The sequence below is a fragment of the Gorilla gorilla genome, chromosome 12 (assembly GCF_029281585.2).
Source record: "Gorilla gorilla gorilla isolate KB3781 chromosome 12, NHGRI_mGorGor1-v2.1_pri, whole genome shotgun sequence".
Taxonomy (NCBI): domain Eukaryota; kingdom Metazoa; phylum Chordata; class Mammalia; order Primates; family Hominidae; genus Gorilla; species Gorilla gorilla.
The window spans coordinates 43,068,322-43,190,217 of NC_073236.2; the positions used below are offsets into that span (position 1 = coordinate 43,068,322).

General features: G+C 44.6%; 2 protein-coding genes across 4 annotated transcripts; one reads left to right on the forward strand and one right to left on the reverse strand.

Moving 5' to 3' along the window:
* Positions 1 to 33,262: 33,262 nt before the first annotated feature.
* On the forward strand, positions 33,263 to 36,873 carry GPR45 (G protein-coupled receptor 45). The gene has a single exon (XM_055378963.2). The coding sequence runs from the start codon at positions 33,324 to 33,326 to the stop codon at positions 34,623 to 34,625; it is 1,302 nt and encodes a 433-aa protein (XP_055234938.1). The 5' UTR covers positions 33,263 to 33,323; the 3' UTR covers positions 34,626 to 36,873.
* Positions 36,874 to 41,073: 4,200 nt separating this feature from the next.
* TGFBRAP1 (transforming growth factor beta receptor associated protein 1) lies at positions 41,074 to 120,039 on the reverse strand. Of its 3 annotated transcripts, none has more exons than XM_019021541.4 (12): positions 119,480 to 120,039; positions 97,542 to 98,246; positions 88,452 to 88,646; positions 86,309 to 86,463; positions 74,291 to 74,373; positions 70,352 to 70,693; positions 67,612 to 67,669; positions 65,557 to 65,700; positions 63,542 to 63,688; positions 62,854 to 63,013; positions 59,291 to 59,724; positions 41,074 to 42,079 (listed from the first exon to the last, which is right to left on the reverse strand). In XM_019021541.4, the coding sequence occupies exons 2-12, from the start codon at positions 98,227 to 98,229 to the stop codon at positions 42,011 to 42,013; spliced, it is 2,475 nt and encodes an 824-aa protein (XP_018877086.3). In that variant the 5' UTR covers positions 98,230 to 98,246; positions 119,480 to 120,039; the 3' UTR covers positions 41,074 to 42,010. The 3 variants fall into 3 exon arrangements, with proteins under 3 accessions (XP_018877086.3, XP_030864127.2, XP_018877085.3); XM_031008267.3 differs by lacking the exon at positions 41,074 to 42,079 and adding an exon at positions 54,461 to 57,578 and having other exon boundaries at positions 97,542 to 98,243; positions 119,480 to 120,033; XM_019021540.4 differs by lacking the exon at positions 41,074 to 42,079 and adding an exon at positions 54,461 to 57,578 and having other exon boundaries at positions 119,480 to 120,033.
* Positions 120,040 to 121,896: the final 1,857 nt, after the last annotated feature.

Below are 121,896 nucleotides of genomic sequence, written 5' to 3' on the forward strand. Positions count from 1 at the left end.
ATGTATACATGTGCCATGCTGGCGCGCTGCACCCACTAACTCGTCATCTAGCATTAGGTATATCTCCCAATGCTATCCCTCCCCCCTCCCCCCACGCCACAACAGTCCCCAGAGTGTGATGTTCCCCTTCCTGTGTCCATGTGTTCTCATTGTTCAATTCCCACCTAGGAGTGAGAATATGCGGTGTTTGGTTTTTTATTCTTGCGATAGTTTACTGAGAATGATGATTTCCAATTTCATCCATGTCCCTACAAAGGACATCACGAACTCATCGTTTTTTATGGCTGCATACTATTCCATGGTGTATATGTGCCACATTTTCTTAATCCAGTCTATCATTGTTGGACATTTGGGTTGGTTCCAAGTCTTTGCTATTGTGAATAGTGCCACAATAAACATACGTGTGCATGTGTCTTTATAGCAGCATGATTTATAGTCCTTTGGGTATATACCCAGTAATGGGATGGCTGTGTCAAATGGTATTTCCAGTTCTAGATCCCTGAAGAATCGCCACACTGACTTCCACAATGGTTGAACTAGTTTACAGTCCCACCAACAGTGTAAAAGTGTTCCTATTTCTCCACATCCTCTCCAGCACCTGTTGTTTCCTGACTTTTTAATGATTGCCATTCTAACTGGTGTGAGATGATATCTCATTGTGGTTTTGATTTGCATTTCTCTGATGGCCAGTGATGGTGAGCATTTTTTCATGTGTTTTTTGGCTGCATAAATGTCTTCTTTTGAGAAGTGTCTGTTCATGTCTTTTGCCCACTTTTTGATGGGGTTGTTAGTTTTTTTCTTGTAAATTTGTTTGAGTTCATTGTAGATTCTGGATATTAGCCCTTTGTCAGATGAGTAGGTTGTGAAAATTTTCTCCCATTTTGTGGGTTGCCTTTTCGCTCTGATGGTAGTCTCTTTTGCTGTGCAGAAGCTCTTTAGTTTAATTAGATCCCATTTGTCAATTTTGGCTTTTGTTGCCATTGCTTTTTGTGTTTTAGACATGAAGTCCTTGCCCATGCCCATGTCCTGAATGGTAGTGCCTAGGTTTTCTTCTAGGGTTTTTATGGTTTTAGGTCTAACATGTAAGTCTTTAATCCATCTTGAATTAATTTTTGTATAAGGTGTAAGGAAGGGATCCAGTTTCAGCTTTCTATGTATGGCTAGCCAGTTTTCCCAGCACCATTTATTAAATAGGGAATCCTTTCCCCATTGCTTGTTTTTCTCAGGTTTGTCAAAGATCAGATAGTTGTAGATACACAGTGTTATTTCTGAGGGCTCTGTTCTGTTCCATTGATCTATATCTCTGTTTTGGTACCAGTGCCATGCTGTTTTGGTTACTATAGCCTTGTAGTATAGTTTGAAGTCAGGTAGTGTGATGCCTCCAGCTTTGTTCTTTTGGCTTAGGATTGACTTGGTGATGCAGGTTCTTTTTTGGTTCCATATGAACTTTAAAGTAGTTTTTTCCAATTCTGTGAAGAAAGTCATTGGTAGCTTGATGGGGATGGCATTGAATCTATAAATTACCTTGGGCAGTATGGCCATTTTCACGATATTGATTCTTCCTACCCATGATCATGGAATGTTCTTCCATTTGTTTGTATCCTCTTTTATTTCATTGAGCAGTGGTTTGTAGTTCTCCTTGAAGAGGTCCTTCACGTCCCTTGTAAGGTGGATTCCTAGGTATTTTATTCTCTTTGAAGCAATTGTGAATGGGAATTCACTCATGATTTGGCTCTCTGTTTGTCTGTTATTGGTGTATAAGAATGCTTGTGATTTTTGTACATTGATTTTGTATCCTGAGACTTTGCTGAAGTTGCTTATCAGCTTAAGGAGATTTTGGGCTGGGACAATGGGGTTTTCTAGATGTACAATCGTGTCATCTGCAAACAGGGACAATTTGACTTCCTCTTTTCCTAATTGAATACCCTTTATTTCCTTCTCCTGCCTAATTGCCCTGGCCAGAACTTCCAACACTATGTTGAATAAGAGTGGTGAGAGAGGGCATCCCTGTCTTGTGCCAGTTTTCAAAGGGAATGCTTCCAGTTTTTGCCCATTCAGTATGATATTGGCTGTGGGTTTTTCATAGATAGCTCTTATTATTCTGAGATAAGTCCCACCAATACCTAATTTATTGAGAGTTTTTAGCATGAAGCGTTGTTGACTTTTGTCAAAGGTCTTTTCTGCATCTACTGAGATAATCATGTGGTTTTTGTCTTTGGTTCTGTTTATATGCTGGATTCCATTTATTGATTTGCATATATTGAACCAGCCTTGCATCCCAGGGATGAAGCCCACTTGATCATGGTGGATAAGCTTTTTGATGTGCTGCTGGATTCAGTTTGCCAGTGCTTTATTGAGGATTTTTGCATCAATGTTCATCAAGGATATTGGTCTAAAATTCTCTTTTTTGGTTGTGTCTCTGCCCGGCTTTGGTATCAGGATGATGCTGGCCTCATAAAATGAGTTAGGGAGGATTCCCTCTTTTTCTATTGATTAGAATAGTTTCAGAAGGAATGGTACCAGTTCCTCCTTGTACCTCTGGTAGAATTCGGCTGTGAATCCATCTGGTCCTGGACTCTTTTTGGTTGGTAAACTATTGATTATTGCCACAATTTCAGCTCCTGTTATTGGTCTATTCAGAGATTCAACTTCTTCCCGGTTTAGTCTTGGGAGAGTGTATGTGTCGAAGAATTTATCCATTTCTTCTAGATTTTCTAGTTTATTTGCATACAGGTGTTTGTAGTAATCTCTGATGGTAGTTTGTATTTCTGTGGGATCGGTGGTGATATCCCCTTTATCATTTTTTATTGCATCTATTTGATTCTTCTCTCTTTTTCTTTATTAGTCTTGCTAGCGGTCTATCAATTTTGTTGATCCTTTCAAAAAACAAGCTCCTGGATTCATTAATTTTTTGAAGAGTTTTTTGTGTCTCTATTTCCTTCAGTTCTGCTCTGATTTTAGTTATTTCTTGCCTTCTGCTAGCTTTTGAATGTGTTTGCTCTTGCTTTTCTAGTTCCTTTAATTGTGATGTTAGGGTGTCAATTTTGGATCTTTCCTGCTTTCTCTTGTGGGCATTTAGTGCTATAAATTTCCCTCTACACACTGCTTTGAATGTGTCCCAGAGATTCTGGTATGTTATGTCTTTGTTCTTGTTGGTTTCAAGGAACATCTTTATTTCTGCCTTCATTTCCTTATGTACCCAGTAGTCATTCAGGAGCAGGTTGTTCAGTTTCCATGTAGTTGAGCGGTTTTGAGTGAGTTTCTTAATCCTGAGTTCTAGTTTGATTGCACTGTGGTCTGAGAGATAGTTTGTTATAATTTCTGTTCTTTTACATTTGCTGAGGAGAGCTTTACTTCCAACTACATGGTCAATTTTGGAATAGGTGTGGTGTGGTGCTGAAAAAAATGTATATTCTGTTGATTTGGGGTGGAGAGTTCTGTAGATGTCTATTAGGTCCGCTTGGTGCAGAGCTGAGTTCAATTCCTGGGTATCCTTGTTAACTTTCTGTCTCGTTGATCTGTCTAATGTGGACAGGGGGGTGTTAAAGTCTCCCGTTATTAATGTGTGGGAGTCTAAGTCTCTTTGTAGGTCACTCAGGACTTGCTTTATGAATCTGGGTGCTCCTGTATTGGGTGCATATATATTTAGGATAGTTAGCTCTTCTTGTTGAATTGATCCCTTTACCATTATGTAATGGCCTTCTTTGTCTCTTTTGATCTTTGTTGGTTTAAAGTCTGTTTTATCAGAGACTAGGATTGCAACCCCTGCCTTTTTTTTGTTTTCCATTTGCTTGGTAGATCTTCCTCCATCCTTTTATTTTGAGCCTATGTGTGTCTCTGCATATGAGATGGGTTTCCTGAATACAGCACACTGATGGGTCTTGGCTCTTTATCCAATTTGCCAGTCTGTGTCTTTTAATTGGAGCATTTAGTCCATTTACATTTAAAGTTAATATTGTCATGTGTGAATTTGATCCTGTCATTATGATGTTAGCTGGTTATTTTGCTCGTTAGTTGATACAGTTTCTTCCTAGTCTCGATGGTCTTTACATTTTGGCATGATTTTGCAGCAGCTGGTACCGCTTGTTCCTTTCCATGTTTAGTGCTTCCTTCAGGAGCTCTTTCAGGGCAGGCCCGGTGGTGACAAAATCTCTCAGCATTTGCTTGTCTGTAAAGTATTTTATTTCTCCTTCACTTATGAAGCTTAGTTTGGCTGGATATGAAATTCTGGGTTGAAAATTCTTTTCTTTAAGAATGTTGAATATTGGCCCCCACTCTCTTCTGGCTTGTAGAGTTTCTGCCAAGAGATCTGCTGTTAGTCTGATGGGCTTCCCTTTGTGGGTAACCCGACCTTTCTCTCTGGCTGCCCTTAACATTTTTTCCTTCATTTCAACTTTGGTGAATCTGACAATTATGTGTCCTGGAGTTGCTCTTCTCAAGGAGTATCTTTGTGGCGTTCTCTGTATTTCCTGAATCTGAATGCTGGCCTGCCTTGCTAAATTGGGGAAGTTCTCCTGGATAATATCCTGCAGAGTGTTTTCCAACTTGGTTCCATTCTCCCCGTCACTTTCAGGTACACCAATCAGACGTAGATTTGGTCTTTTCACATAGTCCCATATTTCCTGGAGGCTTTGTTGATTTCTTTTTATTCTTTTTTCTCTAAACTTCCCTTCTTGCTTCATTTCATTCATTTCATCTTCCATCGCTGATACCCTTTCTTCCAGTTGATCGCATCGGCTCCTGAGGCTTCTGCATTCTTCACGTAGTTCTCGAGCCTTGGCTTTCAGCTCCATCAGCTCCTTTAAGCACTTATCTGTATTGGTTATTCTAGTTATACATTCGTCTAAATTTTTTTCAAAGTTTTTAACTTCTTTGCCTTTGGTTTGAATTTCCTCCCATAGCTCATAGTTTGATCGTCTGAAGCCTTCTTCTCTCAACTTGTCAAAGTCATTCTCCGTCCAGCTTTGTTCCATTGCTGGTGAGGAACTGTGTTCCTTTGGAGGAGGAGAGGTGCTCTGCTTTTTAGAGTTTCCAGTTTTTCTGCTCTGTTTTTTCCCCATCTTTGTGGTTTTATCTACTTTTGGTCTTTGATGATGGTCATGTACAGATGGGTTTTTCGTGTGGATGTCCTTTCTGTTTGTTAGTTTTCCTTCTAACAGACAGGACCCTCAGCTGCAGGTCTGTTGGAGTTTGCTAGAGGTCCACTCCAGACCCTGTTTGCCTGGGTATCAGCAGCGGTGTTTGCAGAACAGCGGTTTCTCGTGAACCGCAAATGCTGCAGTCTGATCGTTCCTCTGGAAGTTTTGTCTCAGAGGAGTACCCGGCCATCTGAAGTGTCGGTCTGCCCCTACTGGGGCGTGCCTCCCAGTTAGGCTGCTCAGGGGTCAGGAGTCAGGGACCCACTTGAGGAGGCAGTCTGCCTGTTCTCAGATCTCCAGCTGTGTGCTGGGAGAACCACTGCTCTCTTCAAAGCTGTCAGACAGGGACATTTAAGTCTGCAGAGGTTACTGCTGTCTTTTTGTTTGTCTGTGCCCTGCCCCCAGAGGTGGAGCCTACAGAGGCAGGCAAGCCTCCTTGAGCTGCGGTGGGCTCCACCCAGTTCGAGCTTCCTGGCTGCTTTGTTTACCTAAGCAAGCCTGGGCAATGGCAGGCACCCCTCCCCCAGCCTCGCTGCCGCCTACAGTTTGATCTCAGACTGCTGTGCTAGCAATCAGTGAGACTCCGTGGGCGTAGGACCATCTGAGGCAGGTGCGGGATATAATCTCCTGGTGCGCCGTTTTTTAAGCCCATTGGAAAAGCACAGTATTAGGGTGGGAGTGACCCGATTTTCCAGGTGCCGTTTGTCACCCCCTTCTTTGACTAGGAAAGGGAACTCCTTGACCCCTTGCGCTTCCTGAGTGAGGCAATGCCTCCCCCTGTTTCGGCTCGCGCATGGTGCACTGCACCCACTGTCCTGCGCCCACTGTCTGGCACTCCCTAGTGAGATGAACCGGGTACCTCAGATGGAAATGCAGAAATCACCCATCTTCTGTGTCGCTCACGCTAGGAGCTGTAGACCGGAGCTGTTCCTATTCGGCCATCTTGGCTCCTCCCCTCAGTTTCATTTCTTATAGCGAAGAGTGTAAGGAATGCATTCAATTTTATCTTTTTGAATTTTTTTAAATTTATTTTTATTTTATTTTATTTTATTTTATTTACTTATTTATTTTGAGACAGGGTCTTTCTTGTCACCCAGGCTGGAGTGCAGTGGCACAATCTCGGCTCACTGCAACCTCCACCTCCCAGGTTCAAGCGATCCTCCTGCCTCAGCCTGCTTAGTAGCTGGGACCACAGGTGCGAGCCACCAGGCCCAGCTAATTTTTGTATTTTTTGTAGCAATGGGGTTTCACCACGTGGCCCAGACTGGTCTTGAACTCCTGGACTCAAGCGATCTGCCTGCCTAGGCCTTCCAAAGTGCTAGAATTACAGGCGTGAGCCACCGTGCCCAACTTTATTGTGGTTTTGGTTTGCATTTCCTGGCTTTCTAGTGGTGTTGAAGGTTGTTCTATCTGCTTATTGGCTACTTACATATCTTCTTTGTAGAGATATCTTTTCAAATTCTTTGCTCATTTTTAAATTAGGTAATTTGATTTTTTTGTTGCTGTGGAGTGGTGATTTATTTATATATTCTGGATACTAACCACTTATCTGATATAAGATTTGCAAATATTCTCTCCCGTTTCATAGGTTGGCTCTCCACACTATTGACTGTTTTCTTTGCCTGACAGAAGTTTTTAAGTCTGATGTAGTCCCATTTATCTACTTTTCTTTTTGCGGCCCCTGCTTTTGGTGTCATATCCAAGATATCGTTACCAAATTCAATGTCATGGAACTTCCCCTGTGCTATCTTTTAGGAGTTTCATAGTGTCAGGTCTGAAGGTTTAAGTCTTTAGGTAGTAGTTAGTATTAATATCATTATCATTATTATTACTACTTCTGCCACCCAGAAATGCCTCCTGCCATTGATGCAGAAAATTAAGAGCTTACTGTAGTACATTTTAATGTAATAAATAGTAACTGTGTTCACTCACATAAATCTCTCTAATATCTCAGTAGAAGGAATATGAAATAAATAGAAAGACGTGATCCTTTCTCTTAACTAAAGCCTAATCCACGAGATAAAATATTAGTCTTGTGTATTCTCAATGCCACCTCTTTGCTCCCTTGTAGCCTCTGCTCTTACTGGGGTGCAATCATTCTTTCCATTTGCAGTTGTCATTAATACTTTGGTTGTTTCCAACTGGACTTCTTCCATCACCATGTGTGCAAAATACAAGAGAGAGTTGCCACCACATCTCTAGCAATTAAGGGGACATTTCCTTCAGGCATTCAAGCAAAATGAAAGGGCTCTGGAGAAGACACACACGTTGCAAATGTTGCTAATGCTGTGGTCAACCCTTGCCTTTAGGAAGAGTTACTAACAACAGAGAAGGGTCATCAGCCCCCGCTCAGTGTGTGCAGTCTACAACTTGCCATTGGCAAGGAAAAACTCTTTCAGCTCTTTCAGCTCAGAGCCCCCACTGCCACCAAGCCAGCCCCAGGCACGTCCCCTCTGTTGATTTCTGGAGTCTGCCTGACCAGAGAGACCACAGCTCATGGAGGCCCTAGTTTGTGTGGTTGGAAACCCCAGCCTGTTTTTCCCTCCCATCTGAACTGCAGTTTTAGGCTCTCTCTTTTTCCCGCCCCCTTGACTGACTGGGGTTTTTCTATGTAGGAGGATGGAGACATTACTTATGTCCTAGACTAGAAACCATGCAGACCTGCATGAATCTGAATCAAGGGAGGAGGCAGCCTTCTGGTCAGGACCAACTCAATAAGCAAAGACTCAGGAAGCAGCATCCGGGGGGAAGAGTGCCTGAGCGAGACCGGGCCCCTGGGAGCCCACCTGTGGGGCTTCACAGGCCCATAAGTCTGCTGCTGTGCGTATCTTCCCTAAGGGGGAGACCTGAGGAGGGTTGCAGCTGCTCAGAAACTCTGAAGACACTTCCTCTAGGAATGAGTCTAAGTGCCGGGCATTCCTAAGAACTCGGTGGCCTCACAGGATGCTGTGTGGCCCCTGTACAGAGTTTGAATTTTAGCTGCCTAGTAACTCACTGACCTCCCACAGAAAACCTCCTTGAAGGAGGGGTTATCTCTTTCCTATTGACCTAGCACAGTGTGTGCCACCAAAAAAGGGGCCTTAAGATAAGCAGTCCATTTATCTCTATCCTTTTACTTTCCTCCTCTTCAAATCCTGACTTACCAGTGTATCACCACTTCCCTGCTAGACCTTAAGCTCTAGGAAGGCAGGGCCTGCTTTGCTCACCGCTGCCCCGCAGCACCTAGAGAGAGCCTTAGAATCAAGATTTTGTTACATGAAAGAAGGAATGAATGGACAGATGTGTGACCCTGAACCTTTTAGAACCAGCTTGCTATTTTCTAGCTTGGTGGGGACACAAGAACCATTTATGATTCCTACTACCCCGATGTTAGCCTGACTCTACTCCCCCTCATCGATAAATACCCTCCTCCCTGGCCCCCTTGTCACCCTGACCACCTGGCTTCCTACCTGGAGTGGGAGTGTGGTGTTCAGCCCTGTATTAGTCAAGGTTCTCCAGGGAAACAGGACCAATGGGATGTGAGTATATAAAGAGATACATTTATTTTAAGGAACTGGCTTGTGAAATTGTACAGGCTGTAAGTCTGAAATCTGGAGGGCAGGCCAGCAGCCTGGAGCTCCCAGGAAGGGTGGATGTTGTGGCTGTGTAAGGCAATCTGAAAAAGCAGAATTCTCTCTTTCTCAGGGCACCTCAGTCTTTTTCCTTCCCACTGACTGGATGAGATCCCCTCACATTATGGAGGGACATCTGTTTTACTCGAAGTTTACTGCATTAAATGTTCATCTCATCCACAATATACCTTCACAGCAACATCCTGATTGATGTTGGACCCAGTAGGTATTATGGCCTAGCCAAGCTGACACATAAACTTACGAACACATCCACCTTGGTGAGCCTCCAGCTAGTCCTGCCTGTAAAGTGCACTCCACTTTTCACTATGCTGCACCCCAACGTGGGAAGAGCCAAGTGGGCCTCTCATTTTCCTCATTTTTACATATTTCTTATAGAAACTCCATGAAAATCTGACTCTAGAATTTCTCTGGGGAACACAAACCACCTTTCCTTCAAAGTCCAATGACTGTTTTGTGCATGTTTTATATTAAATATTTGCAGGAACACAAACACGCCCTCGCATGGTTTATATTAGCTTCTCAAAGGTATCAGTGTAAGTTATTTTGAACAAAGACATTGGGTATTCCATTTCCCTGGGCCCAGCTGGCCTCACCTACCCTCTCATTTCCTGCCTGTCTTCCAGCAGGTCAGGAAATAGAGAACACGCCATCCTGGGATGCTCCCGAGGCGTGTTCACATCAGATACGCAGAAGGACTGCAAGGCCCAAAGGGATAATAGGCAGGCATATTCACTCCTTTAACTATTTCCTCAAATTGACGTGGTCACTGCGGAAAGCTTTCCATTGCTGGTGGTGGGTTTGCCGGACACAGAAGCTCATAACATATGTAAAGGAAAGATCAAATGAAACTAATGCAAAAAGTGCCTTGTGGCTTAATGGTTTGCAAAAGTCCCTCTTTACTTCCTTAATCATGGGTCATGGTACTTTTCATTCTTAGAACTGGTCTGTGACCCACTCTTTGCTCCACGGTGTGTGACAGTTGCCTGAGCCTGTTTCCCAGCCTCACCCAGGGTCCCCCTCTCTATTTTAAGAGCTCACATTTTCTCGCTCATGACCATTTTGAATGTTGACCCAGCTGCCCTCATAACCGTGGGCACTCTGTATGGAAAGCCCACATGGAGAGTTAGCCTCCAAATTTTGTTTTCATCCTTCCAGCAAGCTTGGGCACAGATATTTCCTCCCCTCTTACAGGTAAGTAAACTGATTCTGAAAGTTTAGGTGCCTTGGCCACAGCTACCCAAGCAGGCAGGGCCAGGGCAAGATCAGGACTCAGATTGGCTGATCCCAAAGCCCTCTGGCAGAAGTGGAGCGTGTCCTTCTAGTTCCTCTAACTCTCTCTTTCTCTGTGAGATGCCTGGTCTCAGGAGCTGGAACTCTCCAGCTTCTCCACTTCTGCCCAACATCACTTTATTTCAGAACATATTAATAAAGTTATCCATCATGAGGTGTGAATAACTGAGGTTGATTATGTATTCCTTCTCCCCGGGGCAGTAGGGGAGCTTGGCAAAGTCTTTATTTCTGGCTGAGGCCCAAGGAATGACACTTCTCATCACCCCAAAACATTACAGTTCTGCATGAACCAGGGGGTTCATATCTAGTAATGAAATTTTGGGTAAAGTCATGTGGCTAGGGGAGGTTTTGTTTAATTTCTATTTGTGGGAGCACAAAAGAACCTTCCTTTATCCTCTAGGAGGCATCACCCTGTAGCATGCTTTGCTCATGAACTCGCCTGAGAGCCATTCTCTGGGGGAGAAACCACTCTGCAGCAGAGGTCAGGGACATATTCTCTTTGAATCTGAGTCAGGAATGCAGTCTCATTTGTTTCTATGTGTCCACAGGGTCTAGCACATCAGAGAGGCTCAAGAAATCCTCGGTGAACTACTCTTGAGTTAATGAATAGGCTTATTTCTTTGTTCATCCAACACAAGGTTGTTGATTACCTCTGATATGTTGGCCCCTCTGCAATGTGCTGGGTACACAGGTGAAAAGATAGACATGATTCCTGCCCTGAAAAGATGGACACAAATCAGGGGATGCACAACAGTGTAAGTGTGACATAGGGCAGGTGACCCATCCCTGCCTGGGGCTCAAGGAAGACTGTGGCAGGGCTCAGTAGATGAAGGGCAAGCAAGGAACTGCAAGAAAAGAGAACATCATGCACAAAGGGCTGGAGGTAGTGGGAGCTGTGTGTTTGAGATACTGCACATGTCTAGATACTGCAGATTCTACATTGTGACCAGAGAATGTCGCAAAGCAGGAGAAGTAAAAGAAGATCCTGGAGAGTTGGGCCAGATCCCAAAAGGTCTTGTCTACTAGCATTTTTCAAATTTGTCTTGACTGCAATCCAAGGTAAAAAATAATAATAATAATACATCTTACAATTACACTCAGGTCACACACCCAGGCATGAATCAACAGTCACAAACAACACTGGCCCTCATCATGCACAAACCACTCTACAGTATTTCTATTCTATTCTACTTTTTAAGTGCTGGTTATTGATTTTACAACCTTCTAATGACTCTGCACACAGCTTTGTAAGTCATGGGAGGGAGTCTGGACTTTATCCCAAGGTTAGGAGGGAGCCGTTGATGAGTTTTAAACCGGGGAGTGATGTGGTTAACTTCCTTGGTGGGATGACACTGCAGAGGGTGGATTGTGGCCGCTGCAAAGGGTGGATTGTGGTGGATGTCAGGAGGGCCACCCTGGGGCCTGCTGGTTGCTGTGATCCAGTTGAGAGAGGAGCACACCCCAAACACAAGCATTGATGGAAAAAAGCGGATAGATTTTTGAGATTCTTAAAACAGAGAATAGATGGTTGGCTGGAAGCATGAGGTGAGAGGAGGGAGAAGTCAAGTGTAACTCCAGGATTCTGCTTTGGAAATAGCAAGGAAAATAGGCTGTCTGTTGAGATACAGAGCATGGGGAGAGCCCCCTGTGAGGGTGAAGGTACTGAGTTCCATGTTGGGCAGATTGGGTATGAAATATCCAAGAGCCGATGTCCCATGGACTTTGGTACTCAAGAGAAGGAGCTGGGTTTGGTGTGTGGAATTGGGCTGAGCAGCATTCCAGAACTTAGAATAGAGGAGGTATCCTAGAGGGGATATGTGAGAAAAGCAAGGACAGACTTGGGACACTCACAGTCCTTCTCCAGAGTGATCTTTGAATCCGAGTAAGAATCAAGTCATCATCTCCAATGCACTCCAGGCCTCGGATAATATTACTCAGAGGAGGTTAACACAGAACAGGCTTGTGTTTGACCTGATTGTTAAAGAGTGTCTCAAGAAACCTGACCTGAGCCTCCATTATGGCAAATAAACCTCTTCTCCTGGCTGAATACGGGGGAAGCCACATGCAAATTGCTAACCTGGGGGCTGGTTCACTCCTGTGGCTTGGCCATGTACTTCCAATGTTTTCCATCTTGGCTGTTTTTGAATTGAATGTGTTCCTCATGCTGGAGAAAACATGTGTTTGATGTTATTAGAAACCTGAACAATTAAAATATGTTGGAAATTACTAGAAATTGGAGCAGCTGGTATTGAAATATTCTAGCCCTAGGTTTCAATGAGTAAGTTGGCTTCCTTGATAAGCAGTAGTATTAAATTCCAGCCCCCAAATTTGGCAAAGGACTTGGCTGCTATCCAGGATGCGGCCTGAAATAGCAGGTTCTGTCTGTCTCCCTCTCTCTCCCTTCATCTCACTGTCTCTGTTTTCCATTCCTGTCCATCACATCCAAGTATCTTGAGTTAAAACAGAAATGGCATAAAGTAGAAACATATAGATAAAACGCTACTCGCTTTTTCAATTGGCCTTTTCCTTATTAGCAAAATATGTTAACTGCAGAAATCTTAGAACATATAAGTTAGCAATGGAAGAAAGTAAAATAATTCATCCATCTCGTAAACGTTTACTTAGTGGCCACTCTGCTCCAGAGACTTTTAAAGGTGCTGGAGACACAATAGTGAACAGAACCAACAGGAATCCCTGTCTATCGTGCATGTTAGTAATAAGCGCTAAGAAGAGGACAGGGGCATGAAATAGCAGTGGGTTGGTTGTTAACATGGTCACTATGATGAACGGGGAAGGACGCACTGAAAGGTGACTTCTGAAATAAGACTTGCAGGCAGTGGGGGAAGGAGACATGTGGAGAGCTGGGGGAAGGAGACATGTGGAGAGCTGGAGGAAGAATATTCTGGGCAGAGGGAAGGGCACATGCAATGGTCCTGAGGCTGGAACATGCCCCATATGTTGGAGGCACAGCAAGGAAATCAGTGTGGAGGAGCAGAGTTGGGGGTGGGGGAAGGAGAGAATATGGGGGTCAGAGAGGAAAGGTGGAGCTGAGGGAAAGAGCATAGAAAGCTTTCTAGATTTGTAAGTAATAACTTTGGCTTTCCCTCCCATTTCCAAATGAGTTTGGGGCCAATGGAAAAACTGATGCACAAGAGTGACTTGATCTGATTTGCATCTGACCAGGAGCACCCTGGCTGCTGCACTGATGAGGGACTACAGGAGGGGGAGGTGAGAGGCAAGGAGATCAACGGGGTCAGCCCAAGACAACCATTGCCCATGCACACTTACTTCCAATCTTGTTTTTAACACTCGCACACGTATAAATGGGTCAAGCTCTACAAGCTCTTCTTGAACCTTCATTTTGTACTTATTTATTCATGAACGTCTTTCCATTCCATTGAATATTTGCCTACAGTGTGGTTTCTGGTGCCTAAGACAATTTTGTTTTAGACATTATATGGCCAGGCAGAAGGATTAAAAATTTAGCCTGTACCTAGTGCTCACCATATTCTAGGCACTGCAGGGCTCTTCCCCATAACGCTGAGAAAGGGAATCTCAAGACGCCCATTTTCAGATGAGGGACCAAGGGTAAGGAACTGGCCCAAGTTCATAAAGACTCACAAAGAGCAGAGTTAACATTTATCCCAAGTGCTATATCACCTCTCCTCCTAACCAACTTGCTGTCATTGAATTTTGAATGAGTTTGCAACTTCTCTCTTTTATAGGCATAAAGCATCCCTGTAGCTAAATCTTTGTAAATGTCAATAATTGTTTTCCTAGAACCAATTCCTAGAATGGAATTTCTAAGTCAATTCATTTAAGGTGACAAAGAAATGATATTTGTTTTGTAAATTAAACAATTATGAACAAATTGTTTCAGATGCTTAGAGGAACCACATATTTATTGAACACGATAACTGACAATTGATTTACAAGCAGTAATTACCATTGGTCTGATGGGGTTTCTTTGAAATGTAACTTCCTATTTACATAGTTTCTCCTGAACAAGAACTTGACCGAGCATAAGCAGGCATTTCTTTAGCTCCAGCCCTTGGCTCCACGTGCCCCAAGACAGGTTGGTGGCAGTACTCTACAGCAGACACCCACACCAGATCCCACCCCTCAAAGATTCAGGCAGATGCCTCCTGAATATCTATGCTGCACCATGACAGTACGCCAGGGCAGAGAGGCATTGTCACATTCTAGATGTCCCTCCGGCCCCCGCCCTAGCCCAGGAATGAAAGGATGGAACAGTATTAGAGTTAGACTTTCCAGGACTGCCCCATAGCCACCCCGCCATCCTGGGCAGACGAGCTATGCAATCTCTAAGTAGAAATAACCCCTACCTCTGGGTTTGTGGTAAAAGTTAAAATTTGACAGTCTATTATGCTAATATTTGGCCTAGATGAGGCTCTCAGCAAACGGTGGCTAATACCATCATCAGCTTCATTCAGATTTACCATCGTGTGTCCTCCCTCCTCTTATGCTTCCCTTCCCCCTCCCAGCCCTCTGCTACCAGAATATAAATATGTGCTAAGAGAAAAGAATGTGCTTATATGAGAGACTTAGAGTAGTCAAATTCATGGAAACAAAGTAGACTGGTGGTTACTAGCGGCTGGAGGAGGGCAGAATAGGGAATTCGAGTTTAATGGGTACAATTTCTGTTTTGCAAGATGAAAAAGCTCTGGAGATTGTTTGCGTACCAGTGTGGATGTACTTACTACCAGACTGTACACTTACAGGTGGGTAATGCACTAAATTTTATATTATATGCCTTTTACCACAGTTTTTTTTAAGTTAAAAAAAACTTTTGTTCAGGAAATAATGTGCTTACACCACAATATTCTCATTAATCTTGGTGGGTCAAGGCAAGGGTACGCTTTATGCTTTCTGGTTATCATTTCCAAAGCTCCTGTACAGTGAGCTGGGCCCCTGCCCTTGTCTCAGACTCTCCTCTTCCACGACCCTGCCCCATGCAGCCCATGGAAACCACAGCCTGGTGGCAGGGTGAAACATTCCTGGCAGGGTAAGATCTCTTTCAATGAATTCTTGTTGTGTTTTTTTGTTTGTTTGTTTTTTGTTTAATGTAAATGTAAATCCACGTCTTCGATATCCCTGTGAAACAGGTATTATGACTTTAGAAAACACAAAACCTTCCCTTGACCCTCTGCCCCTAGCCAGCCTGCTGCCTTTCTCCCACCCACACCCTCCACCTTGCAAAAATACTTTACTTTTTGACGTCTCCTCTTCCACCTCGGCTTACATCTCCCTGTTTTAAAATGCAGGTTTTATTATTATTCAGGTATGGTGAGGCCGACAGATCAGGGAATGACTGCCATTGAAAAGAGTTTATTATTCACAGTTCCCAAAACAAGGGGGCATGCCACGCCACACAGGGCCACACGGGAGAGCACCAGGGCCAATCCGGGGAAGCGGGGAAGGGGCAAAACATGGCAGGAGCCTTCACTGTGGTTTCCTGGAGAAAGGCGAGGCAGGCCAAGGATAGGCTAGTTCGAATTTCTGTGAGCTCGGGCGCATACGCCCTAGGTTGTCTGGTATCTGCCCTGGAGTGATTGGGGCAGAGGATAGCGGCCGGGAGCGTGAGCGCCCTATAGCGGAGGTGCTTGGAGTGTGGGCGCTGGATTGTTTGGTTTGCAGATGAAAGGCACACCGGCCGGGCGCGGTGGCTCACGCCTGTAATCCCAGCACTTTGGGAGGACGAGGCGGGCGGATCACCTGAGGTCAGGAGTTGGAGACCAGCCTGGTCAACATGGTGAAACCCCGTCTTTACTCAAAATACAAAAAAAAAAAAAAAAAAAAAAATAGCTGGGCGTGGTGGTGCGCGCCAGTAATCCCAGCTACTCGGAAGGCTGAGGAAGAAGAATCCTTGAGCCCGGGAGGCCGACGTTGCAGTGATCCAAGATTGTGCCATTACATTCCAGCCTGGGCAACAAGAGCGAAACTCCGTCTCAAAAACAAGAAAAAAAGAAAAAGAAAAAATAAAGAAAAAGAAAGGCACACCCATGGGTGCATCCTGTGTTTGCTATCGCTAAGAATTGGCTAGCCCTGGGAAGGGCACTCCTTCTAGGACCAGTAAAGCCTCAAATGTCAGAACATCAAGCTAAGATGCTCTCTCTAGCCCCTCCCCACTGCCCTGAATCTCCTCTCTCCGTAACTGCTAAGTCCGCTCTTTTCTTCCAAGGCTTCGCCCTTCACCGCATGATATCCTGTGTCACAGGTTCTCACCCCTGGCTGTCCAGAGGAATTGCTAGAAGGGATATAAAGATCTGAATGCCCTGGCCTCGCCTCCCACCAATTATGCCACTCTAGGGAGAGGCACAAGCGCCAGGCAGCTTTAGGGTTCCTGATAATTCCAAAGTGCAGCTGACGCTGGATTTAACCCCCCTTTTCACTCCTCCTTAGGAAAAAATACCTCATTCCCAAAACCCTCCTCCTCCTCGTGCTGCTGTTTTCCCATCACTCAGGCTGTTGTTTCTCGGATGTGCAGCGTCCAGTCCCAGCCAGCACAGACTGATAATAAGCTAAACAAAGGGAACTGTGGCAATGACGCAGCCCAGGGGTTCTCTGTCATGGGGCATTGCAGAATCACTCAGGTGGGTGCTGGGGGTGCATTTCCTAAGGCTCACCCCCAAAGTGCTATTCTGGTGGGAATCTGCTCTGCTGAGAAACACCCAGTTTTTCCCACGTTTTCCCCATTCTGTGGCGTGCTTTCTGCTTTCTTCCTTACTGAATCAAGTACCTACAAGAGATCAATGTTTTGCTAACAACTTTATAAAACAGAAAATATTGCACTGAGAAGATCATCATGTAAAATAGGTGAAGAAATGTTTATCAGTAGTTGTGAAGAATACAGAAGCTTGGGTCTCAAATGGGGCAACTATGTATTTCAAAACATATCCTGAAGACTGACCTAGTTCTAAAAGTTTATTTGCTCTTCTTTCCTTTCTCTTTTTTGCATTTCATAGTATTTTGGAATTTTGTAACAAGAAAATGAGGTGCATTAAAGTAGAAAAACTTAAAGGACAGTAAAGTATGATTGCTTTGCTTCAACTGAGAAGGGTTCTTTTGTGTACACAGTCAGCTTTCGGACCTCCCCCTGATCATCTGTGGCCAGTGGAGAAGAAATGCCTGACCGGGAAATTGAAGGAGCCAGCAGGGTACCTCCACATGGTGGAACTCTTGGAAATATTCGAAAAACCCCACTCCCATTCTCAAGATGAGAAACACACCAACCTGGCCCCGCGGTTTCCATACCTAGTGAGGACACACTGGGGAGGTGGTCAGGGGACTGCGGTGATTATCCACCTTCACACATACAGAGGAAATATGTCCTCAGATGCAGGCCATGTGCTCCTCTCCTTCTTGATGTAAATGTTTTTCATTATTCCTTTCAACTACAGTCACATCAGTCAGAATTAAAATAGCCTTCAAAAGTTTGGCTGTCGGATCTACCTCAAGTCATGGCTAGACTCCAAAGCCCATATTCATTTTATTATAATAAATTTTCTTGGCCAGGAGCAGTGGCTCACACCTGTAATCCCAGCAATTTGGGAGGCCAAGGCAGGCAGATCGCTTGAGCTCAGGCGTTCAAGACCAGCCTGGGCAATATGACAAAACCCGCTCCTCTACAAAAATATATATATATATATATATATACAAAAAAAAAAAACACCCCACAAAAATTAGCTGGGTGTGGTGGCATGTGCCCTGTAGTCCCAGCTACTCGGGACACTGAGGCGCGAGGATTGCTTGAGCCCAGGAGGTGAGGTTGCAGTGAGCCCAGATTGCACCACTGCACTCCAGTCTGGGCAACAGAGCCAGATCCTGTCTCAACAAACAAACAAACCAATAAATATAAATATTCTGTAAAAAGTTGTAGGAAAAATATTGTTTTGTATTAATTTTTTCTAATTTTTTTTAATCTTTCAAGCAAACTAATGTACTGCCGTTAACTCCTGAGGTTGTAAAAGAATGGACAGAGAGGAGGGGGAGAGAGACAGAGAGAAAGGCTGAAAGGAAAGAAGAACTTTTTTTAGGAAATGAAAACTAAAATATCACTTTTCTCTTAATTAAGAATAATTTTCTCCAAATAGTAATATTCTAAGTCTGAGAGCTTTTATTATTATTATTATTATTATTATTATTATTATTTATTTTTTGAGATGGAGTCTTGCTCCGTCGCCCAGGCTGGAGTACAGTGGAGCGATCTCGGCTCACTGCAACCCCCGCCTCCTGGGTCCAAGCGATAGTCCTGTTTCAGCCTCCTGAGTAGAGTAGCTGGGACTACAGGCACACGCCACCATGCCCGGCTAATTTTTGTATTTTTAGTAGAGACGGGGTTTCACCATATTGGTCAGGCTGGTCCTAAACTCCCGACTTCAGGTGATCCACTTGCCTCGGCCTCCTAAAGTGCTGGGATTATAGGCGTGAGCCACCACGCCCAGCCCAGGGAACTTTTAAATACCTTCTTCTGTATTATTATGAATTCTCTGTTGCCAAAATTAGGTTTGTTTTATCCATTTGGGCTCTTTTCAATTCATAGATTCAAGGGCACTGTTTTGTGTTATTTATTTCAAGGACAGCTTCAGAAACAGTTCTTAGAAAAGAGAAACAAACAATATGTAATAAGTCCAGAAGGGTTTTTTTCCCAAATCAGTTTGCACAGTCAGTCACTGGGGGAGTTTTTGAATGGTCTTGGAGTTCTGGTTTGGGTAAAGATGATATCCGGACTTCAGCTGGTCCCTCCATGCTACCCCTGTCTAGAAGGGGCCTCTGGGGATGGGATCTGGGAGCAGAACAGACCAACTTGTTCTTATTGATATTTAAAACCTGCTGTGCTGAACCTAAATGGCCCTGCACTGGGTTGGGTATTGTCCCCACCAAAATTCACATCTACCAGGAACCTCAGAATATGACCTTATTTGGAAATAGGGTCTTTACAAATGTAACCAAGCTAAGATGAAGTCATACTGGATTAGGGTGCAACCTAAATGCAATGACTGGTGCCCTTACAAGAAAAGGAGAGGAGGGGCAGAGACACAGAAGAATGCCAGGTGAAGACAGAGGCAGAGATGGGCGGGATGTGGCTACAAGCCGAGTGCCAGGGATTGCCAGGAGCCACCAGGAGCTGGCAAAGGCAAGAAAGGATGCTCCCCTAGAGCCCTCAGAGAGAGTGTGGCCCTGCGACACCTTGGTTTTGAACTTTCACCCGCCAGAACTGTAAGAGAATAAATTTGTGTTGTTTTAGGCTCCTTAAGCTTGTGGTAATCTGTTATGGCAACCCTAGGTAGATTCCAGCCAAAGAGGCTAGCATTCATTGGGCCTCACTCAGGCCAGATCAGTAGATGCTACAAGATGAAGCAGCCCCCTCATGGCCTAATAGATTAATAATAGATTAATAACAACAAGTCTTTAGGGATGACAGAGCCTGGAATTGTGGGGAGGAGAAAGAGAGCAATGGGATGGAGGAAGAGGAAATAATATCTTAGTAACAATTTCAGTAATAATAACAGTCACTGTATTAAGCACTGTGCAGAGTGCATTATGTATTTCTTACACCAACCCTGGGTAATGAATATTATTGTCTATATTTTATACGTCAGGAAAATTAATTGAGAGGGCTAAAGGGCTTCCCTCCAGTCATGCAGATTGTAAGAACCAACTCCGAAGCCCCAGTACTAACCATTCTGCAGTGCCTCCTCTCAGAGCACAGGTCTTCCTGGATTGGGGTTTCCAAAGCAGCCTTCCAATGTTAACCTTTTGAGCAGCAAACATTATCACAAGGGTGGCTTCTGGGTAACTTAGATAACCACTTAATTACTAATGCATTAGGCATACCACTCTCTCTGTGATGTATCTGGATAGTCAAGAAGGATGGAGGGACTCCACGGCTGATATCCTCTTCCCTTTGTGAGCAAACATGCAAATAATCACCCTCTCCCTCAGCCTAATGTGAGCACTTTCTATTTAAAATGATGGATACTTAAAAAGTGAGGGTGGAGTCCACTGATCTTTTACAAAAGAGCAAAGGCAATAATACAATGGAGACAAGACAAAGAGAGTCTTTTCAACAAATGGTGCTGGGACAACTGGACATCCATGTGCAAGAGAAATGAATCTAGACACAGACCTATGTCCTTCACAAAAATTAACTTAAAATAAATCACAGTGTAAAATGTAAAACTATAAAATTTCTAGAAGATATATGGAGATTGGAGATTTGTTTTAGATACAACACCAAAGGCATGATCTATGAAAGAAAGAATTGATAAGAGGGACTCCAGACTCCATTAAAATTAAAAATTTTTGCTCCACAAAGACATAATGAGGAGAATGAAAAGACAACCCACAGACTGGGAGAGAAATATTTGCAAAAGACATATCTGATAAAGGACTGTTATCCAAAATATGTAAAAAGCTCTTAAAATTCAACAATAAAAATGAAACATCTGATCAAAAACATGGGCAAAAGACATGGAAGAGGATAGACTAATGGCAAACAAACATATGAAAAGATGGTCCAAAAGCCTATGTCATTAGGGAATTGCAAATTAAAACAACAATGAGATACTACTAAACACCAATTAGAATGGCCACACTCCAGAACACTGACGACGCCAAACGCTGAGATAGATGTAGAACAACAGAAACTCTCATTCATTATTGGTGGGAATGCAAAATGGTATAGCCACTTTGGAAGATAGTTTGGCAGTCTCTTACAAAGCTAAACATACTCTTATAGTATCCAGCAATCACACTCCTTGGTACTTACCCAAAGGAGTTGAAAACTTAGGTCCACACAAAATCTTGCATATGGATGTTTATAGCAGCTTTGTTCATAATCCCCAAAACTTGGAAGCAACCATGATTTCTGTCTTTTAGTCTGTTCAGATTGCTGTAACAAAATACCACAGACTGGGTAGCTTATAAACAACAGAAATTTATTTCTTGCTCTTCTGGCAACTGGGAGGTTCAAGATCAAGGTGTCAGTGGATTCAGCATCTGGTGAAGGCCTTTTTCCCTGTTCATAGAATGGCACCTTCACTGTGTCTTTACATGAAGGAAGAGGCAAGGGATCCCTTTTGGGCCTCTTTGAAAAGGACACTAATCCCATTCATGAGTCCCCTACATCCTAGCCTAATCACTTCTCAAAGACTCTACCTCCTAATATCATTACCTTGGGCATCAGAATTTCAATGTATGAATTCTGGAGGGACACAAACATTCAAACCATAACACTACCCTTCAGTAGGTGAATGGATAAATAAATTGTGGTCCCTCTATAGACAATGGAATATTATTCAGTGATATCAAGCCATGAAAAGACATGGAGGAAACTTAAATGCGTATTACTAAGTGAAAGAAGCCAGTCTGAAAAGGCTACATACAGTATGATTCCAACTACAGTCTTTTCCTCAATATCCATGGTGGATTGGTTCCAGAAATTCCTTCAGATACCAAAAATCTTTGGATGCTCAATTCTGTGATATAAAATGGCATAGTATTTGCATATAACCTAACCACATCTTCCCACATACTTTAAATCATCTCTAGGTTATTTATAATACCTAATATAATGTAAATGCTGTGTAAATAGTTTCTGTACTGTATTGTTTAGGGAATAATGACAAGGAAAAAATACCCAAACATATTCAGTACAGATGCAATTTTTTTCCCCAATATTTTCAATCTGAAGTTGGTTGAATCCACAGTTGTGGCGCTCAGAGCTACAGGGCTGACTGTATATGACATTCTGGATGAGGCAAATCTATGAAGACAGGAATAGATCAGTTAGGTGCCAAGGATTGAGGAGTAGGGAGGGATGAACAGGCAGAGCATGGGGGTGGTTAAAGACAGTAAAAGTATTCTCTGTGACACTACAACCCTGGAAATTATACATTTGTCAAAACTCAAAGAACATACAACACGAAGAGTGAACCAAGGGTGATTATGATGTGTCAGTTCAGGTTCATGGCTGTAACAAATGGACCACTGTGGTGGGAGATGTTGATAATGGAAGAGGCTGTGTATATGCGGGGCAGTGGGTGGATGGGAAATCTCTGTACTTTCTCTCCATCTTGCCGTGAACCTAAAGCTGCTCCAAAAACAATTATTAAAAAAAAAAAAGCAATGGGGTGGGAAGTAGAACTAGGCACGTAGATCTCAGTGCAGGCAGGTTCATATGACACCCCCGCCAACCACCCAGCACAACCATATAAGACACAATCTTTTATAGCTTCTCGTTTCATCAGGAGTCTGACACAATTCTTTTATTTATTTATTTATCTATCTATTTATTTATTTATTTATTATTTTTTTCTCTCGCCATGTTGCCCAGGCTGGTCTTCAACTCCTGGCCTTAAGCAATCCTCCCACCTCGGCCTCCCAAAGTGCTGGGATTACAGGTGTGAGCCATGGTGCCTGGCCCACAATTCTTAACTGTAGATGATAAATTCTCTTTGCATCACAAGGCAGCAGAGATCAGCCTCTTTCACTTCTCTGTGCTGTTACCATCCGCTGGCAGTCTTGAAGGGTGGGGCATTAAGAGGCCTCTGAGACCAGAGTCCTGGCCCCTTAACCGGGGATTTTAATCCAGTGAGTCTGCCATGGAGCCCCAGAATCTGCCCTCTCAATAAGCAGCCCGTGTCGTCTTTATGCAGCTATCTGCAGATCACATCTGGAGAAAAGCAAATCAGATTATAAAGCTCGAAAAGGCAGAGCTCACCATTGACTCCCTCCTGCCTGCCCCATGGTAACACTACTCAGGAAATATTAACTGAACAAATTAATACATTAATTTCTTGTCCAGTGTCTCAGAAAGTTAGGAGGATTTTACATCCAAGTTTTTGTTTGTTTGTTTGTTTGTTTGTTTGTTTTGACGTGACAGAAAAGGAAAATGGCATAGTGTGCTAAGTTTGCTGACCGTACTGGGGAAGGAAGGGTCTGGCACTCCTTGGGATTCTGGATATGTGCTTTCTGCCAGCTGGAGGGCTCTAACCTGCTGTTAGGGAAGAATGGCAAAAGTCCAGCTTGGAGAAATTTCAAAAGGATAACCCAGGTGACAAGCTTCAGCCTCACTATGCAATGCTGTGTGACCTCATGGGAGTAAAACAGCTCAGGTAATGAGGCCATGAAAAGTTGTACAAAGCATTAAACACCATACATTTAAAACATTTAAAGTTGACTTTATTATGAAGCAAAACATTCAGGAAGAACTCAGGACTCCACCCCAGGGGACCCACATACCCACAGTTGGTTCAGACAGCCCCCAAAAGCAGGCATGCTGTGTGCTTGGGACAGAACTTACCAACTGTCCCAATAAAGACCCTTCCCAGGCCGGGCATGGTGGCTCATGTCTGTAATCCCAGCACTTTGGGAGGCTGAGGCAAGCGGATCACTTGAGGTCAGGAGTTCAAGACCAGCCTGGCCAACATTGCAGGAACCCCATCTCTACTAAAAATACAAAAATTAGCTGGTCGTGGTGATGCGTGCCTGTAGTCCCAGCTACTCAGAAGGCTGAGACACAAGAATCCCTTGAACTTGAGAGGCAGAGGTGGCAGTGAGCCAAGATCACACCACTGCATTCCAGCCTGGGTGACAGAGTGAGACTTTGTCCTCCCCACCCCCACCCCAAAAACAACAACCACAAAAAGCACAAGACCCTTCCCTACCCCTGTCTAGTGTTTTGTGATATGCAGCGTGCTTTTCTACGTATTGAATCTTCACAACAACCCTGTGAGGTAGGTACCCTCATATCATTTTACAAAAGAAGAAACTGAACAGTTGGGAATTTTTCCCAGGCTATAAGGCAGAACCAGGACTATAATTTCGATCTTCTGAGTCCAAGCCTTGACTAGGACTTTATTACGGAGGACCTCTTTCCTCCTGTATTTCATTGGTTCATCATGACTTTATCTTGGTTGGTACTTTGGTGGCTTTACATGGGCAAATAAGTTTAGCTTGTCCCACCTCCTGCCCCACTAATACTTCCTAATTCAGATCATGGATATTAACATGGGACAGGGCACAAGGGCTTAGTGACTTAAATGATGTTCTAACCTTGCTCCTCCACATGTCATGGGCCTGGGTAGGAAGGGCAGAGGTGCTGCTAGAGTTACCCGGCTGTCAATTAGAATTATCAAGTTATGGCTGGAGGCTGTGGCTCACTCCTTCGATGCCAGCAATTTGGGAGGCCAAGGCAGGCGGATCACCTGAGATCAGGAGTTGAAGACCAGCCTGGCCAACATGGTGAAACCCAGTCTCTACTAAAAATACAAAAAGTAGCCAGGCATGGTGGCAGGCACCTGTAATCCCAGCTACTCAGGAGGCTAAGGCACAAGAATCGCTTGAACCCGCGAGGTGGAGGTTGCAGTGAGCCTAGATCTCGCCACTGCACTTGAGCCTAAGCAACAGAGCTAGACTCTGTCTCAAAAAAAAAACAACAACAACAAAAAAAAACGGAATTGTCAAGTTCTTGGGTTATATTAAGAACACTTTTTTCAAAAATAAATTGGAGCAATTATAAAAAGTACAATCAGTTGACCACAAACAGACATGAAGGATCTTTTTGGAGGTGATGAAAATGTCCTCAAAGCAGATTGTGGTGATAGTTGTGCAACATTTTAAATTGGCTAAAAATCATTTAATTGTCCACGTGCAGTGGGCAAATGTCATGATACATAAACTAGATCTCAATGAAGCTGTTAAAAACATTCAAATATCGGCCAGGTGCAGTGGCTCACGCCTGTAATCCCAGCATTTTGGGAGGCTGAGCCAGGCGGATCCCCTGAGGTAAGGAGTTCGAGACCAGCCTGGCCAACATGGTGAAACCCCATCTCTACTAAAAGGACAAAAATTAGCCGGGGTTGGTGGCAGGCTCCTGTAATCCCAGCTACTCATGAGGCTGAGGCAGCAGAATAGCTTGAACCTGGGAGGTGAAGGTTGCAGTGAGCCGAGATCGCGCTACTGCACTCCAGCCTGGGTGACAAGAGCGAGACTCCGTCTCAAAAAAAAAAAAAAAAATGCAAATATCAAAAATAATTTTACTAGAGTAAGTAAGCCATGTCTGTTTTCTTTACATTACAAATGAAAAAGTATATTTTTACCAGGCTTAGGGGTTTTGTTTGTTTGTTTAGAATTAGGGCATAAAATGTCAGAAAAAAATGCGCAAATAAGTTTAAAATTAGTTTTTGAGAAAGTCAGGTGAAAGTGTAATAGAGGGCCCTGCAGATGTAATTTTGGAGAAGGAAACAGGTTTTATAAAGCAGCCCTGTGAAATCTGATGTGTCAGTACTGGGTTTTTCTCCTGGGTAAGCCGCACCTGGCCCGGGAGCCCCTGGGTATAGGCTACTTGAGATGTCACATGCTCTACCTAGAGAAACACAAATTGGCAGGTATTATTTTTTAGCATCTTGAAAAAGTGCTAATTGTCTCAGATTCTGTTAAAATATAAAGCTCCATTTTTAAACAAGTGCCATATGCTTTGTGCCTCTAGCAAAATCTTCCTACATGGTTTGGGGACTTTTAAAATCCTACCTTAGATGCAACACCTCTAAATTAGTTAAGAGAGGAAGTGAATACGTTGGCTTTTAATAGTAAAATGCACAAACAAAATTCTCAAGGATTAATTTGGAAGCTGGTGACCCTAAGTGAATTATATGCTTTGGCCTCCTCTAAAGCAGTGGTCCCCCACCTTTTGGCACCAGGGATGCGTTTCTTGGGAGACAATTTTTCCACAGGACCAGGAGCGGATGGTTTTGGGATGAAACTGTTCCATCTCAGCAGATCATCAGGCATTAGATCATCGGGCATTAGATTCACATAAGGAGTGCGCAGCCTAGATCCTTCACGTGCACAGTTCACAATAGGGTTCCACTCCTATGAGAATCGAATAATGCTGCTGACCTGACCAGAGGCGGTGCTCAGGTGGTAATGTGAGCGACGCGGAGCAACTGTAAATACAGATGAAGCTTTGCTCGCCCTCCAGTCACCTCCTCCTGTGTGGCCTGGTTCCTAACAGGCCAGGGAAAGGTACTGGTCTGTGGTCCCAGGGTTTAAGAACCCCTGCTCTAAAGAAAGGTGGTAGCACAAAGATACTTAAAAATGAGTATTTTATGGCCATTCTGTGGGTTATTTTGGGCTTTTCAGAAGTTCTTAAATAATCAATTGTTCTTTCTCATAACCAGAGCAAGCATAGGCAGTCAGTCTGAGTCATAATCTATCTGAATCTGTAGAAATAAATTTGTCCACACTATGAAACCCTCACGTACACTGAGTGGGTACCACTAACATGGGGCTTACCCAGGACAGAGGGAAGGAGGGAAGAGTCAAAGAGTAAAAGAGAAGATATGACTCGATTTTCCATTCTTCCATTTGTATCTGCTTAAGCAAATCATCTCATTGCATTGATTGAGTTTCCTCATCTGTAAATGGGAATAGTCACGTATCATCCCAGTGGCTGTGAGAAAGAAGTAAAAGCATATTTTAGATGCACTTTGTATATTTAAAGTCTTATTCTAATACTACCAATTACTGTTTCTTTGGTCAGAGCAACAATTCAGTCATCATTAGATTGCGGATATGTAGAGGCCTGAAATCTTCAAGCTGGACTCTAAGATTAGAGTCTCCCAGCCACCAGCTGGTGTGCAAGGCTCTGGAGCTATGAATGGGTTGCTGGGGTGTCTGAGGCAGTAACCTCTTAGCCCTGCCAGCAGCAGCACAGGCCTGCGGTCGGTCACTCTAGCGTGCCCTACAAATAACATTTTCTTGACTTTAGAAGGGTGGGGAAGCACCAAGGATTGAACAAAGAGATGAGACAGTGTCTGAATCCTCACAGCCACCCTGCATCTCCCATGGGTCTGGCGTTAAATCCTACATTCTTGACAGCCAGCAGATTTTAAATTTGAGGAGACAAATAGGTCTCATCCACATTTGCTTGAGAAGCATCTGCAAAAGCTCCTGCATCAGATGCACACACGGTCCTACAGGCCCAAGGGCATCCTGTGTCCTGAGTGCCTGCCAAGACACCCGTAGCCCTGTGACAGTCCCACACACACGCCCTGCACCCACGGCCTTCACATCTTACCTTTCCTGCTGAAAGACATCCTTCCTGTGGCTCCCAATGCTGACTCATTTCTGATATAAAAGTCTGATAGGAACTGCTAGTTACATCATTATCTGAGTGGCCTCTCTTTGCATAGCCCAGGGCTTAAGGCATGGGCCCTGGAGTCAGACCGTCCGATTCTAATGCAGGACCCTACTACTATACTTTCTAGGTAAATAACTGTGCATCCAGTTCTTCACCTGTAAAGAGGAGTCAATGTGAGGGTTCATTGAGAGAAACCATGTCAGTAGTTCCTACAGCTGAGAACGTTTACCCTGGATGACTTATTAAAATGCAGTTTGCGCCCCCTGGCGTCCCAGGGTTTCTAATTCAGTAGGTCTGGAGCGGCCCTGAGAATTTTCGTTTCTCAAGTTCCTAGGTGATGCGGATGCCGAAGACGCAGGGGCCGAGCTTCATGACCACTGAGCTATGTAAGGGGCTTAGCCTGGCATGCTATCAGCACACGAGAAATGTTAGCCATTACTAAGAAGAATAGGCAATGAAGATTTGCCTCATTAAAAGCCTTCCCAGTTGTGTTCTATTTGAAAATTTCTCCCCAAGAATCTTGTTCAAGTCGAGGAATAAAAAATCTGGTTCCTTTCAGCTCACTTTTCTTTGAAGTTAAGACACGTGGCACGACACCTGTTTCTAAACACAGCTACTTGATGTATTACTTTTGGCAGCTCTTGCATATTTTTTCACCGCCAATAAAGTTATTGAAATTGAAATATACCATCTGTTTGAGAGTTTGTATCAAAAAGACAGGTGACAAGGTTGCAGGTAATGACAGAGTCAAGCTGTTCCCACAGCAAAGGGCTGTTCCTAGCTTCCCCATCTGCCAAAATTGACTTCATTTCTTAGATCTGGCATTTTTGAACCAATATGTTCTTCTGGAGCAGGGATTAAATATCCAATATCACAAAACCAATTGGTTTTACCTGCAGCGATATTAAAGACTATGGAGAAAGAGCCCAACAAATTTCCCACCATTTGGCTGAAATAGAACCAGCAGAGAGAAAGCAAATTCTATCAGATGTACATATATATGTAAATGCATATATATATAATTCAAAATCTGATAATTAAAATGTAGATGTACCTGTGTGTAGTGTGTACCTGACATTTTTCTTAATGTTTGTGAAAAACAGTTCCAAAAGAACCGCCTACTCCCACTGCGCATATGAGCGTTTCCTTCGCGGATCAGGGGTTGGCAGCCTTACCCCCGGAACGCACCTGGGCGCAGCCTCGATCCCACAGGGTCCAGGTGCAGAGGCACTGGGATGCACGCAACACCTTTCGACGCAGAGCTGGGGAAGGGGCCAATAGGAATGGATGCTCCGACAGACGAAGCCACGTGGGAACAAGGACGAGCCCAGGGCAGGTTTTGCTGGAGGGACAGGGGCAGTGTCACAGGGGGCAAGTGGAGTTGCTGGGGAGGATACGATAGCATGTGGGATTTGACGGTGGGGAAGATTCCGTTATTTTCCTGAACACCTAACAGTGATGCTGCAGGCTTTCTGGACGGGACGGGACCTCAGACACAATAATCCATTCCGCCGTCGCCACGCAGTGCCTTTCGACCATTCAGTTTCAGCGCTGGGAGGAAGGAGAGACGTGCGCTCTTGCTGAAGGTCGCGCGGGGCTCACCGACCGGTTGCCAGGAAGTCTACCTCCTCCACGTGGCAATCGCCACTGCTCCTCGGCTCCCTGCCACGCGGCTGCCCCGACTGTGCCTCCGCAGGTCTCTCTGGTTCTGCCCGCCTTTGTCCCCTCGCAAGGCATTATCCCTCCCCGCTTCAATCAGGGTCCAGCGGATCGTCTTCACGCCTGATCTTGAGGATGGGAAAGGGAGACAGGCATTTCTTACCTTCTCCTTCCTGACCACTTAAAGCCAAACATATTCCCAGCCGAAGATGAGAGTTGCTACCGGAAACGCCAAGTTTGCGAGCAGAAAGCCACTCGAATCCCCCCTTGACCAGGCCTTAGGAGAACGGTGGAGTCCTGGAGAGCTGCCCTGGCGCCGCTGCAGGGACCTCCGCTGTGTCCCCCAGTCCCTCAAAGCTCTCCTGGGCCGCATTTTCCCCTCTCATGTCTGTCTCACGAGGCCACTCACAGCCTGGCCTCCTCTCCCCAAGAAAACCTGGCAGGATCTCCCTACTGCACTGGAAACAAAAGCCTGGACGGGAGGTGTATGGGGACCAGGAAGTGCCAGCTTAAATGGAAGGAAACGGAGGGAACACAGCTCAAAAGCTTAGCCAAGTGGTGCTTTGCTATACTATGTTATCTATTTTTGCATGTTTGAAATTTAACATAATAAAAAGACTTTTAAAGTTGGCAAAAGAAAAAGGGGAAGAGAACAAAGAAAGATAAAAGAAAGAAATCAGAGAGAAAAAGAAGGAAGGAAAAAAGAGAGAAGGAAGGAAAAAAGAGAGAAGGAAGGAAAAAAGAGAGAAGGAAGGAAGGAAAAAAGGAAGGAAGGAAGGAAGGAAGGAAGGCAGGAAGGGAGGGAAGGAGGGAGGAAGAAAGGCTTTGGCAGGCCAGACACTGATACTTCCCAGCCTCCTGAGGCTGCCCCAGCTCGCCCCCTGGTGGTCGCACATAGAGTTGTCCTATTTGGAGAGCAGAGACAAAGGTTCTTTCCCTCATCCTCACTAAGTTCATTTGGTTTTTGTTTTGTTTTGTTTTGTTTTGTTTTTGAGACGGAGTCTCGCTCCGTCGCCCAGGCTGGAGTGCAGTGGCGCAATCTCGGCTCACTGCAAGCTCCGCCTCCCAGGTTCACGCCATTCTCCTGCCTCAGCCTGCCGAGTGCCTGGGACTACAGGCGCCGGCCACCATGGCTGGCTAATTTTTTGTATTTTTAGTAGAGGCGGGGTTTCACCATGTTAGCCAGGATGGTCTCGATCTCCTGACCTCGTGATCCGCCTGCCTCGGCTTCCCAACATGTTGGGATTACAGGCGTGAGCCACCGCGCCCCGCTGAAGGTCAGTTTTTGGAAGCCCATTCTTTATCTACCGGGAAAGGAGAACAGAGTGGGATTTTGTTTGAAATTTGTCTGTACCTCAACTGGTGTAGCTTTGGGGTGGGAGGATGGTTTTTCTTTTCCCTATGCTTGTCAGTGTCACAGACGTGAAGTCATCCTCCCCAAGCTACCGTCTTCACCACAGAACCATCTTTCCCTTGGAGTCTCAGCTTCCAGTCTCGGCTCCACTGGTCACTACTTTGCTGAACTGGAGCTTGTTGTGACTGTATCTGAGCTTCCCTTTCATAATTTCCCTGCCTTCTTGCCAGGCGTGAGGATGCAGAGGGAAGGCTTTAGAAAACCTTGCAGTAAACACAATGCATGGGTGGCCTTATGTCCGCTTTGCTGAAAGCGCCTTCTATCTTTTGCGTGGACACAGCTCACTGAAGCCTCTGCCAGTGCACAGCTAGCCACACCATGGCACACAGCAGCACACAGTCTGGTCACACTTTCCTTAGTTGATTAATCACACTTCAGTCAGAGATGAAGATTTACCTCCTGACACTTGCACAGCCTCCCAGTTCCAGGGTGAGATCATTTGGAAAGGAACTAAAACAAATACCTTGAAACGGTCCAGTTCCCAGCTCGCTTCTTTCGCAGCTTTAAATTCATATTGTGGCACCCATTTCTCATCGTGAAAATCGCTGGAGACGGTGAGTGCTGTTACTCCAAGAACACCAGCAGAATATTTCTTGTTCACTTGTTACCTTTTACTTAGATCTTAGTGCCCTAGTCCCTTGTAACAAAAGCACTGTTGATTCAGATATTAACAACAGGACTGTGACCAAAATGCTAAATTAAAATACCTAAGACAGGTTGTTGTCCAGAAGCCAAAAGAATTTTAATCAGATTCAACCACAAGACATATACATTAAAAAAAATACCTTGCACTATTTGTTCCTTTAATTAAGCATGAAATCACTCTCTGTAACTATCATTGTGGGGAAAATCTAAGTTTATAGCACAGAGAAGAGTGCAGATGAAGGATTCACTATCGGCTAAGATTGACAGGCACATGGATGCACGATACTGTGTTTTTTCTCAGTGGTCCTTTATTCTGTGCTCCAAGAGGAGCTTAATCTATTAGGGCTTCCTACATGCATGTCATGGTTCCTGCCATGAACAAATTTGCAGTTTAATCCAAGAGACAGAAACCCCTAAACTTGAAACAGTGAGGGAGATGGAGTTAATTTATTAATGCCCTTCTTTTACCAGACATTGCACATTATAGTTACCAACTCTGGAGGTAAATATGTAATTACCTCCATTTTACAGATCAGAAAATTGAGATGAAGAAGGGTCATAATTTTGGTCTGAATGAGAGATAATTCCCACTTATAGATTAACACACCAGGTTTCTGATTTGTATAGCTCAGAAAAAGTTTGGATACCGGTGCCCACCACTGAGAGATGAACCCATTCTGGGTGTGTTTGGGAAGGAAGACCAAGGATTGGTTGGGTCTAAACTGAAGTATAGCATCACCAAGACACTGCCACTCCCAGGTCCTCTAAGCCTGCTCTGAGGCCTCCTGGCTTCTTACATTGCCCACATTCCTCTCAGTGTGAGTTATCTGTAACAATGACCACCAGGAATTTAGAAAAGAGAAATTTCTTACAAGAAGAGGTGCATCCAACAGCCAGATGTCCAGGGTGGATAAATGGCGCAGGCTGGATTTCCCCCAGCCCAGGCAATGTGACTTCAGACCTGAGCTACTGAACACACTCTTGCCACATCAGTGAGACAAAATTAAAATTAACATTATATTTATCTTTTTGAAAGTGAAAGCAAGTTTATCAAGAATGTAAGGAATAAAAGCTCATTTCATTTACTTTTTTTTTTTTAAGAGACAGGGTCTCACTCTGTTACCCAGGCTGGAGTACAGTGACACCTTCTTAGCTCACGACAGCCTCGAACTTCTGTGCTTGAGCAATCCTCCTGCCTCGGCCTCCTGAGTAGCAGGGACTATAGATGCAAGTCTGGCTCATTTTTCTGTGTGTGTAGAGATGGGATCTCTCTATGTTGCCCAGGCAGGTCTTGAACTCCTGGCCTCAAGCAATCCTCCTGTCTCTGCCTCTCAAAGTGCTGGGATTATAGGCATGAGCCACTGCACCCAGCTAACATTGTATTTTAAAAGGCCTTACCTTTGGGGAAAGTTCCCTTCTCCCAGTCTGTGCTTCCAGAAGTAATAGTATAGCAGCCCCACAGTTATCCAAGATGTTACCATTAGGGAAAACTGGGTAAAGGGCACACAGAATTTCACCATAGTATTTATTATTATAACTCCATGTGAATTTACACTTATCCATGTGAATTTACACTTATCAAATAAAGTTAAACAAACAGACTTACAATTTCTTTTAAAAAATTAAAACTTAAAAATGTATACTTAAAATTTGCTAAGAGGGGAGATCTTAGGTGAAGTGTTCTTACCACCAAAACAAAATGATAATACTAGAAAAGTGGCAGGAGGGAGCTTTGGCAGGGGGAGTGGGATATGTTTTTGGCCTTGGTGGTGATGGGTTTCTGGTATATTGAGATGTAAATTTGTACAGCTTTTGACATGTCAGTCATTCCTCGATGAAGTGGGTTTTTTTAAAGCTAAGCAAATATTATAGCAGCAGCATCAACTATCACTTATTCATCTACTCAACAAGTATCCAAGTGTCCTCAACAAGGACACTTACTGCATGCCAGCCACTGTTGTCAGTACTGGGAGACAGCAGAGAATGAAACAAGCAAAACCTTTCTCTTGTGGAGCAGGATTCTAACGTTAGTTGGCTAGACCAAGGCTTCATTCCGACAGGTTGCTGAAAACTCAAGTTATTACATAAACACTAACTACAAAGTTTACTTCCTCAGTTTCCTCAGAAGAGGGCTGATTAGGTTTTTCTGGGCTGCTTGACAAGACTCAGACAGTATTTGTGAATACCAAGCTTTGTCCCAAGTGGTAAATAAACTTGTTTAGAAACACCTGTAAAGCTTAAACGCGTGCTTTCTTCAACGCGTTTGGAAACTCTAACCCCCTTCTCTTTTGTACTTTTGCTTGCTGTCCACTACAGAGAGTCCAAGCACGAAGCTGTGCACACAGTCGCTCTCCGCAGAGATGCTTAGGATGTGATCCATGAATCGCCAATCCCAGCTAGTGCTAACAAAGACGGACCTTTCTCCCCAAGACCATTCCAGTGCCCCAGAGGTCCACAGACATCCAGGAAGATGCAGCCAGCAGACAAAGAATGGCAGCCACCGAAGCGCTGAGGGGAGCCCTCCCGGCCATTTCTGTCCCAGCTCCAAGGGTCTCTCCACGATGGCCTGCAACAGCACGTCCCTTGAGGCTTACCCATACCTGCTGCTGAACACCAGCAACGCCTCAGACTCCGGGTCCACCCAGTTGCCCGCACCCCTCAGGATCTCCTTGGCCATAGTGATGCTGCTGATGACCGTGGTGGGGTTCCTGGGCAACACTGTGGTCTGCATCATCGTGTACCAGAGGCCGGCTATGCGCTCTGCCATCAACCTGCTGCTGGCCACCCTGGCCTTCTCCGACATCATGCTGTCCCTCTGCTGCATGCCCTTCACCGCCGTCACCCTCATCACCGTGCGCTGGCACTTTGGGGACCACTTCTGCCGCCTCTCAGCCACGCTCTACTGGTTTTTTGTCCTGGAGGGCGTGGCCATCCTGCTCATCATCAGCGTGGACCGCTTCCTCATCATCGTCCAGCGCCAGGACAAGCTGAACCCGCGCAGGGCCAAGGTGATCATCGCGGTCTCCTGGGTGCTGTCCTTCTGCATCGCGGGGCCCTCGCTCACGGGCTGGACGTTGGTGGAGGTGCCGGCGCGGGCCCCACAGTGCGTGCTGGGCTACACGGAGCTCCCCGCTGACCGCGCCTACGTGGTCACCTTGGTGGTGGCCGTGTTCTTCGCGCCCTTTGGCGTCATGCTGTGCGCCTACATGTGCATCCTCAACACGGTCCGCAAGAACGCCGTGCGCGTGCACAACCAGTCGGACAGCCTGGACCTGCGGCAGCTCACCAGGGCGGGCCTGCGGCGCCTGCAGCGGCAGCAACAGGTCAGCGTGGACTTGAGCTTCAAGACCAAGGCCTTCACCACCATCCTGATCCTCTTCGTGGGCTTCTCCCTCTGCTGGCTGCCCCACTCCGTCTACAGCCTCCTGTCTGTGTTTAGCCAGCGCTTTTACTGCGGTTCCTCCTTCTACGCCACCAGCACCTGCGTCCTGTGGCTCAGTTACCTCAAGTCCGTCTTCAACCCCATCGTCTACTGCTGGAGAATCAAAAAATTCCGCGAGGCCTGCATAGAGTTGCTGCCCCAGACCTTCCAAATCCTCCCCAAAGTGCCTGAGCGGATCCGAAGGAGAATCCAGCCAAGCACAGTCTACGTGTGCAATGAAAACCAGTCTGCGGTTTAGGAGGTCAGGGGGCCACAGAGAAGGGGCAGCTGAGCCCCAGTCCCAGGGTGGATCTGTCCTGCTCTGTTCCCTGGCATGTTGGTCATAGTCTGCACTTTGTGGTGGCAATTTAAGCACAAAGGTACTCATTTGTAATCAGATGAGCTGCAGCTCCCAAATTTCAAATTTTGGCACGATGAATTATTTTTGTTTCTCTTTGCAGAAGAGCCAAATATGGGGCTGATGGGAACTGCAAAGTCATTAAGGCAAAAATGGAGTGGGCTGGGGAGTGCAGAAGTTGGGCAGAAAGGGAGGAGGAAGGCAACAGGGAATGAAGCTGGTTGAGTATGGGGCAAGAGGACTGGTCAGTCACAAGAGCTTCAACCTGCCCTGCGAGCCCTCTCTGCACCTGCTCAAGAGAAACCCTGAGAAACCCCAGTAGGTGTGAGCTCCTGGGTGTTCATTCATTTTGTTTGACACCAGGGTTCTTCAGCTATTGATGTTTGTGGTGTGTGGGGACTCACATGAGGTTCTTTATGTTGATCAGATGTGCATTTCTTCCCATGCCTAAGTATCTTTTCTAGAAAGAAACCAAAATCACACGGGGAAGCAGAGTGAGCCTCTGTGCTTTGAGCTCCCTGGAATGATGCATGGGAGGCCTCAGAGGCTTGAAGCCCAGAGAAGGTCCTGGGCAGCCCAGCTGAAGTGAGAAGCAAATCCGGGAACTCCTGCATGTCCCCAGCGCCCCCCACCTGCTGGGCCCACCCCGTCCCTGCACCCTGAGGCCACTAGGCCTCCCTGTCTGCTGGAGAGCCCCTTGGCCCTTCCCTCTTTCCTCCACCCCTCTACCTGCCTCCCTTTGTTTTCCTCCCATCCATTTCCAGTGTGCTATATCTCACCCGCTGAGCAAGCATCTGTAGTGACCTGCTTTCAGTGTCAGCAGTGAGCAGGCTGGGCTTAGTTTACACATTTCCTTTGGACACCCTGGAGCTCCAGAGCCCTTCAACCCACCAAATCCACTTCAGCACTGGACCCACTGCAGGCGCCGCACCAACGAGCCCAATTCTCAGGGTCCCCACTGGTCTCTGTGTTCCTCCTACCTCATTCAGATCCACTGCTGCCACCCTGTTTACCTACTGGGACCAGATCCCAGAAGTGAAGTTGCCCAAAGGGGGCTTCTCTGCTTGTGCCCTATTCGGCCACCACCAGGGGTCCCCACGCTGGCATATGAGGGTCCTGAGTCCAGGGCATAGCACTGAGCCCACTGAGCTCTCTTTATTGTTCCAGATCTGAAGAGGGTGGGAAATTTAAGGAGAGATTTAGAAAATCTGATTCCAGGTCTGACTCTATCAGGAACTAGTCATGTGACCTTGTTCGTTTCTCCTCATTTCTGTGGGCCTCAGTTTCCCCATATGCCAAATGAGGAAGCAGATCTAGATGATTTCCAATGTCCCCTTTCATCTCTCAAACACTCTGATTCTGAAATGTGTGTTTTCTGTCTGTAGTCATCAGATCCCCTGCATTCATTTATTCATCCATGCAAAGAGCATGCATTAAGTGCCTACTAGGTGTAAGGCACTGTGGGGGAGATAGTGATGAATGAGGCATCATAGGCCATGCCCAAAAGCAGTTGTCTGATTTATCTCAGGATCATGGTAACTCAAATTCAGCCTAAGAGCACAGAAGCCCCATTTTTGCTTCACTTCCCATTTCTTTCTAAACTGCATTAAGAGCCAGCTCCTCCTTCTCACACTTTTTTCCCGCAGTAGTGGTAACATGGGCAGAGAAGAAAGGGGGGTGAAAGGGAAAACATAATTTCCCTTAACCCTCCTCTTCAGCCCAGAGGAGGGTTAAGAAGATAACTGACACTTGTTCCCCCTCACCTCCCTCCCTGTTTATACCCAGATGGAGAGAGAGGGAGAAGATGAGCAATTGATGTGTGACCGACGGAGGTGGGTTCCATCAATTCTGTGTCCCCAGGTCCCCCAGCAAGGTGGGGATTTGCCTTCAGCTCCATGGAGCAGGGCTCTAGGGCCCCAGCAGTGCCCAACAGCACAGCCAAGTCACCAAGGGGACCAAGCCCGTGGGCACCTCCCCTCCGATGGGCATTTCAGATAATTTTCTTCAGGAGCCTTGAACAAAAGGGAAATCACAACTGAATAAATGAAGGTACCAAAATTTACATCAATCAGTGTTATATGATGTATGTTGGACAGTAATATATATGTTTCAAAGTAATAATTTTGTATATATTTTAAATAAAGTATTATTGCTCTTTCGGTGTATAAGCCTAAGTTCTTGCCAAAATTTGCCCCAAGACCATACATATTAAGCCCAGGATCCAATACCCAATACTCCTATATCAGTTTGTTCAGACTGCTGTAACAAAATGTGTTAGATTGGGTAATTTATAAACAACAGAAACTTATTTCTTCCAGTTCTGGATGCTGGGAAGTCCAGGATAAAGGTATAGGTAGATTCAGTATCTGGTGAGGGTTCCTGCTCTGCTTCTTAGGTGACGCCTTGTTGCTGTGTCCTCGCATGGCAGAAAGGGAAGGGGTGCTCCCTCAAGCCTCTTTTCAGGGGCACCAATCTCATTCACCTCCCAAAGGCCCCATCTCTTAATACTATCACATTGAGTATTAGTTTCCAACACACGAGCTTTGGAGACACCAATATTCAGGCCATAGCGATGCCTGAATAAGACAAAAGACTTCAGGAAGTCTAGAGCCTGAAAGTTACTAGCAAAGCTGGAAAGACTAAAGATAAGATGACAACTGGGAGACTGTTGCAGTAACATGGGTCACAGCTGGGTGCCCAGGTGTTTTGTTTTGGTTTTTATTAGGGTGCTGCTAAATCACTCCAGCCAGTTAGTCTTCTCTGACTTGCAGCGTGCCACTTTCATAATCCTATCTGGCCTTGCTTGAACCTTTAACGAACATTGATTTCCTAAGATACCAAGATATCTGGTTCTGGTCTCCTTCCCTGAGACTCACAGGATAAGCACTGCTTGATTGTTTTATTTTATTTTATTTTTTTGAGATGCAGTCTCACTCTGTCACCCAGGCTGGAGTGTAGTGGTGTGATCTTGGCTCATTGCAACCTCCGCCTCCTGGGTTCAAGCGATTCTTCTGCTTCAGCCTCCTGAGTAGCTGGGATTACAGGGGTGTGCCACCAAATCTGGCTAATTTTTGTATTTTTAGTAGAGATGGGGTTTCACCATATTGACCTCCTGACCTCTGGTGATTTGCCTGCCTCGGCCTCCCAAAGTGCCGGGATTACAGGCATGAGCCACCGTGCCCAACCCATTGATTTATTATTATTATTATTTTTTTTTTTTTGCATCTTCTCTCTAGTCCTATGGTTCACCCAAACCCTGGACTCTGTGTGACGTCTGGGCAGCTTCACAGCTAAATTGTCTTTGTAGGGCCTTGTGCAAGAGCTGGAAACTGGCTGACCATGATAATAACCCTGGAGGCAGACATGGGATCCTTGGGAGATTCTTGCCTTAAAAATGAGACACAAGGAAGTCTCAGAAGTGTCCTCCTACTTGTAACTACTCCTGCAAATCTGCCACCTTTTCATCTTGAATTGTAGTCCCCAAGGTCAGGGTGAAACAAAATCAAAGGTTCCCTAGGATGTTCTGATGACCAAGATGAGCAGCAAATACCTAGATCAATTCTTACTTTGCCATTCTGAGCCCTGGGTGTATTTTCCCTGCACACAAGTCATGGTGAGTGCTTTTTTTTTGGACTAAAAAAACCTTCTGCGTTAAGTATTTTCAACACTGCTCAGCTCCCTTGTTCATGTAGTTGGGAACTTTGGTCCCAGAACCCTCACAGTTGCAGGAGTGCCCAGTGCTCAGTTTCTGCTCTTATGGAAACACAGGGGATGTGGAGTATGTGCTTGAAACAGGACAGTCTGAACCCCAGGGTACCTCGCTGTCTGTGGGTTTCTGGGCAAGTGACACGGCATTCCTGTACCCCACCTGCCTCATCTCTGAAATGGCAGAAATACTCCCAGCCGGAAGACCACGGTGAGGAATAAACAAAATCATACATGTAAAAGATCTAGTCCAAGGCTGAGTCCATGGTAGATGCTGAAGACACAGAGGCATTAGAGTTGCACTGCCAACCTGCTGATAGCCAAGGTTTATTCTTTTTGGGCAAGGGTGGAAAGTTCTTTGAGAAAATGGCTATTTGGTCATTCTGGAAAAAAACAAAAAACAACAAAAAAGCAAGCAACTCTCTAGTGGAAAGCAGCTGGGTGTCCTGTAATTCAATTCAATACTGACACTACCTACCTGGAGTTACAGTCAGATCCCACAGGTTGAGGGCTTGGTCCCACAAGACTACCACCCCCATTTCAGATGCCAACCACAAGTAGTTGGTCACCTGTGCTTCTGGCCCACAGGCTATAAATGGTAGTTTCTCACAACCCCTTTCTCAGGTTTGATTAATTTGCTGAAGTTGCTCATAGAACTCAGGGAAGAACTTTATTTATGTTTACCCATGTATTACTCTATTACTCTGTTCTCATGCTGCTAATAAAGACATACCCAAGACTGGGTAATTTATAAAGGAATGAGGTTTAATTGACTCACAGTTCCACATGTCTAGGGAGGCCTCACAATCATGGCGAAAGGCAAATGAGGAGTAAAGGCACGTCTTACATGGTGGCAGGCAAAGAGCTTCTGCAGGGGAACTCGACTTTATAAAACCATCAGATCTCATGAGACTTATTCACTACCATGAGAATAGTATGGGGGAAACCATCCCCATGATTCAATTATCTCCACCTGGCCCTACCCTTGACATGTGGGGATTATTACAATTCAAGGTGAGATTTGGGTGGGGACAAAGCCAAACCACATTAATTACAAAGCTATTACAAGGGATACAGGGCAAGGCATGTGGGAAGGGATGTGGAGCTTCCACGCCATCTCCCAGATCACCACCAGGGACTTCCACACGTTCAGCTACTCAGAAGCCCATCTGAACCTAGACCTTTCCAGGTTTTATGGAGGATTTATTCCATAGGCATGACTGATTACATCACTGGCCATTGTTTATCAACTCAACCTTAGCCCCTCTCCCCTCTTCCTTCTCATGAGATTTTGGGGCTGGAGTGAAAGTCCCAACCCTCTAATCCTGCCACAGTCTTTGTAGTGATCAGCCCTCCTCCTGAAGCCACCTAGGGGCCCCCAGCCAGCAGTCATCTCATTAGAATACAACAGACACTCTTACCACTCTGGAGATACTAAGGCCAGGAACCAGGGGCAGAGACCAAATATATAATATATCATATCACAATATCACAGACTCGTTCCTCATCCTCATGTGGTCTAGGATTTCAGGGTTGAGTTGACACTAACACCACATCCACAGAAGCCAGGAGCATGAGTTTGGCTTTAAAGAGCAAAATTCTGCTTGCTGGCCTCAACCGCACCACTTCACTCCATTCAAAACTCTCCCTAGGCTGTAAGCTGGCCTCACGGGGCTGCACAGGGAGATGAGATGGATGTATGATGCAACCCATTCCCATGCCTAGAAAACACAGCCTCTGGTGCACATCACTGCTCTCAGGGCTGTTCTGAGGTCCCCAGGGAACTGTGGAGCCTGGCTGGGAATGCAGAGAGGCAAGAGGAGGGTGGAGGCGGATTGGGTAAAAGGCTGCTGTCACAAAGACAGCCAACACTAAGGGCCTGAAACAGACAAACTTTGTTTTCCTCCGATTAATAGCCCAGGCAGCCAGGCAGGTGCTCTGCTCTGTATGGTTGTTTAGGATGCAGTTGCCTTCCATCTAGTTTCCCACTGTCCCCGGGGCACTGTCCTTATCTTTATGGTCACTCTGGGCTGCAGCCACTTCCATGTTCCGGCTCATGAGGAGGGGGAAGAGGAGGGGGAGCATGTGCAATAAGACACCCCACACTCCACCCTGGTCTGCCACCACCAAGAGTGGAGGCTACTGGCCACACCTAGCTGCAAAGGAGCCTGGGAAATGGAGTCCCTCATTGGGAGGCCGTCTGCCTAGCTGCAACCTACTGTGGAAGAAGATGGGAGCTGGGTGCAGTGGCTCACATCTGTAAAGACAGCACTTTGGGAGTCCTAGGCAGGAGGATAGCTTAAGCCCAAGAGTTCAGTTAAAGATCAGCCTAAGCAACATAGTGCAGACCCTGTCTCTACAAAAAAATACAAAAATTAGCCAAACGTGGTGGTTCACACCTGCAGTCCCAGCTACTCAGGAGGCTGAGGCAGGAGGATCACTTGAGCCTAGGAGGTCAAGGCTGCAGTGAGCCATGATGGCGCCATTGCACTCCAGCCTGGGCAACAGAGAGAAACTCTATCAAAAAAAAAAAAAAAAAAAAAAAAAGACGGGAAGGATTTGGTGGACACCTGGCAGTGTCTGCCAAAACATTACACAATTTTGAAAAAAACAGGAGATCCTAGCAACACATACAAACTACAAATTTCACAAAGGAGCCTTTGTTTATTGTAAAGTAAGCATATCTCTAACACATCAGCCAAAGATGGTTGCCTCTCTCTTTATCCCAGCCCCCAACATACAGAGTTCTACGTCCAAATACAGAAAATGCATGCATTTATGCGTGCGGTAAGGAAAAAAAGGCACCACATTTAACCTTTCAGACACAAATGGTGGGAGACATAAAATAACTACACTGAAAATCTGGAGCCACAAGGAGATGAACTTTGCCAGGATAAGAAAAAAAATTACTATTTAAAATAACAGTCAACACTGATTACGATCAACTCTGCCCAAGAATTTGATTACATTAAAGGAAAGAAGGTAGTTTCAATGCTCTGGCTGTTGAAAGGTGGAGGCTGGTGGCCATGGCACAGAGGGAGCACCACAGAGTATGCGCAGGGTTCAGGCCAGGGCACCATAATTTAACTATTCCAGGGGACGGAGGGCTTGGGAACTCTCACTGGGAGGTCAGCATCTGGATTCTGTAAGAACAGAAGGATGTTTGCATGCAAAAGCATGGTGTGTGCATGTGTGTGCGTGCGTGCACAGGTGTGTGCATTATTATGGGCTGGTGTCCAAGGTTACTTTAGCAGAGAGTTCCAATTTCCTTTCTGTTCTCTTGCCCCTTCATCTGGGAGGAGCAGGGAACAAGGTGTTCTAGGAATAGGAGAGGTGCCAGCAATTGCCATGGTCAAAGAGGGAACCAGTAGGAGCTGCAGCACAGACTTCTCTTAGTTAGTCTGATAAGAACGGAAAGAACTTATCTGTGTGAGAAACACTTAGATGAGACCAGAACTTTACCTTCTGCATCCACCAATCTGAGGGCACTGATATGCAAGTTCAGTCTCCTGGGTGTTCAGGTAAACTCCTGAAGATCCCCAAGGTCCAGTTAATGAGAACAAATTACTTGCCCTGGGTCTCTATGTTCCATCTCCGTTCTCTCTGCTGCTGCCTCTGGCATCTGCTGTCCCTCTGCCAGCTATTCCTGTCTAGGAAAAATAACCAAGCTCATTTTCGGAAGCATTTTTTAAAAGAAAGTCCTGCTGTTCTGTATTCATGGTCCTTTGGAGGAATGTATTTCTCATTTCCTCCCTCATTAAAATACTGCTGCCTTGTTTCCTCCTTTTGGCATTTTTGCGGTGGTCTCATGAAGACTTTAGATGCTTTATTACACCATAACAAGAGGGTCACTAAGCTCACTGTACAAGATAAAAAGACTGAATGATTTAAAAAATGCACAAGGAACAATGGGAAGCTTAATTTGCTTTGAAACTATCTGAAACAGGAGGCTCTTTTTCCCCAAGGCCTTGGAATTCTCTCTGGAATCTGAAGGGGCTCTTGGGAAGCAGCCAGTCTAGGCCACTAGAAAGTCCTCTCCCCCTTGCAGGGGGTTCTGGGGAGTGCCGGAATGCATTCCCTTCAGACCCACACAGGTGGCTGTGGGCACCATGTGGTTTCCCTCCAGCCAAGCCCAGATGGGGTCCCTGGCTGCTTCCCACATTCTCCAGGATGATGATCCATGATTTTTTGTCCCACTCATCTCTAAATCTCTGTTATATACTTCATGGGAGCCTCCTTTTGCCTGCATGTCCTCTTCATTCCCCTACCTTCTTCTCTGGTTTCCTTCTCCTTAAACCATGCAATAAGCAGATACCAGCCCTTCCTGTGATGTGAGATGATACTAACATCTTTTTTTTTTTTTTTTTTTTTTTGAGACAGAGTCTTTCTCTGTCGCCCAGGCTGGAGTGCAGTGGCGTGATCTCGGCTCACTGCAACCTCCACCTCCCAGCTTCACGCCATTCTCCTGCCTCAGCCTCCCAAGTAGCTGGGACTACAGGGGTCCACCACCACACCCGGACAATTTTTTTTTGTATTTTTAGTACCGATGGGGTTTCACCGTGTTAGCCAGGATGGTCTTGATCTCCTGACCTCGTGATCTGCCCGCCTCAACCTCCCAAAGAGCTGGGATTACAGGCGTGAGCCACCACGCCTGGCCAAGATGATACTAACATCTTAAAACTTAAGTTATAAATTGTGTACAAGAATGACATATATGAATAAATGCTCCTTAGTTTTTTGTTTGTTTGTTTTTTGAGATGGAGACTAGCTCTGTTGCCCTGGCTGGAGTGCAGTGGTGCAATCTTGGCTCACTGCAACCTCTGCCTCCCGTGTTCAAGTGATTCTCCTGCCTCAGACTCCCAAGTAGGTGGGATTACAGACATGTGCCATGACACCTGGCTAATTTTTTGTATTTTAGTAGAGACAGGGTTTCACCATGTTGGCCAGGTTGGGCTTAAACTCCTGACCTCAGGTGATTCGCCTGCCTCGGCCTCTCAAAGTGCTGGGATTACAGGTGTGAGCCACCGTGCCCGGCCTTGTTTGTTTTTTTTAAAGAACAGGGTCTCACTCTTCCTCCCAGGCTGGAGTACAGTGGCGTGATCATAGATTACTGCAGCCTTAAACTCCTGGGCTCAAGTAATCCTCCCAGCTCAGCCTCCTGAGTAGCTGGGACTACAGGCATGTGCCACCATGCCTGGCTAAATTTTTAAACGTTTTTTGTGGAAAGAGGGTCTCACTATGTTGCCCAGGCTCATCTGGAACTCCTCGGCTCAAGCAATCCCCCCACCTCAGCCTCCCAAAGCACTGGGATTACAGGCATTAGCCAATGTACCTGGCCTCCTAGTTTAAAAAAATGTTATCTCCTGATTCTTTAAAATTATAAAAGTAACGTGTCCTTGTAAAAACAAAACAAAAACCAAACAACCAGTGTGTTTATTGGAGGGTTTTTAAAACCAGTTTTATTATTATGTATAAAAATATGCTTTTTCTTTTGCAAAATTCAGATCATACAGAATCACAACTTTGTGGCCCGGTTTTTATCTTTGTTTTGGTTTTGTTTGCTTTTGTCCCATTTTTGGAAGTGATTTCTGGTGGCCAGGAGTTCTCCATTGTGGTGATATGCCTCTGATACTTAAGGCTTCCTATTTTGGATATTCAAGGTTTTTTTTTTTTTTTCTATTTTTCACCATTTAAACAAATGCTATAATGAGCATCCTTGACATAAATTTTTCTGCCTATCTGCTGATCATTTTCCTAAAATAAACTTCTAAAAGTGGAAATGGTGGTTTCTGGTGCTATAATAAAATCGCTTTTCAGAAAGTTAGTGTCAAGTTATTCTCTCACCAGCTGAGCTGGAGAATTCCCAGAACCATGGGAAAGTCTTGGGGAGGTCATGAAGTACTTCCCATCAGCCACCGCCTGGCCCTCGCAGGCAGGCTGTGTCAGGCTCCTTTGGGCCACAGGTTGGATTATGAATCAGGTTAAGAAGGTACTGGGGAGAGCAAACACAGCCTTTTTGACTTAGGAGGCATTATTCAAGAACTTTGCAGTTTTACAGAAGCTAAGACCAATTAATATATATTCGCTAATTATATATAGGAGAGTATAAGAGAAACAACTATTGAAAGTATTTTGCACCTCCCAGAAACCAATTTGGGCTGGAAGAATTGCTCGTGGCCACTTCAGGCCCATTTGAGTCACCTAGACTCAAGAAATCCTTTGAACAAGCAGAAGTAAGTATGCTTTCTGCCTGCCAGGCTGGCCTAGGAAGGGTTTCCAGACTCGTGTCCTGTTTCTGGCCCCTTCCTGTTACTATGGCATGAATTGTGTCTCCCTTGCCAAATTCATATGTTGAAATTCTCACCCACAATGTGATGGCCTTAGGAGGTGAGGCCTTTGGGAAGTGATTAGGTCATGAGGGTGGGGCCCCCATGATGAATTAGGAAAAGAGGTAGAGACCCCAGAGCTTCCTCTCTCTGCCATGTGAGGACGCAGCATGAAAGGGGCCATCTGAAGCCAGGAAGAGAGCCCTCTCCAGGAACTGAATCTGCCGGCATCTTGGTCTTGGACTTCCAGCCTCCAGAACTGTGAGAACTAAGTTTCTGTTGCCTAAGTCTGCAGTCTGTGGTATTTTGTTACAGCAGACCAAGCTGACTAAGATAGATACTCGGAGGCAAACTTTTCTGCCTTGTTGTGAGAAGTATATGAAAATTTTAATGTTCTATTCTCTGTCCTGAGAAGCAGAATACAATTTCTTTCAGCTGTCCCAGTGGCCTAATCAAAAAGATATAGTAACCATATTTTTTATTTTCTGTAACTGATGCTTTGATAACTGGGCCCTTGCTGACCCTAGAGGACAGACTGCCCCTCCCAGCATCAGCCAATTCCTAGAGGCAGTAAACAGCTCGCCCACAAGCATGCTTTCCTTTCTTTCTTTTTTTTTCAGTGACAGGGTCTCACTGTGTTGCCCACAGTGCAATGGAGTGCAGTGGTGCAATCATGGCTCACTGCAGCCCCAAACTCCTGGGCTCAAGTGATCCTCCTGCCTCAGCCTCCTGAGTAGCTGGGAATACAGGCATGTGCCACCACACCTGACTAATGTTTTATTTTTTGTAAAGATGAGGTCTCACTATGTTGTCCAGGCTGGTTTCGAACTCCTGGCCTCAAGCGGTCCTCCTCCCTTGCCCTCCCAAAGTGGTGAGATTACAGATATGAGCCACCCCACCAAAGAATGCTTTTCAAATGCAAAACAACCATTCCAGGGCTAACACCCCAACCACCTCCTTTATGGAGCTCTCACCCATGGGGTCACCATCCACCTGTGCCAATCACCCCAGAGCCAGGTACCAAACAATTAGGGAAGCCCCTGCACCCCAAAGCCCATTGAAATCAAACCAGCCAATCCTAAGCCTGCTCACCCTGTCTCTCCCATCCCTTCCCATGGAAGCCACAACCACGCGAAGGCTCCTGACCACATTACCCACCCCTCCCTCTGCCTCCTGACCAACCTGATGCCTCTCCATGTGGCCCTGCATGGGATGCTGTGCCCCTTCTCGTGGGAGCTGTGGTAACAACCAACCTGTTCAGCAGCAGTCATCTCCTGATCTGTTGGCCTCACATACCTCACGTTTTCTATTAATACTCTCTATTTTAAAGCAAAGTATTCTATGATGAGCTGATTGGCTAAAACAATTTGCATTCTGCACCCCCTCCCTTTCTTATGTTTTAAAAAACTTTGACTATGCAAAGCTCAAGATGAACAGGCAGAATACCAGAAGGAAATGTTGGCAGTGGCTCTCTTGGGTGGTAGAATTGTTGCTCTTTCCATAGCTCAAATACTTGTATTATTTTGCTTAGAACCAGAAGAAAGCCTCCCCTCCAGCCTTATCTCTCACCATTCCTCTGTTACTCCCTGGGGTCCTGGTTACTCAAACTGACCCCTTTCTCTCATTTCCAAGGGGCCATCACCTCGCTCACTTCTAGGGTTGGTCCTGCTGCTCCTTCTGCCTGGGGCACTTTTCCCCGACTTAAGGCTCCCCTCCTGGGCTTCTGGCTTACCCGCACTGCCCACTCTAGCATTTGTCCCACTCTGTTGTAACTGTCCCTGATTGTTTACAAGACAAAACAATGTACACGTCTAAAGGGATTCCATTTCTTTGATTTTAGTCAGTTTACAAGAAGGTATTCCCTCTATATGAGTACACAGTCAAAAACTCAATTTTAAGCCTGCCCCGCCCAAAAGACAGGTTATCATATTACTGGTCTGGCTATATTTAACTGCATTTTCCATGTATGTTAGTGTCAGAGGCGTCTGAATCAGAGCACTCCATCTTGAATAAGAGCTGGGTAAAATAAGGCTGAAACCTACTGGGCTGCATTCCCAGACGGTTAGACATTCTAATCACAGGATGAGATAGAAGGTCGGCACAAGATACAGGTCATAAAGACCTTGCTGATAAAACAGGTTGCAGTAAAGAAGCAGCTGAATCTCATGAAAACCAAGATGGCGATGAGAGTGACCTCTGGTCGTCCTCACTGCTACATCCCCGCCAGTGCCACGACAGTTTACAAATGCCATGGCAACGTCAGGAAGTTACCCTATGTGGTCTAAAAAGGGGAGGCATGAATAATTCACCCCTTGTTTAGCATGTAATCAAGAAATAACCATAAAAATGGGCAGCCAGCAGCCCTTGGGGCTGCTCTATGGAGTAACCATTCTTTTATTCCTTTACTTTCTTAATAAACTTGCTTTCACTTTATTCTATGGACTCGCCCTGAATTATTTCTTGTGCGAGATCCAAGAACCCTCTCTTGGGGTCTGGATCCGGACCCCTTTCTGGTAACATTAGTATTCTTGCCATTTTCATACTGTATTTTTTTATGGTGGTAAAATATACATAACATTAAGTTTATCCTTCTAACAGATTTTAAGTGTATAGTTCTGTGGCATAAATACATTTACATTGTTATGCAATCATCGCCACCATCAGAACAGAAACTCTGTCCCCATTAAACACTAATTTCCCCTTTCTCCCTTCCCAGCCCCTGGCACCCACCATTCTACTTCCCATCTGTATGAACTTGACTATTCTAGGTGTCTCATAGAAGTGGAATCACACAGTATGTGTCCTTTTGTGACTTGCTTATTTCACTTGGCATAATGTCCTCAAGATTCATCCATATTGTAGTGTGTGTCAGAATTTTCTTCCTTTTTCACACTGAATAATATTCCATTTCATGGGTTTTAAATTGTATATTTAGTTACAAAAGTGTTATGTGCACAGACTATTTGGATGCATTTTATATAAAATTAGAATTGCTATTTCATATATTCATATCAACATAAAAAATATAACCCTATATCAGACCATCTAAAAGTCATCTGCTTATTGCCCTAATCCCTCCCATTGGGTCCAGACAGACCAACAAGCAAAGCTCCTGAATGGTCTAAGGTGGGCCCTTGAAAATGGGTTCAAAATCAGCACAAGGTCTTTGCCAAGACCTGTTGGTTTTTTCATCATTTTATCCACAGAACTTTGCACAATGCCTGGCACACTGCAGTCTCCCAACATATACTTGTGGAATGAATGAATAATTGAACACATGAATGAATGAATGAATGAATGAATGAATGAATGAATGGAAAATGGAAAAACTGCCCCCTTTGCATGAAATACAGTTCTTGATGAGTCCCTCAGTCCCTGAGCTGCCTCCCTCTATGACCAGGTTATTGCTAATTCTGCAGTTGCATGAACATGATCATAAACTTGGAGTAAGTCATTGCTGCTGAGGCTCTGCCCCAGGAGGAAACAAGGCCACTCGCCAGCTCAGCAGCCCCAGATGCTTCCCAGACAGAAAGATCCTTTCGTCTTCCTGGCCCACTGGATGAATGTGATGGTCAATTTCATGTGTCAATGTGACTGGGCCACGGGATGCCCAGATTAAACATTCTTTCTGGGTGCCTCTGTGAGGGTGTTTCCAGATGAGATTAGCTTTGGGGTTGGTGGCCTCAGGAAAGATCTACCCTTCCCTATGTGTGGGCATCATCCAATCCATTGAGGGCCTGAATAGAACAGAAGGCAGAGGAAGGAGGAATTTGCCTTTTTTTTTTTTTTTTAACTTGGCTCAGTGCTTGAGCTGGGATATCTCCTCTCATCTTCTCCTGCCCTTAGACTGGGATTTAGACCATCAGCTCCCTGGTTCTCAGGCCTTCAGACTTGGACTGAATTATGTCACAGGCCTTCCTGGGTCTCCAGAAGCTGATGGCAGAACATAGAAACTTCTCAGCCTCCAGAATGGCCTGAGCCAATTCCTCACAATAAATCAGTCTCTCAATCACACGCCCTCTCTCTCCCCACCCCTACACACACACAGACACACACACTCTCTCTCTCTCTCTCCTATTGGTTCTCTTTCTCTGGAGAACCCTGCCTGTTGCAATGTGCATCCTGGCACGGCCATGGCGGTGGGAACAGCTGACCTTCCCTGTCGGTTGCTGCTTAAGAAGCAGCTTGTTTTCCAGCATTTGTGTAAACACAAGATACCTGAAAATTACACCAGTAGGCGCAAATCGAGCACAGATAGGAAACTGGCACTGCCGCTGCATGTTTCCAACGTTGAGTTGCATGAAATTACAGTTATGGGAGCAGAGATAATGATGGGTTTACAGGAGGCTCTCAAGTTTGATGTGATGTGACAGCCAACCTTCCCTCTATAATTGCATAACCTTTGCTGTGGTCTATTCCACACGAAATCGCCCAGGACACGGGCCTGCAATGCAGGTGTGGAAATATGTTAGGAAATCTACAGCATCAAGACACCACAGCAGTGGGAGAAGGAGCCTGACCAAGGAAACATGCTGGTTCTAATTTGCTAAGGCACTGCGCCCCGACTGATACACAGGGAGAAGTGAATACCAGCCCTTCCCCTCCCAAGCCCAGACACAAACACGCATGCTGTCTATACCGCCTGCAAAGTCACTTCTTGCCCTCCCAGGAAAGTGAGGATAAATGTCCCCTTACTGTCCTGTGATCAGCTTCAGCAGCTCTCTGCACTTCCAGATGTCATGCAGTGGTGACCCTCTCAAAAACAGGAATTGGAACCCTACTAGCTGAAGCAAGCATCCAAGAAGAGGCATGACTAGAGATCTGGGCACACGACACACCTCCTTCCCTTCCCAAAAGATGTTGTAGAGGTTTATATGAAGAGGGGTTGGGAAAAAAGATGGAAAATGTGCAAACCTTCATTAGGAGACCTGCTACTGAAACACACAGGGCAGATGGCCACTCTGTCATCTGCTCTGACCTACAGGGCAGCAGCTGCCCTGGCTCTGGCCACATTTTGCTGTAAGTTAGTCTGGATCTCATTCTGAATCAGCTTCACGCAGACCTCTGCATATGAACAAGTGTCACATCATGGATGGGGAAACCTTTGTGCCTTTCCTTGTTGGCAAAGACCTTGTGCTGATTTTGAACCCATTTTCAAGGGCCCACCTTAGACCATTCATGAGCTCTGCTTGTTGGTCTGTTTGGACCCAATAGAAGGGATTAGGACAATAAGCAGATGACTGTTAGATGGGCTGATATAGGGTTATATTTTTCTATGTTGATATGAATATAAAAAATAGCAATTCTAATTTTATATAAAATACATGCAAAGAGTCTATGCACATACACTCTTGGTGACTATACTATTTTAAAATCATGAAATGGAATATTATTCAGTGTTAAAAAGGAAGAAAATTCATGGCTGGGCATGGTGGCTTATGCCTGTAATCCCAGTACTTTGGGAGGCTGAGGCGGGCAGATCACTTGAGGTCAGGAGTTCGAGACCAGCCTGGCCAATGTGGTGAAACCTTGTCTCTACTACAAATACAAAAAATTAGCCAGGCATGGTGGCATGCGCCTGTAATCCTAGCTACTTGGAGGCTGAGGCAGGAGGATCCCTTGAACCCGGGAGGCGGAGGTTGCAGTGAACTGAGATCGTGCCACTGCACTCCAACCTGGGTGACAGAGTGAGATTCTGTCTCCATAAAAAAGGAAGAAAATTCTGACATATGCTACAATATGGGTGAACTTTGAGGACATTATGTCAAGTGAAATAAGCCAGTCACAAAAGGACACATACTGTGTGATTCCACTTCTATGAGACACCTAGAATAGTCAAGCTCATAGAGATAGAAAGTAGAATGGTGGGTGTCAGGGGCTGGGGAGGGAGAAACAGGGAGTCAATGTTTAATGGGGACAGGGTTTCTGTTCGGGATGATACAAAAAGTTCTGGAGATGGATGGTGATGATGATTGCATAACAACGTAAATGTATTTATGCCACAGAACTACACACTTAAAAATTGTTAGAATGATAATGTTATGTATATTTTACCACAATAAAAAAAATACTATGAAAATGGCAAGAATATTAACGTACATGCAAAATGCACTTAAATATAGCCAGGCCAGTAATATGATAACCTGTCTTTTTTGGGGAGGGCATAAAATTTGAGTTTCTGACTATGTTTACTCATATAAAGGGAATACATTCTTGTAAACCGACTGAAGTAAAAGAAACTGAATCTCTTTTGAGGTGTACATCATTATGTCTTGTAAACAACTGAGAAATGCTCTCCTGTACTCTGTCTTAAGAAAGTAAGTTTAGGATTTCAGTTATATTCGTTTATGAGCTTCAGTCAATAGCTGCCTGTAAGTCAGCAACATATTAAAAAATAGTTTGGAAATAGTTGGTGGGGTTTTACTATAATGTGCTGGCTGCAGAGGCGGGAGTGAGGGAGGGTAGGCCAACTGACCACCCCAGTTCTATCATGCACATTGCTGTGGAGGTAAATCATAAACATGTGTGGGCAACCAGACAGAGGCAGGGGCTGGGTGAGTCAGCTCAAAGCACATCGCATCATCTTAGCTCACATTCCTGTTGAGGTCAGGTTGGTGATTGGCCTCCCCAGCTTTGTTGCACACACATGGAATCTGAAAGGGAAAAACTGATATTTCAAGTAAGACAAATGGAAAATGTTCTCTAGAGAAAGAGGAAGGACTTGTGAAAGCTAGAGTGCATGAGAAAAGGCAAGGGGAGCCAGGCACAGTGGCTCAAGCCTGTAATCTCAGCACTTTGGGAGGCCGAGGTAAGAGGATCACTTAAGATCAGGAGTTCAAGACCAACCTGGCCAACATAGTGAAACCCTATCTCTACTAAAAATACAAAAATTAGCTGGGCATGATGGCATGTACCAGTAGTCCCAGCTACTCGGGAGGCTGAGGCAGGAGAATCGCTTGAACCCGGGAGGTAGAAGTTACAGTGAGCCGAGATCACGCCACTGCACTCCAGCCTGGGCGACAGAGCAAGACTCCATCTCAAAAAAGGACAGGACAGGACAGGCAAGGCAAGGCAAGGCAAGGCAGAGGCTGGAGGAAAAGGGGCAACTGAAAACCACTTGAAAAAAGGTATGTGTAGACCAACTCCTCTCCTGGGTCCAGCTGGAACCGGGATTGAGGGGTAGAGTGGGCTAGAGTCACTTTCCGAATCAAGGAACCATGCAATGAGATTCCGGAGTGCTCAGACACACCTGTGGGGGCACATCTGTGGGATATGTGCATGAGTCCCTGTGCTGGGTGCTTTCAAGGGCCACCTGAGACCCTGGGTCCTAGAGGACATCTTTTGGTAATGAAGACTGAGACCATACTGCTACCCTGCCCTGACTTCCATTGCTTGGAACAGAAGGTTAACACGAGAAGGGAACTCAGATACTGCCCAGCTCCACCTCCTGCTTATGGACGATGCCACTGATATGGTTTGGATGCGTGTCGCCCTCCAAATCTCATGCTGAAATTAACCTCCAGTGTTGGAGGTGGGGCCTAGTGGGAGGTATTGGAACCGGGGGATGAATCCCTCACGAATTACCTCCCCGTGGTAAAGAGTGAGTTCTCACTCTGTTAGTTCACGTGAGAGCTGGCTGTTTAAAGGAGTCTGGCACCTCCTCCTCACTCTCTCTCTCCAGCTCTTGCCATGTGATGCATCTGCTCCCCCTTGGCCTCCTGCCATGGCTGGAAGCTTCCTGAGGCCTTCCCAGAAGCAGATGCCAGCACCACGCTTCCTGTACAGCCTGTAGAACAATGAGCCAAACAAACCTTTTCTTTATAAACTATCCAGTCTCGAATATTTATTGAGAACAATGCAAAAATGGACTGACGCAGGCACGGAGGTCTGGGTGACCTGACTCGCTGAGGACCACAGCCAGGTGTGTCAGAGCCCCAAGAGGCCCACACTCCCGACATCTGACATTTAACTTCTCAAGTCATGCTTGTCCTGTTGAGTTGCGTGCATTGCTTTCCAAGCTCTTCTTGCCACGTGATCTCATTTAACTAATTTACGACTCTGGACTGCAGGCTGAATGATAGCTATTTGTTTCCCTCTCCCAGTTGCAAGCTAAGGAAAAGTAGGCTTCATTAATTCAAGTGCTTATCTCCCAACAACTGTTAACAAGCCTTGGATGGTGCTCCAGCCAGTTAGCTTTTTTGAGAAGGTGAAAGGGCCTCTAGTCCATATGGTCTAGATTCTTGTACATTTTCATTTCAAACGCTAAGGTTGACAGATCTGCTAAGAGCAAATGGGGTGTTAGTTAATATCTAATTACTCTAACACGAGTCACAGCCCATTTAACTGAGTCAGACACCAGTCTTTGCTTTCACTGACAGACACATTTAGGACATCAGTTTACACACTCTCTCTCCAACCATTTAGCCTAATCTGCCATTGTAACATTCTCACAATGCAGTTAGTGTGAATCTACATGTCTTCTTTTCCAGTCAGGTTTATAAGTCTACAGGCCCCCTCTTACTTATTCTCTAATATGCTAATGGGCCTTCAGATACCAATGAGGTAAAAATGAGAAAAGAATATTGCACCTGCTGCTTTATGATTTTCTAAAAACCACAATGCGATGGCTGGAATCCAAAAGCCAATGCGAGTCCACCCTGGGCTGTGTTCTGGTTAACTCCTCATGGTTGGTGAAGCCCCAGGTGGGAGGACCTGCAGGTGGGAGCCACAGATCTAGCTTGGCACCTCCTCCAACTCCAAGAAAACACGCTTGACACACTGCGCCTCAGCTTCTTCAATTTCAAATATGCATGAGTTCATGACACCTCGCCTCTATTCACACGTATTTGGGATTCACCCCAATCCACTGAAATGAAATAGGGTCAGAATACTCAGGGGGCCAAGCATGGTGGCTCACGCCTGTAATCCCAGCACTTTAGGAGGCCAAGGCAGGTGGATCACCTGAGGTCAGGAGTTCAAGACCAGCCTGGCCAACATGGTGAAACCCTGTCTCTATTAAAAATATATATTTTTTAAATTAGCTGGGTGTGGTGGACGGGCACCTGTAATCCCAGCTACTCGGGAGGCTGAGGCAGGAGAATCACTTGGACCCGGGAGGTGGAGGTTGCAGTGAGCCGAGATCACACCATTGCACTCCAGCAGAGGCAACAAGAGCGAAATTCCATCCATAAAAAAACAAAACCAAACAACTCAGAGGATTATCATGTGTGTGAACATACCCCTTTCTTCAGGGTGGGAATAGCACCTGGAATTAAAGAACATGAGAAAGTGCTCTGAAATTCAACAGGATGGCTGAAAGACCTGCCATCAACAACAGTGTAGGGGATGAAGCAAAATTTAAAAGGTAAGATTTTGTAAGAGTTATGTTCTTTGAATATGCTCAGGGGTATCCAAGAGTAGCAGCCTTTTTTTAAGAGTATCTGGCTAAAAGGTAAAGTAGATAAGAAGTAATCAGAAATCTCCCTGGTTGAATTCCTCAGTGCATGATTAATCTGACAGCAACCAATGTCAAGGAGCACCCTAAAATATGCATTGGGTAAATTCAGAAGCAGACACGTTAAAATTTGGTAAAACAATAGCAGAATTTAAGGGGCTGGCAACTCAAGTCCTCTGTAGGTGCTAGGAAAAGCAAGAAGGTACAGATTCTAGAACTCTTTAGACTAGGTATGGTGCGAGTATAAACCATCACTCCATCAAGGCAATTTTTATTTTAAAAAATTACAGAAAGAACAAAGAACTAAAAGAATTTTAATAAAATGAGCAAGTTTACATTTGTACATTTTGTGTATCTGGGACCCAATCGGGGCAAAGGATAAAGTTGCAAGGACAAAGGTTTCTGTGGGAGAGCAAGCAAAAAGCAAGGGCTGCCCCAGTTGCATCACAGGCATCCGTTCAGAGCTGGGACCCTGCAGCCACCTGCCTGTGCTCCGGAAGTGAGAAGCACACGTAAGCACGCGTCAGTGAGAGCGTCGCAGTTGAACTCAGCCCAGTGCAACGCAGCCTGAGTGACATCCCTACATTAATACTTGATAGGGAACAGCAGATAAACAGTTCCAAAAACCAAATGGTATTGCCCATAGAATATGAATGTAAACTGAGTTCAGTTCATGCTGTTTTAACCAGAATGGTTCCGCTGAACCTAATGAGGGGAAAAAGGTCTGATGGATCTAATTGCTCTATTCGATGGCACAGTTACAAATCAGCAGGCCTGTGAGAAAGAACCATACATTTCTCTCAGAAATATGATTTGAGAAAAGGACCTTGTAGGAGTGAGAGAAAGGTTAGAGAAAAGTACAGTTTTAACATAGGAGACAATTCTTCATACTGTAATAGAATGCTGCTTGTGGTTAAGGATTTGGTAGAGATGGAAAACTGCTCAACTTTAATTCCCATTATTCTAAAGGATGACAAACATTTTAGAGTATTGATCAATGTTCAGTGAAAAAATAAAAATGACTAGTGTTGGCTGGGCACGGTGGCTCACGCCTGTAATCCCAGCACTTTGGGAGGCCGAGGCAGGCAGATCACGAGGTCAGGAGACCGAGACCATCCTGGCCAACATGGTGAAACCCCGTCTCTACTAAAAATACAAAAATTAGCTGGGAGTGGTGGCATGCACCTGTAGTCCCAGCTACTTGGGAGGCTGAGGCAGGACAATCGCTTGAACCCAGGAGGTGGAGGTTGCAGTGAGCCGAGATTGCGCCACTGCACTCCAGCCTGGGTGACAGAGTGAGACTCTGTCTGTGTGTTAGGAATGAGAAATTGCTAAGCTTTTTCAAGATGTTACCCATTTTGTGTACAGAGAAATAGAGCTTTTAATGGTGCAATGTTGCATATATGGGTAACTTGTTCTTTGAGAAATATAAACTCAAACTCACAAGTTGTCATGATAACATATGCAGTAATATGACCATTCTACACAGAGTCACCCACAGGTAAAACACATGACTGGGCTCACACCAATTTACACAGCATACAGTTGTGCTACAAGGAGAATTTCTTCATCATTTATTCTTCAGTTAATTGAAACATAGTCAGGAAAAACTGGTGCCAATTCCCCCCAAACAACTCATGGATGTTTTTGCTTCTTGACCCACTTAGAGTCCCAAAAGGACAAAAAATACATGGACCAATATTAGTTCACGAAACATGTTTTAAAGAACAGAGAATGAGGTCTTCATCCCACCTCAGTAAGGTTTGGGCTGATGAAGAGAGGGTGTATTCAGGGTCCTCTCTTGTCATATGTACAAGCTGACACTTGTAGTATGATAGTAGTGGGTAGACTGCCTTTATTGTTAGCCCCTAATAGAATCAGTCAGCACAATGAAGAAATTCCAAAGAGGGCAGTGAAGTGACAACAGCTTCAGCTCGTCATCAATGTTATACAGAAACACAAAAGGAATCCCCGGCCCGTGATGAAGGAGAGGTCGTTGCTGTGTGTTCAGGACACCTCAGAGCAGGCACATAAAGTGCTGGAGGGTGACACAGCCTGTCTGGATGTCCTCGGGAGGGTGTGCCATCCAGGAGGCGACACCCCCGTCCAGCACACAGGCCCTTCCACCCGCTGTCGGTCCTGCTAAAGGTGCGAGGCTAAAACTGGCCTCTCCAGAAAAGAACACTCAGTGTGTGCTGACCACACTTCCCTTTGAATTTCCCGAGTATTCAACAGGAGGTACATTTCAACAAGAAAAAATATCCCTAACAAACAGGACAGATGACTCTCTCAACAAGAGAGCAACTACAAACATGATACAAATTTAAATAAAAATGTTTAGTTCAATGTGTTCATCATGGAGTTTCAAATCAGCAGATGCCATGACAGGAAAGGAGCACACAGCTGGGCCCTTGCCCGTCATGGGTTTCCCGTGTCCGCGGCTTCTTCAAGGCGGGGAGAGCAGCTTCTCTCTTGGAGCGTTCTCAGTTTCTCAACAGATCTTCACTTGCTAGGCAGCCAGAAGCATTAGTTCACCCAAGAGTGAGTGCTTGGGTACACAAGGCAGAAACTTTTGGGAGCTGAGAGCCGGAGAGGAAGAAAGAAGGAACAAAGGTACTTCTCCAGGGTCAGCCGTTTCTGAGGGCAAAGGCAGAGCCCACGAGGTAACCCTGGGAAATGGGCCCATGAGTGAGCGGCATGGATGGAGAACGTGTCTCTGCAGGAGGGCAAGGCTGACCCCCATGAGGCTCTGTGCCCTCTGTGCCCTCGCCCTCGCCACCCAGGCAAGAGAGGACTTTGTCGCCAGCCATGCTGAAGCCACGTTTCCAGTGCAAACATGAGTCTAAAGGTTGGAGTGTGGGGGTGGTGGGGGATCCCCCACCTGGGTCTGGACTGCATGAGGAAGACTCCCTTTTTTTTTTTCAAAGTAGACCTCTGTCTTGGATTACTATGTACCTGGACAGGTGAACTCTTGTATGTTTCTGTTTGGGGGATTTTTAGGGGTTTTCCATGTACATTCATAGAGCCTGGTCAGCAGTGAGGAGTCCTTGTTGCATATGGACGGAAGGCTCCCTGGCACCCAGATGTCTCCCTTCGTCCTGGCTGACGCAGAGCATGGTGGTCATCTGCTCTTCATGTCCAGCAGGCTCAGAAAGAACTCGGAGTTCCCCTCGCACCCTTGGGCCAAGCTTTTCAAGTCCGAGTGCCAGGACTGGATGAGCTGGGGTTTGTGTGTCTGCTGGCAGCACAGTGGGTGTGCACAAGACCACCATTTGGGTATCTAACAAACACAGGCTCACAAAAGGGATTTTGGCATATCTGACAAAGCTTTTTGTCTGAGAGTCGGGTTGAGCTTCCTTTCAACATCATCTGCAAGAAGAAACCAAGACTGAGAATGCTGTCATGTGTTAAGTATATTTAAAGTGGCTACGTTCTAGTTTTGCAGAGTTGACATGCATTACTCCATGGGTTATTATTATGATGAGGATTTCTTTAATATCAACTTCTTGAAATGAAATGCTAAAGGTGTGAATAAAACCATCCTTAGTAACTGGACAAGGAAGAAAGTTACACAATTGCTTTTCTTATTTCACAAAAGTAATTGCTGCTTGTCTGGCTGAGGCATTTCTACTTAAGATCCTCTCTCCAACATTCTCTGGCTCTGATCATTTCAAGCAAGGCCTGTTAGAAAGTCATGAATGTTAATGCTGAATGAGACCATATAATAGTGTAACTCCAGGGTTCTCTCATTTGCAAATAAGAAAAGTAAAGCACAAACAAATAAGGGATGTAGTCAAAGTTACACAGCTAACAAGTGGCATATTCCTGGTTGGTCCTGGGAGACATCCTTCCGTTTCCTTAGAGGTAACTGGTGAAACTGAGTCTTAATGCCATCGGTCCCTGTCTGATCAACAGGACTTGAGTTCTGAAAGTTATACAGTTTTTCTACACAATTCACTCGTGTCAACCGAGGCAGGTTGGTCTATTGGCAGGATTAAGCAGCAACTTAGTGATTCATCCTGCACTCCTTAGTTGCATCAGTCATTCCACAAACACGGATTAGATGCCTTCGACATGGCAGGTTTAGCCCTACAGACACTGAGATAAAGAAATGAAGTTCCCTGTCCTCAAAGAACCCAAACTCTAATAGTACAGGGTAACAGCTGTGAATGCGAACACCAAGTAAAAGTGGGTGAAAGAGAAGGTGATTACTCTACTTAAGAGGTATGAGATGGCTTCACCAAGGGAAAAAAATAAAGGCTAAATTTTGACTGGGCATTTGCTGGGGACAAAGAAAAAGGTAAGAATATCTCAGGCAGTGGGTACAGCATTTACAAAAGCAACAAAGTATGAAATAACAAATCACGTCTGGAAGGTTGTGCTAAAGCCAGGACATGAGCTGGGAAGCAGAGAGAGGTGGGGAGGGATGAGCTGAAGGAGGTGGGACTGCATCTTCCAGGACAGGGAGCGTCAGCAAAGGCTTCTAAGTGGGAGGGGAACACGTCGGATACCCGCTCTGGAAAGAAGACTCTGCCAGCCATGTGGAATTTAGGCCCACAAGAAAGAAGTCTCCCGAAGGGGAGTACAGTGTGGGGACGAAGAATGTGGGGTTCTCAACTGGCCTGGGAGGCAGCTCTGGGCACGCCCATTTCCTGAGCATGCGACTGCTCTCTGCCTCAATTTCCTCTCCTGTGAAATGGAGATGCTGACAGTAAATACTGCATAAAACTGTCATGATGACAAAATGCAAGCATGATGTAAAATGCCTAGGTCAGTGCCTGGCACACAGCACATGCTGGGTAAGCACCGGATATTCTGATACTGCTCTCCTCCCTACAGACTCTCTTAATCACCAGCGTCCAAAAGGGGAGAAAAACTACACCGATGTTACACCTACCAGCCCAGCCTCTGCCTCTGCTCACACAGACCTCAGTTTCTATGAGTAGGATCAGATATTGATGTGTTGTAGTCACAGAGACAGAAAAAAGAAAAACCAACAAAGACTATTTTTCCATCAGTAAAATCTACCTTCAGTACAATGTTGACTGACCAGGAAGCAGCTCGTGGGGGCCAGCACTTACCTTATCGTAGGTGTAGATTAAGTTTTCGGACCTGGCCAGGCCGAGAGCCACCTGCATGGTCCTCCTGGCATGGATGCTGTCCCTCATGGCCCCCATCAGGAATGGGCAGAGGAGCTGCACTGACCAGGTGTCAGGCAGCATCTGCAGCACCTGAGCTGCATCAAATTCGGTGGCGTGGCGGTTCAGCAGGTCCACGGCAGCCACGGCCAGCTCGTGGGCAGTGGGGCCAGCATGCAGGTAGATGGCCAGCAGCGTGTGAAAGAGGTGCTGGCGGTGGGGTGGGTCTTGGCCCTCGGAGCACCACAGGCAGTAGTCCTCGGCCGCTGCGAAGTCCTGCAGCTCGTGCACCAGGATATGCAGCGCCTTCTCATGCTCGCCCAGCTTCCCGTGAAGGATGGCGCTCTCCATGGGCAGGCCAGCTCCCTGCAGCCTCTCTGCAAGACAGAACCCGTAGCTCAGAAAGAAAGGGGCTCACCGGCCACCCACCCAGCGACTGGCCTCCTTGCTGCTCTGGGCTTCAGGAGGGGAAAAGTCAACCTGGCTCCCTCACAATGCCAAATGCTGCCACCCAGATGACTGAGGGTAGGTTTTCTTGCATTTTCACACTGTGAATCCAGGTGTTAGTAAAACAGAAGGCAGACTCTACTCAAAAGTATAGCTGGACCACAGAATAATTCCTTTCTCCAGTGTTCAGAGGATGAAAAGAACAAATGAACCACAACTACAGAAAGGCCCAGTGGCTCAGTGAGTATCAGCCTTCCAGGTCTCCAGTCACTCCATCATCACTCCTATCCTCCCAGGACAGTATCTTTTGACTAAAATAGAAGGGCACTATGTCCCCTAAACTCCTAACAAACACTACTTCCCTGCAAAAGATGTGCTGAACCCCTTTATTCCAATTTAAAGTAGATTTCATTGAATGGAATATGAGCTCATATTATTCAAAATCCATCTCTACATTACTCAACAGAAGGTTGCCAATAATAGGATTTTTTGTTTGTTTCACCTGCAATTAAGCTTCCAGGTCCTAAGGAAAATGACATAACCCAAAGCGTCATTCCTGACCAAGGCCCCACCCTTAGTGGGCTGTGTCTCACTGGCAAAGTCACCTTGCTTCCTACCCCATCTGTAACCCCATCTGTAACTTCCCACCCCAGCCCGTCTAGAACTGCACCAGCCCTTATCTGCATTGCAATTAAACTCTGAGTCTCTAAGGACCAGAAGTGAGGCTCATCTGTTTTTACATCCTCAAGAGATTATAAGATCTCTTCCTACTGTGAAGAAATATTATGAGGACAACCCTTAGTTTAGGGTCAAGACTAATAATCAAATTATAGGCATTTGAATCTTGGCTGTCGCTTAGGCCTGAAGAACATGGCAGACATTGCTACATGTGTAGCCAAGGGCTGGCCCTACAAGGTACATCCCTTATAGCACTAGACACAGAAGCTACAATACGCAACGCCTTCATCCTCACAGTGGAAGGCCAACAAATAATTACTAAGTGGCTGCCATAGTTAAGACCCTGGGTGAGGTACAAAGACAGTTAAGAAAAGATCATTGTGGTAATTTACACTTCCACATCTATCATCTCATTTATATTTGACTCCCACAGCCACCCCGAGTGGATAGGTTCGGCTGGAATCGTTTTTACAACTTCCCTAGACTGACATCTCCCCAAGTCATCTAACTAAGAAGGGATACAAAATCAGTGTTTGGATTTCCAGTGCTCCTCCCACAGTGCTGCGGGGGATACCCCCATTGCCTGAAAGCTCCCCTGTGCTACCTGCAAGCCCAGGCTTATACCTAATGACTGCTCATATAGGGCCTCTTCCGGGAGGCTGCCTCTGACCCCTCCACCCCAAGGCACAGCTCGTGGGTTCCTCGGCCCTTCTAGAACTGTACCGGCCCTTAACTGCATTCCAATTAAACTCTGAGTCTCTGAGGACCAGGACCAAGTCTCATCCATCTTTGTATCCTCAATGCACAGTGACACACTCTACATACTCAGAAAAGCTGGCGGAATGCAAACATTGAACCACACACTTGTGGCTGGCCTGAGAGTTTTATAAGGAGATTTGTAAAGCAAAAAGGATAAGTCAGGAGTGAGTAAAAATATTCAATAGCTGGGACACCCTGGCACTGATCCGTCAGGGACGGTGGCTGTGAGTGAACAGAGATCGCACAGCGGATCGCCACAGAAAGTCCTAATGTAGGTGCAGGTACAAGCCAGAACTAGTGTTTGCTGGTTTCATGAAATACCAACACACATCTGTGTTCTGGCTCTACTGCTCGTGGGCTGTGTGACCTGTGGCAAGCGGGGTAACCTCTCTGGGCTTCAGTGCACTCTTCCGTAAAAATGGAGGAAAAACAGGCCTCACTTCACAGGGTTGTTGTGGAAACTGTGTCATAAGGCAGCCTCAGCGTTTCAACCTATGCCTGGCATATCTAGTCAATCCTCATTATTTGTGGATTCTGTATTTACAAAGTCATCTACTCGCTGAAATTTATTTGTAACCTCCCAATCAACACTCGCAGCAACTTCAAGGTCATTTACGACAAGCACAGAGCCTGACGCAGAGCTGAGGCCAAAGAAGGAGCGCCCTCCCTCCTTGCTTCAGCTGTCGTACTACCTACACGTTTCCTTTTCACGGGCTATTTATTGCCATGCTTTTTTGCGTTTTGGTGCTTCTTGTTGGTGATTTCAGCGTAGTGCTGCCTAGCGCTCCTAAGCTCTGGAAGGTTGTGATGTGCTTTATGGAGACAACATGTGTGTTAGATATGCTTTGTTATTGGTCAAAAAATGGTATTAAAGGCCATTAAAGAAAAACACATCACTAACCCCAGTGAGTATAAATGCAGAAATTCTTAATGTGGCAAGAAACTAGTTAATTGTACCAGTTGCAAGCACCATGCTGTGCTGTGGAACTTTACACAATACAGAAACTGTGGCCTCTGTACCCCTGAGGAACGGAAACCCAAATGCCCTCCAAGACACCTGCATAACCTTCTTGCTTAGAGCTCGAGGGACCTGAGCCTTGAGCAGCCCGGGGGCAGTGCTTACTGCAAAGCCTTGATCAGAGACTGAAGTCGTCAGAGGGAACTATGACTCAGTGCTTTGACACTGAATAAAGACACTGTGTGTCAAGAGACACACAGACGTCTAAAGTCTACCAGGGCAGCACCAACATCATCAATCAAAGGGCACTGTCCATCTAGAGGCACGGTCCATCTCTAGAGGCACAAGAAGCCTTATTTCTCCCTGCAGGGAGGCTGACTCTGTCAAAAGAGGCTCAAGGGCTGAGTGTGCTGGCTCACGCCTGTAATCCCAGCACCTTAGGAGGCAGAAGCAGGAAGATCACTTGAGGCCATGAGTTTGAGACCAGCCTGGGTGACAAAGCGACACCCTGTCTTCATTTAAAAAAATCTTTTTAAAAAAAGAGACTCAAAGAATCACCCTGTGCAATCAACCAGCAGCTGTGCCAAAGCCCTTCTCTCTGCTTTCTCCCACCCCCTTGATATGAGTTTTTTCCAAAGGGAGACAATACTGAGATCATCCTCACCGAGAAGAAAATGGACTCGGTATAAATCAGATTTCTGGAGCAGCCGCCGCAGCTTGGCCTGCGTCTCGGTGGCCTCTGCACCCTTGCTGCTGGTGGAGGCCCTCTGCTGCAGCACCTCTTCCAGGTACAGCACAGCTAAGTGGGTGTGATACTCTTCTTTCTGCAGGAAACAGGGGGAGCCAAGCAGACAGACAGTGTTTTCAAGTGGGAAAGTCAAAGCTCTCCCCTGTCAGCCAGGGCTTGGAGACTGGGGCTGCACTGACGTGAGCTGGGCAGATGCTCACTTGCTGGATCGAAACCCTCTCAGAAACCACGATACTGAGATGAGTTTACCATCTATGGGGAATAGAACAAAATGTCACCTCTTATTTTGAGAAGTAAGGGCCACAGAATTTAGATAACCTGCAAAAAGGTATAGCTCCCTTTATTTCCTTTAAGGATAATAACAAAGAAGGAAAAGAAAGGAAAAATAAAAGCTGAGTGGGTGTGAGACGGACGGAGAAAAAAATAAAGCTACCTATTGCTCCAGGTCTCTTTCCGCAAGCCTCAAGGCCCCCATGAGACCATCAACAAGTATGGATGGATCACCCGGGGAACAGACATTACACAGAATCACATGCCAAAATTGTTCTAGTTCAATTCCGTCTCTCCAGCCCACACTCTTTAGTCTAAGTTCTGCAGTGCTCACCTGCAGTCTCTTGTCTATCACAAGATGTTCCAGATACTTCACAAGGGCTTTAGGGTATTTTTTAAGGCAATGGATAATGTCGTCTGGATTAAAACTGTTCTTCTGCTGTTCATCCAAAGGTCTCTTGGTGAAAACCTGAACTCCGACCTGAAAGAGGAGCGACAATACAGTGACTGTGCTTCTCAAACCCACCTTTCCTTCAACTTTATTTTGTTCACTGCACATTCAAGCTTTGGATAAAATCATCACTTAAAATATGATGAAATTATTATGTATGCACAGCTTTTTGTATGTCAATCATATCTCAATACAGTGGCTTAAAAAATATAATTATGGAGAAAAACAGCCCAGCATGAAGCACTGTCAAAGGCCAGAGGGCAAAAAATCAAGATAGAAAAGCCAGCCTATACCCTGAAGCCCTCCTCACACACCCCATGCAAATTGGAAACTGAAGAACAAAGCATTTATTGGTGACAGATTTTGACAACCTATAATAATAATATTAAGATCATCCAAGAACAGGGATAGCCAGTTGCCGAACAGTATGTGAAAAGATATCAAAAGTGCTGAAATTTCTGTACAGTAAACTCACTTCTCTGAACATGGATTATCTACTCTGGGTTATTTATGATAGATGGTTAATCTGAGATCTGAGCTTCCAGTCCCTGAGTAAGTTTCCAGGCTGCCTTCCTGTGTCCATCAAGTGGAGGCACTGGTCCAATCCTCTGGTTCAAGGAAAGGACAGTGAGGCAGGCAGGAAAGCAGCTCTCCACTGCACCTCCCCTGAGCACTTACGTGGGAGGTTCTATCATGTGCACACACACACGCACCTCCCCACTCCAAGGCCAATACATTCACGTATCATGTATTATGGTATGAATTTTGGATTCTATAAGCCTGGATTTGTGTCCCAGCTCTACCAACTATAGCCTCAGTTTCCTCATCTGTAGCTAATTCCCACTGAGGGGTTGCTGTGATGTTTAAGCGATGACCTTTGTCAGGGGATTGTCCACCGTGCAGTATCTGCTGTTATCATCCATAAGCATTGGGAGAGGCCTAAACCTTGCAACGGCACTGAGATCCATGTTGTAGGTGTGTGTGAGCGGGTCAGGATGTGCTCTGCAGGCGTGTGCACAGAGGCAAAGTAAAGATGGAGAAACAAGTATGCAAAGTGCAAGTGCCTGGCTCTGATTTTCCAGGGAAGCCAGCACCACGGAGGATATGAGAATATATTCCAACTCAGGTCTTAGAAAGGCAGATGCAGCACTCAGAAACTCTCCATTCAGGACCAGCGTCCTGCATCGGAAAGCTCATTTTGTCTCTCCAAGGGGAGCCATGGAAGCGTATACGTTTTTCACGATGAGAAATGAAATGCTTGCTGTCTTCTTCCCAGTCACCTGTGGTCACCTGTGGGGCTTTACTAAGGATACTGTCCTGAGCCTGCTACCTCCCCTCTAGCCAACAGGTGCTTTTTCACTGCCAGCGTTTCTCAGCCTCCAAGACAGGCCGAGTCTTGCTCATGGCTCCCCTCCCTCCTCCAGGCCCACAAGCTCCATGTTGGCAGTGGTGGGAGCAGGGATGAGGGCCCAGTGTGGCCCAGGTCTGGGTGCTTCCTCCTCCCAAAGATCAAGTCCTGCAGGGCAACCACCTAATCCTGCTCCAGAAAACAGCAGTGTCAGACTTCTGAGGGGTCGAGGAGCGGGGTTCACAGACACAAGTTCTTAAGAAGATGCTAAAAATGCAAGCTGGCTATGTCTTGCTTCTCTATACAAGTGACTTGCCCCAGCAAGGGGATTCTCAATGGAATGTCTCAGCAGCAAGATGCAGAACTGCCCTAGAGCTAGAATCCAGAGAGCTCAAGGGAAGGTATTAAAAGGGGAATAATTAACAACAACAAAAAACAGAGGAGGAGGTTGAAATGTAGCTTTCTTTTCCCCTCCTAAAAGCAAAGCTTTTGGGGTCTGTTTTTACCACCTCCCCCAACCAGAGAGAATGCATTTTTATGAAGCACAAACCTCTTCACTTTTCTGCAGGACCCAATCAGCATAGGCCCACACTAGCTCCTCGTCTAAGCAGTAGGTAAGAAAATCCACGATGTATTCATACAGGTCTGAGCGTGTGGAGTCCTGGACATCGCCATTCACAATGTTCACCCACAACTGGAAAGGAATCAAAAAGAAAAAAAGAAAAAGAAAAGAAAAAACAATCATAAAGGCACATATCTTAGAATTAGTTGAGAAATGGCATATGTTTACTTATTTGGCTTTTTAATACCTTTTAAAGTAGTTGGAAAAACTGTAAATGCTTAAATTTTATTTTTTTTGGAGAAATAAAGAAATGTAAAAAGACATAGTCCAAGAAATAAAAAAAAAAATTAAGCTCTAGGTTCTTTTATCTTTCTTTCTTTTTTTAACAATAACACAGTAAACAGAATATATGAAGGGAGGTGAATATATAAAAATGTTTCTTCATGAAATAAACAAAACGGTCACTGATAACATCTCGACACAGAGAAGATTCACCTACAAGCATCAGCCAGGCTCTGTTTCCATCTTCTCTGTCACAGACATTCTTGATTTTGAAGTCCCCTTTGGACCATGATAGGCAGATGTTGTGCTTTTACAAAAACTTCAGTGATTCTGTCCCCTGAGTTCACACTGTCTTTTGCACAGGGGGCTCAGGATAGACTCCAGTGATAAAAGCCTTTTACTTTTTCAGCCAGAAACTTCCCTATCATGTTAAGTGAAGCCTACTTCCAGGACCCCAGAATGAGGCAGCATCACTTGGGGGTGGAAAGGATGACGGTTGCGTGGGTTCCTTCTGCACTACCTGCATGGCGTGCCTCACCTACTCGCACACAGCACCACCCCTCCAAGCCACAGCACCAGGAAGGAGCCCAGAAAGAGGGGTGGCATATGAATTCTGGAATTCTGATGTCAGCATACAAACACTTTTTATGATACTAGTTTCTTCAACACAGAATTGCCGAAACCAAATAATCACACATACCTTGAAATATGCCATTTTATATAAAATTCTACCACGTATGGAGATTTATCCCATATCATTTCAAGTTTGCAAATCTATCTCTCTACAGCTCTGCTAAAGTTATTACTGTACTTATATAAAGCTGTAACTGAGAACACCAGGTTCTTGAAAATGAAAATTTTATCACTGACACCCAAATCTACTCTTGGCCATTGGGTACGTGTTAATTCACCTGACACCACTTTTTGTTGTTGTTGTTGTTCTGCTCTGCAATCAGGTTACCACAATAGTCTCACAAAGCAATCAAACACTAAATACATGTTCAGTCTTGCCAGAGTCATGAGGTTAACTTTAGCTTGGGGAATATGGCTGATGCTCTTGGCCCCTCACAAAATAAAGCAAAAAGGCACATCAGGAAACAACACGGTGCAGTACAAATGCATAACTAATAACGAAGGGGAGAAAGTCTCCTCCTGAGAGTGTGAGATGAGGCTTTTCTCAAGATCAGTAGCAAGATGTAAGATACAAAATGTGACAATGCTAATAAATCGATGCCATTTTGATTAGGGTGCAGGACCCCTGCCAGGCCAATGGAGCGTGGTTCAGATCCCAGATCTACCACGGACGCATGGCCTCGGGCAAGCAACTGGCATGCATCGGCTTTGGTTTTGTCACAGGTGACACAAGGATAATAATGTACCCAGCTCACTGGCAACAGTGATCGTCACTAACAGTGGAAATGATAAATCCGACTGTCATTCACTGCCTAAATTTTCTGATAAGGGTAGTGATATATTACGACTTGGAACTCTGTGAGAAATCATATTTTCATTTCTTAAGTTTTCAAAAACTCAGTCTTGATAATGTTCTTTAAGGAGATGGAAAGACAATGAGAAGAAAACTCTTGGCCAACATTTCTCCAGGAATTCACTTTCTAAAGCAGAATCATTTTTATTCTGTATAAAAGGGTGTAGATTAGGCAAAAGTGGTCTCTATCAACTTGTGAATTTTTTTTAAGTAACACTAAGTATTACTTACATGGTGCTGATTTTTAAATCATGTGGAAACCCTTCTAGACTCACCTGAACTGCAGCAGCATCTTGGTTATTATAATGATAGAGCAGTCCAAGTGCAAAATACCTGAAACAGAACAACATGGTAAGTACAACCTCTCCCCATCAGCTCCTGGAGGCGACCTTCACACAGTGACACTCCCAGTCCAAGCTCCCCATATTCTATTCAACTCGAGTTCAGGCTCATGCCTGTAATCCCAACACTTTGGAAGGCCAAGGTTGGTGGATGGCTTGAGCCCAGGAGTTTGAGACCAGCCTGGGCAACAACATAGTGAGATCTTGTCTTTATTAAAATATTTTTAAAAATTAGCCAGGTGTGGGGCACACATCTGTAGTCCCAGATACTTGGGGTGCTGAGGTAGAAGGATCACTTGAGCCCAGAAAGTTAAGACTGCAGTGAGCCCTGATTGTGCCACTGCAGTCCAGCCTGGGTGACGGAGTGAGACCCTGTCTCAAAAAATATACGTGTGTGTGTGTGTAGTTCAACAACAACAAACAAACAACCAAAGGATTCTCATTGCTGTATATTTACTTATGGTACTAAAAACATATGCTCTATCAACATCCAAAAAGAATCTGATTCCAATCTAAGATGAGCTGAAAAAGTAAACTATGGAAAAATCACAGCTGGAGTTGCTTTACAATTTGCTTCAAATATTAATATAATTTCATATGTCTTTGGTCTACTACTATTAACCCACATGAGGTACTAGAAGAATATGCAGAAGCTACTTTGCCTAAGCAGAGACTGAGAAGGAGGGCAGGGGCTCTGAACATGAGGAACAGCAGGAAGTGCTAGTGTCCGGGACTCGCAGACCACAGAGTCAGGGAGCGTCCTGGGGGAGAGTGCCCAGAGTTCAAGAACCTGGGTTTCAAGTCCAGCTTTATTATTTATAACCTTCGTGACCTTCAGCAAGTAGGTTAACTTGCCCAGCCTCTAACTCCTCACCTATAAATGGAAAAGATTGGCAATAGCATTGGCATTGCCTGGGCAGCGAGCCCTCAGCACCCTCCCAAAGTCTGCAAGGGTGCCACACTCCTGGTCCTCCTCCCCAGCAGGAAACTGGAGTAAGTTGACCAGTGAGAGGTCAAGCATCTTCCCTCCAAAGGCACACTCTCAAGATACTGAGGCATCTGCTTGAATCCTTCTCTTTTCCTTAACCTTTTGGAAAGTCATGCTGACTCTACGGATCCCACCATCCCTTGTCACTACCATGAGGTGGCAGCGTGTTTTCTGGCTCCTGAAAAAACTAACACTGATTCCATAGCATATCCGAGTGGCTGATGGAAACTGCTGAAAAGGCCAATACCCACGTGGAAGGCTCTGACATCTCAGGCACTAGCACAGTCACCCCAGGGTCTCTGTGGGAGTTCATCCACGCTTTTGTCATTTCAAATCCTTAACGAAAATCATAGACTGAAAAAATCTTATTCTGTAAATGGAGCTGAGGGATCACCCAACCCCTCTCATTTTTAAAGATAAGAAAACTGAGGCCTAGAATGGTTGGGCTATGTGTTAGCTGCCCAGAATGGAGAAGCTGCTGGCCCCAACTAAGCCAGGCACTATGCATTAACAGTCCATGATACATAAGGCCATCTACTAACTCATGCACATAAGGAAGGCAGAGTTTTTTGTTTTTTTGAGACAGGGTCTAGCTCTGTCTCCAGGCTGGAATGCAATGGTGCAATCACTGCTCACTGAAGCTTCAACCTCCTGGGCTCAAGCAATCTTCCTGCTTCAGCCTTCTGAGTAGCTGGGACCACAGGCATGAACCACCACACCCAGCTAATTTCTTCTTAATTTTTAGTAAAGACAAGATCTTACTGTGTTGCCCAAGCTGGCCTCAAACTCCTGGGCTCAAGCAATATGCCCACCTCAGCTTCCCAAAATGCTGGGATTACAGGCATGAACCCCCATGTCCAGCCAAGGAAGGCAGAGTTTAAAACCATACCATGTATCAACAAGATCAAGAAACCTCCCTTTGAATCTGTTTATCTAGCTATCTATTCAATTCAGCTGCCAGTAACTAAAATGCACTGTAAATTTTACCAATAAACATGTGGCATCTCCCACAAGTGAATATGAGGCTGACTACAAAAGAAATTGAAAAATAACTTCATGGCTGGGCACAGTGGCTCACCCCTGTAATCCCAGCACTTTGGGAGGCCGAGGCGAGCAGACCACCTGAGGTCAGGAGTTCTAGACCAGCCTGGCCAACATGGCAAAACCCCGTCTCTACTAAAAATACAAAAATTACCTGGGTGTGGTGGCGTGCACCTGTAGTCCCAGCTACTTGGGAGGCTGAGGCAGGAGAATTGCTTGAACCCAGGAGGTGGAGGTTGCAGTGAGCCGAGATCACACCACTGTACTCCAGCCTGGGTGACAGAGCGAGACTCCGTCTCAAAAAAAATAGTCATTAAAAAAAAAAAAAAAGAAAAGAAAAGTAACTTCATTTACTTACAAAGCACATTACTAGTTCCAAACTATACTCCAAATTATTAAAGAATGGGAGTGAGAACAAATGCCCTCCAAGACCCCTTCAAGGGGTCTGCAGATGGTGGTGACAGAGAGGGCATCTGAGGAGCACATGCATCTGCTGTCACTATGATTTCATGGCAGTCACCTATAGGTCCTTGGGAACATAAACATCACACTGGCTAAGTCACTTCACGAGGATCTCCCCAGCAAAGAGCCTCAGTAAGGGTGCAGGGCGGGAAGCCCTGATCATATCGGGAGGGGAACACTCACTTTTTGTGCTTCTCTAGCCAGGCAGCACTGTCCGTCAGAAGACAGAAGTTCTCAGTGACCAGGAGGTCCAGCAGGCTGTCGTGGTCAGCCTCTGCATACAGTTTGAGCAAGGCTGTGTCGATGTCCTCCTTGTAGCCATTTGCTACCTCTGTGCTGCGGACCTCATTCAGGTAGCTCATGAGGAAGCGTTTGCACTTGGCCATCTTCTCCTGGTCCCCCTGGGTCAGCTGGTTCAGGTCTGCGTACTCATGAAGAGGAGGGTGGGACCGGGTGAAGGAGGAGGAGGTGGGCAACAGGAAGGGGTAGAGAGAGATCAGCTCCCGGACATCAAGCTGGCCGCTTCTGCAATTACAGTGTCAAACTAAATGAAGCAAAAAGAGAGAAGAGTACACATAGGCACACAAAACAGCACTGGAGGGGAGTGCACGGTGGCACACGTTCACAGGGGGCTGGGGAGCTGGGGACAGGGTAATCGTGTCAGAGCAACCGTTCTAATCTGAAGTGCAGCAAAGCACCATCCAACAGGGTGCTGCCACCTGGCTCCAAAAAAGAACAGAAGGAACGAAGGTGAAAGACACATACAGAACTGGTGTGAGAGTGGAACACCAAAATGCCTATGATGAAGAGAATACCCAGCTGAGCCTGGAAACCAAGGCAGAAAAGCAACACCCAGGATAACACGCCATCAGTGTCTGCGCAAAGGCACCATCACAGCTCTGCTGAAACCAGCATTTTCCTGGCACTAAATTACAAACAGATTTGTTGAATGGTCCTTGAAGAAGGGACTTTATAAAAACATTAACTTACAACTTCCTCACCAACATCTCACAACAGAAGACACAGAAATATTCATGTGGCCATTTCTGTGGGGACTCTCGTAGAATTTCAGAGCCTAACATTGGAATGCAACAAACAGTTCCTTTCCCATCTGCTCTCCGGAACCTCATTGTCCTGGCTACAATCAGAGCAGGAGCTGTGGATCTCAAACCTGGCCCAGTGTCAGACCCAGCTGTGGAAAACCTCCTGAGGGAACAGAAGCAGGGGCCACCCCACCCCAGACACACAGAATGGCGAGGAAGGACCCAGGATCCATGCTGCCTGCGATGTTCAGAGCATCCTCCTTCACCCAAGCTCTGATCAGCTGTCCTCCTCTACTGGCTTCCACCTCTGGCTGCCCTTCCTTCCACTTCACTCAGCCTCTCCTGACCTCCAATGATTTGTATAACCCACAGGAAAGATTTCAAACCTCTCAGTATGGCATTCAAGGCCCTTCCCAAACTGATCTCAAGCTACCCTACACCTTCAGCCTCAAGCATCCCTCCCACACCCCAACACTTCTACTAGACCTACTTATGTTGCCAGTTTGTACATTTCATGACTCTCAGCCTTTGCTGTGGTTGTTTCCTGGCCTAAAGCAGTGGTTCTTGGTGAAAAGCAATTTTGTTCCCTGGGGAACATGTGGCAATGCCTGGAGACAATTTTATCGTGACTGGGGCGGGGGTGTGCTATGGCATCTAGTAGGTAGAGGCCAGGGCTGCTGCCATTAAACACCCTGTAATGCACAAGACAGTAACCCCCTGCCCAAAGAATTATCTGGCTCAAAACGTCTACAGTGCCACAGCTGAGAATCCCTGACCTGAAGTACAATTCTTGATTTGAGAAATTTCTGCTCATTGTTTAAGATCCAGGACGAATCCAGGGAAGATTCCTCCACTGGCTGATGTGAGCCCATGCAACGCTCCCACAGCAGAGCAGCACCTGTGCTGCAGGAAAGGCACACATCCAGTTTCCAAGCTAGAATGGGCATGCCAGAGAAGCAGGCACTGGGTTACCCTTCCATCCATTGCTCAGATGCTCAGGCCACATTTGCTGAATGATAGAAGAGCTGAACCTAGCTGATACAATGACAGGCTGCAGGTTGTCTAAAGGAAGAGACACAGAGCCCACATCCCCAGGTTATGTATGATCAATTTTCTCTTAAGTATCAACCATAACTAGCTGGTAACTGTGGCCTCCGGCACGGCACTGAGAAGGAGTCAGAGGACGGGTCCAGTTCAACGAGGAAAAGAAAATCACAATTTATTAGCAACATTTGCTGTGAGCACAGAAAAGGAAGTGGAATCATCTTTGTCTTAGAAGTATCTTCTTCAAATATCAATTCTCAGGCTGGGCCTAGTGGCTCATGGCTGTGATCTTACCACATTGGGAGGCTGGGGCAAGAGGATGACTTGAGGCCACGAGTTTGAGACCAGCCTGGGCAACACAATAAGATCCCATCTCTACAAAAAATAAAAAATTAGCCAGGTCCCGTGGTGGCATACACCTGAAGTCCTAGCTACTCAGGGGTCTGAGGCAGGAAGATCATTGAGCCCAGAAGGTCGAGGCTGCGGTGAGCTATGATTGCACCACTGCACTCCAGCCTGGGAGACAGAATGAGATGCTGCTTCAAAACGAAAAAAAAAAAAAAAAAATCCGTTCTCTCAGCCACACTTTGGACCAAAGACGAGCAGCAATTTAAAGTTAAGCCATTAAGAGAGTGAGGTGCAGAAGTACAGGAATGTCATCCTAATAACAGGCCCCACATCTATTCTCTTACAAAATCCGAGGACTCTTCTAGGAATCCATCTGTGGACAATCACCTAATGTTTCAGATTAACCCATGACAGAAAGAAGACACCTTGGGATACACCCATGACCCCGGTGAGGAGGTCTTCAACACTGTAGGGCTAACACAAGATACGGCAGAAAAGAGCCTAGGTCCAAAGGGGCAAAAAACTGACTTAAACCCTGAAGCCACGGGTCTTTCCAAGAACAGAGAACAGCATGTAAGAGTTGTACAAGAAAAAGTTATATGGGGCATCATTATTCAAGGAATGATTCCTTCTTTACTTAGAAATCCATTCTCTACATCCGATTGTGTAACTGTAATCATTTTCAGTAATGCCATTCTTCAAATATCCAGCATAGAGTGAAAGATTAGAGCCACCGTGGATGTAAGGACGTGGCTGGTCATGGGCTGACCTCTTACAGAACAGGCAAGGGAGGCATTCTGCTCAAGTCACTACTTAGATGAAAATATCTATTCAGGGGCTTGCTATACATGTTATTTCTTAGACAGCTGTAAACTGTGCAGAATCTATTCTGGAGAGACATTTTGAGAACTTACTCTAAAGGCAGTGCCTGAGTACGATATTTCAAGACTCTCATAGCAGGTCTAACTTAATCTTCTGCAAAGAGTGCTGAGCAAGGCCTGGGACGGCTAACTCCTGCCTCACTGAGCACTCAGCTGTGGGACAAGGGCACCTGGAGGTGGCGTGACAGCAAGGTGTGCCTGTAAGGCAGGCGTGGCGGGCAGGGGAAAGGGGAGAACACAATCGACAGCCCACAAGCATGTCCGACAAGCACAGGAGTAATCACAGTGCCAGAAGGGACCTCCTTAAGAGAAACTCAACTTTCTGAGAGCTGACCAGGAATAGAACACTTAGAAGGTCTTTAGAGGATGACAGAAAGTTTCATAAGTCTTCCCAGAAGCACTGTTTTTTTCCCCCTGCACTAAGCTCATAGCTTCTTGTAAAAACACTGGAGAGAAGCAAGAATGAACCACAGCACTTTCCTAGGGGTCCTTTGCGTGCTATCAGATCCGCTCTTTAGAATTTTCTCCTGGCAAAACAATCTCGATGCCTCCACAGGACTAGTGTCTGTGCCCTTTGTCTGCTCCCACTCTAAGACATAGGCCAGTTAAATTAAGGCTCCGGGTGAGGGGTGACGCTGAGGAACCAGCATTGGCGGGGTCTGCTGTCACGAGCAACCCCCACCGTATCCACCTGAAGCACAATCTAACCATGCAACACATCCCACTGCGACGTCACACCGGAAACGCAGGTTCTGGCCACAGAGGGACACTGTGGTGGCAGTCTTGCTACCAGCACCTCAAATTACCTGAAGAGCTCTTTAGCTTCCAGGAACTGAAGTTGTGCAAACTGTATAAATCCCGCCTGCTGCAGAATCCTTCTGTACATTACCTGCAAGGAAAGACAGGTGTAATCTCTTAGCGAATCTTGAAACCATCACGGCAGGGTTAAATTCGTCTAACCCTAGATAAATGTTCGTTATAACATAGAAATGTAAAATTACAAGCTGAGGAAAAAACAAGGTGTATATGAAATTATATGTATCTGTCTCTTTATGGTTTTATTTTTGTAATTCCCCAATCTTTCCCAAATGCACTTCTTGATCTCCAATACTCCTCCCTCATTAACTCACAGGGCTTCAACGAGTCCCTGTACTTGTGATTGCTGAGATGGATATCAACAACCCTGGTGTTTCTGGCAGTCCAGGAACCACCTGGCCTTCTTCCACTCTTCTGGAATTGAACTCACAGTACCACCTTTCAGAGCATCCCTCAGAGCACAAGGCCGACTCATTTCATAACGAAACAGACAAACACCCAGGCTTTCTTAGTCAGAGATGCAGAAATGCTGCATGTTCCGTCTCCTGCTGGTGATGTCCAACCCACATGAACACACCAACATCCGACACTCCTGCAATAAAGGGGCCAGTTTATCTTGTTTACTCCACTATGACCCACATTTCCATGACTGCTTTGTTCTTGTTACATCCAGCAATAGCAAAATGCACATTAGGAACCTGCTGTGTGGTGTCTCTGATCCCACGCCCCACTCCGTCACCGTCCAGCATGGCTGGTGTCCCCATCCTGCCATTGTCTATATGAAATGGCTCCTGGACATGTTTCTTCACTCTGTTCCTACAGATGCCAACACCATAGCCCAGGCTCTAATCGCCTCATGAGTAAAGACTGTGTTTTAATTACTCTCTCTGACTTTGACCCCTCCTCCTTCTAACTCATCCTTCCATTTGACAGCCACGCATTTTGTGAAGGCACGGCAAATACATCACTCACCTAGCGTCTCCCACTACTAGCCATGTGTCTGCCATTCAGTCGGTGCTTACTGATCAACTCTCTGATCCATTTGTATGAAACTCCACTTCCATTGTCACTCACTATCCCCATCTTACAGGTACAAAAACTCTGCCCAGAGATGTTACGTTTTTAGCCCCAACTTACTAAAGTAAGAATTGGTTGGACCATGATTTAAAACCAGGCCTTTCTGATTCTAGAGGCCAGATCTTTCCACTCACTGATTCCTCCAGGTACACGGCAGGCAGTTGGTGTGTTACCCACTGAAGGTACAACGGAAGTGGAGCCTCGGTGCTGAAATGCTATCAATCCTGTTCTCTCAAATTACCTTTCAAAGGGCTTTCACTCAGCACCATAAGACAGGGTGGAAGAAAAAAAAAGCTTTCACTACACAGTAGTTTTAAAGGACTTTCAGAAGCGTAGCAACCATTCCTCACCTACTTCCAGTAGAAATCCCTTTAGAGATGTCAGACAAAGCAGGCTGCTTAAACCTTTCAGTTTTCTCTTTACCATCAGTCTTTATTTTTCTTCACTGAAACCAGCCATTTCTGACCTAAAAACTGAACCAATTATGCCACCCAACAATAAGCAAAAGGGAGCGAGGCAACATTCTGTTGCCTGGGAATGCCAGTAACATTTCTGAAAGCAGAAATACTAGAGGCCAGCCACTTAGCAAAAGGGATGCAAAGGACCCATCAGCTGCAGTAGAAGAATTCTCAATCACACCCAGACTTGTTGAGGAGAAATCAGCTGAACGGCAATTTATTCCTTATGGTGGTAGGATTCAAATGGCATCCGCTCTTCCTCTATCTGCAGGGAAATGGAAATTACTCCTGTGGACATTCCAAATCTCCAAGAATAAGGGGTTATTTTCTATAATCTAGTCTGGGAATGCTACATGCACACTTGGAAGGGGAATGCAAAGAGGTTCTTCATCCTGGATGTAAGCATCATGGATGCTGAAGCCCAGGATGATACAGAGAACACTGTCGGATTCCACCTAAAAATGCCTGATCAGAAACTTTACCAAGCATGGCCAATTCTTGGTTCTCTGAAGGTGACGGTCTCATTTCCAAACTGTCTACTACGATCAATGCCTCCTCCTGCCCTCTGCTCAGATGATCCTGAGCTATAAAACCTGGAGCCAGGTAGGCTGTCAGGGAAAAGACGAAAAGGATGAGTATATACGAAGGACAGAGAACAAGAAAGTCCATTTATCTCCAGAGCTAACTCATCAGTGGATGCTCCAAGTTTCTTTTTTCATTACCAGCTCATCCTTCATTATAAGGCAGTGGTGCAAATTGCCAGGTGAAGAGAGTAAGTCAGCAAACTAGCCCTCTAAGCAGCCACTCTATGTCTACTCTGTACAGAGGCTGCAGGCCAAACACCTGGCTTTAGGCAGGCTTAAGAGGCTGCATGGATTCTGGAAGCAAGTTGAAACTGAAGTCAAAATCCTTATTATCAGTATTATATTTCTGAACTGAGATTTCTAACATTTGTGATTGGGGAATTGGAAGAAGATTCTAATCTAAAGACTTCTAAACCTGTTTCCAAGGCTGCATTGTCCAAGTTAAATATAACACAAGCGCTTCTGGAGAGAACAGGTCTTCTAAGCACTTAATTCAAAGGGCAGCTTCTCTCATGGCTCCTTACTATGCACTGCCTAACAAAATACACCTTTCTAACTAATGGAATGTTACTCAGTCTTAAAAAGGAAGGGAGTTCCAACACAGGCTGCAACACAGATGAACGTTGAGGACAACGTGCTCAGTGAAGTCAGCCAGTAACAAGACCAATACTGTATGATTCCCCAGATGCGAGGTCCCTAGTGCAGTCAGATTCATAGAGACAGAAAGCAGAATGGGGGCTGCCAAGCGCTGGTGGGGGTGTAGGGTGGGGAGGTGGGGAGTTAGTGTTCAGTAGCACAGCGTTTCTGCCTGGGAAGATGAAAGGTCTGGAGATGGTGGGTGGTGACGGCTGCACAGCATGGTGAATACACTCAATGCCACAGAACTACACACTTAAAAATAGTTAAAATGGTAAAATTTATTTTATGTATATTTTACCACATTAAAAAAAATAACTTCTCCAGGTAGATTTTTTTCCTTTACTGAATTTTGGTAGTAGCCAAAGGCTTCTCATGTCTGTGGTGATCTGTGGTGCAGGCTGAGGTGAAACGCTCTAAAATCAGAATGTGTGGGTCTGAGTGCAGGCTCTGCTAGTCATTAGCTATGTGGCCCTGGGTGGGTTATTCTATCCCTCCACGCTGCATCTTCATCTTTATACAGGGAGCAGAACTGTGCAACCTCAGAGTTGGGGTGAGGATTAAGAGAGTGCAGCTGGGTGTGGCCGTCACAACAGTGCCTGGCATGCAGTAAGCACACAATAAATGTTGTCTGTCTCTTCAGGCTGAGTCTGTAATTAGCACTCCTAACTAATCCCAGGCTTTAACTTTTTCCATCACCTTCCAGGTCCATCTGCTTGATTCTGTCACATCTCTGTGAGTAATGGAGGGAGGTGGATAAATCCTTTTTTAATGAAAAAAGACTTGAAGAAAATCAGATTTTAAAAGGAAACTTCCTACAAGCACCTGGAAAAACCACACGATGGCAGCACCGACACCTTCACGTGACAAAAGCCAGTTCCTCAAACATGGTGCCTCAGGTGGCTACACCAACTCGTAGGCCAAATGTGATACAAAAACGCATCAAGTGGTGAGGCGTGGATAAGGAATATAATGGAGTCATTTACTGCAACTCAGAAAAATATTTTCTTTCAAGTCTGTAAAAACTGGGTAGGTCAAATGTGGGCTCCAGCTAGAATATTTTTCATAGCTATAGTAAGAATTTTTTGAGAAAGATGACAACCACAACCAAATGAGTCTGCAAATACCACAGCAGGACACACACCATGTAAACCCTGGAGCTGAGGGAAGATGAACAGGCACACGGGGACGACACAGACCCTTGAGCCAGTGCACCCCTGAGCCAGTGCTGAGGACAGCACGAGCAGGCTGCCTCTCCCCTTCCTGAGCTCTTGACTCTCCAGGGCTCTCGGCTATGGCTGGTTCTCTAATTCAGGGACAGGATGGGGCTAAGAGGCAGTGGGTCACCCTGGCTAGATTATATGATCGACTGCAGACCTGGAGAAGGGAAACTGGCAAACACAGTTGTTGCCAGCCAGCTACCAAAGCGCAAAGGACAGTCTACTCCTGGCATGGGGCAGACCACTGAGATTTATGTTATAATGCCCCATAACATGGAGAATATAACAGGAATATATGAGACATAAGTATCATTCTTGTAAGTACAGCTAAATTCTAAACAAAAATTGGCATGAGTGTTACCATTTTAACTATATTCATACCAACCCCTTTTTTTAACTTATTAAAAAACCATGTAAGTTATTGTCTAAACAGAAACATCTTTCCCAAAATATATTAGGTGGAACATGAGGACCATGGCATTCTCCTTGTTAAAAAGGCAATGTGTCCTGATTGAATAAATTTGTAAACAGGTGTGCATGTATATGTGTATATATATCCCTTTGTGAGGGTGCACAGAAAGACAATAAAAATATAATAATATATGATATATACCATCTTGGGGAATCACAATAAGTGTTAGAATATTAGAGGCTCTGAAAAAACCTTCAATTAAGAAGCCCAATTAACTTAACCTTCCAAAATAGAATCTTCTTCCCACCCTGCACCTGTTACTGTCCCTGCATATGTGTTTGGTGAAAGAAACTGGAAAGCCTTGATTCAGAAGGAAGGCTGCAATGGACACATGCAAAGCACAAAAGGTGGTCAATTCCAAACATGGGAATGGGGAAGGGACGCAGCGAGGTGGTGGCAAGAAAAGAGGGAGAGCACACATAAGCAAAATTTACAAAAAAAAAAAGGGGGGGGGCCAAACTCTCTTGGGAAGGATATACACAAAAAATTGCAACACTGGTGACTTAGAGAGAAAAATGATGTGCTAAGGAAGAAAAAGGGACTTGTCATTTGATTTTTCTTTTAACCACATGCATGTATTTTTTTCTTCTGTACTTTTCAAAATTCCTAAGTAATATATTCAATATGGCTCAAATTTTGAGGCATTGAAAACGGATACAGTGAGCCCTCTCATTCCTGTCCCTGCCAGCAGATGCCCTCCAGAAGGAATCAGTGCTATTAATTTCTTGGGTAGCCTTCCAGAGATATGTTATGTATTGACGAGCAAATACTTTTATGCCATTTTAATAGTGGTAGCATGTTATGCAGGCTCACTTGCACTTTGTGTAACTTGTTCTACCTTAATGCTATGTGTTAAGCCCTACAGGCCTTGAAACTCTTCCTGGCTGCACAGTGCTGCAGCACCCCTCTGGGCCATAATACATTTAATCATGCCCCACTGGCAGCCTCTAGGTGTTGTGGTTGTTGCTTTTTAACAAACAATAATCGAGTGAAAAGTTTTCTACATTTGTTATTTCGAATTTCAGTGATCATATCTGTAAAATACACTTCTGAGTATAGAATTGTAAGTTTTAATGTTGACAGATATTCTTGAATTGCCCTCCCAAGAGGCTGTATCAATTTAAATTATTACAGGACACCTGAAAGCGCCCATTTCCCCACTTTCACCAATACGGTATTATCAAACTCTCTGATCTCTGATAATCTAAGGAATGAAAAATGTATTGGTGTATTCTTATTGTGCATACCGCTATATGAGAGACAAAGCATCTTTTCATACATTTATTAGATAGGCAATTCTTTTTTTGTTGTTGTTGAGACAGTCTTGCTCTGTTGCCCAGGCTGGAGTCCAGTGGTGCAGTGGCACAATCTTGGCTCACTACAACCTCCGCCTCGCGGGTTCAAGTGATTCTTGTGCCACAGCCTCCTGCGTAGCTGGAATTATAGGTGCATGCCATCATGCTCAACTAATTTTTGTATTTTTGGTAGAGATGGGGTTTCACCATGCTGGTCAGGCTGGTCTGGAACTCATGACCTCAAGTGATCCTCCTGTCTCAGCCTCCCAAAGTGCTGGGATTACAGGCGTGAGTCGCTGCACCTGGCCAGCAATTTCATTTCCTATAAAATGTGTTCATATTCATTTTTCTATTGGGCTATTCATATTTCTTTCATATAGCCCAAGGAATTCTTCAGATATTAGAGAAATTAGCCCTCTTTTTGTGCTGCAAACTATAAATATTTTTCCTAATTTGTTATTTCTCTTGAATTTGTTTATAGGTTTTGCCATGCAGGATGTGTATATGAGAGAAAGAGAGAGAGAGAGAGAGACTGTGTGTGTGTGTGTGTGTGAATTTAATTTTTTCTTTGTGGATTCTGGGTTTTCAAATAAATTATTTTAAAATGTTCCAAAACCAGCTGGGCACGGTGGCTCACACCTGTAGTCCTAGCACTTTGGGAGGCCAGGATGGGCAGATCACCTGAGGTCAGGAGTTCGCGACCAGCCTAGCCAACATGGTGAAACCTCATCTCTATTGAAAATACAAAAAATTAGCCAGGTGTCATGGCACGTGCCTGTAATCCCAACTACTCGGGAGGCTGAGGCAGGAGAATCCCTTGAACGCGGGAGGTGGAGGTTGCAGTGATTGCGAGATTGCGCCACTGCACTCCAGCCTGGGTGATAGAGCGAGACTCCATCTCAAAAAAATAAATCAATAAAATGTTCTAAAACCAAGGTATCTGGGAAGGTGGTGGCTGTTACAGACGGAATGCTTGTGTCTGTGTCTCCCTAAAATTCCTATGTTGAAACTATTCCCCTGAGGGTATTAGGAGGTGTAGTCTTGGGGAGGTAATTAGGATTACATGAGGTCATGAGGGTGGAGCCCTCATGAATGGGATCTGAGTAGTGCCCTTATACGAATCCTGAGAGAGCTTGCTTCTGTCTCTGCCATGTGAAGACGAGAAGACAGCTATCATGAATCAGGAAGTTGGCTATCCCCAGACTCCAAACGTACAGACGCCTGGATCTTGGCCTCCAGAACTGAGAAATAAATGTTCCCTGTTGAGGTCACCCAGTTTACAGTATTCTGTTCCAGCAATCTGAGATGACTAAGAAAGTAGAGGTGTAGTTTTTTAATCTCTCAGTCTTCTCTGAAAAGAGAGAGAATGATTGGTTCATAACAGCACTATTCACCACAGCCTAAGGTGGTAGCAACTTATTCATCGACAGATGAATAAGTAAACAAAATGTGGTAGGTACATACAATGGAATATTATTCGGCCTTAAAAAGGAAGAAGATTCTTCCATGCTGCAACAGGGATGAAGCCTGAGGACATTATGCTAAGAGAAATAAGCCAGTCACAGAAGGACAAATATTGTATGACTTCACTTATGTGAGATTCCTAGAGTAGTCAAATTCATAGAGACAGAAGTGGAAGTGGGGATTGCCTGGGCCGGGTGCGGAGGGAATGGGTGGGCATACAGTGGGAAGTGGGAGGTGATTTTGCAGGCTCCAATTTGCCATGTGTGCCAACATGGAGAAATTTGACATAAAAGAAATTTGTATGCTTTGAGCCTCTAAGCAAAAAGATCAAGTCACTACAAGGGAAAGAAATCCAGATTGTCATCAGATTTTTCACTGCAACTCTATCATGGTAGAACATATTTAAGTTCCTCACTGAAAGATGAGTGGAGGATTTTGTCTCCAGCCAAACTGGCCCTCAACTATAAAGGCTGCAATGAACTGTCACTGTCATCAACAAGCACAAACTCAAGAGACAGTGTCCCCATATTCCCATTGTGAAATATCTACCATAGGACTGCTTTAGAAAACCAAAATGACTGGAAAGACATCAACAGAAAATTCAATGGTGAGCATTCCACACATATTTGTCCACAGAACTAAGAAACCAAATAGCATGTGGAAGGCTTGATGCTCTGAAAAAGTACAGACAATATAACCATCAAAAAATAGGGAAGAATGAGAGATTATACAAAAAAGACAAGATGCTTGCTGACTGCCTTCCGGGTATCAGCTGGGAATTGAGGGCTATTCCTCCAAAGCAGATGCTGAGGAACACAGGGGAAGAGTGACGAAGATGTTACTGGCTAATTTCAAACACAGCTCCAAGTGGGGAAGCAACACACAATAGAAACCCTCCCAAAAAAGAGAACATAAAGGAATTTTATAAGATGAATAATATCAAGGTAATCATTAAAACAAAAAATACAACACAAACATTCACATCAAAAGGCAGAGAAGAAGGGAAGCAGAGAGAGAGACACAGAGGGACAGTGGGAAGGGAAAGAAAGAACGAGGCGGGTAGAAAGGTGGGAGGGGGAGAGGAAGAGGGAGGGAGAGAGAGAGAGAAAGAATATATGCAAATAAAACAGACCACACAGTAAAAGGGGGGAGGCAGTGAACAGAGTGAAGGAGAGAAACTGAGTTTAGACTTCTTTGAATATACTTTGTTTTAATGATTTGACTTTTGAGCTATGTAAATATTTTATAAAATTATAAGACAAATTAAATTTTAAAAAACAATCCCCAAAAAACCAAAAGTCAAATGAAACAAATGAACCTAACTACATATGTAAGAGTTGGTGGCAGAACCACACAGAGGAGAACTATCCCATGTGACATTAAAACAGTAATTTGAGTGTACAGGCTAGCGAGATTTTTCCCTAAGGATTAAAAAAAAAAGCAAAAACATTCACTGGACGAGTTTGGAAATATGAGCACTGACCAGATACCCAGCACACAAAGGAATCAGTGCTGATATGGGGGAGTGACGACAATGGTACTGTGGTTACATTTCAAAGGGGGCATCTGTGCTTTTAGAGACATGTATTGAAATGTTTTTAGATGAAATGGAAAAAAAAAATCTATCGGAGCTCAAGCTTAAATATAAACACCATCCATATTATGTGACAGAAATCAGGTAATATTTTGTGTGTGTGACACAAATCTTTGTCTATAAAGCAAGATGTCCCTTTACTGTCTCTTATTTTAAATACAGCATTCTAAACTGTAATATAATTTAAGGCTTGCTTTCTAAAGTTCTGAACAACCCTTTTGGATCTCCTGAAGAAATGATCCTTAATCCCAGCCCCACAGTCAAACTTCTTGACAAACCCCTTGCTAATTCAGAACCCAGAGAAGCGAAACCAGCCCTTGCTTTAAATGAAGGGAAAGGAGTGCAATGGTGAAGAAGTCTACTGAGCTCAAGCTTCTCATCCTCTCCCTTCCTGGTTTCTCTAAGCTTAGGGTCTAGCATGTGGCCACAAACACTCTAAGACTAAAAGAAGCAATGTAGTTAACCATATGAGCTGAATATAATCCTCTAAAACATACACATTTATGAAAAGTCATTTCTAAACCTTTTTTTTGCATCAATATTGTTTTATTGTTTAAGGTTTCTATTTCAAACAAAAACCCCGTGCTGCCAATCCATTACATCACAGCTCTGCTGGAAGGCCAGTTGGAAGCTCTGAATTACTCATTCATTCCTTCCTTGGTATTAAAAGGGAAGAACCTACCCAGGACCTAGGGGAGGGAGCAGTATGGAGCTGAGGGGTGACATGATAAATGGTATGGGCCACAAATCGCAGGTGCATGGGGTAAGAAGTCTTTAGCTCTGCCTAGAGGAAAGGGAAGGCTTAGTGAAGAGGAGATATTTAAGCGAGGTATCAAAACTATTTTTTCGAGTAGAGAAGTACCCTCCAGTAATTGCAGGGTAAAGGGCCCTATGGGAAGCGCCAGCCTGACTTAGCCAGCCTGATGCCCAGAGGCATGGCTGATCTGCGCTGCCATGTCTTGTCTGTGAAATGAGGACAATGGTACCAGTCATTACCGAATTCTTTTGAGGGTTAAAACAACAAATGTTTGTAAATGCCTTGCAGGGTTCCTGACATACGATCCGGCTCACTGGTTGTTTGTTCTCTTTGTCTTCCACCCTTTGAGGCAAAAATGTAGAATGTAGGCATGTGCTTCACAGGAGTGAGTGTGTGTGTGTGTGTGTGTGTGTGTGTGTGTAAAAGACAAGGAGGCCACAGAAGAGGATGGGGTCAGCCATGCTTCAAGGCTGTGGACTTGACCTGGGCAACGAGATGCCCCCTAAAGTATTTTAAGCAAAGGACTCGGTCCGTAATGGAGAAAGATCATTTCCATATAGCTGCATGGATGATGGACTGCAATCACTCACGGAGGCTGTTAAAAACGCGGGCAAAAGTGAGCATGGTCTGAATACCAGCAGTAACAGTGGGAACTGAGAATAATGGGTGAACTCGAGATAATTCTGAAGGTGTATTTCCAGGGCTGGAGATAGGAGCTTGCAGTAATACAGGGAGAAGCGGGAAGCAGGTTAGAAAAGAAACAAACAAACAAACAAAGAAAACAAAAAAACCCTGAGATACCAGATTGGAGAACAAGATGACTAATATTTTCTAATACTGACTGTATAGCTCTACCCTGGCAAAAAGCATAGGGAAGAAAAGAGCAAAAATCAGATAAACAGCATTGAAAGCCTCTGTAAGAAAATGCTACACGCTTAAAATGTGCACATGGTGTGTGTGCAAGAAGGGAATACTCCACAGTGGCAGCTGGAAAACCTTGGAATGTGGCCCCCCTGGACTTCCACACATCCACCGAGGGCAGCTCGCAGGAGAGGAGAAGGGGCTGAGAGCACACGCGGCAGTGGCAGGCCTGGGACTGGCGATCTGCCTCTGGTCTGCACCCTCCCCTCCAGGGCACAAGAAGCTCAGCAGCTTTCTTCTTTTTGCCTTTGCTGCCCCCTGCTGAATGTTAGTAGATCAGTCTTACTCAAAAGTTAGGAACAAAGATGAAAACCTTATCAACGTTTAAATGTAGAAAAGAGGTCCTGCCCACCTTCACAGCCCACAACCATAAATCACACATCCTGTCTTCTTTCATTTTCAGAATCTACCCTTTTCTGCATAAAGCGCCTGAGGCCAAAGAACATTTCATTCCACAACAATTACACTGTCTTCTCTAAAATCTGACCAATATTAAGAACTTTTTCGTTATTAATTTAGATATTCATACGAAGCACACATACATAGCAATATTATGTTTTGTTCCCCTCAAATATGGAATAACCTGTACAACCTAATAACTCATCAAGTAACAGTTTTTAGGAGACCCGATTTATATCAATTGCATTTATTATACCAAATTATATTTAAAATGAGTGTGTCTTAAGTGCATTAAAAATGTTCTCCTGGCTGGGCGCGGTGGCTCACACCTGTAATCTCAGCACTTTGGGAGGCGGAGGCGGGTGGATCACGAGGTCAAGGGATCGAGACCATCCTGGCCAACATGGTGAAACCCCGTCTCTATTAAAAATACAAAAATTTGCTGGGTGTGGTGGTGGGCGCCTGTATTCCCAGCTACTCGGGAGGCTGAGGCAGGAGAATCGCTTGAACTCAGGAGGCAGAGGTTGCAGTGAGCCGAGATCGCGCCACTGCACTCCAGCCTGTCGACAGAGCGAGACTCCATCTCAAAAAAAAAAAAAAAAAAAACAGTTCTCCTAAGGAAATCAACTAGATGGGGTTCCTACAATATCAATTTAGTTAGCAAAATGGTTATCAATATGTTTAGTAAAGCTTTTCCTATAGATGACAGAAATCTAAACTTTAATTCAACCCCTTCCTGACAAATACAAATTCTAAATTGAGAGACAAATTAACCTGACCTCACTCTTTTGCTTTATAAGAACTATGTTATTGATCCTTCTCTGAAGGTCCACGGAAGAGGAAAGTTGATTAGAAATACAAGCCTATATCTAAAGTAGCAGAATTAAGCCACAAGTTAGAAGCCTGACTTCTCCACTCTTGGCAGTGCCTTCTCAGTCACAAGCTATTTGACTGCCCTAAAGCCTGTTTCCTTATCTATACAATATGTATTTGTTGAGAAAATTAAACAACAGATATAAAAGCAGTGTGTACAGCCCGGTACACAGGAAGGGCCGATGTACGTTAGTTAAATCTGAATGTCCTCTAACTGGTGACTTAGAGGCATATTTCTGTGACCAGTTAATTACAAACCTGAAATTTTTCCTTTGGAATGTTCCTCCGGGCTCCTTTTGCTAAAACCAAAGCCTCTTCTACTCTGCGGCTTGCTAGAAGATCCTGTATTTGTTTTTCCAAAGGTAATGGAACCAAGATGTAAACTCCTTTACTTGTGGCAACGATCACTCTTCCTGTGAAGAAATTCAGCATTGTTGGAAAGAGAAAAAACACACTGCCTGCAAAAAAACACACTGCTTTCCCCAAACTGAATCATTACCTGATTTGTTCAACAATTTCACTATAGTTTTCTCAAAGGAATTCCTACAAAAATTATAAATTATAATGTTTTCTTTTTCCCACACTGTCAACTGTCAGAAAAGGGCAAACTCTTACTATGACATTTCCAAAGAATAATATCTTGCTTTCTTTTTTTGCCTTTTTTTTTTTTTTTACTGAGAAATGCTGGTAAATGTAAAATCAGTGTAGTAAACGCATAATACATAGTCCAATGAAGATGCAGAGTTCAATCAGGGAACATTATCAATAAGAATACACAACATTTTTAAAACATTCTTTTCCCTCCAAGTTAGTTTATATAAAATTAAAATTTTAATGTGATATTTTGAAGCATGAGATAATATTTCATGCTCATCTGCCAACCAAAACTACCTCCAAAGTCTTGCCATTAATGTATTCATCTCCCCACAATCCTGCAAGTTAACCTGGCCCATGGTCAACACTGCCATCCTCATTTTACCTGTGAGCCCCTCCACAGGTAGTCTGTGGAAGAGTCAGAACTGCAGTCCAAGACTAGCTCCTACTACTAAGCTTCCAAATTAAAACTGGCTCCCTTCTGCAGAAACTTTCAGCTAAGCACCACCTGTTTATAGGAAACAATCTAACTCTTTCTGTCTTCTGTATCACAACTAAGGCAGTTTTTCTCATTCTCAAATGACATTCTGTCCCTGCTCTGCCTGGAGTCACTTTTCCCAGGAAGCCTCCCTGTGTTCTCACCCTGGGCCTGTTACATCATCCTTCTCTGTGTGTCCACCACACCCTGAGCTCGCCTCTACCACTCAACAGGCACTGCACCACAATACTGCTCTGTGTGCGACCCCAGCGCAAGCGCCAGAGCCCCACTGGAATTAACCCACTTAATGGCAGGAACTGTGAGTCTTCTTATCTCCTATAAGCATCTATAAGACAGCACTTGGCACAGCAAGGGTAATGTTTGGTGAACGAAAATCCTTAAGTGGCAAATGCAATGCATAAATCTAGATTCGTTCCTGGTTGGAAGAAAATATGATAAAAGCCATTCTTAGGTCAACTGAGGAAATCTGAATATTGGCAGGACATGAGATGGTATTGTAAATTAATGTGAATTTTTTTCAGGTGTGAAAATGGCATTGTGTTTTTGTAGGAAAATGCCCTTATTCTTGGGAGATATGTGTGGAAGAATTTTGGGATTAAATATCATGATATCTTCCTCGTACTTTCAAATGGCTCAGCAAAATGTTAACAAGCGTTGAATCTAGGTGAAAGGTTTCTGGTGGTTTACTTTGTCTCTCTTACCACTTTTCGGTCTGCTTCAAAGTGTTCAAAATAAAACTGAGGAAAAGTAGAGTAAATCCTTCAAGTGGCTCACCATACACACCAAATGAAGTCCCTCCTGCCTCCGCCACCCTGACTACCCTGGTCTGCTGCAGCCTCAGCTCACGCTGCCCCTTCACACACACCATGCACTACAGTCACAGTGAACTGCTTGTGTGGCCTGAAGCCCATAGTACCCTCTTGAACAGATTCGCATACACCTTTCTCTCTACCAGAAGGTTCTTACACACAACATCTGCTTGGCTGACTCCTATCCATCCTTAAAGGTTTGGCTAAAACAGCACCTCCTTCAGGAAGCCCTCCCTGATATCTCTAGGAAATACTTTCTCCTCTCCTCTCACAATGGGCCTTATTCCATCGTGATCAAGCTTTTATACTGCCATAGCTATTTGTTTAAATGTCTGTCTCCCCCACTAACTGTGCAGCCCCTGAAGCACAGAGACTGTATTGGAGTCATCTGTGTATCTTTTACGCTTAGCGCAAAGCCCAGTTCCTAAATGAAATTTACCGAAGAAATATCATAAAAGAGTTAAGTACATTTCACTAAGACTTCTATGTGAATGAGTACCTTCAAAGTCCTGTAGGATGTGGCCCTCCTTAAAGGGCAGCGTCTGCTTCTGTTGCTGATCCAACATGCTGTGGACTGTGATGAATTCGTCATCGAGCGCTATGACGTATGGAAAGGACACAGCCGCCCCAATCACATTCTCCGACCAGTGCACGGGGGCGCGCTGGGATATCCCTGCGACTGTGGCAAACATGCCTAGAAGTAAGAAGAAAGAGTTAGGTGGGCTTCCAAATAAGCATGGTGTCATTTTCCTGTAGCTATGTCTGGATGCAGACCGACCCCTGCCCACCAGCAATTTTCCTGTACAGTCTTATATTTCAAGGAAGGAAAAACAATATAATATGCTGTATGTGTGAAGAGCCCTACAGGAATTTATTTCTGTGAAGAGAACTACCTTACCCAGAATGTATATCTGATATTTACTTCCAATTAAAAATGAAGTTGTAATAATATTACCACAAACTTAGCAAAATAAAAAATAAAATAGGCCGGACGTGGTGACTCACACCTGTAATCCCAACATGTTGGGAAACAGAGGCGGGCAGATGGTGCTTGAGCTCAGGAGTTCAAGACTAGCCTGGGCAACATGGCAAAACCTCACCCCTACAAAAACATACAAAAATTAGCCAGGTGTGGTGGTGCACGTCTGTAGTCCCAGCTACTCGGGAGGCTAAGGTGGAAAGATCACTTGAGCCCTGAAGGTCAAGGCTGCAGTGAGCCGTGATCATGCCACTGTACTCCAGCTTGGGCGACAGAGTGAGAACCTGTCTAAAAATAAGTAAGTAAAATAAAATAAAAATGAGGTTAAAAATACATTTCCATATAAGCCACATGAAGATTGACAAAGCATGTGTCCTCACATGAGGACAAAGTGACTTTCAAATAGGGCGTAATCCTGAGGATTCTGCTGAATTTCTGCTCAAGTAACATGCTCTAGACAGCACAGCTCTCACGGTCACATGGACACCAATAACATCGCCCAGCCTCACCCTGGAGGTCAAACAGGGTCACTGCATTTACCTGCTTAAGGCTGAACATCGCCCAACCAGAGAACTATGCAGCACAGAAGCCCTGATGAATGTTTTTAAAATAAAAAGGGAAGGGCCTGGGGCAGTGGTGCGTGTCTATAATCCCAGCTACTTGGGAGGCTGACACAGGAAGATTGCTTGAGCCTGGAAGTTCAAAACCAGCCTGGGCAACATAGTGAGACCCCACCTCAAAATAAATAAATAAAGGGCAAAGGATGAGGAGTCAGTAACAAAGGCATCCACGCAAAAAGCAAAGCAAAGCTTTCACTAGAATAAAAAAGCAAGCAGTAACTGGCAAAAGAGGAGTCCAGGACAAGCACTAGGAGAAGCCTCAAAGCCCCACTTAGGAACAGAGGGGACTGTGATCAACACCCACAAACTAATTCTATTTTTGCCAAATAGGTGATAAAGTCTATTGTTTCTGTAGTGCTGCAGGAGTGCAACTGCTGTCAACAGGCACACGTAACAAATGTATAAATGGCACACCTTTTAAAACCATTATTTTCAATTGTGTACCCTTTACGTTTCATCCACCCCCTTATCTAAGCTGGGAGAAGGAGAGGGAACCATGTGTGGTGAAGAGTAGCTGCATTATTTACCTTCTTCAAGAAGCACTGTCGTAGGACAGGGTTAAAGACTTTAAACTCTGGTTTAAAGTCTGGTGGTTACTATGCTGAAGATAGAATCTGTATATAGGTACTGTGTGATAGGCGTTACAAGTAATCTTTCAATTTGCTTATAATTGTGCCAGTTACAAGCAGAACAAAACTTAAGAAGGTTGGTTCATTTAGCCAGATGCCCATGTAGCTGAGACAACAGTGCATCATAAAGATTATTGGCTATTATTTCCCATCAATCCTAACACTACAGCCAACATAGGATAATGGAGTAAAATCTTTTTTTTTTTTTTTTTTTTTCGAGACAGTCTCGCTCTGTTGCCCAGGCTGGAGTGCAGTGGCACCATCTCGGCTCACTGCAACCTCTGCCTCCTGGGTTCAAGCGATTCTCCTGCCTCAGCCTCCTGAGTAGCTGGGATTACAGACATGCACCACCATGCCTGGCTAATTTTTGTATTTTTAGTAGAGACAGAGTTTCGCCACGTTGGCCAGGCTGGTCTTGAACTCCTGACCTCAGGTGATCTGCCTGCCTCAGCCTCCTGAAGTGTTGGGATTACTGGCATGAGCCACTGCGCCCAGCCTATCAAATCTTTATAACTAAAACAGTTAGGTATTGGCACATGAATAGGCAAATGAACTGACAGAACAAAACAGAAAATCCAGAGACAGACCCAATACATTAGGAAATTTAGTGTACATTAAAGGCCATCATCAGTGAGGAAAAGATAGACTCTTTAATCAGTTTGTTAGGATAACTGGACAGCTATATAAAAAAGATAAAATTGAGGTTGGCCGCAGTGGCTCACACCTGTAACCTCAACACTTTGGGAGGCCAAGGCAGGCAGATCACTCCAGTCCAGGAGTTCAAGACCAGCCTGGGCCATGTGGCGAAACCCGGTTGCTACAAAAAATACAAAAATTAGCCAGCCTTGGTGGCGGGTACTATCCCCCAGCTACTAAGGGGAATGAGGCAGGAGGATCACTTGAACCGGGGAGGTGGAGGTTGCAGTGAACTGAGATTGTGTCACTGCACTCTGGCCTTGGTGACAGAGAAATACCCTGTCTCAAAAACAAATAAATAAATAAATAATTTAAAAAGATAAAATTGAATGTGTTCCTTACACTCTTCACTATAAGAAATGAAAATGGTCAGGTGCGATGGCTCAGGCCTGTAAGCCCAGCACTTTGGGAGGCTGAGGCGGGTGGATCACTTGAGGTCAGGAGTTTGAGACCAGCCTGGCCAACATGCTGAAACCCTGTCTCTACAAAACATACAAAAAATTAGCCAGGAATGATGGCACCCACCTGTAATCCCAGCTACTAGGGAGGGTAAGGCAGCAGAATCATTTGAACCCGGGAGGTGGAGGTTGCAGTGAGCCGAGATTGTGCCACTGCACTCCAGCTTGGGCAACAGAGCTAGACTCTCTCAAAAAAAAGAAAAAAAAACACACAAGTACTAGAAGAAAACACAGGTGAATTTGTCTTTAACCTGGAAGACAGAGAAATCTTCCTAATTATGACTCAAACTCAAGAAGCAATACCTGAAAATATTGATACATTTGATTATACAGAATTTTCTTTTTCTTTTTGAGATGGGGTCTTGGTGTGTTGCACAGGCTGGAGTGTAGTGCCTAGTCACAGGCACAATTACAGAGCAACACAGCCTCCAACTCCTGGGCTCAAGCGGTCCTCCTGCCTCAGCTTCCTGTAGCTGGGACCACAAGCACATGCCACCACACCTGGTGAGATCATATCGAAATTTTTAAAAAAGCTTTTTCACAGTAAAATATGGAAACAAATACCTGAAACTTATATAACAGAGAAGTTGGTATCTCAAATATATAAAGAATACTAAAAAAAAAAAAAAGGCCTAGAGATAAGAAGAGATAATTCCCATCAGAAGAAATGTAAATGGCTTTTAAACGTGAAAAATGTTCAACCATGCACATAAACAAGAGAAATGGAAATTAAAACTACACTGAAAAACCATTTCTCATATACTAGACTGGCAAAAACACACAAGTTTGGACAACATCCTCTGTTGGCAAAGCTGGAGGGAAACAGGTACTTTCATAGGTTGCTGGGGAGAAATAAAACGGTGCAACCTTTATCAAGGGAGACTATCCCAATACCTCACATTTATACTTTCACTCTGCTATCTCATCTCTAGAAAGCTTTCCAACAGATACACTGAAAACACACACACATACACACAAATTTAAGTCCCTAGGAATAGCTAAAGACTAAAAAAGACCCCAAATGTCCATCAATAGATGGAACGCATTATGGTACCTCCACACAGCAGAATAGTGCGCAGCTATAAAAATGAAGGAGGAATACCTCTACACTCTAAAGTGATCACTTTAGTATATTAAGTAAAAAAAAGCAAGGTGAGGAAAAGTACTCTACCATTTAGCCAAGGAGGAGATACAAATATTTACATATTTATGTTGTATTTTAAAATGAAAGAATAAACCCTAAAAATAAAGGTTACCTATGGGAGAGGGAGACTTGGTAAAAAACTAGCTGTAAGCTTAGACCTCTTTGACGATATCTTGCTGTATCCGTCTGTCTTGGAACTTTGTAAACATTTATATAATAAAAAACACACCAAAGCAATTTCTAAAAATCAAAAGTAAAATGAAACAAACAAATCTAACTATAAATCTAGTTGATGGCATAACCACACAGAGGAGAACTACTCCAAGTGACTTTAAAACACAGTAATTTGACTATATTTCTAATACCCTAAGGACAGAAAGAACCACAAACCATCAAAGTTTCCAATAATTATACTGTGGGAGCGGTAGTGTTGGTCCTGTTACTCTGTTGTATGTACTGTGGGATAAATCAAAGAAGTAATTATGTTGAGGTAGTAGAGAAGTCAGATCTTCGGTGTGGTTGAAAGGAGATACAGGTACAATGATGGATTGGTTCTATCAACATGATTTCACAATGAAATTATCTTTACAAACATATACTTACCCAGGTGCAGTAATGCATGCCTATAGTCCCAGCTACCTGGGAAGCTGAGGCGAGAGGCTTGCTTGAGCCCAGGAGTTCAAGGCCAGCCTCGGCAACATAGCAAGACCTCGTTTCTAAAAGAATAAAATAAAATAAAAAATACATACTTCCCAGCACTGTCTACTGAAAGAAGGGCCTAGAAACAATGAGCAGTAAGCACCTCTGGCTCCCAGACTGTGGTCTGTAAACATCAGGGCTTTTTGGAGAAATGGCTGAAACCAGACCCAGGGCAAGAAATGTACGAGGTGAGCTAGGAATATCCTGAAAGTCAAGGAAGCAATCAGATTTCTAGTGGCATGAAAAAGGGACTGACAAGTCCATCTGAATAAACTCCCACCAGGCATGGATGAAACCAAGCACATCACATACATTTGCGTCCACGAGTTTATAATGATACTTTTCAGAAAGCCATTTCTGTAAGACAGAAGAGATCCCCATATTGAAAACTGAATAACTGAATTGATCTGGGCAGTAACTGTCAACAGCTGTTAACATTACAGAGCGATGAAGGCATTATGTAACCCTGACAGAGGTACTCCACCACTAGGAAGTGGTCTTGCCTCCCCACAAAACAAGCAAATTTTTAAAAACCCTGAATCTCCTAATTACTATTTGAAGAAAACACAGAGGTCAGAGAGGCATGTTAAACAATACTATGGGAATGAAATCATTAAAATCCAGATTGTGGGACACCATACATGAAACCATCCAATTTCTTCAGCAAAAAAAAATTAAAGAAAAGCAAAAAAGAGATGAAGCAGAAAACTGAAGATTAAAACAAAGTAACAGATCAATCAACTGCAATGTATGGGCCTTGTATGAAACTGATTCAAACAAACTGAAAAATAAACATACAAATACTTAAACATAAGTGTATATAAATATTTACATCTATTATGGTGTATGCTAATAGGGGAAATATGACACATCTAGATATATTTGATATTAATGAATTACTGTCAGGTTTTTTAGGAATTGTGGTTTTCTTAGGTATCTGTAACTTAGAAATATGTACTAAAATGTTTACAGATGAAATGCTATGATGTCTGGGATTTGCCTCAAAACAAACAGAGGGCATGACGTGTATAAACTGAGAGTGCCTGATGCTAGGTGATGTCTCTACCAGGTTCATTATGCTATTCTCTTTATTATTATATAAGTTTACATATGTTTTCTACAATAAAAAATTTCACAGTACAGAAATCCTCAATTTTCTGAAAAAAATGTGGCTGGGCTAAAGAATGTTTTCTTCAAAAAGTAAGAATCTATGGTGTGAAGCCATAAAAAGACATGGAGGAAACTTAAATGCATATTACTGGCTGGGCACAGTGGCTCACGCCTGTAATCCCAGCACTTTGGGAGGCCGAGGCGGGTGGATCCCCTGAGGTCAGGAGTTCAAGACCAGCCTGGCCAACATGGTGAAACCCCATCTCTACTAAGAACACAAAAATTAGCTGAGCATGGTGGCACATGCCTATAGTCCCAGCTACTCGGGAGGTTAAGGCAGGAGAATCACTTGAACCAGGAGGCGGAGGTTGCAGTAAGCCAAGATGGCACCACTGCACTCCAGCCTGGGCGACAGAGCGAGACTCCGTTCTGGGGGTGGGAAAAGAGAAAACCCTATGACTAAGCAAAAGAAGCCAATCTGAAAAGGCTACATACTGTATGGGCCCAACTAGATCACACTCTGGAAAAGAAAGAAAAAAACCCATGGAAACAGCAAAAAGATCAGCGGTTGCTGGGGCTTAGGGGAAGGGAGGGATGAACAGGTGGAGCACAAAGGACTTTTAAGGTGGTGAAAGGATTGTGAATGACACCACAATGGTGGATTCATGTTATTACACATAACACATTTGTCAAGCATGGCCCCTAATATAAACTATGGGCTTCGGGTGCTAATGATGTGCCCCCTGTACCACTGTCGTGTGGATAACGGGAGGGCAGGAGGTCTACGGGAACTCTCTGTACTTTCCCCTCAGTTTTGCTGTGAACCTAAAACTGCTCTAAAAAAATAAAGTCTATTTTTTAAAAAAGTGAAAAACAAGAGATATACATGAAATAGTTCATGACAGGAATTCTTGTTATCACAAGAAAATGTGTTTGCACTCAGCAATTTGAAATGAGGTGTCTATACAAAAACTCGCCAAGGATAAAAAATACCAGTGTTAAAAGGAATGCGCTCTCACCAGCATCCCTGTACCATAAACATATACACTAACTCTAATATGAGCCACCCCTGGCTGGAAGAAAATACCAGGAGACATCACTAAGGTTAAAGCACTGATTCTTCATTTTGATAAGGCTGTCCAGAGAATTAGTTAAGTCCATAAGAGCACTGCTAAAGCCCCTTTTGAGGAGCTAGCTACAAAAAACTTTTTGGTGGGATGAAATGACAGGACATAAAAGAGAAAATGTTATGGACATGACATTGAAAATACTTAGTGAGCTACCTCAAATCCTTTTTATTTTTATTAATTAATTAATTTTATTTATTTTTTTAGACAGAGTCTCACTCTGTCACCCAGGCTGGAGTGCAGTGGCACGATCTCAGCTCACTGTAACCTCCGCCCTCCAGGTTCAAGCGATTCTCCTGCCTCAGCCTCCTGAGTAGCTGGGATTACAGGTGCCCACCACCACACCAGGCTAATTTTTGTATTTTTAGTAGAGATAGGGTTTCACCTTTTGGCCAGGCTGGTCTCGAACTACTGACCTCGGGTGATCTGCCTGCTTCGGCCTCCCAAAGTGCTGGGATTACAGGCGTGAGCCACCTAGCCCAGCCTCAACAACTTTTTAGAATGAGGAGCAAAAACAATCAAACGACAACCCACTCATGTGGGAAAATCTTACCAGGAACCCTTACGGAGTTTTCTGGGTTTTTTTTTTTTTTTTTGAGACAGAGTTTCCCTCTTGCTGCCCAGGCTGGAGTGCAATGGCGTGATCTCGGCTCACTGCAACTGCTGCCTCCTGGGTTCAAGCAATTCTCCTGCCTCAGCTTCCTGAGTAGCTGGGATTACAGGCATGCACCACCATGCCTGGCTAATTTTGTATTTTTAGTAGAGACAGGGTTTCTCCATGTTGGTCAGGATGGTCTCGAACTCCCCACCACAGGTGATCCGCCTGCTTTGGCCTCCCAAAGTGCTGGGATTATAGGCGTGAGTCACTGCGCCCGGCCTGGAGTTATTTTTGTAGTTATTTACTTAAAAGAATTTTCCCACTGTTAGAGTGGGTAGATAGCTAGCTAGACATGAATGGGAGGGAAGAGCCCCTGAGAAAAGGGAGGTCTGGAAAATCCCACATCCCAGAGACCATCAAAAAGATGCATGCTGGCCAGGCATGGTGGCTGATGCTTGTAATCCCAGCACTTTGGGAGGCCGAGGTGGGTGGATCCCTTGAGGTCAGGAGTTCAAGACCAACCTGGCCAACATGGTGAAACCCCATCTCTACCAAAAATACAAAAATTAGCCAGGCGTGGTGGTGCATGCCTGAAATCTCAGCTATTAGGAAGGTTGAGGCAGGGAGAATCGCTTGAACCTGGGAGGTAGAGGTTGCAGTGAGCCGATACTGTGCCACTGCACTCCAGCCTGGGCAATAAAGCGAGACTCTGTCTCAAAACAAAACAAACAAACAAAACATGCATGCTAGATATGAGCAGAGAGGAGGGAAAGAGGGTAAAGGAGAAATTCCAAAGAGACATGCAGGTGCAGTAAGTATGGACCTAACCGCTGTACAACCTTCCTGGGGTGGAGGTAATGAGCAATGCAGCCATTAGGCGGGATTCACATCCAACACCGGCTGTACATGTGCACCAACTACTAGTAAGAGAGGGTCCCACAAGCTTAGAGTAGAAATTAGGTGGGAGGAAAAGGTGGGGACTTAAGGCAGAAGCGGGAAAACTAGACAAAGGAAAAAGGCAGAAACTTAAGACAGAGGTGGGAACTTCAAGAAAAAATCCAGCATCATAAAAACCCGATGCAGAACTCTCAGGGCTGCTGGCTCACTCTCTCAGCATCCCACTCTGCCTCATCTTTCAGAACGTACTGTCTCTCTCCATATAAACTCTCTGTTCTCTATTTCCCTTCAGAAAGCTCTCTGCTATCTCTGAATTGTCTCTTGGCCAAAATCTTTCTCCCAAGATGACTAAGGGCTGAGAATATCCCCACTTCCCGGTAACACCACCAGAGCTGTCTTCAAGCTCCACTTTAATGTGAAAGAAACTGGTTTTATGACTCCAACCCCATGTTCACAGAACAATCGAACTGGATTTCATCAAGCACTGGTCAAGCACTGCTACCTCTGTCTTGCCACACAGCCCAATGTCACTGAGGATTTATTCTGCACAGCGCCAATCTCACTCTCCAGTTTCAACATGCAGTCACCGAGGCCACCCAAAAAGATCAGGCGCACAAACGCATCCTCCTCACCCAGCCCTCCGGGGCCCGCCAGCAGGAACTCCTGTCTCCCTATCCTCTTGACGATCGGCGGCCTCTCCTCACTGCAGTAGGGAAACAGATCCTGGGAGACGCCTGTGCTGTAATTGTGGATGATGTACTGAGTGGTCAGAGCCAGACACAGGAAGTGGCCGTCCACAGCCACAGCGAGGGGCTGCTCGGCAGTCGACACCTCCTTGACGATCTGCACCCGGTCCTCGTACACCAGAAACATCTGGATGGTTCTGCGTTTGACAGAGATGATGCAAACTTCTACACAGAAGGGGTCCCCACTCACAGGGTTCTCGTTCAGTGAAAACGTGGCTGCCCCCTTGATGCGGGCCCCCGAAGGCACCGGCTCGAGGTTCAGCATGTTGACCAGGCTGATGGAGTTGTCACACAGCACCAGCAGCCTGTTGAGTGCTGAGGCCGCGCGCAGCTCGTTCACGGGCTTCTTGAAGCCCAAGTGTCTCTGCAGCTGTTTGGTGGCAGTGAACGTGGCTGGCCCAGCAGGCACTGGCCTCTCCTCCAACAGGAAGTGGTAGACGAAGCAGTCGTTGGTGCCCACGTAGAGGTCCCTGCCGCAGCACTCCACGCACTCTATGTTGACGCGCTCCTTGTCACCCATCAGCAGCTCCCGCTCCACAGCAGAGACAAGCGTAAAGGCTTTGATGCTCATCATGTCTACTGGCTGATCTGCTGGAAGAGAAAGAGGAAAACTAATTTTAGAGGAACAAGGAAGAAGCAGAAACAGAGGCTGCAATAATGATACGTGGATTCCCTAGTTATCATTTTCATTAAAGAAAATCATTCCACGCTATCAAAAAATGGAAAGAAACCATTTCCCCACAGACCTCCCCCATCAGACAGCAGGAGACCCAAGAAGTAAACCACAGACACATACACACACACACACCCATACACACATATGTATGTGCTTGTGATCACGTGCCATCCTGCTCAGTCCCCACACAGAGTCACCTGGAGCCTCCTCACATTGCTCCTGGGAGACAAGCTTGAAGGCAGAAGACAAATGCATGCATTCACCCACAGGCAACATAACAAAAGGATTTCTGTGAGGCAGGAGGATGGCTTGACCCCAGGAGCTGGAGGCCAGCCTGGGCAATATAATGAGACCCCATTTAAAAAAAAAACAAAAAGGATTTCTGAAAAAGGCAGAAATGATCCTCACTGATCTTCCCTGAGTTTCTACAGCTACTTGAATATGCACTTTAGTCAATGAACACAACCACAGTCACAGGATCCTGCCAGGAACACCCAGGCAGACGCCAGGCCTTGGATTCCTTTGTGTTCTTCCCAATAAGGCAGGCGCATCAGCCCCAGCTCCGGAGTAAATGTATTCATGTGGAGAGGAAAGGTGTGCCTCGGATCTCGAAAGGCTTTCAGATGGTGAGTGGAGCTATTTAGTGGATGTGTGGACTGGTCCCTGGCTCCCACTGGAAGTGAGACTTTCCCACACACTAGCCCGTGGCCTCCTACTTCATCTTCTGCAGAGAACTGTGGCTTCACACTCCACAAAGTCACAGGGAGAAGATCAGGCAAGGTGGCCTTTCTGACTTCTCAGGCAGCCAGAAGCAAACTCAAAGGCACAGTCCCTGTGATCGGGAGCAGGGCAGGGGATCAGAGAGCTAGAAAGAGGACTGCGGAGAATGACGGGAGCTGCAGGGCAGCTGGCTGGGCTTGCGTCAGCACTGCTGCATGTTCAGAGAGCTTGAAGTGAAAGGCTCCTATCACTATCACTTCCTCATCTCAAGTTGTCTGAACATGGAACAGTGCTGCTTCATGAGAGCTTAAGTTCCTAATACTTGGAGGCATTCCAGGAAAGCGGGGAAGACCTCTCAGAAATATTCAAGAAAGGTTCACGCATCAGGGAAGGGAAGGAATCAGAGAACTTCTTTGGTGCCTTTCAAATAGAAAATTTGGAATTCTACAATTTCGTGTCTGCCCCCATCCATGGGGGCAATGACAGCTACACACAAGTGAGACTCCAGCCCCCTTCCTTAGCTCAACAAAACCCCCAGGAGGGAGGATACCCCAGGGTTGAGGAGGAGGCTTGTCTGTAGACACATCAGTCCTTCCTGTTTTCTTCCCATCACTTGAGCAAATTACTTGGTGCTATGGTCAGAATGTCTGTGTCCCCCCAAAATTCATATGTTGGAACTTAATCCCCAGAGTGGTAGTGTTGGGAGGTGGGGAGGTGATTAGGTCATGAGGGTGGAGCCCTTATGAATGGCATTAGTGCCCTTATTAAAGAGGCCCCAGAGAGCTTATTTGTTCCTTCCATCCACTATGTGAGGAGGGAGGCAGCTGCAAGGCACCACCCCTGAGGGATGGGCCCTCACCAAACACTGAGCCTACCATGCCTCAATCTTGGACTTCCCAGCCTCCAGAACAGTAAGCAATACATTTCTATTATCTATTAATTACCTAGTGTATGGTAGTTTGTTATAGCAGCTGGAATGGACACTTGGCTATTCCAGCCTCAACTGCCTCATCTGTGAAATGAGAATAACGGTACCAACTTCATAGGATTGTTGGACGATTAAGTAAGTGACCTCATATAAAATGCTGACAGCTGGCGCACAGCACTCAAACTTTTGGATCTCATCATAAATACTATGATTCCCTCCCAGTCTGGATCAGCTCTCACTCCTCTCTCAAACTACCAGCTTGCTTCAGGTGTTTATTTCCCAAGCTGGGCACCAAGAGATTAGACTATGCTGTCTTCTGTCCTCAGATATGGGTAACCTGTTCACCTCTGCCAAAACACAGCCTGCATCATAAGCCAGAACACACACTCACACACCTGCCCCACCCCTAAGACATCTTCACACTCATTTATGGGAGCTCATCTTCACAGAAACTATGGAAAAGAGCTGGGGGAAGTGTAGAGGGAGGTTCTAAAGGCACCACAGAGAAGGAATCATGTCCATCTACCTCGGGGCTGTGGGAACATCCCCAGAATCCCAGGTGAGGCCAGGTGCAGAACTCTTGCAGGCTTCTACAAATAGTCTCTGGCACAAACAGCTCTTAAACAACATTGTGTATTTGTCCCAACCAAACATAACCACCAAAACCCACCTAGACAACATTTTTTTCTCCATTTAAGAGCTAATGAGTAAAACCCAGATATTGAAATGTCGGCTTCCAGACATCTAAGTTAGTGAAAGTGAAGTAATATAAAATACTTCTTCCTTCATTGATTAATCAATCAGGGTTGTCTTTTTTAAATGGCAGGAGTAAGCAGTTCTGCCATTTAAAATATAAATTGTGTCTCCCTTTGCAGAAGGAATAGAGAAACAAACTCTGAGCACCTACAATCAAACTCCTTTTATTTAGCTTCTTAAAAGTGTAATATTCATAATTCCAGCCCCTGTCTTCAGTTAGCATAAGGGATAAACTAAACACATTTGCAGTAAAGAATATTATAGAAAGAATCAAACTCCTCATATTTAGTCTAAATCCTGGGGTAGATAGAGAAGGGGAGAGGGAGAGAGAGCTGTAAAAAAAACAAAAAAACAAAAAAACATACGGTTTACTAAAAAGTCATAACTCTATAATATTTAAAAACAAATGCAATATTGTTTCATTATCTAGTAAACTGTTATTCAAGCCTTGCTAAAGATAAGCTTCCTATTATAGGCCTTTAAATTAAGGACTTGCTTTGGTAATTAAATGGTAATAATGCAGAATTACGTGGAGGTAAATGAAAGCTGAAGAAGTAACATGCTAGCACTTAAAAATGACTTATCCTTAACCCTGTCTCTACAAAAAAAATATAAAAACTTAGCCAGACCTGGTGGGGCACACCTGTATTCCCTCCTCCTCAGGAGGCTGAGGTAGGAGGGTTACTTGAGCCCAGTGGTTTGCGGCTTCAGTGAGCCATGATCGCACCGCTGCTCTCCAGCCTGGGAAACAGTATGAGATGCTTTCACACAGAAAAAAAAGAAAAAAGAAAAAAAAATTGGCTAGGAGTGGTGGCTCACACCTGTAATCCCAGCATTTTGGGAGGCTGAGGCAGGCGGATCACCTGAGGTCAGGAGTTCAAGACCAGCCTGCCCAACATGGCAAAACCCCGTCTCTACTAAAAATACACACACAAAAAAAAGTTAGCCAGGCATGGTGGCGGGCACCTGTAATTCCAGCTATTCAGGAGGCTGAGGCAGGAGAATCGCTTGAACTGGGAGGCAGAGGGTGCAGTGAGCCGAGATCGCACCACTGCACTCCAGCCTGGGTGACAGGAGCAAAACTCCATCTCAAAAAAAAAAAAAAAATTAATTTAAAAAACTATTTTTTTAAGCAGTGGGAAAATTCTCTCCATGATCTAATTCACATGATATATTTACTTAGATAAAATATGAATCACAAAAAGATAAACTTTAGGCCACACCTCTATTAAATATAACTTGCTGGGGTTCTGAATCAGAGAAGTTTCAACATGGTAACATTTCAAAAGGAAACGTTTCTCTAAGGTGTAAAATTCATACTTTACTGTGTGATCTCAAAATGATCTAAAATTTAAACTTTTTGTTAGAATTTCACTTTAAGGCTTACCTATAATCCTAACGCTTTGAGAGGCCCAGGCAGGAAGATCACTTGTGCCCAAGAGTTCAAGACCAGCCTGGGCAAAATATTGAGACTTGGTCTCTATTTTTTAAAAAAATAAGAATATTAAATTTAAAAAATTCACTTTAAAAGTATGATTATAATAATTTAAAAGATCAACATTTTAATGTTTTCTTAAAAATTCAAAATACATACCCAGGTAGGGAAGAGATTGGAAAATGCTAGGATGCTCAAGGACCATAATTTAATTAAAGCTAACATTGCATATGCAGCAAGCACCTCTAAGTTTGCAAAAAACTAAACTAAACAATTACAAGACACAATCCCACTTCCTAAGAGTCTCCCCGTCCTATTAAGGAAATAGGACTAGAAAAATAAATCAGTAATAGTATAAAGCAATACATGCTAAGGGTCAAAATAAAAATATTAGTAATTATTTCCTACCAGGTTAAGAATATGCACATTGTCATTTTAAAGATTCTGCCACTGGTGATAGTCAGAATCTTAGTCAGCATCTTTAAAGATGCTAATGGAAAAATACAAATCTTTTTCTACAAATGTATACAGAAACATTATCTTTTAGTCAGTATCTGGCATCACTTTAAAAGAACTGATGACTTTTGGCCGGGCATGGTGGCTTACACCTGTAATCCCAGCACTTTGGGAGGCCGAGGCAGGTGGACCACCTGAGGTCAGGAGTTAAAGACCAGCCTGGCCAACATGGTGAAACCTCGTTTCTACTAAAAATACAAAAATTAGCCAGGTGTGATGGCACATGCCTGTAATTCCAGCTACTTGAGAGGCTGAGGCAGGAGAATCACTTGAACCCGGGAGGCGGAGGTTGCAGTGAGCAGAGATTGCGCCACTGCACTCCAGCCTGGGCAACAAGAGTGAAACTCTGTCTCAAAAAAAAAAAAAAAGAACTGATGACTTTTGGCATCTTCCCTTACTCCTTAGGAAGTTTCCTAAACCTCAGTTCAAAAATGACAATTCTGTTCTTTCCGGCTACACATGGGGCTGGGAGCCACAGATTTTATATTACCCATAAGTTTCAAAGGAAGTTTCTGTGTTCTTTACTTGGAGACCTGTTACAAAAGCTATGTAGGCTTCTAGAGGCCCCACTTCTTTTCACAGCACAAGGCCAAGGCCAGGAGAGCTGACTGGGATGAGTTTATGGGCAGCATAGAGCACTGGCTACATTCTGATTTAATAGACACTGTCTATCCTACAAAGCAAGCACCGGGTCCAGATGGATTTCCTAGCGAGTTCCACTAAACACTTAGGAACCACCTAATTCCAATTTCACATAATAAATGTTTCTAAGGATAAAAAGATAAATAAAAGAGGGAACATATCCTTACTTTATTTTATGAAAGTAGTAGAAAGTAAAACTTTGATATTCAAGCCAGATAAGGATATAGGAAAAAGGAAAAATCACACATCATTCTTACTCACAAATAAACCTGCAAAAACACTAAATATTAGCACATGAAATCCACAAATATATATTAAAAATACAATATGGCTAAGTTGGGATGCAATATTGGTTTAAGGAAATAAAATCTGTTTGTTTAGCTCACCACATTTATAAATTGAAAGAAAAAACTATTTCAAAAGATGCAGAAAAAGAAGCATTAAATAAAATAAATTAATAAATTAAATTAAATTTTAAAATCTTTCCTTTTGAAACAAGCAACAAGACAAGAATCTGCCATCTGTTATGGGTGGAAATGACTCTCCCCCAATCATGCTGAAGTCCTAACCCCCAGTACCCATGAATGGGACCTTATGTGGAAATAAGATGATCAGAGTCATTTAGGGTGAGCTCTAATCCAATATGACTGTGTCCTTATAAAAAGGGGAAATTTGTACACAGAGACAGATACATACAGAGAAAAGACAAGTGAAGACACAGAAAGAGGAAGGAGATCTATAAGCTAAGGAATGTCTAAAGTTACCAGACCTTGCTCTCAGATTTCTACCCTCCAAAACTCTGAAGTAATATTTCTGTTGTTTAAGGTACCCAGCCTGTAGCACTTTCTTTTTTTTTTTTTTTTTTTTTTTGAGACAGTCTCGCTCTGTCGCCCAGGCTGGAGTGCGGTGGTGTGATCTCGGCTCACTGCAAGCTCCACCTCCCGGGTTCATGCCATTCTTCTGCCTCAGCCTCCCGAGTAGCTGGGACTACAGGCGCCCGCCACCACGCCTGGCCAATTTTTTGTATTTTTAGTAGAGACAGGGTTTCACTGTGTTAGCCAGGATGGTCTCGATCTCCTGACCTCATGATCCACCTGTCTCAGCCTCCCAAAGTGCTGGGATTACAGGCGTGAGCCACCGCGCCCAGCCACCTGTAGTACTTTCTTACGGCAGCCCTAGAAAGTAATACACGATCTCAGTTCAACACTGTATTAGGAGTCTTTGCCAGTACCATAAAACAAGAATAGTGATGAAGAATTGAAAACAGGCAGGGTTTGGTGGCTCATGCCTGTAATCCCAGCATGTTGGGAGGCCAAGGCAGGTGGATCACCTGAGGTCAGGAGTTCGAGACCAGTCTAGCCAACATGGTGAAACCCCATCTCTACTAAAAATACAAAAAATTAGCCCCGCGTGGTGGCAGGCACCTGTAATCCCAGCTACTTGGGAGGCTGAGGCAGGAGAATCGCTTGGACCCGGGAGGCAGAGCTTGCAGTGAGCCGAGATCGCACCACTGCACTCCAGCCTGGGCAACAGAGCGAGACTCTGTCTCAAAAAAAAAAAAAAAAAAAAGAATTGAAAACACAAACATAAAATTATAATTATTCACAGATAACATTACTGTTTACATAGAAACCCACAAAAAAGCTATTAGAATTAATGACTTTATAGTTTAATTTTTTTAAAAACCAAAGTAGTTTGTATTTCTAGCCCCAAAATTAGATACTTAAAAAAAACTTACAATAGTAGAAAATATAAGGTATGAAAGAATTATCTAACAGATATTTAAGATCTTTATGGATAAAATAATAAAATTTTATTGTTAGACATTAAGGAAGACCCAAATTGTCATCTTAGAAGGCTTTTCTGCAGAAATTGAAAAGCTGGTTTTAAATTTTAAATGGAAAGCACAGAACATAGCATAGTCAAAACAGTCTTGAAAATGAAGAACAAAACTGAAGGACCTACACTAACTGATTTCAGAAATTGCTCTAATACTACAATAATTAAGACATGAGGATAGACAAACAGGTCAAGCCCCAGACTGGGAGAAAAATTTGTAATGCATATATCTGGCAAACGACTCATATCCAGAATATAGAAAAACTCCTACAAACTAATAACAAGAAGACAAACATTTTTAAAATGGGCAAATGACTCAAACACTTCACAAAAGGCATATGAATGACCAATAAGAACATGAAAAGATGCTCCCTATCTTTAACCGAGATATTTATTTTAAGCCACAATGAGCTATCACTTCACACCTACTAGAAGAGCTACCATTAAAAAGATCGACAACACCAAATGTTAATGAGGATGTAGAACAACTGGAAATCTCATACGTTGCTGGAAGGAGTTTAAAAGGGTAAACTTTGGAGATCTGTTCAGCAGTTTTTTATAAACTTAAACATGCATTTGTCCAGTTACACCATGTTTAATATTTCCATTTCTCTTGGGTATATATCTATATCCACAAAAAGACCTGTATAAGATATAAGATATGCACAGCAAGCTTATTCATATTACCCAAAAAAAGGGAACGGCTCAGTTTTCCCCACTTACCCCCATTTAATTGTGGCATATTTATACAGTGGAATACTACTTAGAAATAAAGAGAAATAAACTACTGACAAAGGCAACAAATAGATGACCCTCAAAAACACTGAGTGGAAGAAATCATGCCTATATTGTATATTTCCAATTATCTGAAGTTCAAAAGTAGGTCACGCTAATCTATAGTGACAGAAATCAGAACAGTGTTTACTTTGGAAGGAACTGGATGCGTAAGTGGAAAGGGACACAGTGAACTTTCTGGGTGACAGACATAGTCTGTACTTTATTTAAGGTATTAGCTATGCAAGTGTATGGAATTATCAAAATTCATTGGCTTGTGCATTTATGTTCTGTGTATTTTACTGTATGCAAATTATGTTTTTTACAAAAAAAAAAAAAATCCCCTACCTGATCCAGAGGAAAAAAAAATGCCTTTCCAATACAAACTCTTACAGGTACAGGGAATGTATGTGTGTGTGTGTGTGTGTGTGTGTGTAACTCAAAAAGCAGATTCTAAAATTCACATGGCAGACTGGGAGCAGTGGCTCATGCCTGTAATCCTGTAATCCCAGCACTTTGGGAGGCCGAGGCAAGTGGATCACCTGAGGTCAGGAGTTCGAGACCAGCCTGGCCAACACAGTGAAACCCCGTCTCTACTAAAAATACAAAAATTAGCTGGGCGTGGCTGTGCACACCTGTAGTCCCAGCTTCTCAGAAGGCTGATGCAGGAGAATCGTTTGAACCTGGGAGGCGGAGGTTGCAGTGAGCTGAGATTATGCCACTGCACTCCAGCCTGGGTGACAGAGTGAGACTCCATCTCAAAAAAAAATAAAAAAATTCACATGGCAGAAAGGGCCAGAAAATGTTAGACACTTCTGAAAAAAGGCCAGGAGACTTGACTCAACAGATACAATATAATCAAAAACCGTGGTAATTAAGATAACGTTGGACTAGCACGAGGACAGACCTAGAGAACACAACTGGGTGCCCAGAAACAGGCCATGTATATGTGGAAACTTGAAACCTGACTAGGTTGGCACTGTACATGTGGGGCATATACCATGTATACATATGTACAGTAAACAGTACTTGTATGTCCATAGAAATACAAGTACAGTATTTGTATGTACTAGATGTCCATAGAAAATATAAGAAAGCTAGATTCTGCCAGGTATAGTGGCTCACGCCTGTAATCCCAGCACTCTGAGAGGCCGAGGCAGGAGGATCACGAGGTCAAAAGATGGAGATCATCCTGTCCAACATGGTGAAACCCCATCTACACTAAAAATACAAAAATTAGCTGGGCGCGGTGGCGGATGCCTGTAGTCCCAGCTACTCGGGAGGCTAAGGCAGGAGAATCGCTTGAACCTGAGAGGCGGAGATTGCAGTGAGCCAAGATCGTGCCACTGCACTCCAGCCTGGCGACAGAGTGAGACTCATCTCAAAAAAATTAAAAAAAAAAAAACTAGATTCCTACCTCACACCACACATCAAAATTATTCCAGGTGATTAATATTCTTAAGTATAAAAGACATAACTTTGAAACACTGGAAAAAAAGCATGAAAAAATATTCTCATGACCTTCTTAGGGTAAGGGAGAAGTTCTAAAATAAGATATAAAAAAGCACAAACCCTAAGGAAAAATGATAAATTCTCCCATGTGAAAATGTACTGTTTCTGTTCTTCAAAAGACACCATGAACAAAGTGAAAAGATAAGGGGAAAAGGGGGCTGGGGAGAAGACACTGACATCATGTATCTGACCAGAAACATCTGGATGATGTGGGAACTCCTGCAGCAAGAAAGTCAAGGATCTAACAGAAGGATGGGCGAAATACACAAACAGGCCTTTCAATGGAGAGGAAACATGAATATCCAATAAACACGAAAGAACACAACCTGATTAGCACCTGGAATTTGCAAATTACACCTACAATGATATTTCATTTTCTACCCATTAAATTGACAAATATTTGAAGTCTGACAACACAAGGTGTTCCTAAGAACACAGCACAATGAGGAGGCTCCACCATGCCAGGGGAAGGTTCGGAGCTGGTAAGGACAGGTTATCATTACCTAGGAAGCCCCTGCCATGACTGAGTAAGCCATGACTCTACTCCTAGGCATCTGCCTTACTGAGTCTGTTTTGTGCTTACCAGGGCAAAGAAAGTCCACAGCAATCCTGTTTGAGACAGAGGAAAACTAGAAACACCTCATGTTTCCTCCAAAGGCTGAAATACTGTACAGCTGCAAGAGAATGAACTAGAGCCGCCCACAAGGATGAATCTTAAGAGAATCTTAAGGGAAAGATGAACACAAATCCGGGGAGGATGGGACTGGGTATGGGTGTGCATGAGATTCCCAAGGGTCAGTAATGTTTTATTTTTGAAGCTGAGGGTTGCTTTTATTATGACTCTCTATATCTTATACAGATTACAAATATCTTTTTATAGGCATTAAATATTAATTAAAAATATACATGTACATGTAGAATGTATAAAAGTCTACTCATTTCCCCAAACCAGCTTACCCTGGAAATAGAGAAAGAATCTGTTTAATAAACCTGGTAGAATTCACAAACTGTATGTTCCTTGTTAAAAATTTCATTGCATGGAAGCACATTTATCAAACAAATAAGTGATTTATAATTTCTTAGTTTATCTAAATGCAGTGCTTAGTTTATTTTATATCCATATTTAATGGCCATTTCTCAGGATATCAAAGTCCAATTTGGGGCATTCCATCCATCATTTCCCATAAACATACCCTAGAAGGTAAAGGGAAAGACCAGCATGTGGTAGACGGCTCAGGGGGCGAACACCCTGCCCCATGGGCGTGTATACCTTCTGGGGCAGCAGCTTCTGTGAGGCTAGCCCCTTACCTCATGGGCCTCTGTCCCTCTCCCTTCCACTTCCAGGGCCACATAAGTATCTCCACTCTCAGTTTCAACCAGTTCAAAACTGGTTTTACTATCTTACTCTTCTTTCCATTTCCTCTATACTAAAATTCACCAAGGACAGGCCTCATTAAAAAAAAGTCACAGCAGGAAGAATAAACATGGAATGAGAGCCTTTTTTTTTTTTTTTTTTTGTGAGACAGAGTCTCACTCCATCACATAGGCTGGAGTGCAGTGGTGTAATCTTGGCTCACTGCAACATCTGCCTCCTAGGTTCAAGCGATTCTCGTGCCTCAGCCTCCTGAGTACCTGGGATTACAGGCGTGCATCATTTTGCCCAGCTAATTTTTGCACTTTTAGTAGAGACGGGAATCTCACCATGTTGGTCAGGCTGGTCTCAAACTCCTGACCTCAAGCGATCTGCCTGCTTCAGCCTCCCAAAGTGTTGCAATTACAGGCGTGAGCCACTGCGCCTGGCCAAGAGCAATATTTTAAGTAGATAATCTAGACATAAAAAGAGGCTTGTAGGCCGGGCGCAGTGGCTCACGCCTGTAATCCCAGCACTTTGGGAGACTGAGGTGGGTAGATCACCTGAGGTCAGGAGTTTGAGACCAGCCTGGCCAACATGGTGAAACCCCATTTCTACTAAAAATACAAAAATTAGCTGGGTGTGGTGGCAGGTGCCTGTAATCCCAGCTACTTGGGAGGCTGAGGCAGGAAAATCACTTGAACCCAGGAGGCGGAGGTTGCAGTGAGCTGAGATCATGCCACTGCATTCCAGCCTGGGCAACAAGAGCAAAACTCTCTCAAAAAAAAAAAAAAAAAAGGAAAGAAAAAAAAAGAGGCTTGTAACTCCAACATTAACTATATAAATATTAGCATAATACATATATAAGATTTTAAAATATATGTTTAACATATATAGGTATATATATATGTTTAACGCATATATACATATATATATGTCTGTATATATTTGTTATATATTGAAATATATATATTTGTTATATACACACATACATACATGTTATATACACACATACATATACACACACACGCACAATAGGAAACTCCTAATCTGGTACAGAGATAAATATATTCTGCCAAATAGAATGCTATGACAAACTGGCATTTATTAAGATGGGCTCTTTACCAGTAATTATTCTTGAACCAAAGAATGACACTTTGTTATCTGCTCTACCAAATAATGTCCACCTGAGAGCCAACTTTAAGCTTGGCCTGGTGTCCTACGTGTCTGCAAAAAACCCTCACATTTTCTAATTACTTCACAGCTTATAAATGAAACAGACCCTTCAGAAACCTATGCAGCTATATGTGCACCAGAACTTCATCACCCTGGGGGAGGAACCGCAAAAACTCAGCCCTATAATAGAAGGCACTGTCCTATGAATAAGCTAAAAATTAATTCTGTATCTGCATTTTAAAAAGGACACACTACCTCAAGTAAGATTTGTTATTTTCTCATTTTACAGCAAGAAGTTTTTTTTTTTTCTTTATGATAGTCCATCAAAAATGAATAGAGATCAAGTGGTCATTCTAACATTTGGACCAAAGCCAGGTCAGATCTGAAGGCAATGCAGAAAGGAGGCAGGAATGTGGGCCACACACCTGAAACACTAGGTCATTATCCTCCTTATAACATACCAGAAGGTAGTTCCCTGCCCAAAAGATAAACTCCAGACTCAGCTTAAGATGCACAGCCCTTAAAATTTTAACCTCAGCCAACCTTTCCTCCTTTATTTGGTAAGAAAAATTATAGCTATTAACCTATTCTTATTGTTCCATAATATCAGTCTGTTGTTGTATAAGCTACAATCAGTTCGGAATTGCTGCTGAGTTCCAAAGAGCCTGTAAGTGTCCAAGGCACTCCACAAACCAAGTAGTTGTCAAAAGGGATTTCAGTAAACACTACTCTCTAGATACCTTTCCAAAGGATTAACATTATGAGTCAGAAAATAGTTACCATTAACTACAGTGGTGGGATCGAATTTAACAACGTAATAATCCCTAAAGGAAAACACACTGCCTCCTTCTCATCTGTCGCTTGTCCATATGAAAAGTAGCAACGTCTGGCGGACAAGGGCAGCCTCAGAATGGGCTCTGGGGGACGGCACAGATTCCCACACACTGGACTTCCTCTGACTGGCTGATGGCAGGGATCCTGGCTTTAGGCATGAGTATCTTTCTTTGTTTGCATCTTCCTACAATTTACAGTTTTTGTATAAATACAATGACTTATTTATTTATTTATTTTGAGATGGAGTCTCTTGCTTTGTTGCCCAGGCTGCAGTGCAGTGGCATGGTCTCCGCTCACTGCAACCTCTGCCTCCCAGGTTCAAGTGATTCTCCTGTCTCAGCCTCCTGAGTAGCTGTGATTACAGGCAGCCGCCATCATGCCTGGCTAATTTTTTGTATTTTTAGTAAAGATGGGGTTTCACTGTGTTGGCCAGGCTGGTCTCGAACTCCTGACCTCAGGTGATCTGCCCACCTTGGCCTTCCAAAGTGCTGGGATTACAGGCGTGAGCCACCATGCCTGGCCTACAATGATTTTTTTAAAGTTTCTATTTTGCCATTTTAATATAGAACTTTTATAGAAAAAAAAAAGTTTCTCTGAGAAGCAGTTTCTCAATTAACCTGGATAAACATATCTACTAAGACCATGAAGCCATAGACAGATAGCAATGTCCATCACAGGGGAAAACTGAACACAGTGGCGTGCTGCATAATGACATTTCCGTTAACAACAGAGAGCATCTACAACAGTGGTCCCATAAGGTTATAATGGAGTTGAACAATTCCTATCACCTAGTGACAATCTAACTGTTGGAACACTGTAGAGCAATGCATCACTCATGTGTGGTGTTGCTGGCGTACACTAACCTACTGCAGTGCCAGTCGTTGAAAAGTCTAGCACATTCAGTTACATACAGTATGTAGTACTTGATATAATAATAAATGACTATGTTACTGGTTTATGTATTTACTCCACTACCCTTTTTATCATTAGAGTGTACACCTACTTATGCAGAAAAAAATAAGTTAATTGTAAAACAGTCCTTCAGGAGGACTCCAGAAGAAGGAATTGTTATCACAGACAACAGCTCCACGCATGTTACTGCCCCCGAAGACCTTCCAGTGGGACAAGATGTGGAGGCGGATGACAGGGATAAGGATGATCCTGACCCTGTGCAGGCCAAGGCTAATGTGTGTGTGTTTGTGTCTTCATTTTTAATCAAAAAGTTTAAAGAAAAAAAAAGAAAGAAAAAACTTATAGAATAAGCATATAAAGAAAATATTTTTGTACAGCTATACAACACGTTTTCAGCTACATGTTATTACAAAGAGTGAAAAACTTTAAAAAAAGTTTATAAAGTCAAAAAGTTACAGTAAGCTCATTTATTACTGAAGAGAAGTATTTTTAGAATAAATGTAGTGTAGCCTAAGTGTACAATATTTACAAAGTCTATGGTACTGTACAGTAACGTTTTAGGCCTTCACTTTCACTTGCCACTTACTCACTGACTCACCCAGAGAAACTTCCAGTCCTGCGAGCTGCATTCACGGTAAGTGCCCCATACAGGTGGACCCTTTTTTTAGTATTTTATACAGTATTTCTACTATCCCTTTTCTGTGTTTAGATGTGTTCAGATACACACATACTTTTGTGTTACAAGATTCTCTTGTGCCTAGAGATTCAGTACAGTAGCATGCTGTATAGGTTTGCAGCCTAGGAACAATAGGCCATACCCATATAGCTTAGGGTATGAAGCTATACAGGTGTATAATACACTGTACCATCCAGGTTTGTGTAATTCACTCTATGATGTTCATATGATGACAAAATTGCCCAATGGGAGATTTCTCAGAACATAACCTAGTCATTAACTGATGCATGACTGTATATCATATATTAGCTCTAAAAACCAAACCTATAAGTGAATTGACAAAAGTTGCCATAGATCCTAACAGCCTTTGAGAGGGATGGGGGGCAGACAGAACTTGGCACACTTCAGCCGTTCACAGCTCCCAATCAACCAGTTAGGATGCTGGTGCCATATAATTAGGAGAGAAAGCTAAATCACCAAGGACTCAGCCAAAAGCAAACCATGGTGGTGAGGAGGAAGGGGAAGGAAAAGGGTGGTGTGCAACACAGTGGGACACCTTGCCTTATTCCCCATGTTTTTTGAGGCTGGTCCTGAGAAGTTTAAGAGAGAAAGACTCAGAAGCATGCATTGGAGGCCAGTTTTCTTGTGGTCCCAGTGATGGTGGCTCTTGTGATGCCTGGATGGGGAGGGAGAGCCTGGAAAAGTCAGGTGGTGACTTCAGTAGAGGGGGTGGGGGGATGTGCTGACACCCATCTCTGGCTTTGTCAGCTTCCTGAAACAGAAACAGCGTGGGCAGCTGCCAAGGGGCCTGCTGCTCAGCCTCTATCTCTGCGACCCCTTGGGACTCGGTGCAAACTCAGACCTTCCTATCTCCCTTTGGCACAGGCACCAACCTCATGCCCATTCTTCCTCTCCTGACCATCATATCGTGGGTATTGAGCAGGACAGGCAGGTATGACTGGACGCTTTTTTTTGCAGGCAGCAGGGAGTGAAGGCTTGAAAACCTCTATTTCCCATGCTGCGTTCCTGGCTGAATGAAGAGCCAAATCACAGCCTCAAAATTCTATATTGGGTGAGAAAAGGCAAACCTTGCCAGCAATATTCTCCCACTGCAAGCTACCTTCAGATGCAGTGTTTGTGCTAAATGAGTGAAATGAGATGTCAACAAAAGTCCCTACTAGAAAACAAACTGCCAAACACCTCCAATTCCCATGGGGGGTTTGATAGGCTCTCTGACAATCACTGAAGTCCCATCTGAAAAATGCATTTTGGTAGGTTTACGGGTTGACTTAAAGTCTTGAGATACTGATGTGGTTTTCTTAAATGTGTTGTTTCTATAGATTGTGAAGGTGATTGTCAGAGAGCATCTCGAATCCCCCATGGGAACTGGAGGAGTTTAGATAAATCCAAACTGAGGGATGGTCTACAAAATCTCTCACACCCTTTCAAGCGTGTTAAGGTCACGAAAAAAGAGGAAAGGCTGAGGAACTGTCACAGATTAGAAGCCAAGAATAAGTGACAATTAAATGCAAAGTGGGGAAACTGGATCACAAAAAGGATCCTGGAACAGAAAAAAGACATTACGCAGAAAAACGGGTGAAATTCAAATACTGTGTGCACTTTATAGTGGTGTACGAGCACTAATTGATTCATTTTGATCATTATACTACAGCCATACAAGATGTTAACAAAAGAGGAAGCTGGGTAAAGTGTATTCATGAATTCTGCACTATTTTGCAACTCTTAGGTAAGTCCAAAATTACTTCAAATTTTAAAATGAAAATGTAATCGTGGTATATTGGGTAATTATCTCACCTTAGAGTGATCAAGAAATAGAAAAGAAACCTGGGAATCTCCTCTTCTAGCAGGAAAGGAAACAGTCATAAGACTGTGAGTGTCAGTGACTAAAAAGGACAAGAATGAACCAATGCCCATCAGTCCGGCCCAGGACTCCGCTAGCACACTCTGGGCTACTGGAGCCTTTTTTATTGAGCCACTTTTAGAGGTGATTTTTCTCCAGCCAAGTGTCCTCGCTTAAAATTACAAGCATGAATAATACCCATAAATTAAAAGTTTTTTTTCCTTCTGAAAATGCATTTCAGAGGAGAGTTTGGGAGTTTTACTCATTTGGAGTCTTTCCCCCGACAGAGGGGCTGAGATTGGGTTGGGGTGAATGTGAGCTGACTCCTCCTGTGTTCAGAATTGGATATACCGTGAGCTTTGGGAGAAGCAGTTAAGTGGGGGACTCTGAGGGTGGACACTCAGGCTGGGAAGGAGCACAGCCTCTCAGTAATAAGGATCAAGGCCCCAGAGCGAAACTGGGCCACCCCGGCAGTGAACTGTGGTAAATGTGGGCACGCTGCATAGCAGACGTTCCCGACATTAATCTGGGAATCCTGAGCTCTGCTTGTTGCTTGGTCACTTCCTGATGATCTTAGGCAACTCACTAAGAGGCTTTGTCTGGGCCTGTATTCTCTATAAAACAGAAATTTGGACTGGGCTGTGTGCTTCTCCTATACTGTTCTCCAGCTACTTCTGGATGAAGAGGAAGGGAATGGAGGTCTTGAAAGGTGGAAGAGCCACGCTGGTAAGTAGAGAGCTGGGATTCCAACCCAGGTAGTCAGCTCCAAAGCACACATCCTTAATCAGATGCCACACTGGCTCCCAAGGCCAATGCTGCCCCAAGCCTGGATGATGGATGGCACCCATAGGCTGCAGCCCTGGCTGACACCCTGACTGCCCCCTCAGGAGAGCCCCAAAACTGGGTTTGGTGGGATACTGCACACTCGATATAGCATTATCCTTTCGTTCTTACCTTGACGCTGAGAGGTGGACATTATTATGGAGATACAGAGATCTTAGGTGGCTTGCTCAGGTTACCTGGCTACAAGGTGATGAAACAGGGCTTTGACCCTAGTTTTTGTTCGTGACTCCAAGGCCATATTCTTATTGATTGAGGGGAACAAGTATGATTTCAGATCCTCTCCTAGAATTCAGTTCTGAACAAAGCAACAACTCTCAGCAGGAGGCCACTATGGTACTTAGAGTGGCATGCTGCTGCAGTTCCTGAGGAGTCTTTGCTATTGCTTCCCCACCGTGAGTCTAGAAGAGGAATCCTGTGGCTCTATCTGCTTGCTGAAATTCAGGCACAGAATAGTATGTTGACACACTTCTCTACTAACATAGTAATCTACCAAAACAGGATACGCATTTATGTGACAGCAACTGCTTTTCCTGAATTGCACCCCATGCTGGTCCCGTGTTCTTCTCTAAGTCCTGCAGCCATCTGTTGAATGACTCAATCTTGAAATTTGTCAGGAATCAACAATAAATTTACTGGCTTGTACAAAAGTCAACTTTTCCCCCCTTTGAAAATGAAGACACTGATTGACAACCATTTTATGTTATCTTTTGCACTCATGCAACAGAGACAGCAAGACTAGTTATAGTGCAATGAACCTGTTCTGATAATCTGCAAGAGTATCTAAAAAAAGAGGATTAAAAAAAGACAGTTAAGGTCTAATATCTAACTTGTCATCTTAATATTATCACGATGTATATTTAATATATGTAACTATTCATAGTTGGTATCCTTTTTACTGGGCAATACTAATCAAAATTATTTAAATACATATAAACATATATTTATATACACACACTATATATGGTGTGTGTATACATACATATGCATAAGGGTGTATGTGTGTGTGTATGTACATATATATAATATACATCCTATAAGAGTACCATCAGCAGTTAGAATTAAAAGGGTTTAGGAAGAGAAGTCGGAGGTAGAAGAAGAGCAGAATAGAAATATGGCATTTACTTCATAACATCTTCCTCAATACTGAACCTTCAAACAGCCACAAAAAATTATCGAGTACTGGCCAGGAGCAGTGGCTCATGCCTATAATCCCAGCACTTCGGGAGGCCGAGGCAGATGGATTGCTTGAGCTTAGGAGTTCAAAACCAACCTGGGCAACATGGTAAAACTCTGTCTCTATAGAAGAATACAAAAATTAGCCGGGCATGGTGGCATGTGCCTATAGCCCCAACTACTTGGGAGGCTAAAGTGGAAGGATCACTTGAGCCTGGAAGATGGAGGTTGCAGTGAGCCGAGAACACGACACTGCACTGTAGCCTGGGTGATGGGGTGAGACTCTGTCTCAAAAAAAGAAAAAAAAAATTATTGAGTACCTACAGGACTTGATGGTCCATAATATCCAGTCAGTTGTCATCTTTAAATACGTGATTTTTTCCTTAAATCTTTAACTTTTTCAACAGCAGTTACTTGACTATCAAGAAAAGATCTTGATTTCAAATCATCTGCAAGATTTCATAATTCACTTTTCATGAGGCACTTAAAGTCATTTGGGGTAGCATCAAATTAAGTTGTTACTCTACATTCATTTAGTAGGTATTTATTTTTTTAAATAAAGAAAAACGAGTCAGGTTTGCTACAGAGATGAGTTGTAAAGTCTGAGCCAAATTATTCGGCAGTATCCAAACACCTGGCTGCCACAAATGACTACTTTAATGTATTTCTAATGAGGGCTGGATTCAGACCAAGATGAAGACACTTAACCCATTAAGTAAAATTTCTTCAAGTTTTCTTAAAAGATCACAAATTTGTAATATTAGCATGAAGGAATAAGCCAAATAACTTCATTTTTTTTTTCCTAACAGAAATGTTAGCTGCATATCAGACCCAGAAAATACAGCAAGTTTTTTTGGCTGGGCGCAGTGGCTCAGGTCTGTAATCCCAGCACTTTGGGAGGCCAAGACAGGAGGATTGCTTGAGGCCAGGAGTTTGAGAACAGCCTGGGCAACACAGGGAGACCCCTATCTCTACAAAAAAAATTTTTAAATTATCTGGGTGTGGTAGTGCGAGCCTGTGGTCCCAGCTACTTGAGAGGCTGAGGTGGGAGGATCCCTTGAGTCTGGGAGATCAAGACTGCAGTGAGCCATGGTCACACCACTGCACTCCAGCCTGGGTGACAGAGCAAGACCCTGTCTCAAAAACAACAGCAAAAAAACCACCCAGAAGACAACAACAAAAAGAAAATATAGCATTTTTAAAATAGTGAGCTCTATGCTTTTAAAACTCCTCAACTGGAGCTGCCTAAATGAGGAATGGGCCCTTTACAAATCCCTATCTCTGGAGGGTTTAAGCTGAGGTTAGATTGGTCCTGGGATTCCTGCAGTGGTGAAAACGCTCTGCTTCCAATGCTATGACAAGAGGACTGCCATGCACAATCATGAGTGGAGAAGAAAAGGCAGAGTGAATGAAGGCTAAGAGTGGCACCTCACCTCTCACCCAATTCAATTGTGTAATGCAAACCTTGATGCACATAGCAAATTGGAATTCAGAACCCACAAGTCTAACTCCAGAGTAAATCATTTGTTAGGTTAACAATTACTCAAAACATAAAACTACATATTTTCAGAGCTGAGGGAGACCTGGCTCTACATCCTCATTTATATTTGTCAGCAATAATTTATTGAGCACCTATTAAATGCCAGACCCTGTGCCGGATCCTTTCCAGGCACAATTTCTTATTAGAATTCATGTGCCTTTTCTAATATTATCCCTATTTTGATGGAGGAATTTGAGACTCAGAATGTCCAGCAAATTGCCCAAAGGTCACAGGAAATGGCAGAGGCAGGATTTGAACCCACACTCCACATTCATTACCACCACAGAGCATCACTCCCATTTCATAGATGACCTAGGGCAGGCTAGTTATGGACAGGTTCCAGCAGATTCCAGCCAGTAGACTTTCTAGTACCCCAGGCAGCGTTTTGCTACACATCACAGAAGCAGCTGCAATGACTGTTGAGGCTGCTTGGCTGGCAGAAATGGAAGGAAAAAGAAAAGGAAGCAGCTGACCAAATGTTCCTTCTGACTGACCATGGAGCTGCGAGCTCTCAGTTGTCTGCCAGCTTCCGGCTGACCAACAGAGAGAAGCATGTCCACCATGAGAGAGTAGCAGCCACCACACAGTCCCTCTACATTCGTTCATCCTGACTCCAACCAAGCCAACACACAAAATGCAGTAGGATCTTCCCTGCACACCTTCTCAGTGCCTTAACTTGCCACCACAATCACACCCCCAACTGCCTTCCTTCCTGATAGACAAGGTGCTTGCCCATGAGCACTTCATCAGTGATTAAACTCTGCTCAGACATGTTTTGACCACAGCTGCGCGTGCAGTCCACGTGCAGTAAGGCCTGCTGTGTGATCTGTGAGCCCCCATTTTTAGCAGCCAGGTAGGAGGCTTCCTGAGGGTCACTCAACAGTCCTTGAGTAGAAGCCACGGCAGGTGCAGACAACCGGACAGCTTCCGTGTTTAAGGATATCAACGCTTAACACAGGGAGGCAGGAGGACTAACTTGCACCTGCACCTCCAGAAGGCAACGGAAAGAAAACAATTCCACAGGGATGACAGCTTCCAGCCCTTGACCTGGTGCTAAAAACAGGGGCCAGGAAGCCCAGCACAGCACTTTTCCCTACTCCCTAACACACCCCTGCCTACTCTCCAGATCTGGACAATTCAGGCCTGAGCGTGACCCGAATTTGAGTTCTCAAATCCAAAGAGCTCCCAGAAACCTCAATCACAGCGCCAAAACCATTCCATACCAGGGATGGAGGTGCAAATCCTTCCTGGCCCTTCTCCCCGGAAAACCCAAATCAAGGACGAGGTCTCTCAGGTCTTCCCTTGCCCTAAGCACACACGCACTCCTCACACACAACATACACACTTGCTGACCCCACACCCGTGCACACTTCATCCCACACACACGTGAACACTTATTTGCTCACCCCAGCAGGCTAGCCGGCCCCCACAAGGGACAACTACCAAGTCGCACACCTGCACACCTGCCCCCAAGTGTATAGCCACTTGCTCCCCCCACCCCGCGTTCCAGCCCCCACTACACCTGCCCCAGCGCACACGCACGGGCTCGCCCTCCACCCCGCCCCGCCGCCTACCCCCCACTCCTGCTCCCCGCTCTCCTGCCCCACGCGCCCCGCGCCCTGAGCCCCGCACCCCGCGCCCCGCCGCCCTCCTCACTCACCGGCGCCGGCGCCCGCCGTCCCGCGCCGCCCCGCGGCCTGGGGCCCCGCCGCCCCGCTCCGGCCCGCGGCTCCTGGGCTGGCCCGAGCCCGCAGCCGCCGCTTCCCGTCACGTGGGGCGGCCGCCAGGCGCTGGCGGAGGGCGGGAGCGCAGCCGTCCCCGCGCCGCCCGCCGGCCCGCGGGCCCTGCCGCCTGGCTCCGAGCACAGGCCGAGACGGGCCCTGCTCCGGGCCTCGGCGTCCCCCTCCGTGTACCGGGGCCACGACACGGCCCGCCTCGCGGGGCGGCCGGCGGGCGGAAGGTGTTCATTCGGGGGGCGCTGAGGCCGCCGGACCCGGACGAGAGCGTGGTCCGCGCCGGCTGTGCGAGCCCGTGGGGCTGAGGTCTCTTCTCCGCCCCCGCCGCTGCGGGGAGCTTCAGGGAAGCCGGGCTTTGCCTGGCTCGCTCGCCACCCAGTTTCTGTCACCTACACAGGAGGAGGGCGCTCGGGAAATACCTGCTGCATGAATGAATAAATGAATGAATGAATGAATCCTGGGAAATGCTTGGGCCCGCGGCCGCCTGACCACGCGGGCTGGAGGATCGGACGTACCGCCGGTGCCCCACCAGGAGAGGAAGGCATGGTTGGGATGCGCAGCCCTCCCACGAGGCCCATAGCGCCCCAGGGCCCTAGGGATTGACTGGGACCTCTGACTGGCAGAGTCCACCTGCTTGATACACTTATTTGAGAAGGGAGGCCTGGGACTATCTTACTCCTTTTAGGAAAACCCAACTGTAGCTGCTATCCCTTTGGTTCAGGCCACAAGGAAGAATTGTAGGTTACCATGAATCCATGAACCCCTCTTCAGTATACAAAGTCCACTTTCATGACGGAAGAATTGGAAAGCTCCCTCCAGAGTTGTCAGTACTCAATTATTAGCATATAAAAAGTCAAATTTTCCCAGGGATTTTCAGACTTTAGAACCTGCTAGTAACCTGTGGCCTCAGCTTTCTTCCAGCCACTCTGAGTATTGTAAAACAAAGATATTATCCCAACCCTGAAGGCAGATACCAGATTGTACGCCATGGTCTTCTGTTTCAAAGGGATAAAAAAAGAAAGAAAAGAAACTGGCCAAAAAAACAAAACAAAACAAAAAAAACCAACAATCTTCCTGTGACTTGCCCTCTACCCCTACCCTAGTGTGACTCATGGCCACATAAATGCCCCATCCCCACCCAGTGGTGCTTCAGCTCTGACCCAGTGGAACCAGTGTCACCGGCTCAGCCTCCAGGTAGGGAACTGGCTTCCCAGGAGTGTAAAGCTCTGACCAGCAATTGAGCTTCAAGGGCAAGCAGCAGTGAATGGACCTTCAAGTCTAAGGTGGCCAACAGCTAGTGGAGCCAGGGATTGGGAAGGTACAAGAGCAAATCCAGTCTCTTCATTTTACCCAGGCTCACAGAGACCATGTGACTTGTCATCAACTAATCACTGGCTCAGGTGGGCCTAGAATTCACCCTTGTGCTTTTGTATCTTAGTCCTCTACCAGATCACATCACAGAGAGCTGCACAAGACTAGTTACAGAGGTGATATCTACTGACTGCCAGACAGTGACTTCAGAAACTGCTAGTGACTGAGCAATGAAGTAGACGCTATTAATTTACTTAACAGCGTCAAAGAATTAATTTAATTCTTTGAGGCAAAGAAAGGTGAATGACTTCCTGTGTTAATTCACTTAGGAAAATATAAATAAAAAAATTTAAAAAGGTGACTTGTCCCAAACCCCATGCTGGTAAGAAAGAGCAACAATAAGAATCCAGAATTCAGCAACAGTAATTCTTTTTATATAAAGTTGTTTTGAATGAATAGTTTATGAACAATCTTTGTGTTCTACTTTAGATGATCCAGGAGTGAAAATGTATAACAAGAGATAATTCAGATATATTTATTTTATGAAAGGATTTATTACAGGATTCTTACAATGGCAAGCTCCATATTATTCCATCTAGAAACATCTGTTCCTTCTGAAACTTGATGAGAAGTCTGTGTCACAAATGACAGGCACCTCCATATAAATGCCTGTACCATAAATGTGCAAATATGTGCACAGGCCAAATTCCTTATGTTGTTTCTATTGGTTACATTTAAGAAGAAATATCAACCATATCGCTTTCAAAACAATTATTAACTTCATTTTTTAATATTTATTAAATATTCCTTGGGCCCATACCGAGCGTTACTTTACAGAATGTGAAAAAGATGTGCTCCGATGAGAACGATTAATGAAGACTAAGTTGCATCGATATAACTGAATATTTTCATAGTTGCTGTCTACTCTCAAAACTTAGTATTTTTATGCTTACACATACTCTGTGCTTCTCACTTTCTCACTGGGTATACGCTTGGGAGGGCAAGGATTGTGTCTATGCTCTCTGCTGTA

Bases quoted from the DNA above. Each gene is read 5' to 3' on its own strand.
- GPR45 (XM_055378963.2), top strand. From the start codon at position 33,324: ATGAATCGCCAATCCCAGCTAGTGCTAACAAAGACGGACCTTTCTCCC.
- TGFBRAP1 (XM_031008267.3), bottom strand. From the start codon at position 98,229: ATGATGAGCATCAAAGCCTTTACGCTTGTCTCTGCTGTGGAGCGGGAG. The intron at 88,647-97,541 runs GTGAGGAGGATG...TCTTACTTCTAG, and splicing joins GGCGGGCCCCGGAGGGCTGG to GCATGTTTGCCACAGTCGCA. The intron at 57,579-59,290 runs GTAAGTGCTGGC...TTCTTCTTGCAG, and splicing joins TAATCTACACCTACGATAAG to ATGATGTTGAAAGGAAGCTC.